A 144,179-nucleotide genomic window follows, 5' to 3' on the forward strand; every position below is an offset into this window, starting at 1 on the left:
GTGGCCTACCTCAGAATTGCAGAGAGAGAAAAATGCAGTTTCAAATAATTTAAGACATTTTTCAGATTAAAATTATATGTAGTAGTAGGTTTCCTTTTGGCTCTTCAGCTTTGTTCAAAGTAAAAAAAGGTCAATTTATGAATTAGGTCAGAATAAACAGGCCTGAACTGCAAAATTCCAACCACATTCCTAGAATTTATATCTTTTGTAAAGGGCCTAGTAGAATTTTAGATTCTATAGAAATTACAGTTATTACAATTTAACTAGATCTCACACTAATCCGTAGTGGTAGCCTATGTCTTAGATTTTGATCTGGGTTCAAATCTCATTTTAATTACTATGAACTCAGTAGTCTTGAAGAAGTGTCTTTGATTCTAGAAACAAGCAAATTTAGGTGAGAAATTGGAACTGGGGCAGGAGGGTGCATGTAGACAGGAGTTCCTCTTCTCCAAATCATTCTTTATCCAGTATATGTTTAAGGAGCCACATCTTATTTTATTTTACTGAAACCAAAGGTTAGCTGGCTGGGAAGGCTTACCCTTTTCCTGCTTCATAAGCCATGGAAAGAGATTTTGTTACAAACATTTGTAGGGCCTCAGTCCCCATTTGAATTGTGGCCTACGTACTGGACAGCATTGTTGACAGCATTATTTTGTGCTAAGTGTGTGTGTGTGTGTGTGTGTCTGCACACGCGCGCGCGCACACACATGCGCAGTAGCCATGTTAGTCTTCTGCAACAAAAATGTCATAGTCTTCTGCCAACTTAAAGAGTAACACATTTATTATGATGTGAACTTTTGTGGACGGATGCCAACAACTCCAACAAGTATGTAATGGGTATTTCATACCTAAATTTCCACTATATTGGGGATTAGTAACTCCTATATCATCCATTTGCCATCCATACTGGGGCCGATGCAGTTTGGAATACCACAGCCTGTGGAAGGCCACAGAGCTCTGTATCATGTCCAGTGTTCGAAACATTACTCACTTTTAGTCATGCTCTCTTAAATTGACCAGAGACGCAATCTAGAGATTACTGCATTATTGAGCGCTCTTGTAGTTTTTAGACTTATGTTGCAATCCACAGAGCCTGAAGATGCTCTCTGAACTTTATGAAGTTGCCCATATCAGTTCGGGAGTAAGTACTTGGTAGCAGAAGAACAAGTATACATACACCTACCTACATAGGAAACATAAGAATTTGACTCCTGCTGGGTCAGACACTGGTCCATCTAGCGCGGCATCATTTAGGCAGCAGCTGACCAGGGTTTCAGACTGGGAACTCTTCCCAGCCCTAAGTGAAGATGCCAGGCATTGAACATGAGACCTTCTACATGCAAAGCAGATGCTCTTCCACTGAGCAACAGGCCTTCTCCAATAGTTGACAGTTCTGTGGCAGCATATAGTAGGTCAAAGTTGGTTGGGAGTGCCCATTACAGTCTACAGCAGTAAAATACATTGGAACAACATTAGCTCATGCCAAGAGATCAAGATGATGGGTGCCTCCCAGGGAGTGATGATAGTATCATGATACTTAAAATTATATATATGCATCAAGGTGTTTTATGTCTATTGATTGATAAGCATGTACAAAAACACAATTTTACTATTACATTTTGTGTACGTTCCATAAGTAAGATACCCACGCATCTCATACACAATTTGAAACAATACAGTTTGAATATGAGACAGACCTACAGTGGGTCAAAACACTATTCGTAATAATGAATTAAAAGCAAAGCAGGTGAGTGATACTCTATTTGCAAGGGTGCACAAATTAAGGTTTTGAGGTTCGGTTTTTGGAACTGCTGAAGACAAGAATGTATTGTCATAGCAACTTGGTCGTTTGTAAGGAAAAGCTATATAGGCACTGTAGCTTTAGAAGTTTCAATCAAGTGATGCAACTTATTTTGCATTGAACTTAAATGAGACTTATAGGAGCCATTTTGTTGCTTCCCGTTTTTTGTATTTAGTGGTGGAGTTTACTGTATTTGTGGTTTGGAACAAAAAACTCCATAAAAAGGGGAAGTTGCTTTTAAATGTTGCAATATGGGATTTTTGCATACCAGTGTCTATTCAACCAAAATGATAGAAGCTTGCATGTCCATTTGGTATATATTAGTGGGGAACTTAACTGCAGCTTAACATATTGTTCATTTTCAACACTGTCACGTTGCACTCATATAGAGCACATTTTAATTTCTTGATCAGTAATCAAATGGAAGTTTCTTTTGGCAAATTAAAACAGGAGGGATTTTCATGTAAAAGGAAGGATACGGGAATAGGACGCCACCTTTTGGTGGAAAAGGGAAACAGGCACATGTTCCAAAGAAAAGACTCTTCTGATATGCAATTACACTTTAAATTGCAGTAATGGCAAAGTACTTATGCCTAATTTATTATATTTTAAATAATTAAGAGGAAAATCATTGCAAATAAATATTTGCCAAGGAAAAGATGGCTTAGATGTACTTGAAGAATAATCTTTAATGACAGCGAGTAAAGCTACACCATTTATATCATGTTATTACTGCGTAGATGCAGTTGTCAAAAAATCAGATGCAAAATGATAACCTTCATGTTGTAGCTCATCTACCTGAAATAAAATGGATTAGTTATAAATGTGTGTGAGGTAGGATTGAGGCAGGTAGCTTTTATCGAGTCTCTTCCATTTCCTCCATGCTTGCTTCCATCATTTGTCTCCAATCCCAAGAAAGGGCAGGAAAGAATATGAAGCAAGACTATATAGAGATGGTGGGATTCTTCGTATCTTTTGGAAGAGGAGCAAACATTCTGTAAAAAGCCAAAGCCCTTGAACAAACATTTGTTTATGGTTCAAAAGACTTACCACCTTATTTTTTGCTATGCTCATTTAAACCAGTCGGCCAGCCCCATAAAATATGATTAATTCCTCTGACAATAACAGCAGTGGGATTTATCCCTTACCTCCTATGCAATTGTTAATTGCTCTTGAATTGTTTACTGCTATAGTCTTTTTACAAGGGCAAGGGCAAACAGAGAGAAGCTCCTTCCCTTTCTTGTCCTTAAATCCCAGGTGTGACTGAATGCTTGGCAGATTTTGGTTAGGGTGTACACAAGTTATGACTACAGCTTGTTAGTAAAAAAAAAATTATGGAGGTGATGACGCCTTCATAATTATAGGTGTTACAGTTTTAAAGTCAGAATGTTTTTCAAGCCACTGCTGTGCCACACCCCCTTATATCCTATGAGCCATGATTCTTTGGAGCCTTTATGATTTAGGAGATGTTTTATTAGATCCTCATAATCCGTCAACAAGACTGCTTTGTACCGCATGAGAAGAAATGGGGGGGGGGGGGAGAAAACAGAATTGGTTTAGGTGTACCTTGCCCATAGGTGAACTATGTCTATACTGTAAAAATAAATAAATCAAAAATCAAAGTGGTACTACAGATACACAGTCACTGGGAGTGGTGTGGGGGGAAATGGTCTGTTTTGTTTTGCAAACTGAACTCAGAGGGGAGGGAAGAGCTTTATTAGACCTGAAAACAATGGATTCTTCTGCATCACCAGTTTCGAAAGACAGAATATTAATTTGTTCAGTGCCAACACTGTTTTTACTCCTTTATTTTATACGAGTCGTTTATGTACTGCCTTTAGGACCAAGCAATCTGAAGGAAGCTTCCATAAAAGCATTAGCAAAATACAATGCACTCGTTTTTAACATTTTTCTGATTTTAGCTGTGTTTTATTGATAAACATGTGTACTTGTTTTTTAAACAGATTTCTGGATTTTAGCTGTGTCTTATCAATAATTTTATTGTGCACACAGCTTAAGAGTTTTATGATTCAGCTGCCTATAGCTTTTAATAAATGATAATAATGATAAGCCAACAAATATTAAAACAGCCACCAAACCACAATAACTACAAAATAAGCAGAACCCACAACAGCAAGAACCCAAGAAATAAAACCCTATCTTTTTCTAAAATAGATATATAACATTTCATTCTAGAATTTGCCTAAAATTATTTTTGAAATAGTAATGGTATTTCAGTTAATTTTATGGAGACAAGCAATTTGTCTGTCACGAAAAGGCCTTAGAATACCACCTGTGGATACATACCATAATAGTTATTTTAAACCACATTTAATTGATTCAACATTTACTGCAAGCCAGTCAATCAGCTAATTGGTTAACAGCCTGGTTGGCCCTGAATATCTTGCACTGGTTTCAACCTAAATTAGATTTTGCAGCTTTAGGCAGATTGTGAATATACATTTACTGTGCTGATAATAATCTGTTGCATGCCAGGTCTGCAGTGTTCCTTCCTAACACATGTAAGTACACATATGAAGTTCTTAGTTCTGATAAAACACTTCCCAGCAGCACCCTTAGTCCAAATGCTGAGGTAGAGAAAGTATTTGTAAAGCAGATGGAAGTGTGATTAACTTAAACCCCTACTATGCCCACCAATTCCCTCCTCTGTCGCTCAGCTGGGTTAACTTTCAGTTTTGAAGCCTAGTTGGGGGAACAGCCAGGAAGGGGGGTTGTAAGTGGGGGGTCACAGTATGCAGTGAAAGGGTTAAACACTTCCTGCAAAATGCCTACTCTGAAGTTATGATAAAGATGTGAATTTGGAACCCGTGTGTTTTCATCCTAGTGTGTGATCCCTCTGTTATTTGCAGGGCTGCCCGATTCTTTTACAATGCTATCCTATACATGTTGACTCAGAAGTAAGCCCCAGTGAAATAGTGCTAGAAAAGTGTATATAGGATTGCACCCTTAATCTCATTTCTCTGACACACACACACACACACACACACACACACACACACCCTGCCGCCTCTTATTCTATTCAATTTCACCCTGTATAGCCTGGGTATAACAGATCTGTGAAATGGTATTCCAATTGATTTTCACCTGTATTTGAGGTTTTTACCTGGCTCCATGGATCATAGTATTGTCTTTGCTTTAGGATAGTTCATAAAACATAAGCAGTAATCAGAAAGTCTAATGAATACATTTTAACTGCATATTCACATTTTTTAAAGGCTTGGCCTAAACAGCTTGATACCAGGGTATCTGACGGGTAATCTTATCCCAAATGCACATGCCTGGTCCTTGAAGTGAAGCAGGTAATGGCAATTACAGGGTCTTTCAAGTGGTGTCCCCGAGTTTATGGAATACCCTCCCTAGAGAGGCTTACCTGGCATTCCCATTATGTTCGTTAAGGTGCCATGTGAAAGCCTTTTTATTATCCCAAGAATTTTAATTTTCAAAAGGCATACAGATTTGGTTTCCTTTTAACTCTCTCACAATTTTCTTTCCCCTTACTGGTTTTAAGCTGATTTTATGCTGCCAGGTTGGCTTTTGCATGGTTTTATGTGCTGGTTTATATCATCTAAACATTGTTCTTTTATTGTTTGTTAAGCCGCTTTGGGATTCATTTGAAAGAAAAGCAGCAAACAAATAAATAGCATTTTTAAAGCACACAGATGACTCAGTTAATGAGCAATATATAAATGTAACAAATAAATACATCTAGCGGCTTCCCTGGAAATGGAAAACTAATATTGAACATCCAGAAGATGGGTTTGAGTTTAATCCTTTCCTTCTTGTTATCATTTTTTTTTCATTTACAAGAAGTCTTTATGCAAGAGATCATTCAAACACCTGAACTCCCACCTGCAGTCTGAAACAGTGCAATGTAATCTTCCACCATATGGCTTAATTTGTCATTCCCCATGTGGTATTCGAGTGGTGTGGTGGGGCAACTGTTAAAATGACCGGGACCCAATACACAATTGTTTGTATGGTTATTTTATGTCCTAAGCCCATTCCTGAAGCCACCATCCTTGCCCTTGTGTATATTTAGCTTGGGAAAGGGTGAAAGATGAGTACTACAAAAATATTTTGTTTTATTTTCCTCTCTCTTTTTTTAAAGGCAGAAGGCACAACCATGTTTCTGTCAGGTAGCTTGTGTATGAGAGAAATAATGAGGCAAGACGTCTATGCTTTGTCCATCTAATTTTGGAAAAGTTCTGCCTTGTTTAACCAGAATATCATGTTGGGAAGAAGCAAAGAAAAGCTGTGTCTTTGGGGTGGTATATTTCATGGCCTTCCTTCTAAAGAAGACTCCTGATCAAAAGCATTGTTTATTTGTCTGGCTAGATTATCTATCTATCTATCTATCTATCTATCTATCTATCTATCTATCTATATCTATATATCAGTGCCTGGCCATAGTCTATTGATTCAGAAGCCCTATTCACATCTCACTCATGTGTAAGGCATATCCATGCTGATAGCAGAGTGGGGGCATTTTTAGCTATTTCCCCCCTCATTGGGCCTTTTTCTTGCCACAACCATGCGCTGTATGCCGTTGTCTGCAGAGAAATTCCAACACGTGAGCACCTGCCTGTGTGAAGCAGCTCTGCCTGGTTGGGACACCCAGTTGCACAGGCATCCCAATTGCACAGAACCAGATGGTCTTGCTAATGCGGCCTACTATGGCCATGATCCAGAGAACCCTTGTGACCTCAGTGGTTGTGCCTTGCCATAAGGGAATGTTGAATCCACACAGCTACACCCAAGACATCATTGCAAGCCGCTTTCGACATTTCCTTAAGACTCAAGAGCAGGTGGCTGTGCACCTTAATGGCGTTGTTGTTGTTGCTGCCATTTTAAATGTCCTATTAATGCACCTATTCAGTTTTCAGAATTATGGGGTGACATCCAATCTCACATGGGACTTCCTATTTAGAGCAAATTTTGGGAGGTGATTGCATGTAGGTTCAGATGCAGAGGAAGAAGTCTTGTTGAACAAACAGGCATCCATTCCGCCTGCAGGAAGACACAATTGGATGTCACCCATCATTTTTATTTATTGTCGTTAGACTTATGCAACATACTTTGCCAGGTCTTTTTTTTTTTTTTTTTTTTGGCCTTGCTGTTGTTGCAAGCATTCTATTTCCACTTATTAAACTGCTTTTGTTTTCTTAGCTTCCAATGACAGCCCCATTTCTCCCATAAAGATTACCTAAAGAGTTATGTTGGTTTAAATTCTTAGTCCCTTTCCTTCTGCAGCACCTTAGAGGTTTTAGCTTAAACTAACATTCATGTGTAGGTGTGTAACTCTTAATAAGATTGAGTGTGTTCCCCCCCCCCCCACCTCCATCTTAGCTGAGCAAATAAACCTTGTCTCAGCTTTCTCAAGCAAATGTGCTTTTTTTATCCACACAAGACACTACTGCTGGCAGCTTGTTTGATGAGAGCCACTGAGACTCACTGGCAAGATCAGCCTTCCCCAACTTGGTGCCCTCCAGGCTGGCTAGAGCTGATGAGAGTTGTAGTGCTAAACATTTGGAGCACACCAGGTCGAGGGAGGCTGAGCCAGAGTATACGATCAATGTAGGTGTGGGAGGCCAAGCCTTGTTTAACAAGATAAAGTTCCCACGTCTTGCTCCAACCCTTTTTTTTTTCAAAATAGCACAGCACAATGCCCCACCTAGATTTCCTGTAAACATATTCCACCCATAAACAGCTATTTTATATGCCCAGATTTGTGGAGTGAGGTGTTGTCACACTGCGGGAATGAAGGGAATAAAAGGAATAAGGAAGGAAACTTCGCTATCATCTGTTGCGTCTTTGAACATGCTCCAGACCAGAGGAATCAAGGGGTTTGCGTCAACGTTCTTTTGGAGTTAACAGGAATCTGAATCTCTTGGAAGGCTCAGCCAAAGACAAATACTTGTGCAATTACAGAGTGCCCTGGTTCCTTGACAAACACAACTCCTTTGTTTGCTAAACAATCCACCAGCCTCTCCTCATCTTCTGGGAAGTGAGTTTGATAAGACAACTAATATACTCCACACACAAAAATGCCCTTGCATCATTTTGGCACAGGGCTGTTGAAGGTCGTTCTTGCTTAAGCCTTCTCAGGAAAACTGTGGTTGCCTGCTTCAAACTGCTGATTAAGTGCAAAAAAATTATTTAAAAATTCACAACTTTTCCACAGTCTTCTGTGATTGTTCTCACTCCATTTTGCTCAGTGGAGAAATGCAACCTGCATTGAAGTGCTTGACATGCACTGAACGGTGTGGGAGAGCAGCTGCCCCATAAAGAGCCATTTCAATCTTCCATGTAGTCAATATTCTCTCTATTCTGATTGGTGCTGCCTCTCTAGCTCACCACCTAATATCCCTTTAATCAGAGAGGGAAGGATTATACCTGGGACTTTCTACATACAAAGCAGATTTAAACAACAACAACAACACCCACCCACATTTATATAGATTTAAAGGCATCTATGGGATGGGACGCGGGTGGCGCTGTGATCTAAACCACAGAGCCTAGGGCTTGCCGATCAGAAGGTCGGCAGTTCAAATCCCCACAACAGGGTGAGCTCCCGTTGCTCTGTCCCAGCTCCTGCCAACCTAGCAGTTTGAAAGCACGTCCAAGTGCAAGTAGATAAATAGGTACCGCTTCTGCGGGAAGGTAAACAGCGTTTCCGTGCGCTGCTCTGGTTCGCCAGAAGCAGCTTAGTCATGCTGGCCACATGACCCGGAAGCTGTATGCAGGCTCCCTCGGCCAATAAAGCGAGATGAGCGCCGCAACCCCAGAGTCGGCCACGACTGGACCTAATGGTCAGGGGTCCCTTTACCTTTAAAGGCATCTATACAGATGCTAGACACAATTTATTCTGATTTTTTGATTAAAATGTGCCGCATAATCTCGATAATCCTTACCATAGCCACCTAAATAAGCTATATTTATCCCCACACTGCAGAGGGGCGTGTGGTGTGTGGGGAGGCTAGGATAAGGGTGGATCACAGATCACTCTTATCTGTTTTGTTGCCAATAACAACCACATTGTTTTTGTCATCCACACCCAGCACCTTGAATTGTGACCACAGACATTAGCATAGATTTTGGAGCCCCAGAGCAGAATTCTCTTGGTGATCTGCTCTCATACTTTCATAAGCCAACTCTTGACAATTTGCAAGTTAACCGTTCCATTAAAATGATCAATGATCAAAATATAATCCAATAACAAATAATAACATGTTGTGATTGAGCAGCTCTTGCCTACACGGCGATTTCAGAACAAAATGCAATCAAAGTAAACAAACAATGTGATATCTTGAGCAATGACTGGCTTGAGGCAATTACTAGTGGAGTGCCATATCAGCGGTTCCCTTCCTATTGGATTCTATTAAATCTAAGCTTTCATTTAATATGCAAATTTAGATAGAAATATATGCTCCGTTTCCACCCCATCAGATTGAGAGGAGAGATAAGCGTAATATTACCCCACTCATGGTTACATATTATTAATTTTCAAGCAGATAGCTGAAAGAAGCAATGAAAAAGACAGGCTTCTGAATCTATAGATGTGGGTGTGTCAAGCTCAATGCACAGATATTACTATCGGATTTGCATTACTTCCATCATGGCCTGACCACTATAGTGCGTACACATCATACATTTGTAAACCATTTTCCCTGCCCAAAGAATCCTGGGAACTGTAGTTCATTAAGAGTGTGGGCCTCTTTAGCTCTGTGCAGGGTTAACTGGTTCCCAGGGTTGGGGCATGTGTGTGCGCTTTAATTCTATGGCGTGTATGCAGCCTTCACAGCTGCTGTGAGAGGTCTTTTCTGTTGTGTCACCCATGCAACGGAATGCACTCACCACCCCCAAGGAAACCTGAGGGACCAGTTCTCTGTTGGCTTTTGAAAAGTAAATGAAGGCCATCTATTCTTCTTCTGGCAGCCTTTTGTGGGGTAATTGCTACTGTTTGCTTTACATGTTGTAAGGATTCTATCCATCTGAATGGGTGGTGTTTGCTTTAATGATTTTATTTGGTTTTTAGTCCTTTTTTAAAAAAAATAAAAAAAGCTTTAGATTTGTTTAGGTTATGGATTGTTGACTGGTTTTATTGATGTGAGCCACCTTTTCTGCCAGAAAAGGCAGAAGGTAGAATACTACTAATCCCACTATCCTACTGAAACTGCTGCTACTAATGTATTAAGAAACTTACTCGGTGTGATTATTGCTGCCGCGCAGTCAGCTGGCTGTGTGAAGCAAACAAGGAAGCAATTTGTGCATTTCTCACCTAACCCCGCCCAGCATAAACATAAACAGTCACCATCACCATCCCTCATTCAGCTTTGTAAACAAGTCCTCAGTAGCTGCTAGCTCACAAAACATTTGACCACAATTCCTTTTCCATTTCACAGAAGCTTCATTGGCTGGTTGCAAGGAGGCAATTATTGTTTGTCATAGTTAACCAGGTAAGTTAGTACTTACAAGTCAGTGATATGCACAAGCAACACTGAATAAGTTGATAATTTAGGTCCATATAACACAGACATGGGGAGCCTCTGGCCACAGGGCAAATTAGGCCAGGGAGGGATCCTAATTTAGCCTGCAAGTCTGGTTTCCTCAAACAACGCCTACCTGTGACATCAGCTGCAAGGAAGGACACAGGTGCAGAGGAACCATTGGAACTTAAAGTGAGCTCCCAGTTCTTCTTCAGCAAGCAGGGCTCACTGGTGGGCATTGACAGCAAGTCCTACTGAGATGGACCAGGAACTCTCTGGTGCAGCTGAGGTGACTCACTGGTCGGCACTGTCCCCGATGCAGGAGGCTAGGATTTTGTTTATTAGCTGGGGAAAGTTCCCCAGTCCTGATTTAACAGATTAACCTAAGAAGCTAAACATGGCCTTCTTCCTACTTTTAGTAATGCTCTGCTGAAAAGTTCTAGATTTTTCCCTGACCATTCATAGGTGCTGTGCAATGCCAGGTCCACAGGCAACAAAACCGCCACCATGCGTGACTTTTTTGTCTTGCAGGGGATTGACCTGGCTTGTGTGACGGAGACCTGGGTACGGGAAGGCGAAGTAGTTTCCCTACATGAGATAACACCCCCAGGTTTCTCTGTCCTCCATCAATCGCAGACTGTGGGTCGGGGGGGAGGAGTAGCGTTGTTATTCCGGGAGGATTGCTCTTTCAGAGCTCTGCCATCACCGGCGATCTCCGGCATTGAATGTGTTGGTCTCGTGTGGGGCACCAAGGAGAGCTTGGCTGTCTGGCTGGTGTACTGACCACCCAGCACACCTGCAGCCACCCTGTCAGACCTGCTGGAGGTGGTGGCGGGCTGGGCCTTGGAGTTCCCAAACCTACTGGTTTTGGGAGACTTCAACGTCCATGCCAATGCCGCTCCCTCCTCACAGGCTCTGGACCTAGTGACTTCCATGGCAACACTAGGGCTCTCCCAGTTTGTTTTGGGCCCCACTCATCAAGCAGGCCACACGCTGGATCTGATCTTTGGGGCTGGCATAGATGTGATCATGCTCCCCGCTGTGGAAGTGCCATGGTCTGATCACTACGCTCTGAAAGCCAAGATTGACTTCCCGCTCCTCCCCGGCTCGGGTGGCGAACCTATTTGGGCTCGTCCGCGAAAACTGATGGATCCTGATAGATTCCGACAAGCCTTGCGGAACCCTGCTCCTCCTGGCGACTCATTAGATGACCTTGTTGAGGACTGGAATAACCGGCTCTTGGCAGCCATTGATGAGATCGCGCCTAAGCGCCCTCTGCGACCCCGTCGAAACCGGGCACCTTGGTTTACTGAGGAGCTCCGGAAAATGAAGTGGGATCTCAGACGGCTAGAGCGAGTATGGCGACGGACTCGTGACGGAGCCTCAAGAACATCTTATAGGACGCTTATGAAAGCCTATGAGATGGCTATGAAAGCTGCTAAGAAATCTTACTTTGCAGCTTCCATTGCATCCGCTAGCTCTCGCCCGGCACAACTTTTTAGAATAATTAGGTCAATAACGTCCTTAGGAGGACAACCAAATTTAAGCACAAATTCGACCCACAGCTGTGAGGCATTTGCGAGCTTTTTTGCAGAGAAAGTCCTGTTGCTCCGCCGTGACCTCCCTGCCAATTTAGATACAGTGACTGAACTGGAGGCCCCTCGACTGACTTCAGGTCCAGTGTTGGACCATTTCGATCGGATACTCCCTACTGATGTGGATACATTCCTCCAAGTTGGTAGACCCACCACCTGCCTCCTTGATCCGTGCCCGTCTTGGCTGATTAAGGAGTGTCCAGATGTTGCGCGGACCGCCCTGGTTGAAATTATCAATTTGTCTCTTGACACGGGGACATTCCCAGGGGAACTGAAGGAAGCAGTGGTGTGTCCACTCTTAAAGAAAACTTCATTAGATCCCTTAGACCTATCCAATTACCGCCCCGTTTCAAATCTTCCATACCTGGGTAAGGTAATTGAGAGAGCGGTTGCTGAACAGCTTGGTAGGTTTCTGGAGGAAACATCGGCATTAGATCCATTTCAGTCCGGTTTCCGTCCTGGTTTTGGGACGGAGACGGCTCTGGTTGCCCTAACGGATGACCTCCGTAGACAACTGGATCGAGGCGGGTCAGGACTGCTGATCCTTTTAGATTTGTCAGCAGCCTTTGACATGGTCGATCATGATCTTCTGGACCACCGCCTCGCAGACGTGGGGATACAGGGCATAGCCCGTAACTGGCTGTGCTCTTTTATCTCTGGTCGGGGACAGAGGGTGGCACTAGGGAGGGAAATGTCGTCGCGCCACTCCTTGGTGTGTGGAGTAACGCAGGGCGCAATTCTCTCCCCGATGCTTTTTAACATCTTTATGCACCCCCTTGCCCAGATTATCCGGAGCTTTGGGCTGGGCTGTCACCAATATGCTGATGACACTCAGCTCTATCTGCTGATGGATGGCCACACCGAATCGGCCCCGAACACACTGACCAGATGCTTGGAAGCTGTGGCTGGATGGTTTCGTGGGAGCCGATTGAAACTAAATCCTTCAAAGACAGAGGTCCTATGGCTAGGTCGGGATGGCATGGGGATGAGGGACCAACTCCCTTCTCTTGCGGGGGCCCAATTAGTGCCATTGCCTTCCGTTAAGAGTTTGGGTGTAATCCTTGATGCCTCCCTTTCCATGGAGGCGCAAGTTACAGCAACAGCCAAGGCGACATTTTTCCACCTTCACCGCATCAAGCAGTTGGTCCCTTACCTTTCCCGCCCCGACCTGGCCACAGTGATCCATGCGACAGTCATCTCCAGGCTTGACTACTGTAATTCGCTCTACGCGGGGCTGCCCTTGAAGCTGTCCCAGAAACTCCAGCGGGTACAGAATGCTGCAGCGAGGCTCCTCACGGGATCTCTGCCATGGAAGCATATTCACCCAGTGCTTTTCAAGCTGCACTGGCTCCCGGTGGAGTACAGGGTCAGATTTAAGGTGCTGCTTTTGACCTTTAAAGCCCTTCACGGCCTAGGACCCTCGTACCTACGGGACCGCCTCTCCTGGTATGCCCCACGGAGAGCCTCAAGGTCCATAAATAACAACACCCTAGTGGTCCCAGGCCCTAAGGAAGTTAGATTGGCCTCAACCAGAGCCAGGGCCTTTTCAACTCTGGCTCCGGCCTGGTGGAACGCTCTGCCTCATGAGACCAGGGCCCTGCAGGATCTGATTTCTTTCCGCAGGGCCTGTAAGACAGAGTTGTTCCGCCTGGCCTTTGGCTTGGAGCCAATTTGATTCCCTCCCTCCCTCTCTTTCTTTTTTCTTTTCCTTCTCCTCCTGCGATGAGGCTACATTTTAATATTTTAATGTTCCATTATTTTAATGTTGTATTTTATTTTTGTTTTTAAGTTGTAATCATTCATCTTGTTTTTATTATTGCTTGTAAGCCGCTCTGAGGCCGGCCTTGGCTGGGGAGGGCGGGGTATAAATAAAAAATTATTATTATTATTATTATTCTCCAACAATTAATATGACTAGAAACTGCATTTGAGAATTATCACAGGGGAGAGAAAATTGTGGTGTGTGTTTGTATGTGTGTTTCTAAGTGATTACCTTACGTTGGAGGTGGTGTTTGTGAGCGTCCATTCTTTCATTGTACACATTGTCTCTCAAGCGGTCTGCAGCCTTCCTGGGTGCCAGTGCTTCAATCAAAAATGCTTGGGGAAGGCATCTTGAGATAACTCCTCCCACAGGGCTTTTTTCCGGAAGTGCGGGGCAGCCAGAGAAGCTGCAGAGTGCTGAAGAAATGAAGAAGCAAAGTGTATATACCGCTGTTGGCCATCTTGCAACAATAAGTATGCTTAAAACATAGAGATGCGGTGTACTACTGCCCCAATAGCGGCATTGCTGCCACTGGGAAAATGCAGGGGTGGATCTGGAATGCGGCTAGGATAGGGCTGTGTGGGAACATCACACTGGCTCAGCTGGTGCAGTCCCACCCTTGCTGCTACCCTGGATCATCCCAGTAAGGGCAGGGGCGTAGGAAGGGGGCGGTGGGGGCAGTCGCCCCAAGTGCCCTCACTGAGGGGGGTGACATTTGGTGTGCCACCCGCCCACGACTCCCAAGCCTACCCCGAACTGTCAGGGAAAGGGGGGAGCTGCGCCGCTTTGCCAGTAGAATCCTCCCCTTCCCCCTTCGTTTTGGCAGCTTGGGGGAGGGTTGGGAGTCACGAGCGACGGCGCGCCAAATGTCCGCCATGGGCAGCTTCCTCTGCCCCCGGCTGCAGGGAGCGTGTGTCACTCCGGGCACCCAAACAGCTATCCCGTGCCTGCAAGGGCACCCTCCGTGCCACACACCCCTTGGGAGCACGCCCGGCCTGGGCAGCGCAGGCATATGCTCTGCTGCTGAGTAAGGACAGTGCTGGGACCTCTGAAAAGGCACTAGTGTATCGACTGAAATTCTAAATTCTAAGGCTGAAAAAATGGAAGCGTCTTTCACTGAGGAAGAAACTGGAGGACCGATTTTGGCACGGTGCTAGCCCTTACCACAATGGAGGCTGGTTATTCTAGCTTTCTGGTGACTACTGACTCACCCATCTCATTTGGACTGTGAGCCTTCCACTCAGAGACCATGTCATTTCCATGCTCTGCGCAGCACCTAGAAGATTTGACGCTGGAGGAACATTAAATGATAATAAAAGCTGTGGCAGTAGTAACTATGCATCACTGCACAAGTAGCACTCTCTCACACACACTCAAAGTTATGTATATGCTTATCACATTATTCAACCATTTAGGCTATGCCTAAGATCATAACAGGAAGAAGGCATACTTGAGAGTAATATGCAAGAACATGGAGGCCCTATGCAGAACTTCCTTTCCTTCCACAGGCAAAGGTCCTTGTGCTTAGCCACAAATCTAGGTAAGAGAATGCTGCTGGATTGTAATTTATACTTCTGCAGCCTCCTACTGGTAAACCCCAACACAATACATCCATTTGCCTGCAAATTGAGAATTGTGTTCAACCCACTGTGGTTCTGATGTAACAATATAATCTTGCTGAGAAGCTTTTCCCGACTGCTGAGATGTTCAGCACTTACGCTGAACAAAAAGCAAGTTCCCAGCAGCAATTTCAATCCTCACCTACCACCCCCTATATTCTTATTGAGTACTACTATAATATAATGTTAAAATACATATCAGGCAGCATATTAGCACCGGCAATGTCTGCATTTGTGCTGAATGCGTTAACACTCTCTACTGATATTATAACATGAAGTGACTCTTACGAATTCCTGAAGTCTTTCGATCTTTCTTCAGAGATGTACGTGGATTTTGCTCAGCGGAACATCTGCTCATTCTCACAATTTTGATGCTTTCTGTGACATCTAGTTTTGCATGGTGCACAGTTTGTCACACACAAAGAACGTACAGTATATGTATGGCTATTAAACTTGCTTCCTTTTTAATCTGATAACACAGACAGCAATAGAAGCGTTAAGTCTGAAGTGAGATTCTGTGGCGAGTTTCTCGATTTGCACAATGTTTACTAAGTTCTGTAGCTAAAATCCATGCATACCCCACGGAGTACATTTGAGTTATTTTGGCCGTGGTTCTTATAACAATTATTCTGGAGCATCCCATTGGTTTCAATGATCTGAGGTTTGCAGGCTTTAACTTGGCAGTGCAGTTTGAACTAAGATGCCAAGCTGGTGCTTTCATGATAGCAACAATAACTTGAGTTTCAAGCTGGAGCCTGTCAATCTGATCCTAAGCATTTGCAGCAGCCTATCAGCCTGTAATGCTGGCATAAAATCACGGCTTGTGATGTTGTGTTGGTGCAGCAGTAGGAAAGTCATTCTGTATTAAGCACTCACTTTCTGGAGGAATGGTATGCCTTTCGACTGGTCTGTTTATAACATCCTGCCCTCACTGCAGTAGAAAGTAAGGGATACATACACATATTTTCTCCCTACCCTCATATTTCAGGTAACCCTCTTATGCAAATATTTTTGCTGCCCTGACACACACCAGGAAGGAGGGCAAGCTTACATATTTAAAAACGGGGTGAGTAGGGGAAACGCAGGCAGATGAGCGGGGTAGAAATAATAAATTATTATTATATTATGAAAACATCTGGGCATAGTAGAGATGGTGTTGGAGCTGAACTGGGGAACCTGATCTCAAATCCTTTCTTGGCCAGGCAGCTCACTGGGTGACCTTGAACAAATTAATGTAACTTACTTTGCAAGGCTGTTATGAATAAGGAAAAAACATCATATGTGATGTGTGTTAATAGATAAGGGAGATACAGTGGTACCTCAGGTTAAGTACTTAATTCGTTCCGGAGGTCCGTACTTAACCTGAAAATGTTCTTAACCTGAAGCACCACTTTAGCTAATGGGGCCTCCTGCTGAGGCGCCGCCGGAGCACGATTTCTGTTCTCATCCTGAAGCAAAGTTCTTAACCCGAGGTAATATTTCTGGGTTAGTGGAGTCTGTAACCTGAAGCGTATGTAACCTGAAGTGTATGTAACCCGAGGTACCACTGTACGGTATACCCAGATATGGAAATCCCCCTTAGTTTATTGTTAGAGTGGATCCAATATAAACTTCATAAAGAGGTGTCGAACTAGCCTCAGAAGATTAGGGAGGAGGAAGAGAACTTCACATCTATTAGAGAAAGAAGACCAGGCACCAAAACTAAAGTATTAGGGAAGACTCTCACTGCTATCTGGATTGATCTACCAGTATAGTATGAGTAAAGTTGTGTTGAGATATTGAACTAAATATTAGCAGAGGTGTTAGATTATTACAATAGGAACATTATGTATATAGCTTTTGAAAAGGCATTCTGTGTAACTGATGCACCAGCCAAAGCCACTCCACTCCAGGAGCAAGTCCAGTTCTAAGAGCACTTCCAGGCTATGGACCTTGTCTTCCAGAGCACTTCTCCAAAGGAGATACAGCCATTACAGTACATACTTCCCAGGCTCTGCAGCTTCCAGCAATAAAAAAACTCATCCTGCCTTGATTCATTCAGTTTATTCAGTCTTATCTAGTCCCTTAGAATGCAGGCTAGCAATTGAGGAACTAACAGTAACTGCTGCACTTAGTTCTGATGAAAAGGAGAAAGAGCAGAATATGGATGACAACACCATGCAGTTTCATGTAGATATTAAACAGCAACAGAGATGAGGTGGAATCCATGGGACTCCACGACACAACTGCAAAAGAATCAAAAAGAGACACCATGGTGTACAAAACCGGACGCTTTTATCTGCCGCAAGGGCCGCAAGGGCAGCAAAACCGGACGCTTTTATCTACCACAAGGGCAATAAAACCCATATCGGTCTCCACAGCCACAGGAGGCACTGTAATTCTCCAATGGTTCTCCAATGGTTTGACTTTAACCCGAAGGCACACTTTCCCATTGTCTCCCAAGGCAGACAGATGCCAGCAAATGTACGACAGTCCACTGCTAGTCGGTACTTTTCTCTTGAGGTAGTCTTTGCACAACTGTAGCTGTCACCAACTGCTACTAAAACATATGTAGGGGAAATTGATGTCTGGATGCCTAATCAAAGCCTGAAGCTCTACAACAGTACAAAAATGGAAACCGTAAAAAATGGAAACTGTGCTAAGTGGCAAGCATTAATTTTGCTACATACCGTGAAATAAAACATAAGCGTTACTGTGGAGAATACTTTTTTTAAAAAAAAAAACCTACACCAGAGGTCATTTCAATTCTAAGCCTGCCAAAGCAAATAATTGAGTATTTGGATTTTCTAAAAAAAAATAAAAGGGGAAAAATAAATATGTTTCTGATTACTCGGCACTAAATGTTGTGTTCTGTCATTATAGCAGATTGCTTAATTGTGCTACTGATTACTTTTCCTGAATTCTTCATACCGATGTCGTTTCTTCAGCAAGCGGTGGAAACACTAATTACCAGGAGGAATGTTGTCTCAGATTTTGTTACAGGCTTGTACACATTTTTAAAGGATGAGATATATAGAGTTTGCCTAATTCTCCATCCTGGCTTGTTTGTGTAACCCATCTCACTTGCTATTCACTCCTCCTTGGGGACTGTCAAAAGCAGAGACCAGAAAGCTGCCAAAACAACTGGAAAGCTCTTGGAACACAAATAAACAATTTTGAAACACCCTCCAAATGATGTCGTCTAGTCCCTTGGACTTCATTCTCACTCAGCAGCTGCATATTTATTTACTTCATTGCTCGGTGCTGCGTGAGGCAAGGCAGTACCTGCTTGCATCTCAATGTATGCAAAGTAAGGTTCGTCTAATATGAACATCTGCACTATGCAGTAATTGTACCACATACCCAGCACCCCTTTCTTAATGGCCCATCAACAAAACATAATTTGATGTTATTTAAGTTGTTTTCTAGTCACCTGCAGACTCCATCCCTCTGAACCTGCTTCTTAAGTTTCAAGCAATGGAATGGTTCGCACACACAAGGAAGAAAAGCCTTCAGGTTTGTTAAAATTAATTTGACAAGCTAAGTAAATAAATAAAATACCTTTCCATTAGGGCCCCCTGCTGATAACCGCCCAGCTTACTTGCTGCAACGCACATTAATGTGTTATCCCTTATTTATTTTTTTGTCATGCTAACTAATGAAGTTAATAGGGAGAAGCACATTGCTCATAGTTTAGAAGCCTGGTAATTGCAACGGCCATTTATATGGATAATAAGGAAAATGCAGGGTAATGATTATGTTAGGGGGGGGAACAAAGAGCAGCTCTGACAAGACAGAAAGCGCTCCCTGCTTTGTGAAATTAATCTCCGTATTAGTAGGAAAGATCTGCAATGTGCTCCGGTGTTGTTGGGGTTTTTTTGGCTTTCGAATTCATTCTGATGTATCTTGTGGGTCCTTCCAGACAACTGCAAGGGGTGCCCCACAGCTATTTAAGTCTGCTGCCACCCACCAGCTCTGTGGCTTTTTGTTGCCATCTAAAAGCACCTGTTGCTTGAGAGCCCATCTAAGAGAAGGAAAACTCTGATGCTAAACCTCTGCTGCCTTGTGCGATATCTTTGGAAGAAGAAAAGGCTAAGGAGCAAACCCTACACAAATCTGGTGTGGAGTCCCTAAGGGGGTTGGAGGGCTCCTTCCTATGCCTCCTTCCGGCAACTCTTGCGTCCCAGCTAGTGTCAAAAGCATTATTCTGCTCTCCTCTGGACCACACCAGTGAGGCTAAGAGGGGGGTCTTGTCGTCTGGGCAGCTTAGGACCTCCATACATACTGCCCAGGCTTGCGCCCTGGGGAAGTCACTTTGATGCTGCTAACACAGCAGTATGACTTCACACACACACACACACACACACACACACAGAGAGAGAGAGAGAGAGAGAGAGAGAGAGAGAGAGAGTTGCACTGCACTCCATTGTATACAAAACTGAGGGTAGGGGAAAAGAATCACTTTTCTAGAGAGGAAAGGTTAACTTACGGGCACTGGATGGAATGCACCAATGACTGAGGGCCCTGACAGCCTGTATCCCACTTTCAAAATTGGTTTCCTTTATAAATGTTTTTGCTTAGTTGAGCTTATGAATGATTTCTTCAAATTGTGCTTCATTGCCACATGTACTGGACAATAGCTGGGGGGGGTGTCCTTAGGAGGTGATGCATCTGATGTTTGTGTTCCCAGTAGATGGGACAGGAAGAAGTTTCATGGCTGTCACATTTAGACTGAATAACATTTGACTATATTAATCTGGAGCATACAGTGGGGAATAAGGTAATATTTCCACCTTCTTTATTACAAATAAGAATTTTATATACTCTTGTGGTGGCTTTGATAGCTATAATTTGGGGTGCTTTTTTCTTTCTGTTCCTTTCCCATGATAGTTGTGAGAGAGGGGTTGAGTGTGAGGGAAATCAGCTGCAAGAAAGTGGGGTGTGTGTGTGTGTGTGTGTGTGTGTATGTGTGTATATATATATATATATGACGCAGGTGGCGCTGTGGGTTAAACCACAGTGCCTAGGACTTGCCGATCAGAAGGTCAATGGTTCGAATCCCCGCGACGGGGTGAGCTCCCGTTGCTCGGTCCCTGCTCCTGCCAACCTAGCAGTTCGAAAGCACGTCAAAGTGCAAGTAGATAAATAGGTACTGCTCCGACGGGAAGGTAAATGGCGTTTCCGTGCGCTGCTCTGGTTTGCCAGAAGTGGCTTAGTCATGCTGGCCACATGACCCGGAAGCTGTACACCAGCTCCCTCGGCCAATAAAGCAAGATGAACGCCGCAACCCCAGAGTTGGCCACGACTGGACCTAATGGTCAGGGGTCCCTTTACCTATATATGCTTTAAAAATTAACATTATAAGTGATCTAGTGAGGCAAGGTTATTTAATTTTGACACATATTGTGTGGGCTGAAAAGTCTCCTTTCTCCATATCAGGGGGAAATTGTTTAATGCACACTGAGGTAAAAGGGACAGGAAGTGTTTTCCGAAGCATTAAAATAGAGGTGCCTTATATCTACTTATGCTCATGCACACGTACAAAGCCATGTCTTTCTATACCAGCTGGAAAATAGATTTGATTTTAAAAGTTGCCTGCTACTGTTTTTGCGTCCTGCACTGAATGTATACGGACATGCACACAAGGAGCTCAAGAGTCGATGACACTTTTAGCATCCTATGAAAAGGAGTGGGGTGAATCCAGTCACAGATTCAACCAATGAGCAAACATCAAAATAAATATTCTGTGCATACAATATATGGCTAGTAGGAAAAGCTGAATGGCTAAATGGGGGTTTGTGCATACAGTGGTACCTCGGGTTACAGACGCTTCAGGTTACAGACTCCACTAACCCAGAAATAGTACCTCGGGTTAAGAACTTTGCTTCAGGGTGAGAACAGAAATCGTGCGGCGGCAGCGGGAGACCCCATTAGCTAAAGTGGTACCTCAGGTTAAGAACAATTTCAGGTTAAGAACGGACCTCCAGAATGAATTAAGCTCTTAACCCGAGGTACCACTGTACTGCGATTTCCACTTTATGAACCACACAATTCAAAGTAGCTCTGGATAAGGAAGGCCACCACAGGATCATGAAAGGGCAGCAAAATGTTGTTTGCTTATTTTTTTATTTTTCCCTGCTAGGGAGAGGTGTTAGTGGGATTTTCTGACTCTGTTGTCAACATAATCTGACTGCCCTTGGGTACTATGCACCTTGATTCGGGTGAGGGCAGGGTTTGGTATGCCTCAAGCAGCAAAATGAACCCTTAGCATGGCATGCCATTTAAAATATTGCTGCACGCCACCCCAATTTCCAAGTGGTGAGAGATTCCAGGGGTTCCAGGCGCTTACCCAAGGTCCAGCTATTTATACATATGTAGAACCTGAGCCTATGATGGAGTGGCTCACAGCATTAACACCCCAGAAGATATTGTTCCTCCCATAGCCACAGCCACAGCAGAAATCAGGCATGGCTCTGTCTCTCTGGCTTCTGCTTGCTTCTAGCCCAGCTCATGCACACTCTGGCTTTTGTCTTTCTCACTACCAGGCGGGTGAGGGAGGGGGACCACCCATTTGTGCAATGGCATAGAGCAACCTCCTCTGTTATACTAACATCCATACATAGGACCATTAACGAACCAAGAAGCTGGTCTGGCTGCTTCAACAATTGATTCCGCCATTGGATTTAAACCCTTGCTGGTTCCAGGACCCCCCTCCCCTGCAACTCACAACACTATTATTGATAGTTGGGAATGGAAATTGTAGTGGCTCAGTGCCTCAGGGGTCTCTCTTTTTTTCTGCGCATCTGACAAAACAGTTCCTTACACCATCTGACTGGGGGCTAATGCTTCCTGTGTACTGTGGTTGCCACTTGCACACAGTCAGGCTGGTCTGTCTGAACCACATTGGATGGGAGTATTATGTGGCTGCTTCCCTAGGTTGTTAGCTCCCGGCACTGCCGTGGGAAATAGCCACATTACCCATCTGCTCACATGGTTCCCTCCTTCACATGATATTATTGTGGTGGAAGACCTGGAAGAAGAAGAAGACGACGAAGAAGAGGAGTTTGGATTTGATATCCCGCTTTATCACTACCCGAAGGAGTCCCAAAGCGGCTAACATTCTCCTTTCCCTTCCTCCCCCACAACAAACACTCTGTGAGGTGAGTGGGGCTGAGAGACTTCAAAGAAGTGTGACTGGCCCAAGATCACCCAGCAGCTGCATGTGGAGGAGCAGAGACGCGAACCCGGTTCCCCAGATTACGAGTCTACTGCTCTTAACCACTACTCCACACTGGCTCTCAACAAACATGCCACACTGGCAACATTAGACCCACCCAATGCTATCTTTCTAGAAAAAGAAGTGCTGGAACTCATCGTGAACATCTTCCTCATTGTCTTAGCATGACAATGGAGAGGTGACGGAACTGAGTTCTGGTGAGTTCCGGCTGAGCAACAGGAGCTCACCCCATTGAGCAGATTTAAACCGTCAACCTTCCAATCAGCAAGCCCAAGAGGCACAGCACCACCCACTCCTTTTTTTACATACATAATGACCACCTGTGGTTGCTCTCCCCATGCAAGCCTCTTACAGGATTTGCTGACCTGAGTGGGTCAGGATCTTCATAATACTGTTAGTGGCTACTGGGAGGGCACAATGCTTAAGTCAGATCAGACTCTGAGGGGCAGATTTTCTGTGTTCATAAACATATGCACACGTGTACAAGTTGAGAGACAGTCACCATGAGGGAGAAAGCCACCTTGAAGTAGTCTTAGGAGGAGTGTGCTTACAAACTGGTGAATTTTTGGACTGTTCTTGCTGAAATCAAGACAGCTGGTAGCCTTAAATCCACAAAGGACTCAATGGATCATGAACATTATTTATCTGAATAGGTTTCATGTCAAAATACTACCTAATCCCTATTGCAGAGCTTTCCAAATTTTTGTTGTTGGTGACACGCTTTTTAGGCATGCATCATTTCGCGACACAGTAATTCAGTTTTACTAGCAAACCAGAGGTTAAACTAACCCCTTTCCAGCCCCGGGAGGAGCGCGGGCAGCATTCACATGACACACCTACACACTGCAGCCAACACACTGAGTGTCGCGACACGCAGTTTGGAAATCTCTGCCCAACTGGAAGGAATGGAGATCTTTACATCTGCAGTGATAAATGATTTGTTCTTCTTCACTCCACCCCTCCAACTAATAGGTGCATGTTGCTCAAATCTATACTAGTTAATGAAAAAATAATAGACCAAAGTAGCTTGAAAATCATTTAGTTACTGTCAATTGTGATGCTGGATCAATGAAGGACATGATTGTCAATTACCCTTTTGCTTTTTATTTTGTCCATTGCAATTATTTGAGATCAATACTTTCAATCTTAGTTGATAATAGATATCAACAGTACTGCCTTGCTGTAGACAGACTGCTATATTATGGTAGGGTAGCTATCATAACTATTTAACTAAGTGACTTCACTTCCACTCAACTAGGATAAATATGGCTTCCCGAACCAAGGGCACGTAAATCATTTTTGGAATGATTGCATGTCAACAAGCAGTTCACCATGAATGGCAAAGGAAGTGATACATCTATGTTTCATTCAATGGTATGGCATTGGATGAAAAATACTAATTATTTAAATATTGTGTTATTTTAAAAAAAAAAAAAACAGGGACCGGAAAAGGATGATAGGTGATTGATACAAAAAAAAGAAGCACTTGGGGTTGTGCTCATGAGTACATGAACATGTATTTCAATATGATCTGTTTTACAGGATTCAACTTGTGCACTTGTGTGTCTGTGCACACATGCACCCTGCCTCTCTCTCTTTCTCTTAGGCACTCCATTCCCTCTCCTGATTCCCACAGCACCTTCTTTGCACTGCCTCCCATATTGTTCCATTCCAAATTGTTCCAAATTGCTCGCCCCCCCCCCCAATTGTAGGTGCTCCACTTTCTGTTCAGCTGCTCAGGTGCTGATCTGAAAAGCACACAAACCGAAAAGAGGAAGCAGGAGAGAGTACTGTTCTTCTACTTTGTTCTTTAGCTCCATTTACTTTTCAACGAGGGAGGGAGGTAATCATCCCCATCAACTCCCGATGAAGGGGCCAGTGAGTGGAGGGGTGGGCTCAAAGGCTTTGTGGGCACCAGGGAAACCACTCACCATAGCCCCCTCCACCTCTTTCCCCTTTTCTTCCTAATGTAACACTAATGTCTCAACAAATGAAACTGATCCGTAGAAAATGTAACTTGAAATAAGAGACATTGCACATACTTTTGTAAACCAAGAAATCTTTTTTAAAAAAGAGAAAGAGCCACTGAACCCAGAGGTGCTACATTGGTGACCCCTATCATACTGAGTAAAAGGGAAGCGGGTGGCGCTGTGGGTTAAACCACAGAGCCTAGGACTTGCCAATCAGAAGGTCAGCAGTTCGAATCCCCGCGACAGGGTGAGCTCCCATTGCTCGGGCCCTGCTCCTGCCAACCTAGCAGTTTGAAAGCACGTCAAAGTACAAGTAGATAAATAGGTACCACTACAGCGGGAAGGTAAATGGTGTTTCCGTGTGCTGCTCTGGTTTCGCCAGAAGCAGCTTAGTCATGCTGGCCACATGACCTGGAAGCTGTACGCCGGCTCCCTCGGCCAATAAAGTGAGATGAGCGCCGCAACCCCAGAGTCGGTCACGACTGGACCTAATGGTCAGGGGTCCCTTTACCTTTACCATACTCAGTGTTCATAGAATTGTGCAGTTGGAAGGGTCATCTAGTCCAACCCTGTCCAATGCAGGAATAACAACTGTTCTAGCAACTGAGCCAGTGAATTTGGGGAATCTGAAGTTCAGCAGGAATAGGTCACATAGCACAGCAGAAAATCTTAACCTCTGTAGCAGCTATGAAATATCCCATCCATGTTGAGATTCACTGATCCATAATTGTGCCACATTTGTGACTTTTCTGCCAGACTGTATACAGGCCTGACTTTCCAGAGGCCTTCAAAATAAATCCTAGCTACCTCACACTTTGCTCATTTTAATGTTCAGATGCTACAGCACTGATGTTAATGGGGATTAACCATTAGCCATCTGACTGCAACATGGGACATTGCCAAGGCTTGTATCTTTCTGTTAATAGGCAGCGCACATGTTAGACTGAATCGCCATTGGGGGCAGGATTCACCCATGCTAGGATCTGAAAGTATAGTAATGCTTTATTTATTGGCATATGCATTGATGAATAAGTTGCAAGCTGTACAAAACTACAGCTCATCCAGGTGCATAGATGGCAGCAAAGCAATTGGGTCATGTGACCTTTTACCCCTTTGCACTCTAGCACCATCCGTCAGGATTCGTTTCAGTTCTAAATGTACATGCCACTAGATTTCTCGTAACAAGTATCATTCAATGCAGTGGTAGCTGTTGGAATAATCCTTGCTCCACTGAAGTTCATGGGTTAATTCCCCATTGACCTGACTTTAAGATGTCCAATATTTTACCATCTAGGCAAAGGGAATGATGCCACAAGCAAACCATGTTTGTCCATCAAGGCCTTGGCAAATCCAAAAGATTTTGTACCCATGAATGAAACCAATCACTGTTCCCACTAACAGTGAAGTGGCTCCATACTGGTTAGTATGGCAGTGTATCAGAGCCACTCAGGAAGAAGGAGGGTTCTTCATGCCTGGGAGACACCCTAAGTATGCAGAAAGATGCTGCTTTTAATGCCCCCGTACTCAGCTAAAATAAAGCTTAGATTCATGTACATTTGGGGGTAGATTCAGGGAGGTAGCCGTGTTGGTCTGACGCACTCAAAATAAGTTTAAAAATTGTCCAGCAGCACCTTAGAGACCAAATAAGTTTGTTCTGGGTATAAGCTTTTGTGTGCATCTGAAGAAATGTGCATGCACACGAAAGCTTATACCCAGAACAAACTTAGTTGGTCTCTAAGGTGCTACTGGAGAATTTTTTTAAAAAAATTTTGGGGGGAGGGGTAAGGTATGCCTATATTTTGGGACTTCTCCATTTTAAGGTTTACTGCATAAACCAGTGGCAAAGGTTCTATCAACCTGACAGAAATGTATCTGACTCAAGAGGAAGAGGATGTGAGGAACAGCTGGGTTGGATTCATGGCTCATTAACATTAAACAGGTCCATTCCTTCTCTGTATTTGGAAAAACTCCAGTTCCTAAAGACTACTCAGGGGTGCCATGGAGGGCCTGCGATCAGTTGTTCAGAACAAACCAGACAACACAGAGGTTCCTTTGCTCTCTCCCCCTCAGCCTTCTTCAGTGTCTAGCTGAGCTTTAATCCACCGTGTCATTGCCAAGTGCCGTTTTCAAAAACAATGTGCTCAGAACCAATCTCCCCTGGCTGCTGGATGGTTGCTGCATTGTGCCAACTGAAGGGATTGTTTGGCAGGCTGCTGTTATATAACAGAATGTGACTAAGATGGCCAGATGTGGCCTGTCACCTCAGTGATCAGCCAGCATGGAAAAGGCAAGGACAAGCTGCTCTCCACAAACACGAGTTACAAGGGTGGAAGTATAAACAGAGCCTACTCGGATGTGGGAGAAAGCGCAAAATAACTGAAGCCTTTTGGGGGGATGTATAAAGAAGGGGACCAATTATAAACAGAAGAATATTTACTAGTGCTTATTTCATTCTCAGTTAATATTCTACCCCACAAGCTCCAAATTCTCTCATACCTTTAGGAAACCCAGACCAAATAGCGGAATTAAATGTTAATACAAGCAAATAATAGTTGCGTGTCCAAATGCAATTTTAGCTAGGCCCACTTTTGTGTAGCTTCTTTGGAATTATTAGGCAGGGGCAAGTAAGGTAGGAAGAGAAGGCGAGTGAAAGGTCTGGTAATAACAAGTAAGTGTTGGCGGGCAGGGTGGGGGGGGGCGGTTCGACTGGAAGGCAATGGAAGAAAAACCCATAGTTCTGTTCTGAACAGAAATGTCTATTCAGATCAGTTAAATTCCTCTTCAGGTCATTTCCAGTTTTTCAGACTTCGTGTGATGCGACTTACATAACTGCAATCCTCTCCCTGCAACGATGAGGTCTAGAAACTTGCTTTAATGCAAAGAAAACTGAAATGCTGCAGACTTCTATGTCAGGACTCTCCAACACTGAGGGAAGGAGAACCATCAACCACCTAGCCCCCTTGTTGTTCCAGCTGATGTGACCTTGAACTCTGCCAGCCACTACCAGAGGGCTGAGCAACATCTTGCCCTGAAGGGAAGATAGAGGACAGAACGGCCTGGGGAGCTTCCAAACATCTTGCTCCCTGTGCTCCAGCTGAGGTGCTCTCTGCCTTTCCCAGCCACTGCAAAGACTGTATAAAGGCCTGACTTTCCAGAGGCCTTCAAAATAAATCCTAGCTACCTCACACTTTGCTCATTTTAATGTTCAGATGCCACAGCACTGATGTTAATAGGCATTAACCACTAGCCATCTGATTGCAACATGGGACACTACAAAAACTATCTTGCCCTAAGGGGAGGAAGGATACAGCTTTCAGCCGCCGACACCCCCCCCCCAAAAAAAAAGTGGTATATAAATGTCTTAAGTTGGTATATAAATTTCCCATGGTGCAATGTTGGCCATACAAAACACCAGATTTCACACACACACACACACACACACACACACACAAACACACCATGCCCAAACACAGCTTGGCTTGTATGTAATCACAGCTTTGAACATGCACTCACCACCACATCCAAAGTGGTGGGTTGTTTTGTTTTCTATGCATTGTGCCAAGTGCTGCATATACAAAAATACTCACGGCTTCAGAAGTGGTGGCAAATGTTTATTCAGAGCCACCTGCATGTGCTAGCCAAAGAGGAAACAGGGTTCCTTTTCATTGACTGTAAAAGCTGCCATCACACTTGGTGCATTTGAAACCTAAGGTTTCTTAACACCCTCTCTGGATTTCTGTAGGTGCTGGACTTATTAGACTCATTACAACTAGAAAAGAATACGAAGTCAGTCTGAAGGTGCTTTTCTTACATTGTACTGACTGCAGAAATCTAGGCCTGTTCATATTATTTAGGTCCAGGATGGTGTTAGTGGTCAACCAGGTTGGGCACTGGCCAGGGGCCCTTTACTGGGCTGGCCTGACTGCCACCACTTATCATTACATCTTCTGAATGGCTGTTTAAGGTGTGGGCAGGTGCTGCTGCTGCTTTTAAATGGGAGCAAAGCTTGGCTCCTATTTGTGGTGGCTTCCTGCTTTCTTAATTTACCCAAAATGCAATGTCCTGGCCTATAGATCTATAAAACTCATGAAACTCAGCCTATGTATCTGGAAAACGAGAGGTATCACAGAAAACCCCATGATGGGCAAACTTAGGCCCATGAGTCAAATGCAGTCTTCCAAGCTTCTCTATCAGGCCCTCAAGGCTATCCCCAGTCCACACTCCTCACTGGCTTTGCACCCCGACTCTGTGTTTTTGCCTGACTAAAATGTGCCCTTGAACTAATGCTCCTTGCTTGGAGGATAGCATAGTCTCCACCTGCCCTGAATATGCCGGTACCGTCAGGAAAACCCTTAAGCCCTCCCAGCTTCTCACTTTCTCATGCCAAGTCCCAAATCGCCATCTTTGTTGAGGTACACTAACTAGAAATGGCTTCACATAGGGCGAAGAAGAAAGAGTTGCCAACTGAGGCTGCCTTTTCCCCCTCCTGCTTTGCCACTGCTCCTGGTTTTCATCTAAGGAATGTTGGAGGGCATGGGACAGAGACAGAGATGTGACCAAATGAACACCTGTTGCTCACACCACTTTTGCTTCTCTCCCTGCCCACCACTTGTATGTGGCCCCCAGAAGATTGCATCTCCCAGCCACTTATCAGAGAGCTGGACATCATATTGCCCTGAAAGAAAGGGAAGAAGAACACAGAGTGGCCTAGAGAGCTTCCAAACATATTTGCTCCCTGTGCTCCAGCAATATTACAATTAAGGGAAGGGAGGAAGAAACAAATTTGGATGTGGGCCTGTACAGTGGTACCTCGCAAGACGAATGCCTCAGAAGACGAAAAACTCGCAAGACGAAAGAGTTTTTCGTTTTTTGAGTTGCTTCACAAGACAATTTTCCCTATGGGCTTGCTTCACAAGACGAAACGTCTTGCGAGTTTGTTTCCTTTTTCTTAAAACCGTTAATACCAGGGTGCATCCGTGCTTCGCAAGACGAAAAATCCGCAAGACGAAGAAACTCACAGAACGAATTAATTTCGTCTTGCAAGGTACCACTGTATGCTGAGATTCCTGCATTGTAGGGGGTTGGATTAGAGGACGCTTGAGGTCCCCTTACACCTCTGCAATTCAATGATTAAATGATTCTTCACAGTACAACGCTCTGCATATCTATGCAGAAGTAAGCTCTACCCAGTTCAATGGAGCTTACTGTGTATAGGATTTATTCATTTTTGTAGGCAGTGAAATAATCTTCATTATACAAGTAAAAGCGCTTTGCGATACCATAAACTTTTAAAGCCCTGCACATTTCCCCTCTAATCAAAGTGATACATGTCACTTTACCTCCCACTGATATATTATTATTCAATATCTGCTTATATCTTGGAAACACTTTGTTTCAGAATATGTTAGAATGATGTACAAATCAGCTGGGACATTAATAAAAAGACTGAAACAAAGGGGGGAAAGGCTTCGGCAGATATCCATGCTTTTAAAATTCTATCTTAATGCACGCCACTTAACGTCCTCGGATTGTCTTCAGTACCAGAAGTGGGGAGAGAGAGTTGAGGGAAGAAGAGAGCGAAAGTTAGACGTGTGCCAATTTTCAAGCTAGGAAGCATATCCCTTTATGCTAGTTTTCTGTTTCAAATATAGATATGACTTCTCCATACATTAGGTTATGGTGCCATCTTATGGCAGCTTCTTACCACTATTTTATGTCTGTTTAATGATTTCGTAGGTATCTTCTTAATGACTTTAAAGGTTTAAAACAAGTTAAAAAACAAAGCCTGATGGCCGTATAATATAGAACTTGAAAGAGAGTTATGGAACAAAACTGGACACACAGTTTTGTTTCCTTAGAGGTATTCTACTTTCTTATGGATAATAAAAGCAAATATACTGTTTATTAACTGTATATAGTGTTGAAGCAATGATTCTTCAACATCACCTTCGTTGGACTGGTCATGTGCCTGATGATAGTCTTCCAAAGCAACTACTGTATTCCGAACTTAAAAATCGAAAGCGTAATACTGGTGGTCAACAAGAGAGGTTTAAAGACGGTTTCAAGGCAAATATTTAAAAAGGAGTATAAACACTGACAACTGGGAAACACTGGCCTGTGAGCACTCCAGTTGGAGAACAGCATTTACCAAAGGTGTCATGGGCTTTGAAGACACTCGAACTCAGGATGCAAGGGAGAAACGTGCTAAGAGGAAGGCACGCTTGGCAAATCCACACCGTGATCAACTCCGCCTGGAAACCTATGTCCCCACTGTGGAAGGACATGTGGATCCAGAATTGGCCTCCACGGTCACTTACAGACCCATTGTTAAAATCATGTTTATGGAAGACAATCTTACTCGGCTACGAGTGATCACCAAAGAAGAAGAAGATTATTAACTGTATATTTATTAACTGTATTCTGCACTAGTTCCCTACCCCATTAAAAAGAAGCGTTAATCTATAGAATTAGGTATTTCTAATTAGAAAACCCTTTTATTATTTCAGTCAGAAGGTTCTTCCTCTAGAAAGGTCTTAGCTGATATTCTGCATATGTTGGATCTGTACATGCAGTACAAATCTGAACTGCGGGTCCTGTATTGATAGTGACACAGAATAAGGAAAAGGCAGAAATCGGAGACTGAGTATGTTCTTTGCTGCCATTTCAGCAAAGGGATTCCCTTTCAGAGCATATACATGACCTAATGTGGCTCAATACTTCTCTGAGGCACACTCTGCTGAAGCTAAACAGCTCTGAGGCTGGTCTGTGCCTCTGGATAGGAGGCCACCTGAGAGCCACATATATGTGTCTGTGATTTCAACACTGGGAGAAAGGTGGGTATAAATGTGAGAAAGTAAAATAAATCTAAAAAATTCCAGACATGAATCCTATGCCATTAAGCTGTAACGTGGAATTCCCCCTCCCAACCACATTCAAAACAAATGAGGAAATAAACAAAGTCGTTTATTGCGTAGCTGCTTCTTCAAAGACCAACTTGTTTGACAGAGAAACAGACTAACCAAGAGGAACCTTACAGAGGGAATGGCACTTCTTCCTCCCCTTTCACCCTGCTGTAAATGGGCAGCAATTAATTACAGAGCAGAAATGAATGCCAAAAACTTCGGTTTCCCTGCAGCAAATTAAAATGAAATCCAGTCTTACCCAGTGAAATATGTGAACTATTAATATAATAACAAACAAATCAGTGATTTGTGTTTTCAGACATTTCAGACCCCAAATGCCATAGAAAGGCCATTGGATTTTCTGGTTCTCGCCTCAGTTCATTTTGCAGTTGACCTGAAGGCAGGGGAATTTCCTAAGCCCAAAGGCCTACTTCTGCCAGTGAAGCCTTCCTGTTTCTTCTAGCTGTTTTGAGTCCCTAAATACTCTGGGATGATGCCCCTCTGACCATAAAAGCAGTCCTATCATAACTGTCTGAAAGTATCAAATAGAAAACGGAAGGGCAATCACACGCTGGCTTGAAAATCGGAAAGCTGCACTTTAATTTAAAATGTTGCTTCAAATGTAACTATATGCCTAAAATGACAATTTCCTCTTTCAATTAACAACACAGTCATTACCCAAGGAAATAAAGCTTTCCCTACCCAAATGTGTTTCTCAGTTCTAAACAGGGAAACATTTCCTCAGCTCTATAGAAAGAGGTTTTGTGAAACAACACTCTTTCTAAATTTTCCATATATTCTGGAGGTTATATTAATCTCACTGAGAAACACCCAAACCCGGACATTGTAGTATTTTATTTTTCTGCTCTTGCTCTCTTGATACATGACAGATCACCAGCAAGTTCATCTCTACACTGAGCTTGACAAAAACTGAGTGTCCAGTCTACACACAGGTACACTACAGATTCCTTCTAACTTTCTATTAATTCTGATTTGTTGAAACATGTCTTTATGTTAAGCTTGATCTTGCTCTGTTGGAAGCTATTCAAACCATGCTATTTCTAAAATGTGTAGGCTAGAATAATTTCAAGAGCCCTCAAATGACTTACTTTAATTGACTGAAAATTGTAGCACTTGCAAGTAGCTTTTTGTCAAGAGTGGCTGCAGAGCAAGCACGCTACATCTCTAGCCAACTCCAACTATATTACAGTCATACCTTGGAAGTCGAACGGGATCCATTCCGGAAGTCTGTTCGACTTCCAAGAGGTTCAAAAACCAAAACACGACTTCTGATGGGCTGCAGGAAGCTCCTGCAGCCTATCTGAAGCCCCGGACGCCCAGTCGGATGTTCGGCTTCCAAAAATATTTTGCAAACCGGAACAGTCACTTCTGGGTTTGTGATGTTCAGGAGCCAAAACGTTCAGGAACTAAGCTGTTTGACTTCCAAGGTACGACTGTACTATCAACCAAGGATGAGGAAATTCTGGTTCTCCAGACGTTGTTGGGTGACACGTCCCATTATCTCTAACCACTCGCCATGCCGGCTGGGGCTAATGGGAGTCCAACAGCCACAGTTTTTCCACCCCTGCTGTAAAGTAATTAAAAATAAAATAAAATAGCTGCAAGCCCCCTTGAAGGAGATTGAAGGAATGCTGGGAGATCATATGTAGAGAGCATATGTGCCTCCACTGAAATGTGTGTACTCCCAGGATTAATGTTCATCAACTTCTTTGGGTTGTATGGACAGAGTGCACTCTTCGTTGGTGCTCCTAGATCTTCTTGTGTATATTTATGGGGCTACAAGATGCACTGCAGGAATGATTAATCCCCACTGTGACAAATGGATACATATAATGATCTCAAAACACATTTTAGGCAGATAACTCCCAAACAAGATAAAGCCCTTAGATTTAAGCTGCTCCAGACACTTTGACTTAGAAGGAAAGAAAATGAATCCATTTCCAGGTTTTTCCTGATTGTGGATAAGATCCTGTTACTAAGTATTGTATTTTTTGCATTTTTGTGAACCACCCTATGATCTTTGGATGGAGGGCAGTATACAAATCTAATTAATGATAATGATAGTAAGTTTTGATCAGCTTATAGTTATATTCATCACAAATTGCTTGTAATTTATTTTTTTTAAAATGTTTTACTACAAAGCAGACAAATTGAGGTCTGGGCCTTTAGCCACCTCTCCTAATGCCGCTAGCTGTTTCAGGCCTGTTACAATGCCGTTCCCTGCAGACTGATCCTTATTCAGCTTTGCAAACAGACCAGCCATCCCTGAAGCCCATCTTTAGAGCTCGGCTTAAAATAAGTTCTCTTATTTGTCTCTTCACCTCCACTCTTTTCACCAAGCAAGCAAATGTATTACTTGGGGATAAATGAGGAGAGCTCTGCCAGATCATATTCCTCAGGGTGGTCAACCATAGGCTTCTGGAAAGCTCACAAGCAAAATATTCTTCTGTGTTTTGAGCCTCAAAGAGCTATAATCAGAGATTATCCTCCTAGTGGCAATTTAGTGCGTGGCAATGTTACCTTGAAAAAGAGCCCGTTTTAAGCTGGTGTGATACCAGAGGTTTTGAATAGTCCCGTCGTCCCCCCCCCCCCACAAAAGCAAACAAACAAACAATCCTTCACGTTGTGCATTCAGTCAATTCTCCCACCCCCTCTTTCTCCAAAAGCCCACACTTACCAGACACAGCTGTCTCCTACGCAGAAGAATGGAAGCAAATAATTAATTCGAACTGCCTACCAGAGGATCCGGGTAGCAAAAGCTCAGGCCAAAGGGACCCTGTAAAGAACTACATTTCCCAGAATTCCCTGGGAAGAGAGATTGATTGGTAAACTCCTCTGAGAATTGCAGCTCTGGGAGGGGAATAGGGGGTCTTCCAACAACTCCCAGCACCCTTAACAAACTACAGCTCCCATAATTCTTTGCTGGAAAGCGTGACTGTTTAAAGTGGCACCATAGTTCTTTAAATGTATACGGTAGTGGGAATGTGGCCCAACTCTGCTCAGCGGTCCATTCTAGCCTCCTTTCAACAGTGAAGGAGGGAAGAAACCCATGGAAATTAGCAGAGGCAAGGGAAGCAAGAAATGGGACATGGGAAAGTGTTGGTTCCGATGACCTTAGGCTTAGCTTCACTGAGGGCCCAGGCTGCAGTTATGACCTAGTCCTTATCATACGCGTTAACTGGGACAGTATTGTGCACAGAATGGGCTTTAGCTGCTTTACACACACACACACACACACACACACACACACACGTCTCCTTGGCTTTGTTAACACAGCCCTATGTCCATTACAGGAAGTTAAAAGATCAGAACTGCAATGAACTATATAGATAAAAATAACCTAATGGGTTTCCTCGCACAAAATCATGATGTTATAAACCCATCACTCCCGTCCTCAATTACAATCAAATTCATGTTTTCCTCTCTAGGCTTTTGCTGAAGCAGGTTCTGTGCTACTTGAGGATGTGATGGATGGTTCATGTATTGGTCTTTGCCTTCAGCCTGCCTTGGCTCGCTGATTTATAGAGTTTTATTGACAGCAGCTGTAGCGGAAAGCATTTCTCCTAGCCCCTCTCCATCACAGATAACGTGTCATAGACACTGATACTAAAAGCAGACAGTTTGGAGGCTTGATAGAGGAAATTAGGCATCAGTAAACCATGAAATACCACTGACTGGCTTGTCTGTCGCAGAACAGCTTCGGAGGGGCTGTGGTGTCAATTCTACAGGAAGAATACAGATCACTGCTCACTTGAGAGACATTAGCGCATTTTCGGTTCTTAACTACCCTTCCTGGAGGATAAACTTTCTTTTCTTTTTTTGCCAGACATGAATCCTCTGCCTCTCTGTCTATGTAGCAGATGCAAGCAATTGGCAGCCAAGCACGATACAAGTGGAATCATGAGGGCATATGCCAAACCCAAACTTTTCTGCATTCTCTTATTTGTAGAGTTAATGTTTCCTGAGTGGCTTCCAGGTTTATGTTAAGGCACCAGAGTACATAAAATACCTTAATATCTACTTTGTACCATGCCACTAATAACAGGAATCTAATTTAACATTGTTTTATCATGGCCTTTTAAGTTGTCTGGCTTGCTATTTTTGATGTGTCACCCTTTTTAACCCTCCGTTATTTATTTTTATTATTATTACAGTATTTATACCCCGCCCATCTGGCTGGGTTACCCCAGACTCTGGGGAAGTCCACACGTAGACTCATCCAAGGATAATATAATACAACTCTAGTTTGCCTTTTTCCCTTTCTTCAGTGCTCAGGTGCTTCTTAATATATTCCCTAAAGCATGACCTTCTGCAGTACTTTGGGCATATCATTCTGAAGCCCCTAAAAAAAAATCTAGGTGATACACTAATATTGATTTATTTTTAATAGTATCAACAATACCTGCAAAAATGCATTCCCTGGAAAGGACCTTTTAATATATTTATTCAATCAGCAATTTTAGAAAATGTTAACACTGCTGTTCTAAGTTTTATTGCTGTTCCACTCATTTTTGTTTCGCTTTCTCTGTTTTGTAGCTGTTGCTGTCCAACCTAACCATAGATAGCATTTTGTCGACTGCCTAGAAAACCCTGGTGTAAAGGTGAGACATAAATGTTTGCAAACTGTTGTTAGGGTTTTTGTTGTTGTTTTTTACAATCAAGGGGTGTATAAATTTTATGAAATAAAAATAAAATAAATGTAATGGATCTGATTTTTATGATAACTACAATATGACTGCCTACTGCAAACTGGCCTGGCTTTCTCCTAACTCTTCTAGGAATGAGCTCCATGTACTAAAATAAGCTGACCTTCAAAAGGACAGCACTTGCTTTCCCACTCAATGGCAGTCTTACAACTTTACAACATTAACCCTGAAGTAGCCAGGCAGATGGTGCGGTTTCCTGTGTGCAGTTCACTATAACATGAAAGGGGAAGTGAGTGGTTTGGCCACATAGGTGCACAGGATACAAGACAGATCTAGCCCAGTGTGTTCTTCTATTCTAACCCAGTGTGTTGTTCTATTCTGACTGGAAGCTGCTATCAAGGGTCTCAGCCAGAGGACTTTCCCTTCATTGGTTCTCAATGGACAGCCAGTTGCCTATGGGAAGCCTGCAAGCAGCACCTGAGCATTAAGAAGCCCTCTCTCCACCTGCAGTTTTCAGCAACTGGTACTTAAAAGGCATACTGCCTGCCTCCAAAAGTGGAGGTAGTACATAGACATCATGGCTGGTAGCTACAGATAGCTTCCTTTTCCGCCTATGTATCTAATCCTCTTTTAAAGCCATCCAACTTGGCAGCCATAGCTATGTGCTGTGTGAAGAAGTGCTTTCTTCAGTCTGTCCCGAACTGTCTTAACATTCAGCTTCATTTATCCATCCACTTTCTCCACCTACTATTTAATTCTGCTTGATGCCTAGAGATGGAACCTCAAGAGAACCTGCTCCAGTAAGTCATTTGTGGGACTTAGAGATGTGGTAAAGGGCAGAGAATTTGGAATTGAGGAGAGAAAGGATGGTAATTTTTTTGTCCTATAGAATGACCACCAGAATGATCATTTCATACTCCTGTAGTGGGGAAGGCTTTAGAGCTCACAAAAGTTTGAAAAGACCTCAAAAGTAATCTAGTCTAACCCCTTATTTCAGTCTTTTGAAATCTGGCAGAGACACTGTTCTTTAGTTTAGGAACCATTGTTCACACATTAAATCCAATTCCTGTCAGCTACCCACAATGGCATACAACATATTTTAAGTCTGTTTCAAGTTGCATGAGATTTTCGACAGAACTTCATTCTTCATTAACTTGTCAAATTAGGAAAATTAGGAGATCTGTCAGAGTTAAGTGTAGTTAAGATTGACGATGATTTTTTTAGATCAAAATTTGGGATATCCCTCCTCTACTTCTTTTATCTAATTTCCCTCATCTCTCCTCCTACTCCCCCAGCATCCTATGAGAAATTATCACAAGGGGAAGATGAACTGTTCTGCACTCAAAACTGCTCATGATACTTTCTTTTTGTTAATTAAAGAAAAAAGATAAATTTTGACATTTAGGTACATGTGAAAATGTTTATACAAGTAATTCACTATGTCAGTTATTGTGTCTCTTTCTTGCATTCAGTTATTTGCATTATAACAAGTCTCTCTGTGTGTGTCTCTTTCCCTCCTCCCCACTCCTGGTTCGTAACTCTTCAAGTTGATCCCATGGCAGGAGGAACACACACAAACCATTCTCCTCTGTACATCTTCCAGTTGGCAGAAAAATGCATTGACACAGTCCTTGGGGAGCTGTCGCTCCTTTGTACCCACTATGTAGGAGGACAACATTTAATTAATTGGCACTGATAGAAGTATGTGATCTCTTTGGAGTTTTCCTTTGAAGAGTATGTAAGACATGGAATTCAGGAGATGAGTGAAGGCAGACTCGGCAGTTGTAACAGATACAGGTCCTTGATGTACCGTCTCTCAAGTAGCAGGTTGCTGTCTTCTGATTCCCCCTCCCCGTTTTACTTCCATCCAGTTAAATCCTTTTATCCAAGGCAGGAGTGTTTTGAGATCCACAGTAACAGCCTCAGCTTTAGCGCAGTGGGACAATTCAATCCTCCTAAGCTGTCAGCGATTCTTGAGCCAGATGTTTTTCAATGCGTAATATGAAGATGTAAAAAAAGAGTCAATTGCTCTAACTGGAAGTGAACTTGAAGAACACGGTTTAGCTTTCAAATCACAGCATTTCTGAAGATGTTGGATAAGTGCTTCTTCTTCTTAAAAAAAGAGAAAACATCTCACAACAAATATGATGGATACATACATGTAAGAACATGTAGATTCAAAAGGCTAACTTTCTCTGCTGTGATGCAGACAGTTCTCAAAAAGAGTAAGTTTCTTCGAAGTAGAAATTGTTAGAGCCATTTCCATGCATTTGTTCTGCACATTCACATGAAGTGCTTGAGACCAGCAAAGTTGGCCCATCTTGCCTTGCCTTGTGAAGCATCTGAGCCTTATTGAATTGCTACAATTACAGCATTTATTACATATTGAATTTATATCCCGACCTTCCTCCTGATGCAGCCCAGGGAGGCAAATTTTAAAAACAAAGCAAAAATGTTATAAAACAGTCAAAACATTAGAAAAAACTACAGTTAAATATCTCTAATAGCAGTTACAATTAAAAACATTCTTCCATCCAGGGATCTACCACTCCAATGCCTGAGTAAATAGGAATGTTTTCATATTCCTCCTGAAAGTTGGTAAGGATGGAGGCAGGCACACCTCAACAGGGAGGGCATTCCCAGGGCCTTTTCAGTAGTGGTCCCACAGCCAAGAGATATGCCAAACTCATCAGTCAGAACAAGAAGATTGGGTCCACACAAGATTTTACACAAATTTCAAGAAAACAAAGAGCCAGAAAAGAGAGCTATTCTTAACAAACCTCGGGCATTTCATGACAGATCAGGAAAACAAAACAAAATCTGCTAATAATGAATGGTATAAGGTGATTAGAGAAAAAACTAGACATGTGGGTCAGAGGGAGGAGAGAGACTGAGGTAATGGGAAATATGAACTTTTCCTACCTCAGGTTTCTGACATCTTCAAATGTTTCTTCAGATGAAGTGAGTGCAGCAGAATTCTATGTAATTACTGCTGTAGACGCCTCTTTAATTAGTTGGCCCAGCGGACAGCCTTTCATCCTTATTAAGAGGAATTTACAATTAAAAGGCATTGTGTTAACTGCAAAGCTGTACTCTGGGGAGCCATCGAGCCCTCTGTTTCACTGAAGAGGCCCATCTCATTTGGAAGAAGCGTTAAACAGGACCAAAGCATATTTTTATGCCAAGGCGAGAGCAGAAGCACTGTGCGCATGAGAGCAAAATCAGAGAATCAGAGAATTGGAAGGGAGCATGAGGGTCGTTTAGTCCAACCCCCTCCAATGCAGGGAACTTCCACTACCCTGAGATTAAAAGTCTCGTGCACTACTAACTGAGCTGTACTGTGGCAGCACTGGAGCAAGAGGCAGAGTTATTGAGCACCTTAATGGCACACTCCTAAGGATATTTACAAATTAAGTCCCACTGGTTTTAAACATGGCATACTTTCATATAGATATCCGGGCATAAATAAAAAGCATTCTCAAAATGTCCAGATATACCAGTTTTGCCCAAGAGCAAGAAAAATAAAGAAAAGGAAAAACGGAGTGAGCGAGCATTGAAGGGAGGACCTATCCAGCCACTCTGTATGTTACTGAACGTGCGTGCACATGCAAGGGACAGATTATTATTTCTCTAGGCACACAGTTCAAAATGTCTAGTTTAATTACCCAACCCAAATCTGGCATGGCTCCTCCTCGTGGATTGTGTTTTGGTTTTTTTAATCTGGCCTTTCAACATTGAAAAAACCACCACCATCACCCTGCAAAAATGGTAGAGAGAGAAAAAGCAGAAATCACGGCACAAGCCTGCCAACAAAGTAAAATCAGCAAACACACAAATGCGCAAACAAAATTATCATCTCATTAAAGGCTTGTGAAAACATAAAAATTTAGGAACCAGGTAAAAAGGAAGTGTAGACGCCAAATTCCAGTGGAGGGCATTCTGTGACCAGAGCACCTCTACAGCAGAGGCTTTATTACAGATTAAAAACCACATTATATCAGAGCCTGGAGGTACAGGGCGTCCAAGAACCTACTTTGAATCAGGTGGTCCTTCAGAACATTTGGCCCTAAGCCAGGCATAGGCAAACTGGGCCCTCCAGGTGTTTTGGAACTACAATTCCCATCATCCCTGACCACCGGTTCTGTTAGCTAGGGATCATGGGAGTTGTAGTCCCAAAACATCTGGAGGGCCCAGTTTGCCTATGCCTGCCCTAAGCTATATAGGGTTTTATAGGTCATACGCAGTAATACTGAGTTGTGCTCAGAAACCTTGCTAGCTAGTTAATCATTTTAAAAAGAAAAACTGTTTGAATAGTCTTCAAGGACAGCTCCAGATCCACGAGGGCATGGCTGTCACCAGGCACTTGCAGCAGATTCACCAGCTTAAACTGGTGAAAGGTGCTCCACCTCAACAAAGCCACTTACACCAACCAAATAAGGGCTAGATCAAGGGGCATCCCAAAGCTGCAAACTTGAATTGTCAATGGGGAATGCAACCCAAAAACCAAGAGGAACGTCACCACCCAGATCCAGTGACACCTCCCCTCCCTAACTGTACTTCCATTTTGTTGGGATGAACTCCAAGTTTATAGTTTGTCCACCTTCATCCATCCATTAACTACACCATGAGATTGGCAGAATACACAGCCCCCGCGATGAGACAAACCTCTCTGGACGTCTTCCTGATGTTGCACAGCTCCGGGACGTCCACAAATTATCAGTCCCTGGGCACTCCAGCGACGCATAACAGATGCCTATGTGTACGCACACCCAGCAGAGATTAGCAGAAACGAAGTGGAGATTGGTGTGCTCATTCTAAGCTTTTATTAAGCAGTATATACAGGACAAAGCGATCATGGCGTCCTCTCACTTCAGCTCCAAGAACAGAAAGTAAAAAGTACAAAAACACAACAGAGCGGGAAAAGATAAGGCTAGCTTCCATTCTCAGGCTTTCCAAGCCTAGAAAGTAAACACAGACATGTGATGTAACAGTCACACATCAGCAACGGAGGAGGGAAATGCTAACAGAGGTACCTGTTCCACACTTCCACTATATCAATGGAAATATGACTGTTACAACAGCTCACTCCAAACGACCTCATTTAGTGCTGTTGTAGTACATTTCATGGCACGGGGGACAAAAACGGCACTGCAGTATTTCACAGCGCAAGTGTCAGAAAACACAGAGTGCGAATTCCCCAGCACCACTTTTAGGTATTTAATCCGGCAGGTAGGAAAAGAATTACAGTCGTACCTCGGAAGTTGAACATAATCTATTCCGGAAGTCCATGACTCCCGAAACATTCGACTTCCAAAGCACGGCTTCTTATTGGCTGCAGGAAGCTCCTGCAGCCAATTGGAAGCCACGGAAGCCCCGCTGGACACTCAGCTTCCAAAAGAACGTTAAAAAACCAGAACAATCACTTCCGGGTTTTGATCGTTTGGGAGCCGGAACGTTCGACTCCCAAGGCATTCGGGAGCCGAGGTATCCTAAGGATACCAGGATGAGTCCAGAAGGCTACTGTGGCTGATGGGTGTCAGATACCAATGAGAAATCCTGGGAAATTGCCAACACAACACTCCCTTGCCTTTTCGCCAGTACGCATTGTTCATCAGGGCAGCCAAGTCTGTTTCGGTGCCAATCACTCTGAGTTGGATTCATATACCATCAGTGCCATCCAAGAGTGGATGGCGTGGAGGAGCTAGTGTTATGAAAGGAGAAAAACTTCTCTTATTTTTTTCACGCTTTGCATAATTTTATAGACTTCTATCACGCCAATCTTTTCTCTAAACTAAGATGTGCCAAACTTTACCCCATTCATCGTTTTGGTTGCTTCTTTCTAAACCCTTTCCCAATTCTACAATATCCTCTTTGAGGCAAGATGACCAGAACTGTACACAGTGTTCCAAATACGGCCACAACATAGATTTGCAGGACAACATAATGAGATTGGCAGTTTTATTTTCAATTCCATGCCTAATGATCCCTAGCATGGAATTTGCCTTTTTCACAGCTGCTCCACCCTGGTGGGTCAACATCATCATTGAGCTACCCACTATGACTCCAAGGTCTTGTTCCTGGTTGTTCATTGTCACCTCCTGAGTCACCTCTGTTGCTGGCAACAGACCAAAAGGAAAGATGTCCCACCAACGCAGGTATGGTTGCTAAATGGTATGGTTTTATTGTACATGGTTCATGCCTATGTCTAAGAGGGACTGCAGCAGCAGACTTTACTATGCTGCTATGGAAGCCAAATAAAATTAAGTTAGAGACAGTGACATATTCTAGAACAGGGGTCAGCAAACTTTTTCAGGAGGGCCGGTCCACTGTCCCTCAGATCTTCTGGAGGATCAGACTATATTGGGGGGGGGGGGGAGTGAATGAATTCCTATGCCCCACAAATAACCCAGAGATGCATTTTCTAAAAAATGACACATTCTACTCATGTAAAAACACCAGGCAGGCCCCACAAATAACCCAGAGATGCATTTTAAATAAAAGGACACATTCTACTCATGTAAAAACACGCTGATTCCCAGACCGTCCGCAGGCCGGATTTAGAAGGCAGTTGGGCCGGGGCAGGCCCCTGGGCCTTAGTTTGCCTACCCATGTTCTAGACTAGAGCATCTTGTGATGTTCAGTGCTGAGCTGCCTCTCCAATGTTTCCTCAATGAGACAAAAGCTATTTATGAGCCCTTTTCGAAATTTTAGTAATGGCTTCTTCAGTCCTGATTCTGTAAATACTGTGGACATGCTGTACTGTTAGGTCTTTGAAAAATACAGACAAATGTTTACTCTTATGTATAAAAATAGCATATCAGGGTGGTGGCCTTGAAGAACACTTATATTTCTTTTTAAAAAGAGAGAGAGAGAACCCAATAATAAATGCAGTTCTGAATAGATGTGTACGAGTTTATAAAACTTTTAATAATGCTAGTTAAAATGCACAAATCTTAATTCATAAATACAAATGAACTAGTACAAAAATTAAAAAGGGGAAATTGATTCATTTAGAAACACATTGAATTCCAATGGCTGTCTCTTGTAGGATTAAATGGGTTGTTATCAGTGCAGTCAGAACGATTTCCAAAATACTAAATGCTAATCCAGTAATGCTGCCTAGAAGAGAATGCACATTCCTCTAGCTCATTGTGAGGAACTAAATAAATCTTTGGTACTGTAATAAAAAGCAGAACAAAAACTCCAATAATTAGTGCGGGGAGGAAAACACACACAAACTAATGTTGAGAATTTTCACATTCATGCTTCAAAGTGTAATCAACTTTTCTTCTCTATCGAAAAATGTATTTAAGGCGCCATCATAGCTTGCAACTAGATACAGTTGAACTAGTTAAGTTTACAATAAAAATTACTATGCATTTGATACTGACCTTCATGGGTGAAGAACACATCTGATATGATTGCAGGGGGGTAAGAAGGGAAGATCTGTTTTATAAAAAGTTTGCTAAAGAAGATTTGTTAAGGTTCCCATTTTAAGTGAGAGCACAGCAGAGGGGTTTAAGTTTTGGTGTTTGTTTTTTTTAAAAAAGAAATATTATACTTATTATTATTTTTAATTCAAACTATATTAGGCACCTCTGGAACAAAGAGTTGCGATTTCATTCATCCCCCCCATAGGTATTTGAAATAGCTAAAAACAAATGCCAATCAACGACTGACTGTTCCACACCTGATGGCAGCTTCCATACCACAATCAGCATAACTGCATCTGTTCCAGTGTGACTATGATCACAGAAATCAACAGTGATACATCATCACAAACAATGCTTCAACCCGAGCAATGTCCAGCTTCAAGCCTACCCATGCTCTCAGGACAGATATGGGCCATCACCAAGTAAGAACCAGCCCCTTATTTTAAGGGGCTTGTATCTAAAGAGTTTAAAATGAGTCACATCAGAAGTGTATTTTCAGTCTATGGGCTCTGTTCAGTGATCATTAAAATATATTTACAGTATGCGCATTATCAGTGCATAAGCAGAGGACATTGGAAGCAATTCAGGTACTGTGCAAGCTCCATTCATTTCAATGGAGCTTGAGCAGGATTCCCCTTGGATTTCTCCCACTGCCTATTAGGACAGTGCAAATTACAACCTCTCTGGGGGACAAATCTGTGTGTATCTCTTAACATGATAGGAATGTCTCAAAGCAAAGTATTACAGAAAAACATGGTTCACAAAGCTATTAATTTCTCTAGGTACAGCAAGTCTAGAAAGAGCAGCATATCATGCCTGTGCATATTTGCATTTGAACTAGGTATAGTAAACTACTTAACTGTAAAGTCTTCTACCTTAAAAAGAAAGGAATACTAAGTAAAAGTGACTTTTTTTTGTTAAGCAGTCATGAAAGGAAACATCACAATCAGCAACTGAGGCAGCAATACTCCTCCTTGAATAGCACCAGCTCAAGAGGAATATAACAATCTAAAATAACCAGGCTTTGTGGTGCTTTTGCAAGTGTTTTTGTCCATCTTTCCATTGTGATGATCTCAAAAAAACCCAAAAAAACCCTAAAAATTACAACGAGTTCAGGACTGTCTCCTGTGTTAATGTCTCCTGCGTCCACCTTCAAAAGCATGGTGCTCTTTGTGAGCTGAAAGACAAGATGACACAATTATTAAATATGCAAGTATTAAATACATTTTGTTGATTAAAGTCATTTGGACAGCACACTCTGCTTCATGCTACACACACAATTTTTACTTACGTTTATAAAAAACTGCTTTAAAAGATGTTTGGGGCAAAAGTTCATAGATCTTTTCTAGAACTGTAGCTTCACTTGCTAACGACGCGTTTACATTCCAAACTTGAACAACATCTTCCCGATCACGGACACTGACGCTAACTCCTATTACTTCATCACCTGCCAAGAGAAAGCATCATCATCATCATCATCTAAAAACTATCTTTGTTACTGGAGCCAGTTTGGACTCCTTACCCCAAATCAAAAACACATCATGAATAAAAAACAACAAATTAGTCCTAAAGGACATGTTGTGAGGTGGGGGAACTTTACTGTAAACATGCTTTTCCTACAACTTTCCCATGTAACTGGTATAAATTCTACCTCAATAATTATGAGCTATAAATAGGTAACTTTAGTATTAAGCTTATCATAGAGATTTTTGAAATGTGTTGCCCTGTTTGTGCTTTTGGCTTGTTTTTGTTCGTTTGACTGAACCACAGGGGTCTGGGAGATGGCAAGTAATTCAACCCTGCATGGCTTTCCAAACCAATCAAATAATAGCATTATTTTATTTTACTACCCATTGACACATATTACTTATTTCATCACTGTAAAACAGGCATCCCCAACCTGCGGCCCTCCAGATGTTTTGGCCTACAACTCCCATGATCCCAAGCTAACAGCACCAGTGGTCAGGGATGATGATAACTGTAGTCCAAAAATCTGGAGGGCAGAAGGTTGGGGATGCCTGCTGTAAAACAACTGTACCTATAAAAGGACATTTCTTTATTTATGGTTGGTACTATATTGGGTATACAAAGCCGGGGAGGGAGACCAATCAGGCAAATTCAGATTTTAACACAGAAAAGTACCTATCCTATTTCTAATGCTATTTGCTAGCATTATCCCAAGAAGTGCTACATAAGAAAATATGACACTACAGATAAAAGTGCAGACCAGTAAAAAGGTCACAAACCACATTACGGGGATAATGTAAACAGCTGAGCCCTGCATCTGATTTTTATATATTACATGCATACACAAAAAGACCAAACATGGTCAGGCAGTACCTGAATGCCTGGCTCAGAAGACATTCCTGTTAATTTCAATGGACTTTCACCCAGGTAAGTGTATACAGGATTGCTGCCCTAACCACCAGTATAATTCAGTCTGCTCTAATTATTCAGGGAGGGGGGACTATTTAGACATCCCAATCACTATATATAGGGGACATAACGTAAAATGGAACAATTTCATTGTTTTGTGTTTTTAGACAATTAGAGAGGTCCCAAAATCACTAAGACTAAATCTAAGCATGATTGGTAACACTGATATTCTATTATATGAAACTTAATAGAATTTGTATTTTGTTGTTGAAGGTAAGTCTGTTTTCCGAATAAGAGCACGGAAATCTAGAGAGATGCAAAGAACATCAGCATGATTCATGAATCTTGTGTGTAAAGCTGGAGCGCCTAACATCTCTAGGACCCTGATTGCAGTGTGTGGTGCAGGCTTTCTGTTGGTGCATAATCAGGCACTAAGGGAGGCAGAATCTTTTGCCAAAGCACCAGTGCCCTCTTATGCTTTATTTGTCTTGACTTGGTCAAGAAGTACTCCTTTCAAATCATTAACCAACACAGAAGGATGCCTTTCCACTGTAATGACCGAAAGTGATGGCAGCCAATGAAGGAGCAACCTCTTTCCTCTAGGTTCTCTCTTCTTTTGTAGCACGTGATAGTATAGACGGTACCCACTTAGAGTGAATAAGGATCAGGCATATGCAGCTTTGGAGAAAAGAAGGCGAGGTTTTATTGCTGAGCAATAAGGACCCAGTGGAATCTCTTCCAAAGAACTGGGACCCCGAATGACAGAAATCCAGAGGTCTTTATACCTGAGCAAATCACAGCAAATCACAGATCATGAGACAATCATGAATCGCCAGCGAAAATTAACCAATTATCGAGCTTCTTGCCAGGCTTGCAGCTCCTGGTCAAGCGCAGAGTTCTTCTTCTGCTTTCCGTTGCCTGCAATGATGCGCTGTCTAACCTCTAACAGGGAGTTTTGGAGTTTTTGTGGTTTAGCTCTTCCTGTTCTGTGGATTAATTTAGCCTGTATTTGAGGGGATTTTGTACCAGTGTCTCTGATTCATGTCTTTCCCTTTGTTCAGGGTACACGGATGTTTCCTAGGGGAAAGGTCGGTTCTAAGTTGCTGTTCCAAGCAGTTTGCAGTTAGCTAAGGCAAGAGCTTTCCTTTGATTCAAAATGGATTATAAAAATACTGTAAGCCCTGATTATGTGTGAGCATATATGAATATATTGATTACTGATAACTGATTATATGAATAGCATAAGGGTAGCCCTTCTTTCCTTGCCTCACTTCCTATGAGTCACTTTGTGCAGGATCTGTGGCAGTCCTGTTCCCACTCTCTGTCCACAAATTCTACAAAAAGCGAGCGATGCTGATATGTCAAAAGTAGGATGGCAAGTGAAGACATTTACAGTGGTACCTCGGGTTACATACGCTTCAGGTTACATATGCTTCAGGTCAGACTCCGCTAACCCAGAAATAGTGCTTCAAGTTAAGAACTTTGCTTCAGGATGAGAACAGAAATCGTGTTCCGGCGGTGCAGCAGCAGCAGGAGGCCCCATTAGCTAAAGTGATGCTTCAGGTTAAGAACAGTTTCAGGTTAAGTGCGGACCTCCAGAACAAATTTAAGTACTTAACCTGAGGTACCACTGTACATTCTTTTCCTGGCAAGGATCAAACAGCTGGATAATTCTCTTGGATTATGAAGGTTGCCTGAACAAAGTTGGAGAAAATCAATCCCTCTCCCTAGGCTTAATCAGGCAAAGGGACAATGCACTTTGATAGGATGAAAAGTGTCAGCAGGGGATTTTTATTTGTAAATTGTGCTAGCAATGAGTAACCTTTTCTGTGCTGCACCTATTTTATGCTTAAAACCTAAGCAAGGGGTGCTCAAAAAATCGAGACAAAAGCAAATAACAGGAAGTACTTTCTCACCTCCTGCACAGCGGTCTGTAAACTGTTCCCCAATTGTAGCAAGCAACAGCTCTTTCCAAACTGCAGACTAGCAAAAAACCAAGAAAATGAAGAAGCTGGTTACGTTGCAGTAAGTATTCCATTTGCAGTTTGAATAGCTATACTGTCTGCAACAGCCACATTATTCTGGTGCATTTTATTACAATTTCACATAAATTATATCTATATGTTTAACTTGAACATATTCAACAGGTGATATCCGGCTAATTCATGCTCAAAGCAGAACCATAAAACCAGTGGACTTGCCCATTAATTTCATAGGATCTACTCAGAGTATGATTTAGTTGGATATCACACCAACTTCAATCAAGACTTCAATGATCATGCATCCAAATCTGTTCTGGAGCAAACCAGATACTATAGGCAGGAAAGAGGGCAAAAGTAAAAGTGAAGATACTGGCTGTCTGATAAATATACAACGGTCATTTGAAGAAAATAGTAACAGTGCCAGCAGCTTTTAAGCAGCCAGCACCCACATGAGTGGAAGACTGATGCTCAGAAAACAACACACACTTCAGAATGCTATTAGAGGCAGAACAAGAAGAGGAGGAGGAGGAAGAGGAGGAGTTTGAACTTGATATGCCGCCTTTCACTCCCCTTAAGGAGTCTCAAAGCGGCTAACAATCTCCTTTCCCTTCCTCCCCCACAACAAACACTGTGAGGTGCGTGAGGCTGAGAGACTTCAGAGAAGTGTGACTAGCCCAAGGTCACCCAGCAGCTGCATGTGGAGGAGCGGGGAAGTGAACCCTGTTCACCAGATTACCAGTCCACCACTCTTAACCACTACACCACACTAGCAGACATAAAATGTCTTGAGCTATCCATGATAAAAAATAAATAAAAGGCCATCTCATTATACAACTGAAGTTTAGTGTGAGTGATCCTTTACTGTTAAATAAGTAGACCACATGCACCTGCATCACCATAACCAACTGGGTATGACTATATATAATGTTAAGCACGTACCGTATTGTCTTTGGGGACCTTCATTTTCCACACACCTCCCTTGGCATTGCTTTCTTCTTCCCTGAGTTGTGAGGAAAAAACAATGCTTGGCTGCACAGACTGGCAATTTTTTTACACCTAGGTACAGTGCAAAGGCACAGATTCCAACAGCCCAGAATCTTACCTCATTTAAACATAAAAATAAATGCAAGTTTTTTAGCTCTGAAGCAGGTGGAAATGCCTAGGGAATTCTCAGAATGTAGGAAAGGACCAAATAGGATCCCTAGTGGTCAACAGGTCAGACTTTAGTTCAGGCATAGACAAACTCGGCCCTCCAGATGTTTTGGGACTACAATTCCCATCATCCCTGACCACTAGTCCTATTACCTAGGGATGATGGGAGTTGTAGTCCCAAAACAACTGGAGGGCCAAGTTTGCCTATGCCTGCTTTAGTTCTTCACCCCTTCCCAAGCCAATCAGTCAAAATAATAATAATGGAAAGCTTGTTCATACTTTATAGAAGTTGCAGGACTTGAAGTACTTTGAGAAAAAAATGAAACCTATTGTGCTACTGTCCTCCAGCACCTGCTGCCTGAAACAACTGCTTCACAATGCCTAATGGTAGGCAGACTCTGAGTTATCTGCTGGTGCATGAAAAGAAGATTTTTCTGAACATAGCCTGATCATACCTAAACATGTATTTATCATGGATCATATCCAACAAGTTGGTCGCAATAGTGCAAAGACCACCTTCCTGCGTGATGAGACTTTTCTCCCCTCTCTGCCCAATCTGCTTCAAAGGGCTGGAAAAACCTCTAGAACAGATTGAAGGATGCATAGGGTGAAAGACAGGTGAAAGTCTTTGCACTAATAGAATAACTTTGTTGAATACAATACTGCAATTTAGGTAACCCTACTTCAGAACCTAACAATTATGATACAAGTATACATTCTAGTGCCGTTTAAAGCAAAATCTGGGTTGTGGATAGGCAGTTCCACTGGTGAAAGTTTCAGAATAAGTGAGAACGGCATGGAAGGCACGCAAGTCTATGGTTTATTATATATAATAAATACACTCCTCAAACATTATTAATTATAAACTCGATTATTAAACCACATTTCATGAATTAGAAGACAAAAACAAGGCCACTATCAAAATAATTAAAAGGAAATGACTTAGCTGTGACATTAGTGCTACCAATTTTCCCCTACAAAAAAGTGACTGTGAAACTTTTGATCAAGGGGACTTCAGAAGAAACAAGCATATTTTTTCAATTATGACCTTCAAACTATGGCCCCTCTTAGATGCAGCTTTCAAATATAAGTACAGGTATGAAAGGAAACAGAACAGCTTTCATTTCCCTTTGGCATCCTTCTAGCATAGAAAAAAAGGGAACAAATCCCCTATAAGCAAGTCTAAAATAATTTCGGAAGAGACAAAAACACTTGCCCAAACATACAGCTCACCTTGATCTTGGGTATGACGACTTTTTGCATCAGGTGCGGGCAGGACTTGTCAGCAGACTAGGTGAGGCTCACCAAAGCAGCAATTTTATCAAGTGTTGCTCACTTTTGCAATCTGCCCATGTTTACACCTATACTGTAGACTGGTGCAGCCCCTCATAACATTAACTTCCTGAGTCTACAAGATTGGCATAATGGTTTGTTGCCTTTCACCATTGATGGCCAGTACTTTTTTCAGAACTGCAGCTTAAGCAGCAAGTGCCTTTTAAAAAACACATCTGTGTTTTTTAAAAAACGTATTCATTCGTACAGACTGTTTTTTACAGTATTTGTCTTGCTTTCCTCAGTAGACTCTTCTCATGGTTTTAAGGGAAATACATTGTGCGTGTAACAAGAACGTGTACCACATTTTGGTCTTAGGTTTTAAAAAGAGCAGGTTGTCAGCATCAACATCCAAGTAAGCAGAAGTTTGATTCAAGTCAGTAAGATCCATATGGGTGTTTTGTTTTTGTTATTTCTATAAATACATTCATTGAACCGTGAGTGGCGCTGTGGGTTAAATCACAGAGCCTAGGGCTTGCCGATCAGAAGGTTGGCGGTTCAAATCCCCACGACGGGGTGAGCTCCTGTTGCTCAGTCCCTGCTCCTGTCAACCTAGCAGTTTGAAAGCACGTCAAAGTGCAAGTAGATAAATAGGTACCGCTCCGTGCGCTGCTCTGGTTCGTCAGAAGCGGCTTAGTCATGCTGGCCACATGACCCGGAAGCTGTACGCCAGCTCCCTCAGCCAATAAAGCGAGATGAGCGCCACAACCCCAGAGTCGGCCGCGACTAGACCTAATAGTCAGGGGTCCCTTTACCCTTATAAATACATTGGACATGGCTACTTCAGGCATGTCCAAGACCTTGAGCACACCCAGCAGGATACTGCAGTTTGTGAGCATAAGATGTGCCCCACCACCACCACCCGCAAAACTCCACTTGTATCTCTGCATTTGTATCCATTTCAAAGGTGGTCTGCCACATGAAAAAGTGATCTACTGTTCAAGAAACAAATCCAAAGCTTCACGCTGAGAGAGGGCAACTGACTGCACAGTTCCCTGAAGCCCAGCCTTGTCTATGCAGCACTTGCCACAAATAACCAAAATTTCAACATATTTTAACTTGATTTTGCAAAGCCTGCTTTTAGGCAATTATATGAGAAAATCATATTGCATAATATTAACGTTTAAAAAACACCATGGGCAAACAAAAACCAATTCAGTGTAATTTATCATGTTTACTAAACATGGGTGTTGTTTTTTCAAAAAATAACCTTCTGATCTTCCCCCTGCCCCCGCCTCTCTACTTTTGTTTCTATTTCCCCCCCATTTCTTCTAACTTAAATAAACAAGTAATGAATGCAGTTTGTGGCTGGAGCGCCATAATAATGTGAATGTAAACATACCACAGCGGCCGTCTTTCTCCACGCATTAAATGATAACTACATCTCAGAGGCAGGTTTGTCACAGGAGGAATATTGTTATAAACACTCCAGAAGATCTAAAGAGAATTATTACACTTCGTAAATTCACACACAACAGCATGGCATTTCCTTGCTTTGTTTAGCTCTGTGGTACAGCACATGCTCTGCCTGAAAGAGGTGCCAGTTTCAATCGCTGGCATCTCCAGATAAGGAAGACCACCCCCCGCAAGAGAGTCACTGCCAGTCCAAGGAACTGACTTGGTATAAGAGAGCTCTCCGTGTTCAGAAATAGGGAACAGGGTGTTGCTCTTGGTTTTTTTCCACATGCTCCCCTAACCTGAAGGTTAGCTGCACCAAGACTTTTTGATTTCCTATATGCCCTTCACCAGAATATGCCAGGGTGGGTTACTATAAAATACAGTCCCAAACTATTACAGTGGTACCTTGGGTTACATACGCTTCAGGTTACATACGCTTCAGGTTACAGACTCTGCTAACCCAGAAATAGTGCTTCAGGTTAAGAACTTTGCTTCGGGATGAGAAAAGAAATCGTGTTCCGGCGGTGCAGCAGCAGCAGGAGGCCCCATTAGCTAAAGTGGTGCTTCAGGTTAAGAGCAGTTTCAGGTTAAGAACGGACCTCCAGAACAAATTAAGTACTTAACCCAAGGTACCACTGTACAGTGATTTAAAAAGCAATAACCAAGTGAAACAGTTTCAAGCAAAATGCAAGGTATTGGAACTAGACCCAGTTGTGTTTCCTAAGGAAGCTGGTTTTCTTCCACCGTGGTAGAAACTGAGCCACTAGCCTACAACTGATCTTCAATAATGAAACAGTTCTGAATTCAATGCCCTCTCAGGCGAGCTTGTAAGTCATCACTTAAACTTGCAGCCCATAACTTTTGGCAAAACAACTAACACATTTTAAAGTAAATTGTAGCTATAACGTTATCTTCATAAAGAAAACAAGGAACCCCCAACATCCTAAACAACAAGGGAATTGAGTCAACAATAAGCATCTTCAACAATGATTTTAAACATGACATTTTAAGCATGCTTTTTTAATTATTATTTTTGAAAGGACAACTATCCAGTATACCTATAGCTTACTAGTTCTGCATTGAACATTCAAAGGGTTGCATCCAATGAAGCCATTGAACAAGCAGAATGAATTCTGTTTCGGCAATGAATCTTCACCTTCCCTTTCATGTGCCTCCACATGTGGTATTTTTTGTTTTTCTGAGTGTACAGATTTTTGAGTGTGCATGGGGGGAGTGCATGGAGAAGAGAAATTCTGTTATGCCACTAGCTGCTACTAAGAAATTAGGTAAGGGGAATCCTGGGGTGCAAAATCTTCAAGACAACCATGTGCATATATTCCTACCTGGCCTTTACTCCCCCAAACTAAAGACTATGGGTGGTATTCAACTAAGTTCTGCTCACGGTGGACTCACTGAAATTAAAGAACGTGACTAAGTTATGTCCAGTGATTTCAATAGATCTGTTCTGAGTAAAACTTAAGAGACTACTCAGGGAAGAATTTCATGCAAGACAATGTACAGCTGGTTGCCTCTAACCAAATCACTGTGTGGGGGAGCATCTTACACTTGTGCAACAGAACTTCTCCCCCCACAAATATCTGCTCTAAGGGACCCCCCCAATTCTCCAGAGCATGTTGGGGGTGCACACTGGGGGGGGGGAGCTACGATCCAAGGCATGAACAGACGTTGTTCCACTCATGCAATGACGTTGTTGGACTCAACCTTGAATCAGATCATTACAATCCCTGTACACTGAGAACAAGAAGTACAGCACAACTTTCAAATGCAAGAGCAAGTTGCATTTCTGCTTCCAAGGCAGCACTGGCATTTCCCTCAAAAGGGAGAATTATTCAGTGCCTTTTTTGCTCGTGGGCTTTCTCATGTTGATGTTTGGTCTATACAGATTGGTGGGTCCATTTCTGTCTTCCTGAGTAGGCCTCTATAGATGGGGAGTGGACACTGGCAGCAGGAATGCAGCCTGGGATTCTGCGCATCTGTACTGCAACATGGTGACAAGGCCTTTACATCACACGGCCTTCAATTCCTTTTGTTTCATGCACCAAAATTAGTATTCACAGAACCCCCGCTTCCTGAAAATGAGCACTTTCTGTGTCTGCTTGACACTGTGATGAGACCAAGTTAGACTACACAGTAATTTTCTTTGTTTTACTATAGCACTGAGGAATTCTTCTGTTCTCAGCTTCAAATTTTTGCCTGTTTATCATAAACTAGCAGAAACTGATGCTGGATTCCCATCAGTTCAGCAGCTTATAGATCCATTCATGACAAAAAATATTTTTTTAAAGTAAATTAGTAAATGTGTGGTGTGTTTTTTTTTTAAATAAACTATACTTTTAAATTTAACATACAAAGAATGATCATTTTATTAGGGGCAAACTCAGTGATACATAATAAGTTTTCTGTTCCTGCAATAACAATGACTTTAGACCTGTAAAGGGTGTTTACAAAAGCATTCCCCGCCCCCCAATTTCTACTGATCGTAATACAATGCCTTATTATAAACCAAACTGACTGATTTTTCAAATGTTTTGTTAGATTAGAAGTTACATCTGAGCTCTGAAAAAAACCCTGTTTGGTCTATCGATAATATATGGGATTTTATATTGCAACATGAAATTCTCATATGCAGCATCTTTGTTACCTGTACAGTTTGTACTGTGTAGATTTTCTTTAAATTTGATGCACATTCAGCAGCTGTTGTCCCAGGAAGTGACCTTGAAAAAAGGAGAGAGAGGAAGAAACCATATATTTAAAGATTCGGTATAGTAAGTGTACTCATCACATTTATGAAAAGAAAAACATTGATATACAGTGGTACCTCTGGTTAAGAACTTAATTCGTTCCGGAGGTCCGTTCTTAACCTGAAACCGTTCTTAACCTGAGGTACCACTTTACCTAATGGGGCCTCCCGCTGCCGCCGCTGCGTGATTTCTGTTCTCATCCTGAGGTAAAGTTCTTAACCCGAGGTACTACTTCCGGGTTAGTGGAGTCTGTAACCCGAAGTGTTTGTAACCCGAGGTGTTTGTAACCCGAGGTACCACTGTAATAATAATTATAATAACACAAAAGTATGCTTTTAAAATACATTTATATACTATGAGAGCAGGTACCATAACTTACATTATGGAAGTTGACATGGTAAAATGGTGAATCTGATCAATATATTTTGGTGGGTTGTTTCTTTTAATCAATATATTTGTGTGATCATCCAACTCTGCTTCATAACAAAGCTGTGTGTTTGAGAATTACCAATACCACAGGGTTTGTGGGTGGAAGGAAAAATGGAAGTAAGTCATAACAAAACAAACTACTCTGTTTTGAAGTCAGGTTTGGGGAGGGTGGTTACATCTACTGTCAGAAGGTGATGATATAGTGTCTTGTTTCTCTCTCTCCCTCCCCCTTTCCTTCTAATCCTCTTTTTCAATTTGGATAATTCATTTTGAAATAGAATAGAGTTTTTATTTAATTTTACAGACATTTTGTTGTTGTAATTCTGCATAAGTTCTATTTGAATCCAGAAATTTCCCTCTTTTTTTCTAAACTATAATCACAAGCGTTGTTGTTGTTGTTAAAAGAAAATAATAATAATAATACTGGGAGAAAGGCAACATGCACACATTTTGTTTTGTTAAATAAAAATATTAAAGTTCCAATCTTGCACAGTTAAGCCGTTCAACTCCTATTCAGAGGGTGTTAAAGAAGCATAATACTGCAACACACTTGCCTCCATTGAATACAGTAGGAAATTACTTCTTTGTAAATATGATGAACACTGACAAATTGGAAGAAATACTGACTGAGGGTGGGCTGCCCATATCCACCCAAACCTCCATGGACGTTCTTTAGCTTCAATCCTTATTTTAGCCACAGGCAGTGCTTTTTTTCTGGGGGTACGCATACCCCTAAACATTTTGTGAATTTCTGTACTTTTGTCCATTTACTGTATTTATTTTCCCTGATTTGAACTGTAAAATGGTGGTTGTCTTGAGTCAAAATGAGAGTACCCCTAAACTTTTTTTTAATGAAAAAAAAAAGCACTGGCCACAAGAATATACAGTGGTACCTCGAGTTACAAATGCCTCAGGTTACAAACGCTGCTAACCTGGAAGAGTTACCTCAAGATGAGAACTTTGCCCCAGGATGAGAATGGAAATCGTGTGCTGGCGGTGCAGCGGCAGCAAGAGGCCCCATTAGCAAAAGCACGCCTCTAGTTAAGAACAATTTCAGGATAAGAACATACCTCCAGAACTAATTAAGTTCATAACTAGAGGTACCACTGTATTTTAAACATATTCTGCATCTCACAAGGCTTAAAGAAGCATTATTCTCACAACAAAGGGGTTTTAATAAATTCTTCTATTTATTTTACATCTGTGCCACTAGATGGCCACATTCTATAAATCTAGCAAGACACTCTCTATAGTGAGTAAAATCCAAGAATAAAAGCTCACACAAGTTAATTAATGTCATGTTATTTCTTTTATCATGGGACCCTGTTCTCATACGGAAACGGGCCATGCGGAGGTCTTAAATATACCTGCATACATTTCCTACAAATACAGTACAATATACTTGTGGCTAAGTTATCCATATAGACAGTGCCTTTCTTCTAAAAAATGTTTGGGGGTACTCTCATTTTCCTACTCATATTGAAATACTGCCCCTCAATGAGGCCAAACTTAGATTCACAAAATGTTTAGGGGTATGTGTACCCCTGCGTACCCCCCCCCCCCGACGAAAAAAGCACTGCATATAGATACCCTGGAATACTTTTTAAAAGAGACTAACTCTGGAGGAATCATGTTGCTTCTCCTTTGCGAAACTAACTTGAACAGCGTCCTATGGACTATTGCAGGCATAGGCAAACTTGGCCCTCCAGAAGTTTTGGGGACTACAGCTCCCATCATCCCTAGCTAACAGGACCAGTGGTCAGGGATGATGGGAGTTGTAGTCCCAAAACATCTGAAGGACCAAGTTTGCCTATGCCTGGATTACTGAGTTACCCAGATCTATCTAATCTCATGCAAGCGATATGCACCCAATATGGTTCAGTAACCAATTACAACCATAAGCTGACAACCATAGCAGCAAGATGGACAAGTCTTGCCAAGCAAGAAGATCCCATTAGCAGCATCTGTAGCAAAGGTGTAGTGTTTTCTTTGGGCTTAGATTCAGTCTTTGCTCACCTACAGAATTACTGAAACCCACAGGCGCACCTTTATAGCTACATATCGGGAACACTTGGCTTGCTGTAAGAACTGACCCTTTTTTTTGTACCATGAAAAGCTCCAAATTGGGATAATTTACCAAGCAAGCTATCTTTTGGGCCTTCAAAAGAGACTACCAAACTCAGGATAGCAAAGAGATTATGTTATCTTTGTTATAGAAGATGAGCCAAATGAATGTGTGATTGGAGCTACGTGTCTTCTGCTAACAGTTTCATAAACAGATGGAAAGTGAGATAATGCTTAATGTACTGAAAAAGTATCCCTTCTTGTGATGTTTGCTCTAGCCAGAGGTAATCATTACATTACAACATTTTAAAAAAGCAACCCAAATCCATGACAATGTAGGGAATGAGTGGATTTAGTCTCTGTCTGAAAAGCAGGTAACGGACAACATCAAAACCAATGGCTGACTATTGGAATGGCTAGACATGCAAAATTCACTTCTAATTGTACATCTCTCTGGATCATGCCTCTAGTTTTTAGTTCCAAATACTATTTCTGTTGATAGGAGAAGCACTCAGTACATTTGCAGATGGCAGAAATCTTAGCTATCTTAACTATTTTTAAAGTACGGGTAGAACAGAGATTTATCCAGTAATTTGCCTCACATAGCGATGAACCACATGTCATTTTACAACAGCTTGAGAAAACTGATTTCTCCTTTGGTATGCTGAAGAGAGATGCTGAATCATCTTATTACAAACTTAACTAGAAAATGCACATGCACTCAAGTCAGATTTCCCCCAAACTGATAGCTTCTAGTCAGCTGCCTTAGACTATTAACTTCCATCTGCTGCACCTAACACAAAACAGATTCCTAAGAACCTACTAGTGATCTACAAATTATTACTATCACAGGCTTCTTTGGTAAGCTTTCATAAGTTGTATTTTAAAGGGGGAAATACCCAAATGGGCAATAATTGTAAAACATATATGATTCACTGCAGATTGCCTCAGACAATACTACGAAACAGCATAGTTTCAGGATGCTTTTCAGGGGCAGTCCCACCAAACGCACATTACGGGGATCCAGTTTAGAGGTTACTAAAGCATGTGTGACTGTGGCCGGGTCAGTCATCTCCAGGAAAGAACACAGGTGGTGTAATAGTCAAACCTGTTGAATGGTTTCTTTAAATTTTAGGTTTCATTATTGTTTCACAAGATTTGTATGTCTTTAAGGGCCAGAGCAAATAACATGACCTAGTTTTACAGCTGTGAAGCAGTATAGCAGGTGCTGTTACGTTAATTAAGCTGTTGGGTATAGTATTTAAAGAGCAGCATGTAGCTCTCTCAGTACCTTGGTGGATGGGTCACACTTATTGATATAATGTAATTTAGTGTAAAAGGAATTTTTGTTTTTGTTACAGTGGTACCTTGGCTTACGTACGCTTCAGGTTACAGACTCTGATAACCCAGAAATATTACCTTGGGTTAGGAACTATGCTTCAGGATGAGAACAGAAATCGTGCAGAGGCAGCGGGAGGCCCCGTTAGCTAAAGTGGTGCTTTAGGTTAAGAACCGTTTCAAGTTAAGAACAGACCTCCAGAACGAATTAAGTACTTAACTCGAGGTACCACTTTATTTGTTATTAAACCAAGCAAAAGTTACTTTTGCGTTTCTTGAATGTGTGGTCTCCCCAGCACGCTTTCTGCAGCCCAACTAATCTGTGCAATAGCCAACAAAACCTAGACAAAGGACTCCTGGATGATCAGGTAGCAGCAGTGATTAGAAGCAGAGACAGATGGACTACAACTCTGCATCCTAAAAGTGGCTGGGCAATGCCCCAGTAGTAAAGGATACTCTTTGCATGCAGAAGGATCCCATATTTAATCCCTGGCACCTCCAGGAAAGGCTGAAGAGACCCTTGTCTGAAATCATGGAGAGCTGCCAGTCAGTGTAAACAATAGAGTGCTAGATAGGTATAAAAGGTAAAGAACCCCTGGGCAGTTATAAGTTCAGGGTGCGGCGCTCATCTCACTTTCAGGCCGAAGGAGCCAGTGTTTGTCCATAGACAGCTTTCCAGGTCATGTGGCCAGCATGACTAAACTGCTTCTGGTGCAACGGAAGCCAGAGCACACAGGAACGCCATTTACCTTTCCGCCACAGTGGTACCTATTTATCAGCTTGCACTGGTGTGCTTTCGAACTGCTAGGTTGGCAGGAGCTGGGACAGAGCAACAGGAGCTCACTCCATCACGGGGATTTGAACCGCCAACCTTCTGATCGGCAAGCTCAGTGGTTTAGACCACAACGCCACCTGCGTCCCTAGCAGTGCTAGATAAACTAATGACATGGCTTGGTGTAAGGCAACTTCCTATGAGGAGTGCAGCCCCGTCCAACACAGGCTGCATACTAAATCCTGGATTACCCAACCCTCACTAAACACAAATAAGCAGATGGGTGCAAAAGAGGGTCTGCCTGGCAGCCTTGGTGTATGAATTTACTTCTGTAAGTGAAGCTCTTCTTCCATTTATAGAAATACTACCCTAATACATACATGTATCTTGGTGTGAAACAAACCTAAGTGCTGAATCCATGAAGCAAAATGACCCTCATTTTGAATCTGCCCCATAGTGTAGACAAAATGTAGCTCTCCTGCTATATCAGATGGTGAAATATGTTTCCAAAGGCTGCCATTGTCTACATCTGGTTATGTCAATGAAAGATTTATCATTAACTTTATAGAGGATTGGAATACAGGCCAGCACTGGGCCCAGGTTGACATTCCCACCTAAACGTTAAACTATTTTCTCCAGCAAACTAAAATACGTTTTGGAAGAAGAGAGGGAGAGACTTGGCACAACAAAGTAAGTTTGGCAATATCAAAATGTCCATGAAAGAGTTCCAAGGGGACAATTTAATACTGATGTTAAAACATTCTGTAAGCACTCCAAGGGTAACCTTGGCCTGCCAGGCTGAGAATGGTATTTCAGTGCAAATTAAGTGATTGTAATCAGACAACAGTGCATGCCTGAAACAAATTTTGTTGCGCGGTTCCTACAACAGTCTCTTTCAGAAGACACTCAGCGTAGTTATGGTGATGACAACAAGTTGTTTTTGGCCAGTAATTTACTCCACAAGGCTTTCATTACTTTCACTTCCCTGAAATTAAGAGGGCAAATGTCAGATGGCCACTGACAGTCACCCTATTCCATGGTGGAATAAGAACTAACCTATTCCAGTGAAACTGGAACTAACAACAGCAGAGGATAATATACAACTGATGCCTAAACAACATGTCTGTTAAGGGTGTGTCCCTTAACAGCTGCAATTTATACACTTCTGCAATAGTTAGTTGATCTCTGGTTTAAAAATATTCTTATTTTTATTGTATAGTTTTATGTATGACTGTTATAAACCACTCCGATATAATTTATGAATAAGCAGTATATACATATTTGTACAAATTAAATTAAATTTCCTGTCACTGAATGAACATGAGAAACATTTACTTAACATGTTAAACTAAACCTTTTTTGGTTAAATAACATCTGGCTACAGTGCTTTTAACTCACTCACAGTGGGCTGTAGTCAACTTTTATGCAGAGTACACACACTGAAATTAGTGACCACAACTAACTTAGGTCAATTAATTTCAATAGATCTACTCCAAGTAAAAGATAGTTAACTACAACCCTGTCTTTTTAACCATGCATAACACATACAGCACCATAAATCCCCCCACACACCCCAGAGAAATGTAAGAGAAGTATGCTAGGTGAAACAAATATTTTCTAAGTTTTTAGTCTACATCATGAATATTTGTCAGGCTCTTTAAAAACGTACATGTACTTTACATTTCATGCAAAATTATAATCATAAAATGTGCAAAAAGTGTACAGTAGTATTAAACAAATACAAAGTAAAATCTAATGTTTCACAATTAGCAGAATGTGGTGCAATAGCACAGAGAGATAAAAATCAGATTGCGAAATTCTGGTTCAAGTTACTACTAACATTTCTAGCAGTAACAAAGGTGCCGGGACTCCTGGAAACCACAACCTCTAAATCTGGTGATCCAGTATGTGCTAATCCCAGATGTGCATCAGGTTTTGCAAGCCTTATGACCTCCCTCCTCTCCCCTTCTGCAGAGGGGAGTGACAGAACGAACTTCAAATGACTGTGCTGCAAATGTCAGGTGTGCCTGTAGGTGGTGATATGTACAAACGAAGCTCTCAGAGTTACCTCTTCCCTTTTTTCTCTCTTTCTGGAACAGAGGCTCTTTGATCACTATAACAATACCATACAGAACAATACTATACAGAGCGATGCAGATTCTCATTAGGTTTATTTCTATGATTACGGATGAAATTCAGTGTAGCACTAAGTGGGGAATGTGTGCATGGAAGGAAGTCCACTCACACAATAAAACTTATCCCCTCTTCCCTCCACCCCACAGCCCCTAAACTGTTCTGGGTCGTACTAGCTAGCAGCTGGTGGTCAGGGTGTGGTTTAAAAGGCTAGTTAGTATAAGCCCTCCATCTTGAGTTTTCCACTTGCTGGGAATAACACAGGTCTCTAGCTCCTAGTTTTTCTGCCTTACCTGAACTATCTGCCCTTGGACTGTTGCCTGACTTTCTCCCTAGGTCACATTTGAACCTAGACTGATTCTTGATGCTTGATCCTGGTTTGTTTGGACCAGGGGTGGTGGTGGTAGTAGTAGTAGTAATAGAAGAAGAAGAAGAAGAAGAAGAAGAAGAAGAAGAAGAAGAAGAAGAAGAAGAAGAAGAAGAAGAAGAAGAAGAAGAAGAGTAGTAGTAGTAGTAGTAGTTTGGATTTGATATCCCGCTTTATCACTACGCGAAGGAGTCTCAAAGCGGCTAACTTTCTCCTTTCCCCTCCTCCCCCACAACAAACACTCTGTGAGGTGAGTGGGGCTGAGAGACTTCAAAGAAGTGTGACTAGCCCAAGGTCACCCAGCAGCTGCATGTGGAGGAGTGGAGACGTGAACCCGGTTCCCCAGATTACAAATCTACCGCTCTTAACCACTACACCACACTGGTTGGCAAACTAAGTACCGGGGCCCAGATCAGGCCCAATTGCCTTCAGGATCCAGCACGCAGACTGTCCATGGATCGGCATGGGGATTCTGTTCGTTCGGGCTGCACCATTTCCCCCTCCCTGCGCCATTCCATTCCCACACACACACACCGTGGCGGCACCTCCTCCTGGCTTCTGCTCGCCCTGCCTAGAGGAGGAAGGGGGCTGAGCTGAGCTGGCTGGGCGCCATTTTAAACAGCCCCTCTCCGGAGCCAGCCCTTTCGCACCGCTCATCTTCACTCCACTGCCACCACCCTGGTGCTCCTGTGGGCCAGAGAGCGGAGCGGATGAACTCACTCTGGCTACCCACAAGAAGCAGCAGCAGCAGCAGCCCCTGGGAAGGTAAGTGGGGCTGGGGAGGGAGGACCACTTGCCCTCCCTCGCCTCTTCTTCCAGCTCCCCCCCTGACAATTTTGTCAGTTACTCTTGGTGTATACAATAATTTCTTATACTTAGTAATTTTATTGTTGTAAGTTGCTCGGGATGGGTTTTGTCTGGAAAAGTGGCATACAAATATTTGTTAAAAGTCCACAGGCTTTAGCTGAGATTCCTGCATTGCAGGGGGTTGGACTAGATGACCCTTGGTGTCCCTTCCGACTCTTAAGATTCTATGATTCAAGCAGCCAAACACAGCAGCTTGCAAGATTCACCACTTGGCAATCAGGTGGGGTAACTTAGATGGAAGAACAGGTTCTTCTCTTCCACACAATCTAAATGCCATGAATAGCTAAAATATGACTGGGTAAATAAACTGGTAACTTTTGTAGAATAGCCTGTAAGGTTGAAGGTTGTCACTTTGGCTACCAAGCTAACCACCTTCAATCCACAGAGCTGTTGTGTCAACTGCAGGCTGTGCAGTCGTAATCTGCCAAGTAGGAAGACGCCAAAGGTGCTTTGACCCAATGGGGATTCATCCTACCTCCTGGACCATAGGTCACAGTAATCTAGCCAAGCTACCTACCATGTGAAGCTGGAACATGTGCAGAGGAGGGAGACCAAGATACGAACCAATGACTTCTGCTCTTCCGTACAACCAAAGAAGGCGTTGTGCTTACTATTGGCATATGTTTATTTGCATGTGTTTGGTATTTATTATGAGAACCAACTTTACCTGAATCTGGTTGGCCACTGTTTAAGCAGAATAGATGGGCCTTTAAGCTGGCCTAGCTTTTATGCATGCCTCAGATGGACTGCTACCACTGCAAAATGTGACCTCGCTTTAGTCCAGTCATTAAAACATGGTAAGGGAAACACTGGCCATCCATATATTGTTGGTCTACTACTCACATAATCATCTCTGGCCAGTGGTGAGGCTGACTAGGACTGATGGAAGCTGGAATCCAACAGCATCCATAGGGCCCCAGCCTACCCACCTCTGCAAAAAGTATTTCAGAAGATTCTATTCTGCATGTGAGAAGGCCAGATTAACTTGGGGTGGAACCGAAGGCAGAAGAAGAGTCCTGTTCCAGACTTAGCCTGCCAATTACTCTAATTTCCAATCATCTAAATAATAATAAACCTCAGCAAGTGCCCAGCTGCCCTGTTCTGTCCTCAAGACTATGGCTTCTAATAATAGGTTAGGGTCAGGTAGGGTCACTGATGTAACAGCAGAAGAAAAGTATTTTACAAATGTTTCCTTACTGAAAGAAAGGCTGTGATGGAAAACGTGCAGTGGGCTGACTTCCTGCTAAAGTAGCCCTCAAATTAGGAGGCACATCTTGAGTGGGGGATTCTCTGCTTGTGCGGCACATTACATAACTTGCAGTATAACCAGCACATACAGAAATTTCAGAGTATTCCATTTATGTGAGTCTCTCACTCACTTTGGTGGCATTTCTGCAAGCTGATCTTGGTTTTGTTACCTTTCAGTAATGTCTTACTGTTGGCTTCCAAGTAATTAAACAACCTTGGAAGGATTTTTATCATTAAAGGCCTGATATTTTTCTTCTTCAAAAAAACATGAGATACAGACAACTGAAATGAAAGGTTGTAGATATCTAGATGGCTCCTTGAGTGTAATTATGCATGAAACCAGCACATAATATGATAGCAATCACAGAAACTCAAGAGTATGAAGGATTGTTTTTTTAAGTAACAAAACAGCTTTTGCTAATGGCTTTGGGCAGTAGTTGCCAGCATAGCACCGTTCAGAATGATCAACTGTCAGGGGAGGGAGCTGTAGTCCAACAAACATCTGGTGGTCACCATGTTGGCCAAGCATAGGCAAACTCCAATCAAACTCCAATCCTTAGCTAACAGGACCAGTGGTCAGAGATGATGGGAATTGTAGTCCCAAACATCTGGAGGGCCGGAGTTTGCCTATGCCTGATGTTGGCTATACCCCTGACTTAGGAAGTAAATTACAATCTGGACAGAGATTTGATTGTCTATCCCTGTCCTCTACTTCTGCATGCTTAAATATTATCTCTCCTTCACAATTCCTGCCCTTAAGAAACTAGAACAAAACTCATTGATACCCCCACCACGGTATATAACCAAATATATATCACCTAAATAATATGTATCTAATCACAGATTTTAATTTTTTGGGTACTTCATGTAACTGGTGAAAACTGGGTGCTATGGATTAGTCCCGGGGGGGGGGACTTTTTTTTTTTTAAAAAAGCAACAACAGGAAAGAACCTAACATCATCTTCAGTGCCACATCTGGTGAATCCCAACTTGGGAGAAAGGTGGAATATAAATGCATTAAATAATATAAATGTTGGCTTATAGTGACCCTAAAGATTTATCGTCACCTTTTGTTGCTTTGTTTGCTTACCCAAGGCCTTTTGAATGGTTTTGCTGAACTATTCCTGGCCTGCAGACACATTGTGTTTTGGGCACCTTGCTTGCTTCTACAATCAATATGTGGATTATACCTAAGGAGTTTGTAAGGTGAGGTAGCTTAGATCATTCTTTATCCTACAACAAGATGTCCTGCCATGTGTTAAAATACCTAATGCAAGATGGCTATAATTTAAAGGCAGCAGGCGCAATGTTGGCATACAAGCTATGAGAAAATTTAAAAAGGATAATTTCCTGATGAGTTTAAGTGGACAATGAGATGGCAGAGATGTGATTTTAGTAGCAAACATGGAGACTCAGATGAGAAGTGCAGAATGCTACTTCCTTACCTCCTTGCATCTTCTTTCCCAAGTATTTTTGCTTTTGCTGAGCTCCAATACATCAAGTGACTTTGGCTGTGAGAGGTAAAGGGGCGGCACATCTCACCCATGTGTTCCTTTTGCTGTTAAAATCAGATGCACTTCCCACTATCTTCACGATATCAGAATTCCATTTTTAAGTACACAAAACTACCATGGTCACATTGTAGCTTGTCCCTTAGTATTTCATTTCAGCAAACCCTTCAGTGGTTGTAAAAGGTGCTAACCAAATGCAATTGGTCATAAGAACATTTCAGGATTTATGTAGCTTGCCAGAGAAAGCTGTTTATACCTCAAGGACATGTTTCTTTCTCAAGTTACAAAAGCAGATTGGTACAGGAAAACAAGCCAACCACCTATGACAAGCTCCGAATGGACAGCGTGCGTGTGTGTCATTTGACAAGTACTGGGATATCATGGAATTATAAAAAGCAAGGCTAAAGAAGCAACCAATTGTAGTCTGATGCAGTATAAGAAAGCAAACATGTCAGTCTGATTTTGTAATGACTGGAGGAATGGATCTGGAGTGAGACACTGGGAACAAGTCTTATATGGCTTTGAATCTTGTGGAAAATAAACACCGGATAGAGATTTTAAGAAAGGATTATGATTTCTTAGCAAAACAGAGAGGGGAACCAAGGTTTGTTTGTTTTTTATAATGAGTGGAGGGAAGGATGGATTCTCAGACAGCTCTATTTTAAAGCAGTGAATGAAAAACAAGGTAGGAAGAGAACATGTTGCAAATTATGGACTGTTAAGAGCAGATCAAAGTTTAAACCACAGAAGGATATTTCAAGAATATGGGTTGATATAAAATAAAATAGCAACACAAAACTTAATGAGAAGGGAAAAGACAGTAGTTAATCCTTTGTAAAAATTGCCAATGCTCACCCTGAAGTTTCACCTGTTGAATGTCTGCCCATCATAGGACTTTAAAGGAAGGGGGCAACCAAGCATCGATTGTAAGTTTTGTGCTGAAATAATGTTTGCCATTGATACATGTTCAGTAAGTGTCTTTGTGTGTGTGAAACCTAAGAGTAAATAATCTGCCTTTAATCCAGAATAACTACCACCCACTAGTTCCCTAACTTTCATTATAATCCACTTCACCAACACCGTAGTGTCTTACAGGCATGCACAGAAAGATAATGCCAAATAGGATGGTTAATGGTTATTAAGGAGTCATTAGTTTGTACTGTGGCCTGGAATACACACCTTTAAAGGGCGAAAAAAGAGTCATTTCTAAATTGTGAATATTACCTATATTACCACTATGCTGTTTCCCCAAGATGACTTCTAAAGTGATTCCGTGATGTGGCACAGAAGAACCTTGCAGCACAATCCTACATGTTTGTTCAGTGGGACTTACTCTCAGGTAAAAGCGTATAGGATAGCAGCCCCACTGTTCTTTAATGGGTGTGGATGTGCCCCCGTCAAATTTACGTGTGGGGTTGGGTCTGAGGGGAAGATTAGGAAGAATGAGTGGGAAAAACAACAGTAAGCAGTCTCGAAAGTAAGCAGGGAGACAGAAACTGTTTAGCTGGTAAGAGGGTATCTCTGATATTGGGTAAAGGATTATGGCTAACTTTTTAATGGCTAAGTCTTTGCCTCAATTTATGCCTTATGAGGTTTGTTTTTTTAATAAAGCATGTGGACTGCAGTGTCCACTGATGCAAAAGAAGTAGCAGTACCCCTTTTAACTTCTTGTCACTGGTGGGGAAAACCGGGTGCACATGACAATACGTTTCTCATCAAGGCCCGTTTTATGGTACGTGCAATTAAAAAACCTTATTGTTAAATTTATATCTCATCCTTCCTCCCAAAGGAGGCCAGGGCAAAACAAATACTTTGTTTTGCTTTGCTTTAGCTTAGGGAATCCATGCCCTTGGGGATGTATTTCCAGACAGCAGCTGGTCTGAAAACTATCCAGAGAAGGTTGCTTAAATCAATAAACAAACCACCTTAAGCGCTGGGTGCATTAAAAAGAAGTTCCGAAACTGGCAACAAAGGGAAGCGGAGCAGAAATGCCACCCAATGGGATAAAAACACAAGAGCTAGGATGCCCCAATTTGTTCTAGGGTACCTAAGAGGCGAGCCTTTCCCAAGGCAACCCACCGAGTAATGTTGCCCCTTTCCCACCCGACCTTGTGCGTCTCAAACCTTGAGGAGGGGTAAAGCTGCACTTGTTGCCTTTTCTGCCTGCAAGCTAGATGCGCGCGTGCACTGTGTGTGGATACCACCGAGTCAGGAAAAGTGAGCCTCTATCACTTCCCTCTAAGAGCCCCTATCACTTCAACACGCTTAACAGGGATGATCCCCCGCTATGGAAAAAAGAGGTCTCAAGAGTTCAAAACCTCGCGTGGAGAGCCATGGAAATAGCGAGGAGGAGAAAGCGAGCCTGAGGGCGCCCAGGGCTGGTTGCCAGGGGGGCAGCCAAGGAAGGGCAGAAACAGCAGCTTTGGGTGGGTTAAGCGAAGTAAAGCAATCGGTGGGGCTGGAGAACAGAAGACACCCCCCCTTTCGTTGCCCTCGGCGGAGAAGGGAATTAATTCGCCATGGGGAGGGAGCGAGCTGAGCAGGAGAGGAGGCGGCGGCGAACAAAGGCCGGTCCTACGCCGCCCACCCCCGCCGCTGCCCCCTCGAGCGCGCCTTTTCCCACCCTACCGGCGCGGGAGAGGCGAGCTCCAGGCCGCGCGCTCCTTCTCCTCCTCCTGCTGCCGCTCGCCTTCCCCATCCGGTGTGCCGGCGGCCCCGCACTCACTTGTCGAGCCAGAAGGTCCACGGCGAGTGCAGCGGGATCCCCTCGCCGGCGTCGGGCTCCAGGCCGCTCAGCTGCTGCTGCGGGTCGGGGTCGAGGTCGGCCTCGTCGTCCGCCTGCTGCTGCTGCTGTGGCGCCGCCGCTGCGGCCGCTGCCGGGCTCGGGGGCTCGGGCGGGCCCGGCTGCCTTTCGGGGGGGCTGAGCGCCATTGCCCTGCGCTTCCTTCGGCCCAGGCTGAGTCAGCGCCGCCTCGCTCGGCGAAAGCCCGCCTTGTTGCGTACACAGCCGGCGGGCAGCAGGGGGCCCTGCCCGCCCGCTGCAAATCTGGCACGCCGAGCGGGCAGGCCTCGCTCGCTCTGTCGCTGGCTGGGGGGATCTCGCCTATTTATAGCGCCTTGGGCTGAGCAGCGGCCCCCTGCCCCGAGCGGCTTGCAGTCTCCTCTCCCACCCATGTCTCCTCCATTCAATCTCGTCACAGTGGAGGGAGGCGCAGCTGGTCCTTTGAGCCCATCCCGGGGTGGATTTTTGTCACACTCTATCTCTCTTCGCTGCCCGCTATTTAACTGGCCATAAGTGAGTTTAAAACCAAGCCGTTACAATAAATTGAATCTGGATGGGTGTTGGTTTTGTTCCAGAAGCTGGGCTTCAGATTCCACCTCGACCTAACCTCAGCTGCCTTCATTGGGTTTGCCCCATTTACACCAGCTTTGTTAGATGGGCAGAGGCGCAGAAAAATATAGTGTGTACTTTGAGCATCCAGAGTCGGCTGAGGTGGAATTTGAAGCCTCTTTGGACACTTTCCACTGGCTCTTTTACCAGTCTATGGATGATATGCCTGTTCAAACATGTAAGCTCTTTCACAGGCAGAATCATTGGATGTGATTCTGCTTCCCCACATGCACATTCAAGTTCTACACATAATGTAATAAAGAATTCGTGGTTTGTTTTAATTGGTGTCATGTTCTGCTTCTTTTGTGAATTGCACTTGCAGATTGTGAAGTGGCCTCATTAGTTAGCTACAAGCACGAATGCTTGGACAGCACACTATGAGCTGTGTGGAGGAATCCGCAAGAGGTTTGTTTTGCATACGTGCACGCACACACACACACACACACACTCATTTTGTATTAACTGCCTACTTTTCATCACTTCAGTTGGAGCATGATCCCTTTCTGCAAAAAATAAAATAAAAAATGGCCACATGGATTGAAAAAACAAGCCTCTTTCCACTGCCCCCCCCCCCAAGTTATATGATTCCATTTTGAAGATAGAAACTACATATGGATGCTTCCTGTGATCCTTTCTGTGTGATGCATGGACGTCTGAACACGAGATGTTTGAAGTTCTACTACAGTAGTCCTCTGGTTGTTCTGTAAACGTCCCTGACCATCAGGTATATACTGACATAATCACACAGAGCCAGTGTGGAGCAATGACCAGAGTTCACTTTGAAGTATGGGCGAGTTACTTTAGCTCAGCCTAACCTCTCACAGGACTATCATGGCTGAAATGCTAGTGTGTTCCACAGAGGAAGAGTAGATTCATAAATGTGATTATTACTTTTGGCATAGGGCCATTGTAATATCACAGTTTGTGCATACTGTATGTTCTTCAGATTTTGCAGCAATTACTCCAGAGGAGATACAGCAAGACTTTCTAAAGATCTGGCAATCTCTAGTACCTACTTAATGTATGAATAGTCACTAATAACTGCATATAGTATTTATCTAGAGCTTTTAACTTCACTAGCAGTACAGTACGTAGCAATGATGTGTCTCAGTTTTCCAGACAAAATGTTCAGTCTTATCTTTTTTGTGTTTGTTCTGTTAGAGACTGCTGTGTTACCAGCTTTGCTGCTGTTTGAGTGCCTTCAGAGAGTGTCTTGAAGATAGCTACTCACGTCTATTCATTAAGGTGGACACTCTGCTGACTGGAATGGGGTGGAGGCAGGTTCGGGACAGCTATGAAGGCAAATCCAGACTGAGCTCATTCCTTCTTTCAGTGGCAGGGCCCTCTCTGTTGGCTGCCTGGCTGTGATGTTGGGCCAGTCAAAAGCTGAATTTTCTGCTCTAGCATGTAGGAAGAGGCATGCCTCTCTTTCCTCCAGGTGTAAGAGTTCACTTTTTCTACACCTGATTGAATAATCCCTTTAGCTTTATCCATGAAAATACTTCGCACATAGTTTGTGGATTTTGGCCTTACATATGTACTGCCAACAGGATCCCACGTGTTCTAACTCTTGTGCACCTGAGAATGCACATTTCAGTGAGGCCACAATGTGCCTGAAACTCTCTTGGGTAATGGAACAAAGAATAATGTAAGATGCTGAAAGGATATTGAGTGGTCTGAACGATTTTCTGCACACTGCTTCTCCAAATAGTCATCAACAAAACTATGTTTCCTTATGCAATATCTGGGAATCGATGCAAAAGGTCACAAACTGCGTATAAAAGAGACAAAGCATTTTACGAAAGAGGAAACAAACAAAATAATAATCTCATCATTTAAATGGAGAATTTTAATTGCTTCCCAATTGAATAAAATATTGAGCAGCAGTGGCATTACGCGTGCCTGTTTTTTTAAAAAATTAGTCATTTTCAAATAGAAGGCAGAAGATTGTGGTCACAAAGGAACGATCTTGATTTCTGCATTTTGCTGTGCTGCCTGTGAGACTCTTGTTCTTTGACAATGATAGCTGTCTGGCATGCAAAGGTATAATTTTTATATTGTGCTCTGTCAAAATAACTAGATTGGTTTTGTATTCCCAGAAAGGGCAAAAGGAAAGAATTGACTTGAATGGCAAAAAAGAAAGGAAGGGCTGTCCCAAAGTGGTCTGCTTTTTGTTGTTGTTTTAGCCTTCCCCTCCGATATGTGACTCTTTTGGGGTACTATTCTGTGATCTATTCTCTCCTATTAACCTACACTAGACCGTAGTATATAAGGGAGATTATAAGCTTGTCTTGGATAGTGGTCCTATTTATGGCATTTTCTTTTGCTATGAGGTTGGACTGGCCGGAATTAGTTGTGACCTCTAATAAGAAATACTGTACTCTCGTTTGTGATTTCTGATGTACGGTACTTTCAATGTACAGAACACTTGATATCATCATTGTATATGTACCCTCTGAGAAAGGTCAAAATGAATAGCTGTCTGGGACATACAGTGCTGGTTGTTTGGCTAACATTAGCAATGGCTGAAGTGGATCACAGGGTATTCACCAACAGAGCTTCTTTCTGCATGGAGAGCTTCATGGCTACCTTGTGGGAGATATTAGCTGTTGAGGGAGGAGGACTTGTTTAACCAATACAGTCAGTGGGTGAAGTTACACCCTTTTTTTTACTCTGGACTGAATGGCCTTACAACCCTGCACAATTCTTAGACCAGAGCTTTCCAATCTTTTCATGCCAGTGACACACTTTTTAAACACGCATCATTTCATGACACAGTAATTCAGTTTTACTAGCAAACCAGAAGTTAAACTAACCCCTTTCACACAAGGCACCTACACACTGCAGCTGACACACTCATGTGTCACAACACACAGTTTGGAAAGCTCTGCCTTAGATGATAGAACGTATTATTTCACTTACTTCAGAATATGGTAACTCAGCCCTTCTGTTTAGGGGGCCTTTCTGTTCATTCTGTTGAGACTGGGGACCTCTGCTACAAAGCCCTGCCCATATGGCATCAATGGATACAGCTGACCCAATAAAACGTTTTCCATGTTTTGGGAGGGCAGGAACCTGAAACACTAATTACAGTACTGCTAGAGACGGTGCATGGCTCATTGACTGCACCGGCAGTGTAGTGGAAAGACATTCGTACATATGGACTTATGGAAACAAGCGATCAGTCAAAAGCAAAGCCAGAACAAAAGAAGAGCATAGGAGTGATATTGTAAACCAATATGCCTTATGCTGAAGATGACAGCCATTATTATGCTGAAGACGAAAAAGTACGAGTGTGTACGTACGTACGTACGTATTGTATGTGTGCGTGCATGACCATGTGTGTGTGCATGCCAGAGTGTTTGTTTTGGTGAGGGCCTTCCCATCTAGGAAAAATTACATACCTGAGTTTTTCCAGTACTAGTTGTCATGGAAACAGAATGAGTTTTACTGATAATGGGTATATGTAGGGTGCTTGCTGTGCTGTGAAATAGGTTCTTTGTGCATTCTAATTGTAGGAGTTCATTAATAATAACGTCTCTTACATAACCTTAGCCCTGCTAATATCCCCAACCTATTATTACAAAAGGTGAACAGAGTTATGTAATGTGCAGGGTGCATTGGACTCTCAAGAGTAAGCCAATCTGAAGCCCTTTCTAGCTCCAATAACTATGTAATGGAATTTTATGTACCTCAAAGCAATTATTTAGCAGTACTGTACAGTGAGGCTTCCAAATCCATAGTGACTTTTTCAATGGCAACCAAATGCCTACAGCAGTGAATTGACTTAGATCCCCTTCCCACGAAGCTTAATATTCCAGAACCCTGGCTTAGAACTTTGGAGACTTTGATTTAGATATTAATGAGTAACCCACATGGCCACTTGCAAAATCCATTTAGTTCCAAAAAAGCCTATTCCAGGCTGTGTACTGGACCTAGACATCAGGTATTCAGAGGTAAATAGATAACTACGCTGTATCCGAAGTGAACTGCAAGATACATTTTTCCCCTGTTAAATTTGACCTATTAAGCATCTAACCTCTGGGTTTCTTCCTTTATTTTTATTACCATATTCAACTCAAATTCTAAAATGTGTGCCCATTTTAGTAGACTAAAGGTGTTTAGTCTGAGAAAGAGGTTAGATTAGAAACCGAACTGGTATAAAACTGAGGCACATCTATTATGGCATTGTGGAGAAAGATAAAGTTTAGGAGCTCAGATAACTCTTCGGTTTTTTTAACCAAGTCAAGCTATTTCTCCATTTTCTGCTTCAGCTAGTCAGGGATAAGGCTCTTTCAGTAGATCCTAGATCTTAATACCTTATTTCTGGTTCCTAGTTCTTTACTGAATAGTTTCTGCTTTCTTATTTAAGATCCATCCTACACACATTAGGAATGCTTATGCTCAATGAAATCAATTACTTGGGCTGCAATCATACTCGGGAGTTTGAACACTGAGACTTATTTCTGTTTCAACATGAATAGGATTTACTCTACATGGCATCCAGAATAAGACAGAAATGGATTTAGATGCAGCCTGTATATATATAAAAAAATAACCTTGAGGATTTCAGCAGCTCTGGGCCCCAAATAATGTTCAGGCCACTCCAATCCATGGCACCACAACACTGTCCAACATGAACTGCTCTGGTATGCCTAACCCAAAGCTTAATCTAGGAACAAACCTAGGCACAAGATCTCCCTTGGTGAGCCACTAAGCAAAGCAAATTCAGAACATTATACTGTATAAATTTATTATATAATCTGGCCATTAGAGGGAGCTTCAATGGTTTTTTATGAATGGAACCAAACAACTTTCCTGGCTTGCTTGTCCTTCCACCGAGGCTGCATACTTATTGAAGCAACCGTATGCAGCACCATTGTAGATAAATCAGATTTCAGAATACTAAACTACCTCTGACACTGGCATTTACTTTACGAAACCTCATTCCCAAAAAAATCAGCAGGCTCAAAAGAACCAGTACTTTATTTCGATGGATGCCTGTCTCAAATGTGCAAACTGTATTCTCCCAGTAAGTTCTATAGTATATGAGTAATGTTAAACCTTTTGCAAAAATTCAAAGGGGATAAATATTTATTATAATCCGTGTTTGTGAACTAGCCTTTCTGTCCACATTCTGCTCCTTTAATCATGTTTGGCCTGCCTTTTTATTTATTTAGAAAATCTGATCATAATTCTTCAAGTGTTTCATTACTCCTGCTTATGACCATATTCCCAACAGAAATTTAGAAAATACCTGGGGAGGCAGACTTACCTTTGTGACACTGGTAACAATCAATCTACTCCCTCCTCTTCTCACCCATTTGCATAATTACAAACCCTATTGCCAGCCATGCAATACAGTTAGATCAAATGGTTGCCTAGCAACCAATTGGCCCTCAGTGCTATTAACCTCACGTAGTTGAGGCCCTTGACTATTTGTGCTGCACTGAGGTGCCCACCCTTCACCCCTGACATTCAAAGGGGACAATTAACAGCACTGGGAACTTAAAAAGCTCCCTTATTCCAGGCTACACAACACCTCCATCTAACCCCAGGGTACATGGGGAACCTTCTTCCACTTGAGGTCTGCATTCCCTTCTGTAGAGACATGCAAAATAAAGTTTATACACATCTAAATCCAATATTGTGGGCTGTCATTTCAGTACCTGAAAACTCCACACAATACAGTATCTTTTATTTTAGCTGTACAGTGGTACCTCGGGTTACATACGCTTCAGGTTACATACGCTTCAGGTTACAGACTCTGCTAACCCAGAAATAGTACCTCAGGTTAAGAACTTTGCTTCAGGATGAGAACAGAAATCACACAGCAGCGGTGCAGCAGCAGCAGGAGGCCCCATTAGCTAAAGTGGTGCTTCAGGTTAAGAACAGTTTCAGGTTAAGAACGGACCTTCGGAACGAATTAAGTACTTAACCCGAGGTACCACTGTATGTCTAGGGGAGCTAACCCATGTCCCTTTGGATGTTGATAGAATCCAACTTCCACAACCCCTGTAACTATATTAAAAATGGTAAAGGTAAAGGACCCCTGACAGTTAAGTCCAGTTGCAGACGACTCTGGGGTTGCAACGCTCATCTCGCTTTACAGACCCGAGGGAGCTGACGTTCGTCTGCAGTTTTTCTGAGTCATGTGGCCAGCGGTTTCTGCGTGTGCTGTAGAGGGAGCTGAGTGGCAGATGGGGCTTGGCAACCTAGGTAGGTAGCCCATCTAGAAGGAAAGCTGATCCTAAACCTCTGCTGCCTTGTGGGGTATCTTCAGGAAAATAAAAAGCCGAGGACTAAACCCAACACAAATCCAGAGTGGAGTTCCTAAGACGGCTGGATGGCGCCTTGTACGTCTCCTTCCAGCAAATCCTGCAGGTGCCAAACATATTGCTCTGCTTTCCTTTGGAGCACATCAGCAAGGTCGAGAGGGAGGTCCTGTCTTCTGGACAGCCCAGGACCTCTATACACACTGACTGCCAAGGCTTTCACCCTTGCAAGGTCACTGCTGACAACACAGCAGTTTGACTTCACCCCCCAGAGGCACACTCCATTATCTTGAGACAGACAGATGCCAACAGCAATTAACTGCAAGCCACAAAATGCTTGCCTCTCACGGAAGGGGATTTTTTTTAACTTGAGAGGAATAATAGATTTAGAGCAAAGAAGTAACAGAGCTTCTAAATGCTGCAAGCTACTTATAAATGGACTAAGGAGCTTATTCAGTCATTGTATCTCCACAAGCTCATTAGCTTGTTGCTGTAGTAGTCCGTGCTGTGGTTTAAGGCAGTTAAGGCAGGTTCCCAGTCACTCCCTGCTCAAATATATAAGGAAAGAGTTGTAGGAATCAGGTAGCTGGGATGAAAAAAGCAAAACGGGATTCTAGAGAGATTTGGGCAATCCTTTAAGAAATCGGATGAAGAGTAAAGTCTTATGAAATCCAAACCAAAGCTGGCATAACCATAGAGACGCAATTCATGGGCAACTTGTACGCTGCTGCTTAAAAGTCAAACCAGGTGGGTTCCTGATTCACATGAAAACTCACTTGTATGAAGCAGTACCCATGTGATTCAGTGATATTAAAATACACCAGGGAAATGTCCTTGGAAGTGTTTTCTTATTACTCAAATCACACAGGGTCCACAAGTTGTTTGTCATACGGCCTTATCTTCCATCAATTTATCTGATTCCCTTTCAGAGCCATCCAGGTTGATGGCAAATTGCAATCGCCACATTCTCTGGTAACGAATTCCATAGTTAAACTACACACTGTGTGAATAAATACTTCCTTCTGTCCATCCTGAATCTCCCAGCATTCAGTTTCATTGGATAACCCCAGGTTCTAGGATTATGAGGGGGAGAAACAGAACTTCCTGCCTACTTTCTCCGCCCGCATAACTTTTTAAATCATTAAACACATTTTTCTAAACTAAAATGTCCCAAGTGTTGTAACCTTTCCTCCTAGGGGAGTTGTTCCAGCACTGTAATTCTGGTTGCTCTTTTATGCACCTTTTCCATCTCTACAACTTTTTCAAGTGGTAGTGATCAGAACTTCATAAACTTTCAAGTATGGCTCTACAACAGGTTTTATATAAAAGTATTATAATACTTGCAGATTTATTTTCCATCTCTTTTCTTATAAATGCATGTGCAGGTAGAATAAAGGGCCATATAGAAACGTTTAGATACAAATAAATAAGTAGAGCTCTCAAACAACTGAACCACCATTTTAATACAGCAGTACTTTGGGTTACAAACACCTCGGGTTACAAACACTTTGGGTTACAGACTCTGCTAACCCGGAAGTAGTACCTCGGGTTAAGAACTTTACCTCAGGATCAGAATAGAAATTGCGCGCCGGTGGTGCGACAGCAGCAGGAGGCCTCATTAGCTAAAGTGGTACCTCAGGTTAAGAACGGTTTCAGGTTAAGAACAGACCTCCGGAACAAATTAAGTTCATAACCAGAGATACCACTGTATAAAGCACTTTTCTACCCACCAAAATAGCAGGTCACTCCCTTTTTCTTCCGTATTTGCCTTTTGTTGCAACTGTGGAGGAGTGGCAACTCAAGATGGGACAGAGTGGGACCCTCTTTGTGTGAGAGACAGAGAAGAGAGTGGGCTGCCCCAGAAGAGAGACGGTCTGCAAATTGCTACTAAGCCTATTTGATTGTTCAGATTTACCGTATTTTTCGCTCTATTGGACGCACCGGACAATAGGAGGGGGAGAACAGGGGAGAATTTTTTTTTATTGTTCTCCCCCTCTAAGTCAAGGTGCGTTCTGTGCGTTCACCTGAAACCTCTGGAGCCCAGCGGGAACTCCCGCTGGGCTCTGGAGGCTTTAGGTTCCTTTCGACCTGCTCTTTGGGGCTGGCGGGGGGGGGAGCGCTGCTTCCCCCCCCCCACCAGCCCCAAAGACAGGCCAGGGAACAGCGGGAAGACGGCACTCCGCCTCGTTGTCCTCACAGCTTGTGGGGCTGGCGGTGGGGAAAGCAGCGCTTCTCCCCACCGCCAGCCTCCAAACCAGGTCGGGGAACAGTGGGCAGGCGGCGCTCCACCTCCCCGCTGTCCCCCGAGCTTGTGGGGCTGGCGGTGGGAAGAAGCGCTGCTTTCCCCACCGCCAGCCTCCAAACCAGGTCAACTCCCCCGGGCTCCCCAGGCTTGAGGATATCTGCCCGAAGCCTGGAGAGCGAGAGAGGTCGGTGTGCACTGACCCCTCTCGCTCTCCAGGCTTCAGCGAAAGCCTGCATTCGCTCCATAGGACGCACACACATTTCCCCTTCATTTTTGGAGGGGAAAAAGTGCGTCCTATAGAGCGAAAAATACGGTAGTTATTTATAAAAGTATTTGCATACTGCTTTGCATGTGTCCTTGGTTTGTATAAACGGTTTACAACAATAAAACCATACAGTAGAAACATAAGCAAGTTAAAAGCAAATAGGCTAAAAACAGACATCAGCAAACCATTGAGGAAGGATAGGCCAGGACAGAAAGGTTTTCAGCAGGTGTTTAAAACTGGCACAGAAGGCACCTGCAGATTGTTTTTTACCCAGGCATTTGGTTATATTGGACATGCCAAGGAACAGCAGAGGGTTGAAAAGATTGGTGCGGGGCATGCTTTGCAACACTTCCCACACTCTCCCTTTCAGTTTCTGATGTTGGGATTTGGACAGGGCAACCTGTATGCCAGTCATGTGACATCACAATTAGGTGTCTTTCCCCTCCCCCCTCCCGGTCTAATTGGTTAGGGAAGGTTGGCAATGTGTAGGGGGCTCCGGGCTGGGTTTTTTTCCCCTAGGAGGTGGAGCTGTAGGCAGCGTTGGTGAGCAACACAAGCAGGGGTGGAGTTCCTAGTTATTCTATACAACTCTATACCATGTCTATACAATTCTATACCATGTCTCCAGACATGGTAAGGAAGAGCCATCAGCCTACCATTTATTTAATCTTTCTGTAAGAAATTGTCTTATGAACATCCTGTTCTCATTGAACAACCAGATGCCTCTGGAAAGCTCACAAGCAGGATGTGATCACAATACCACCCTCTCAACGCTGTTCCCCAATGCAAAGGCGTAATACCTTTGATCCTGTGAGTAGTAGCCACTGATAGCTATATACACCATGAATTTGTTTAATCCCCTTTTAAAGCTTCAAGGTGACATCAGCAGAGTAACATGCAACAGCAAACACCCAGTCCATCAGTCACTCTTCACAGCTTCAGGGGAGAACCTCCGCTGGCATACATCTGCAAAAATCAGCCAACTTCAGCCATGCAACATCTACCTGCTTCTTTTTTTATTTATTTTTTATTGCATTTCACAAAACTAACATTTTCTTTTTCTTTACAGAAGAACAAAGAACAATTAAGTCCAACCCAGAAAGTTGTTGAAGAGATGCATATATAAAATGGGTAAGTACAACCATAATTCAATTTATACATATATGCTAATCGGGAAATACATATTTCTTTTTTAGGTGCAGGTAAGAAGTCTTGTAAGTTGTCAGTTGGAACATAAGACATAAAGTCCGACCAAATCACATGTACCTGTTCCACAGGTTCTTTGCCTCTGATTACAGCAAATGTTGAAAGCTAACTTTTTCAGCAAGAGACCAAATAATGTTGCACCATAATGCAGGAGGTAATTCGTGTTAAGTCTTCCATTTTTGTACTATAAGGTAGTATTGCAACTGCCAGCCACGAAGTTAATAACTGTATTGAAGAAAACTGTTTCAGATTGTTATCCCACACATTTTTTAATGCAAGTTGTGGGGTTGCCTGATTTTCAGACTTTAAAATTTGTGCAATTTCTGTAAATACCTCTTTCTTGTAACCAGAATAGGCCTGGATCTCCTGTATTTATTTTAAGTTGTTCTTTGGATAACAGTTTGTCATTAACATGGAAATCACGGAATGTAAATGGGGTTTCCCCGCCCCCCCCATGAAAGGATTGTACTATGAAAGGCTGAATCCTGGACTTGAGGGTGAAAACTGTGGCATTAGAGGCAAGCATAAAGGAGACTGACAGCGTTGCCACCTTTTCCATAACTGTAGCATATTCAAAGTGTATAGGCTATGCATTGTATCTAAAGTTGTTTTGGAGAGCCTAATAAAAGGAAGCACCCATATTTTTGTGTCTGGTATCATTTCACCTTCCACGTCAACCCATTTCTTATTGGATCCGACGATAATAAAACTTAGCTCGAGTCATTTGTTTAAGCTTGATTTCTTCCATCAGACCTATGTTATAACAAGTTATCAGCAACTTCTTAAGATTAGTTCTAAGACCCAGTATTTTATTTTTAATTTTCCTAATTCTAATCTGAATATTGGTAGGGCTTCCTGAGGGTTAGGTAACATATGCATCATGTCATCAGCATAAAAGTTTAATAAATGCTATTCAACCTTTCCCCGATAACCCTTGATACATGAGTAATGAAACTGCTAATGGTTCCAGAGAAACAGCAAAGAGCAATGTGGACAGGGGACAACCTTGTTTTGCTCACTTGCCAATATGAACAGAGTTCAAATTCACAGCATTTGTGCTAACAGCGTCCTGGTGAGAGGCACAGAGGACTCTGATAGTAGTCATGAATGTTTTGCCCATCTGATAGTGTTCTAAGACTTTAAAAAGTACCCCCATTCTAAAAAGTCAAAGGCCTTGTAAATGCCCAGTGACACTAATGCCAAAGGGCTGGGATTCTTCTTAATTACTGTCATATATTATATTAACTAACCTGCGTGTCTGATCTGTGTTGTGTCTGCCTGGGATAAATCTGGTTTGGTCCGAATTGACAATTGTATGGATCAGCCTGCTGGAAGCCATGACTGATGTAAAAAAAGTTGGTTGAACAGGGTGACCCATCTGTAAGATTCCACTTCCTTAGGATCTCTACCTGGTTTAGGTAAAACAATTATTTTCAATGGGGACCAAATGTTTGGGAGGGCTCCACCCCTCCAAACGACATAAAACAGCAAAGTTAAATATGGTGCTACTGCAAAGCTATACAAAAAGTGCTACCAAACCCATCTGGTCCATCAACTTCCGAATGTGAATTCCACCAGCATCCATCCACCTACATCTGCCAGCTTCTGCTTGGTCCACTACCAAACCTCAGCCACCTTCCAGCTACTTGTCCATATCTGCTTGGTCCGTCATTGGACATCAGCCAGCTTCTGCCATGGATATCAGTCACCTTCAGACCACAAATGCGCCACCCACTCTGCAAATCCACTGGCTTTTGCAAGCAAACTTGCCTTCTCATCTGCTCCACAGCATCCTCATTCCAGATGATCACCTCCTTCCACCTGCCAATTTGCTTCCTTCACATGGTAGCATCCATGTGGTCTGCATGGTAGAAAAAGGTGAAGCATTTATTTCAGTGTGGCTCATCAAAGAACTCGGGGGTGGGTCTAACTCACTCCACTGAATGTCAGACAGCATACCCAAGGAAAAGAGGTTTCTACTGTGTACAAAATCATGGAAATTTTCAGTTTGATACCGTCACAACCATTGCCCCTTGTGTTCTGTTGGGTGAGAGCAAAAGGAAAATAGGAACGGGACCAGTGAGGGAAAGGAGGAACAACTACGCTTGCTCACAAATGCCCCTTTGGGGGGTCAGTTGCTTGCTAGAGTGGTGGCAGACCTACTTGGAGGAAACTGAATACTGTACGTCGACCCATTTCGTTTTAGTAAAAAAACATGGATCAAAAATCTAAAGGTACATTACAGGATCTGTCTGACAGAGTTGAAAGTTGAAAAGAAGGTTAAACATCTGGGGGTTTGGTTGATGAATAAAAATGCAATGTTATTTCAAAATGACTGTGAAAATATGAAATGTGGTTATATTAGACTTACAGAGATGGAGAAGAATGAACTTATACCTGATGAGTAGAATCTCAGAAGTGAAAATGAATGTACTACCAAAAATGCTGTTTGTTTCAGACTGTGCTGCTGATCAATTTGGTTACCTGTTTTAAACAACAGCAGAGACGTAATGGTGCAATGGCAACTTGCATTAGGACAGATTTTATTCACTCCTGCAGGTGCAAGGTATCATCTGATTATTAATTAATGAATTCTTAAGATTAATAAGATAATTTTTATCAGTTTTTATAATTCTGCTTTCCTGGTTTTTATAACTCTGTTTTTATGATGCAGTTTTATTCTATTTTTATGTTGCTTGTCTGCATACTTCTTACAGGTTTCTAAATATTAAGTAGGTTGGAAAGGTTTTCAAGTGAACAAAATAAATAAATTGTCCTCACCTTGCTGAAATTCTACAGTTCTCTTCATTGCTTTCTTTTTTACACCCCAACCAAGGAAGAAAAACTTAACTTTATTTTCATGCAGAATTATTCCTGCAACTTGAGAGAGGCCTAAAACATGACTCAGCTTTCCCAGAAGTCTGCACTTCCTTCCTCTCCCCCAGGGTTCTACTGGGCTTTTACTTAAAGGGACAGTAACATATCAACTAACAATAAAAACAAAGCTTTGAGCAGACAATAAATTTACAAAAGATTAAAGCAGGCTTAGATTACCTTCTACAGATGGTCTCGGGAAAACGTAGTAGTTCTCAGACATTCTTGGAAGGCAAACACAGGGTGAGTGGGATATCTCAACCATGGACCTGGTTTTTTTTACTGGAAAAAAGCACCTCCCTTCATATCCACTGAACTTCCATTCCTTTATGACATCATAGGTTATTAGCAGCCAATGGTAACAGCTGGTGGGGGCCATCACCATTTAGACCTATTTTATATCTATATATCAATCTATATCTATATCTATATCTATATCTGTGTCATTTTTTTGGGGGGGGGGAGGTTTTCTAAAAAAACAACTTTGCAGGTGACAGGAACTTTACTTTTTTGAAATATGGCAACTCTAGTTTTATTAATACATTTACGCCCCATTTTTTATCCAAGAAGCTTCAGGGGCCACACACGTCGTTTCCCCTTTCCTCATTTAATCCCCACAACAACCCTGTGAGGTAGGTTAGGCTGAGAGGCAGTGACTGGCCCAAGGTCACCCACAACCGTTTCTTAGATTTCTAAATGTGTCCCAAGGCCCAAAAGGTTTGGGACTCCTGGGCTAGAGGGTTCAAATCCCCACTCAGCCTCACTAGGTGACCTTGGGGTTGTCTGTCTTTCAGACCAACTTACCTCACAGGGTTGTTGTGAGGATTAAAGGAGGCCAGAGGAGAAATGTAATAATATAAAGTCATCTCCATTGGTCATCTAGGACACAAATGCTGTCCTAGGAACACTGCAAGCCCTCCTGGATCTGATTTGCTCAGGACACCACTGCTAAAGGGGCACCTTTCCCCCTACAAACCTGCAACGTTGTTGCTGTTGTTTCAGATGATGGGTTTGTGTTGTGATATTTATGGATCCACAATGATGAGGGGCATGCTAGATAATTCATTTCTAACTCTTAGGATAATGGTGGAATGAAAATCTGCCCTTACTCCCTTATGAGGGACACAAGAGCCCTTATAAAGTCCTTTGTTGGTTCTCCATCGGTCGGAGGAAAAAACAGAGGCCAACCAGAGAATACTGAGAAGCAAAGCAGCTAGTAAGCCTGATCTTTAGTGAACTGTTGCAACAGGGTGTCCCCTTCACACGCAGGAGAAGGAGGAGGACCCAGAGCCAAGGTGTGTCCGCCCTTATATAGACATTTTAAATTGCCCACCTTGGAGTCCAAGACCACCCCCAGAAACATCATACCTACATCACAGAAGGGGTGTAGCTCAAGACCACCACCCCAGATACATCATACCTACATCAGAGAAAGAGCGGCTGAAGAAGAAATCTGAGTGGGTTGTTTACCTCCTGTCTGGCAAGTTACCTGTTAATGTTTACTGGATTGATACCCTGGGGAGCCTGGCCAGTCTTTTGTAATGATAAGTACTTAGTTCCTGAGCCAAGTCACAGGGTCACCCTATTCATACACAGACATACCCTTAAGACAGGATTTGTGAAGGAGTAGACAATCCCCTTCATGGATCACTGCCCCCTTCATGGATCACTGCCTTGCCGTGGCGAAGGGGCTTGAAGAACTCAGAGAAGCTATGAACTACGCCGAGCAGGGCACACAAGATGAACAGGTCATAGTGGAGAGTTTTGACCAAACGTGATCCACCTGGAGGAGGAACCGGCAAGCCACTCCAGTATCCTTGCCAAGAAAACTCCATGGACAAAGACAACAGGCATATAAAAGTTATGACGCTGGAAGATGAGCCCCTCAGGTCGGAAGGCGTCCAACATGCTACTGGGGAAGAGCGGAGGGCAAGTACAAGTAGATCCAGAGCTGATGAAGCGGCTGGGCCAAAGCCGAAAGGACGCTCAGTTGCGGATATGCCTGGAAGCGAAAGGAAAGTCCAATGCTGTAAAGAAAAATATTGCATAGGAACCTGGAATGTAAGAACCATGAACCTAGGTAAGTTGGAGGTGGTCAAAAATGAGATGGCAAGAATAAATATTGACATCCTGGGCATCAGTGAACTAAAATGGACGGGAATGGGCGAATTCAGTTCGGATGACCATCACATCTACTACTGTGGGCAAGAAACCCGTAAAAGAAATGGAGTGGCCCTCATAGTCAACAAAAGAGTGGCGAAAGCTGTACTGGGATGCAATCTCAAAAATGATAGAATGATCTCGATACGAATCCAAGGCAGACCTTTTAACATCACAGTAATCCAAGTTTATGCACCAACCACTGGTGCTGAAGAAACTGAAATAGACCAATTTTATGAAGACTTACAAGACCTTATAGAAGTGACACCAAAGAAGGATGTTCTTCTCATTATAGGGGATTGGAATGCTAAAGTAGGGAATCAAGAGATAAAAGGAACAACTGGCAAGTTTGGCCTTGGAGATCAAAACGAAGCAGGGCAAAGGCTAATAGAGTTCTGTCAAGAGAACAAGCTGGTCATCACAAACACGCTTTTCCAACAACACAAGAGACGTCTCTACACATGGACATCACCAGATGGGCAGTATCGAAATCAGATTGATTATATTCTCTGCAGCCAAAGATGGAGAAGTTCTATACAGTCAGCAAAAACAAGACCTGGAGCTGACTGTGGCTCAGATCATCAGCTTCTTATAGCAAAATTCAAGCTTAAACTGAAGAAAGTAGGAAAAACCACTGGGCCGGTAAGATACAATCTAAGTCAAATCCCTTATGAATACACAGTGGAAGTGAGGAACAGGTTTAAGGATTTAGATTTGCTGGACAGAGTGCCTGAAGAACTATGGATGGAGGCTCGTAACATTGTACAGGAGGCAGCAACGAAAACCATCCCAATGAAAAGGAAATGCAAGAAAGCAAAGTGGCTGTCCAACGAGGCCTTACAAATAGCGGAGGAGAGAAGGCAAGCAAAATGCGAGGGAGATAGTGAAAGATACAGGAAATTGAATGCAGATTTCCAAAGAATAGCAAGGAGAGACAAGAAGGCCTTCTTAAACGAGCAGTGCAAACAAATAGAGGAAAACAACAGAATGGGAAGAACCAGAGATCTGTTCAAGAAAATTGGAGATATGAAAGGAACATTTCGTACAAAGATTACCATAATAAAGGACAAAAGTGGTAAGGACCTAACAGAAGCAGAAGACATCAAGAAGAGGTGGCAAGAATACACAGAGGAATTATACCAGAAAGATATGGATGTCTCGTACACCCCAGGTAGTGTGGTTGCTGACCTTGAGCCAGACATCTTGGAAAGTGAAGTCAAATGGGCCTTAGAAAGCACTGCAAATAACAAGGCCAGTGGAAGTGATGGTATTCCAGCTGAACTATTTAAAATTTTAAAAGATGATGCTGTTAAGGTGCTACACTCAATATGCCAGCAAATTTGGAAAACTCAGCAGTGGCCAGAAGATTGGAGAAGATCAGTCTACATCCCAATCCCAAAGAAGGGCAGTGCCAAAGAATGCTCCAACTACCGCACAATTGCACTCATTTCACACGCTAGCAAGGTTATGCTTAAAATTCTACAAGGAAGGCTCAAACAGTATGTGGATCGAGAACTCCCAGAAGTGCAAGCTGGATTTAGAAGAGGCAGAGGAACCAGAGACCAAATTGCAAACATGCGCTGGATTATGGAGAAAGCTAGAGAGTTCCAGAAAGACATCTACTTCTGCTTCATTGACTATGCAAAAGCCTTTGACTGTGTCGACCACAGCAAACTATGGCAAGTTCTTAAAGAAATGGGAGTGCCTGATCACCTCATCTGTCTCCTGAGAAATCTGTATGTGGGACAAGAAGCTACAGTTAGAACTGGATATGGAACAACTGATTGGTTCAAAATTGGGAAAGGCGTACGACAAGGCTGTATTTTGTCTCCCTGCTTATTTAATTTATACGCAGAATACATCATGCGAAAGGCTGGGCTGGATGAATCCCAAGCTGGAATTAAGATTGCCGGAAGAAATATCAACAACCTCAGATATGCAGATGACACAACCTTGATGGCAGAAAGTGAGGAGGAATTAAAGAACCTTTTAATGAGGGTGAAAGAGGAGAGTGCAAAATATGGTCTGAAGCTCAACATCAAAAAAACGAAGATCATGGCCACTGGTCCCATCACCTCCTGGCAAATAGAAGGGGAAGAAATGGAGGCAGTGAGAGATTTTACTTTCTTGGGCTCCATGATCACTGCAGATGGTGACAGCAGCCACGAAATTAAAAGACGCCTGCTTCTTGGGAGAAGGGCAATGACAGGCCTAGACAGCATCTTGAGAAGTAGAGACGTCACCTTGCCAACAAAGGTCCGTATAGTTAAAGCCATGGTTTTCCCAGTAGTGATGTATGGAAGTGAGAGCTGGACCATAAAGAAGGCTGATCGCCGAAGAATTGATGCTTTTGAATTATGGTGCTGGAGAAGACTCTTGAGAGTCCCATGGACTGCAAGAAGATCAAATGCATCCATTCTTAATGAAATCAGCCCTGAGTGCTCACTGGAAGGACAGATCGTGAAGCTGAGGCTCCAGTACTTTGGCCACCTCATGAGAAGAGAAGACTCCCTGGAGAAGACACTGATGCTGGGAAAGATGGAGGGCACAAGGAGAAGGGGGCGACAGAGGATGAGATGGTTGGATAGTGTTTTCGAGGTTACCAGCATGAGTTTGACTAAACTGCGGGAGGTAGTGGAGGACAGAGGTGCCTGGCGTGCTCTGGTCCATGGGGTCACGAAGAGTCGGACACGACTAAACGACTAAACAACAACAAAGACAATGGGGAGGCTCCTCCATTTGACCTTGCAGAGAAAACACCTGGTCAGCCTGGGAGTCAAAATGGCTCCATGGCTGCTCTCCTGTGCAGCTTCAGACATGTGGCCTATATATTTATGTATGTGTTTCCTTGGTACATTTATGAACCTTTATTATATACATAAGACCTTAATTTATTTATTTCACTTGAAAAACCTTCTTTTCTTATTTAAAGGACAGCATATACTTTAGTAAATCTCCAGAGATCTGTCTCCTGTGTCCCAATGGAGTTCCTGTAAATTGTGGCAGTAAGAATTGCAGCAAGGTTGAAACAGGAAAACGGTAATGTAGAAGAATCTCCCCATTTTAATTCATCCCTGAATCCATTTTGTGCAGTTAGAGCTTTGCAGTTTGAAATCTGTGCACGAGCTTTCCTACCAAAACAAACAAGCTGTTTTGAAGTGGGTGTGCAAGCCTGTGTTCTCTTGCAGTTCCTAGTACAACTGAAAGGAATGGGATGTATGGAGAACAAAACACTAGGAGATCAGCCAAGCATAGTAATAACACTAGGGACTCAGCTCCATTAGTAAAGAAAAAGCAATTTGAATGCGCTATAAACATGCAACACCAGATGGCACCAGAGAGCAGGAAAGTTTTAAAAGCAGTTTTCAATGGAGATTTTTTCTTTCTTTCATTGTAACGATCTAATTTCTGACTTAGTCATAGTGTATGTTTTCCCTGTGTCTAGATCCACCCTAAGTCCTAGAGCACGGAAGAAAACAAAAATATCAGCACAGATAACCGAAAGCAGACATTGACAGACCACTAATACACAGAGCAATTACTCAGAAGACAAAGACAAAAGACACAGAAAGATGTATTCAGTAAGAAGGTTGGGGTGGGCTAGTCTGAAAAGCCAAAGAGCAACAACAGTGTGTTGTGTGTACTTGTGATGGGAAGGATTGCTCTAATTGTCTGGTTAAGTGGTCATCACCTAGTAATTGGGCATGTATAAAAGCCTCCCTCTGACTTTTTAGGGGCTGATCCTATGTACATTTGTACTAATAAAAGCCTAATTTTTCACTTAAAGCCAGCTGGCATTCTGTTTGGGAGCCCCGGCTGGGCCAAACACTTTACAAATTTCTCCAACCATAACCTTATGCATCGGTTCCCAACGCAGAACGTAGCTGAGGGACACTCTTGAGTGTGGTTTAATTTTCTTTTTTCTTTTTATATCATGCCGCTCCTCTCTTTCTCTCTTCCCCACTGCCACACCTAGGGTCTTGCTGACTTCCCTGTGCCCACCTGACATACCTTCTGCAACTTAAGCATATGAATGAAGTGTAGCTTCAAAAACGATTGCCTTAATTCACACTGACAAAACACCCACTGTGTGATGACAGGAACGCAGGCTGGTTTCAAAGCTGAACTGCCTACACTTTCTCACAAAAAATGACACTGAACTTCTACCTCATGTCAAGATAGCCACTTGCCAAGCTAAAGTGCTTCAGGGGGATATAGAGGTGAGGCATAACATTCGCTTGCGAGCCATGATACGATTAACAATTGCCATTTCAGTACTAGTGGACTCTAAAAGAAATAGAGCGATGGAGATGAGGTGACACTTCTCAGGCTCCTGGCCAGTCTGCGTTATCATGCAGTGGTGGTTCAGCTGTAGACCTTCTTGGGAGAAACTGACTATCTTGACCTATTCCAGTTGAGGTTCAGGACTCCTCTAGGGACACAATTGGTGTCAGGAGTGCGTGCAGGAGCCAGGCCCTGTGACCAGTAGGACTTTGCAGGACTGCGGCCTTCCTAAGTTTGTTCTGAAGAGGCAAAGCACGGCTGCACAGGTGAGGCCAATTGGTAACTCACAGCACCTGGTGGCAAGAGCCGGGAAGGGATATAAGATCAACATTTCCCTTCAGCTCTTTGCCACAGCAACACGCTTCCAGCGTTTGGCTTCCAGCTTCTTGATCCCCGGATCCTTGACTTCGTGACTCTTGGCTTCCTGACCCTCGGACCTCTGACTTCTTGACTCCTGGCTTTCTGACCCTCAGACCCTTGACTTCCTGACTCCTGGCTTCTGGACTCTTGTTCCTGCTCCCACCCCGCCATCTTGCTCCCGGTCTAGACGTCCTCAGCCAGGACTTTGATCACCCATAGACTGGACCATGACAATTAGCCTTGGTTGCCCTGGTGGATGACCTTCTTAGGGAGATATAAAAGAAAGCACTTATTCACGCAGCACATAGTTAAACTATGGTGCACTCACTCTCACGGGGCAGTGGAGGACACCAACTCAGATGGCTCTGAAAGAGGATTAGACAAATTCATGGAGGAGAAACCTATCAATGGCTATGCTCTTTCTCCACAGGTGGAGGCGGTAATACTTCTGAATACCAGTTGCTGAAAACCCACAGGAGATGGGAGGGCTGTTGCACTCATGTCCACTTTGCAGGCTTCCCGCAGTCACCTGGTTGGCTACAGTGAGAACAGGACTCTGGACGAGATGGGCCATCAGCCTGATCAAGCAAGTTGTTCTTATGAGAGGGATGAGGAGTGTGACCCTGCCGATTCTCTCGAATCTCCCAGAAGCTTTTGATTCTGCAGCATCAGTATCTGCAGGTGCCCGAGCCACCACGTCACTCCCTAGAGAGACTCATGGCTTGGGTGTGCTGCAAGCCCTGCAGTAAGTGCCGCCCCCTGTGGTGTGGCACCCAGTGCCCCCCACCAGCTATGCCTCTGAGCGCAGGCCATGATTTTGTCCCCAGTGGTATTTAATACCCCTCACCTTGTCAAATTTGGTCCATAAGCAAATGACTTGATCCTCTAAGTACTTTGCCAAATGACCACAGAGGTTCTTTGGGAGTAACAGAGGGTCACCTGCTATTATTGGGCAACCTCTGAACCATGCAGAAGAGCTTCCCTAGCTGGCAGAGAGAGGATGCAAGGGAGGCAGTAGGGTATGTTTTCTTTACTGTCCTCACTACCACATGGTAGGTATAATCATGTGATCTAACCCATGCTCAGTTGGCATCGGCATGAGATCTCTTCCACCTGTGCTACAGCCATGGTCTGGTACACCAGTTTTGAAAGATCAACACTAGCTGACTATTAGTGTCCAAGTTTTATTGTTATTTGAAGCCCCAAACAACTTGGAACCAGCATACCTAGCAGATCGCCTCCCCGGTACAGACCAAGCTGACCTTCAAGATTTTCTGAAGATATCTTGCTGGCCATTTCATGTCCAATGGATTTTCACTTTATGTCAGAGTGGAAGAGGGCATTCATTGTGACAGCTCCTACCCTCTGGAATACCCTCCCTTGAGTAATTAGTGAGGTGGAGACAATAATGACCATTAAGTGCCCCCTTAAAAAAAAAAAGATGTTACGTCTACCCAAGCTTTCCTGGACTCTGATTCTTAATTCTTGTTTTGTACATCACTCGGTTTAATTTGTGATGTAGTGTTTTGAATGTGCCTCATTTTTCTCTTTGTTCTTAGGAATCTTTACTGAATGTTGTTCATTGTTTTATTTTTATTGGTTTTATGTAAAACACAGAGAATTTTTATAGGGTTTTGTTTTGTTTTGTTTTGTTTTAAAGTGCAGTGTAGTTATGAACATTAGATTGGTTACTTTGCGGTAATCTGGGAAGCATGAATGCTCCCCTTCATGGGAAACATCAATGTTTGTCCTGGTTTTATGCCAGAATTGTTTTATCCTACTCTGTTTTATGGCATGTAATGGATTTTATAAGTTTTAATGTATTTTTACAATTCATGTGTTTTAGTAGGATTTTTTTGCTGTAAGAAATTCTGAGTTTATTTTTTTATAAAGAAGGCATGTCATATTTAAAAAATAAATAAATAAATTTATTAGCTAAAAGCATTGGATTGTATTCCCTCATGCTGATGGAAGTCTTTTTAACTCCACAGAGATTTTGGTCAGCAAAGCGAGGGAAGAGGGCAGGATATTCTTTTCTGATTCCCTCATTTCTCCTGCAGCCTCTGCCCCACACCACTTCCCCTGCTATTCCAAAATTATCCTCCAGCTCTCTCTAGCACATTTTGGGTGTGCATGCATGGGGATCTGTAGAGGGGCACGAGGAATCTTTGAAAAACTGCTTTCCCTCCTGATTCTGCTGATGGAGGAAACCACTGCGGGATCAAAGAGCCTACTGGCTGGGTTGCACCCAACCCTCTACACCAAATGTCTGGAAAGCAAACCTCCATCCAACACATTTCAGCCTGCACAGCATTTGGCAGCGGCAGCAATCAAAGGCTCACACTGAACAACGTGAATGCATGCTTACTGAATGATACATCCTCCCCATGGCTCCGGCTTCGGCTGTGTCCCGTTGTCACAGGGGAGCTGTTCCACAAAAGCTGGGTCTCCAAAGAGCAGTATGTTTCCTGTGGCACACAGGCATCCGACTTACAAAAGGCAGGGATGAAACTGAATATCGGCTTATTCTCTCTCGGGCCCCCCCCAACTCCTTTGAGTCAGCCTTTTTAGGATCCTACATGGGTAAATAAAAAAAAACCTCTAAGCAAATGAAATCGATGGAGAGGTATTCATAGGCGTGCTACTCACGTCTGGTTGTTTCCAGTCAAAATAATCTCCCACTCAATTATGGAGAAGAATAGAGATGCCAACCCTGCCTGACTCACAGTCAGATGGAGAAAACGAAGAGGAGATGTTCTTGTAGCAGAGGAGGTTTGCGGGCAGAGTGGAACTTACTTAGCAACTATTTTAAGAGCGTAACTGGGAACAAAGCCACCCATTAGGAAAACAGGATCCCGGACGAAATGGAATCCTTTGACAGGGGTGCTCACTAGATTGAGCAGCTATAGGTCATATATCAGTCACCAGTTCATAAAACAGCTACCCACTGGCATAGAGAGAAATACAGTAGTAACTGGTGCCCATTGAGAATGGAAGGGCAGAAGGCAAGGAGGCCAACAGTAGGTGGAGCCAGAGCCAATGGCAAGCAGAATCGACACATTCTAGCTTTGCCCCCATCCTTGCTCCTGCTGTGTTCTTCAAGGGCAACACAGAGACTTGAGCAGGAACCAGGCAGCCGGGGCCATCCCCTAGGCTAGTTGGGCTTGGGGATTGGAGGGTCAGCAGTTTGAATCCACATGATGGGGTGAACTCCCGTTGCTCAATCCCAGCTCCTGCCAACCTAGCAGTTCGAAAGCACACCAGCCTCCACTGGGTAAAGAGCTCACAAAAAGTTATTGCAGAATTACATCTTCACACAGAGCAACTGGCTTGGTTTTCCTGGTATTGAAGTGATGCCGAGCAGTGGAATTCGGGTGACAAACAAGGACCATCCTTTTAGAGCACAAGTCCTGAAAGTGGCTCTCATTTGCAACTAGCTCCTCAGCATAACAGACTGAAGAACCACCTGGTTTCATTATCCTGACATGGCTTGCTTTTTGGATTTCAGAACACTTGTGGCCCTGGTCGTATTACCTACCCATGCTTGACTTTCTCAGACCTGAACCCTGAATTATGTCTTTTCAAACCTAGAATGGTCCTCCAAAACAGTTGCCTATTTGTTCATGGATCTTTGCCTTGGCTAACTGTGAATTGACCTCTTGGTATCTACTAATCTTGTGGCATGTTTTGCCACTGGCAGGAATCGGACATTGTGCTAAGGTGATCATTCCATCAGGGCAATGATGGTCCTCCCCCCCCCCAAATGCTATTCTGGGAGATCTCCTGGGCCCCCTGAAGAAGAAGAAGAAGAGTTTGGATTTGATATCCCGCCTTTCACTCCTTTTAAGGAGTCTCAAAGCGGCTAACATTCTCCTTTCTCTTCCTCCCCCACAACAAACACTCTGTGAGGTGAGTGGGGCTGAGAGACTTCAAAGAAGTATGACTGGCCCAAGGTCACCCAGCAGCTGCATGTGGAGGAGCGGAGACGCAAACCCGGTTCCTCAGATTGCGAGACTACCGCTCTTAACCACTACACCACACTGGCTCTCTGAGCCATTTGGGGGGTGGGAAGCACTGTTGCACAAATGAAAGCCCTCGTGCAGGGTTCCAGCTGACAGGACTCATTATTTGAATTGTGCCCCCTACGTCCACTCCTATTGAGTGCAGTGCCTTAACAATTCCCAACTGACATCTGAGCAGCCTTCTTGCAAAGTCACCACAGCTGACAAAAGTGTGGCTCATGATAGGGCATTTGTAGTTTCCTCGTGATTTGGCTCCATCATATGCTGAACCAGAACCACCGCCTTAGCTGCTTTTCCCTCAGACAACCTTTGTGGGAGCTGTTGCCTGGCAACCACCAGCAAGGAAAGACTTGCCTTCATTGTGGGCTGAGTGAATTCTAGCTTCTCAGCCCCCTTTCCTTGGGTTCTGCTGCTTAGAAGGTGGAGGCAAGTCAACATAAAGGAAGGCCAACAATATAGACAGCAAATGCCACTTGGATAATCCTGTCACATGTTTGTTTCTGATACCAGATGTGTGTGTGTGTGTGTGTGTGTGTGTGTGTGTGTGTTTTAAGTTGATTTGAGACCCTCTTGGGACTATAAAGTGAGGTGCAAGTATTCTAAATAAATAAATAGCATCCTAGCCCATAGCATATCTACTTCTCTCAGCCTTCCTAGCACCATCCATTACATCTCAGTAACACAACCCAGCACTTAAAGGCTCCTCTGTGGAACTGTAGTTCAGTCAGTGTGAGTGCCAGGCTATTATGCATTTTGATACATATATTTCATTCTGGGCCCAATATCTGAGTCTTCTTGGCAAACAGCATGGTCTCACTTTGTGACACATTTGGATTTCTTAACAGGCAATAGGAACAACACTGCTTGCACAGACCTTGTTCAAAGGATCTGCAGCATTGCTTTGCCATCAAAATTCCTTACCTGGGAGGCTATTGTCTCTGTTTTCCAGATAGGGAACTTAAGGCTAAGCGATGGTGCTTTACTGCCAGCAAACTGGGGCTTTCTTGACTGCATGCACTTTGAACTCAGGCCTCCCAGTTACAGCCTTAACAACACACCATCCAATGGGACCACAATAGTTTCTCCTACACTGTTTATATCACTGCTGTTAGCTACCTTCTCAAATATATTGCTGCTGACTTCACAGGGAGCCTTTGGGTGAATAATTCTTCAGCCTAGAGAGATGGTGTCCATGTACTCTCTATAAAAATGTGTGAAATGTCTCAAAAGCTGCACAAACACTAACCAACCCATTGGCAATGTACTGCATGCAGATGAGAAACCTAGCAAGTCAAACCAGCTTGTACGTGCTAGTGGTAAGCAAAACCCCCAAATTCAATTATCTCTTATTTTGCTACCAGGGCAATGTCAAAAGCTGCAAAGGGAACAAAGCCATGGGTCAATGAAACCTATTTAGGATACATGACAAATTAGCCTAAATTGCCCTGGATGAGTCTTCAGGCTGCAGTCTGAGTCAGTTATGTAAAATATAACCGTTTCATGGCGTCATATCACATTTGCCGTGGTGTAAAGTGAAGGAGACTTTGGCCTTCTGGCATACAAAAAACAGTGTTGGAACTGAGGAACAGGCAGAATGATCTACTGAATTGAGCACAGCTTTTAGTACCTTTTTATTTTCATAACAATAATTTTTATCTACCGGTATTTAAAATTGTTTTATCTCATGTTCAGGACTGAGTAAATATGAACTGTTCATTTACTATTCAGTAAGTCCTCTCCCAAATACCCTTTTCAGAAGCTGGTTTGGAGAAATAATAGACTCTGATTTGGAGAAAACGCACACACACACAGAAAATATTATATATCTCATAACCCTTCACTACAAAAGTCTCTAAGCGGCTTACAAAGATACAATATAAAAATAAATCAGTTAGAAATACAAAATCAAATTTCAATCAAAATGCCTGCTGCAATAAAAATCTTCAATAGGTACTGGACGTTCAGCAGGGAGCTGTCTGACCTCAGCTGGAAGGAAGTCCCACAAAACTTGTTTGTTATTTGTTTGCCATTTTTGTGCCTAACGGTATCTAGTGCTGTCAGGGCTGAATTATTGGGCAGAGGTCCAAAGAGAGCCAGCAGAATTAGCAGCAGGGCTGGCTTACCACATTTTAAAAGTAATGTACATTGCCATTTAAAGCAGGCTTCACTAACCTGGTGACTTCCAGCTGTTTTGGACTACAACTCCCATCAGCCCTGGCCAGCATGGGAGCTGCAGTCCAAAATATCTTGAGGGAACCAGGTTGGGCAAGACTGATGATCTAAAGACTCTGCCCCCTGTAAGCAGACAGTCTCAGATGACCAAAGTACATCACTGATGGCAACCAAGGAGCCTTAACAAGATCCCATTAAAACAGTGGTTCTCAACCTGTGGGTCCCCAGATGTTGTTGGACTACAACTCCCATCACCCCTGAGCTCTGGCCTTGCTAGGTAGGGGTGATGGGAGTTGTAGTTCAACGACATCTGGGGACCCACAGGTTGAGAAAGGCTGCATTAAAACATCAGCCACTGTATAATGGTTTGAATCTGTCAAGCAGCTGAAATGGTCATCGGAGGGTCTCCAAAATCAGTCTTAACACCACTCAGCACAGCAGCAGGTGGCTCTTTGGCTACCTTAATCCCAGCCCATTCTGGAACATAGGAAGCAAGCGACTACTGCTCAGAGTGCATCCGTATTGTGTACACTGGCTGGCAACTGCTATCTGAGGAATCTTTCTGAGCCTTGGACCTTTCGTGTCCCAGAGCATTGTGTGCTCTCTCATGGAGGTAAAAACCAGCGCTTTCCATTGTACCTGAAAACCAACACTGTAGCTCACTGAATATATGTGCAATATGGTCATACTGGTAAATGCCTGTCAACGATCAAAACCAGCCAGCTCTTCTTAGTGAAATAAATGTGCAGTCCTACAGAAATAACCTGCAACTGTTAAAATCTGGCCCTGTAAATTACTTTGCATATAGCCCCATTCCATATTATGCTGAGAGGCCTATAATCTGCCATCAGCTGTGTGCCACTGCCTTCAATTGCGCTGACTGCAGACTGGTCAAAATGCCAAGGCATTAATCTGGGGATTAGTGAGCATTAGGTGAGGGGTCATTTCCCCCTCTTTTAGCTGCAAAAGGAAACATTTTTACCTCTGTCCCTGAGAACATGGGTCATGAATCCTGCCTTTTAAACAGGGGCCAAGAGGAGCAAGCCAAGGCATGAGAATATGGGGCTCCGGCAATTCCGTTTTCACACGCTAAAGCAGGGATTTACGGTGACCATCAGGAATTTGAGATCCTGGCTGAATGTCAGGCTCATCATGTCAAAAGCTGCTGCGTACATGGATATCGGGCTCTGGCTGCTGAGATTTCTGAAGCCTCTGCCCTTCTCTAAAGAGGCAGAGAAGGCTGGAGGGGATCCCAAACAACCCGTTTATCTCAGCTTATCATCTCTTCTAGAGGGGCTAATTATGCCTAGGGGTTGAGAGGGAGAGAAACAGGGATGATTAAACCTTGAAAAGAGAGAGACAAGATAAACAAGGAGTGACAAACAGAGACAGGCAGCCAGCTGTTCTTGCTTCCCTGGGTGTTTGCCTTCTCTACCGACCTCCAGGGGAGTTTCCGACTTCTGATGTTGGAGCCTGCCTTCACAGGGCTGTTTTTGACATCATGATGGATGGAACACATACCCAGGTGCTAAATTTGCCAACCAGGTAGAGCGTGCATGCTTAGGCCATTCTCTTTCGTAGATTTTTTAAAAATAAATTTTATTTTCAATGCAGAATTACAACAAAAATTACATTGAATCCAAAATGAAACTATACAAAGAAGAAATCTCTTTCGTAGATTTTGATTGCTGGCAATAGGGAGGAATGTTGAGATGAAGGTAAGAGATATTTCGGCAGAGAATGTGGGGAATGGGGCCCATGAAGTATTTGTTCACGCCAAAGCCACTGCATACACACCATCCTTTTAGGACACATTTAAAGCGCCTCCTCGCCTCTCCTTAGGAAAAGAATCATGGGAACTGTAGTTTAAGAGTGCTGGGAATTGTAGTCTCCAGGATTCTTGTGGGCAGGGAAACACGCTTGAAACACACAGTGGGTACACAGCCAACCCCTCCCAAGGGTTCTAGGTAACGCCAAGATTGCAGGTTCGATCCCCGTACAGGATAGTTGGATATTCCTGCATTGTAAGGGGTTGGACTATAGGATCTCAAGGGTCGCTTCCAACTCTTAAAATTCTATGATTTTACGAATTCTGATGGGCGAGAACTTCCTATCATCGTGGGGCCCAGCCCTGGTGTTCAATGGTCACACAGCCAGTCTAGAACTCAGGTGTCTTTTAATTTTAATTTTGCTTCTCTACCGCAGGTCTTGTGGCTCGCCTAGCAGTGTTACCAGTCATCTGGGCCAATTAGCTCCGGATCTGTCAGGATGCTCACGGACGGCGGATGATTGTGGCAGCAGCAGCAACAACAGGACTGCTGAATGGCCATTGTTCCCCCATCTGCTGCTGAGAAACCCTCCCCGCCCCGCAGGCGCCGATGCCTCTGAGCGCTTTGGCTGGTCCTTAGAGGGAGAGGCAGAGGAGAGGCAGCTGCCGCCGCCTGCGGCTTGCCTCTGCCTCCGCGCTCCCCTCCACCTCTCCTTCCCCGCCCCTCCATCTCTCTGCCTTCCTCTTTGCGCAGGCTCAGCCTGCGCCCCCTACTACCCCACCCCACCCCTGAACCTGATCTCCGGCAGCAGCAGCGGCAGCAGCAGCCTCCCCGCCGGAAGCGCGGGCCTAGCCAATACCTGCCCTCGATCGCGAGCCGCGGCCCCCTGCGCGCGTCGTGGCGGCGCGCTCGCCCTTCCCCTCGGCGCTGCCGCTGGCTGGGAAGACGGCGGTGGTGGTGATGGCGCGGAGGAGAAAGTGGCCGAGGGAAGCCCGGCCTCCGCTGCGAAAGCCGTGCGGTAGGAGTCGGTAGAGAGCGAGCGAGCGAGAGACGAGGAAGCAGACAATAGGAGGAGGGCGGCGGGCAACAAAAGGCGCGATGCTGGCAGGGCGGCAGCGGCAGCGCGCCCCAGGCCGGGGAAAGGGGACCCTCGTCGGTGCCAGCCTTTCCTCCTCCTCCTCCTCCTGCTGCTGCTGCTACTGCTTCCTGCCGGGGTCGCCCGCTGCATCCCTCCCGGGAGCCTTTTAAAGTTGGATGGCGACGGCGATGGCCGTCCCCTAACGAGCCAGGAGCCGATCGCGATGCTGGCGGAGACGGAGGCGGCGTCGGCTCGGCGGAGCTGAGCGCAGCGGCGCGCGGGAATGGGCTGCGCCCGGCGGCGCCCGCACAGCTCGAGGTGGCCGCTGCTGGGGGGCGAGGCGCGGGGGAGCGAGCGGGGAGGAGGAGGACGATGCCGCCCTCGCGGAGAGGAGCAGATCGGGCGGCGGTAGGCGAAGAAGGCAGCTGGTCTCGGAGGCGGGAGAGCCCGGCGGGGCGAGGCGGCGCCGCCGCTAGCTGCCCTTGAGGAGAAGTCCCGTCTGCTCGCTCCTTCCGCAGCGTTTGTGCCTCAGGGTCGGCGGGGAGGTGGGCGATCCTCAGCCTCGCTCCATGGCGAACGCCAGCGAGTTTGCAAGCAGCAGCAGCAGCCCGCACTTGCCCGGCCCCGGCGGCCTACTCAGCGCCTCGGGCCTCAAGCTGACCACGCTGGGCTTGATCCTGTGCCTCAGCCTGGCGGGCAACGGGCTCTTCGCGTGGCTCATCCTCAAGGAGCGGCCCCTGCACCGCGCGCCCTACTACCTGCTGCTGGACCTGTGCCTGGCCGACGGGCTGCGCTCGCTGGCCTGCTTCCCCTTCGTCATGCTGTCGGTGCACAGCGGCGCGGGCGCCTGGCCGCACGGCGCGCTCAGCTGCAAGGTGCTGGCCTTCCTGGCCGTGCTCTTCTGCTTCCACGCAGCCTTCCTGCTCTTCTGCGTGGGCGTGACGCGCTACATGGCCATCGCGCACCACCGCTTCTACGCCAAGCGCATGACGGGCTGGACCTGCCTGGCGGTGGTGTGCATGGTGTGGACCCTTTCCATGGCCATGGCCTTCCCGCCCGTCTTCGACGTGGGCACCTATAAGTTCATCCGCGAAGAAGAGCAGTGCATCTTCGAGCACCGCTACGTCAAGGCCAACGACACGCTGGGCTTCATGCTCATGCTCGCCACCGTCGTCGCCGCCACCCACCTGGTGTACGTCAAGCTCCTCTTCTTCATCCACAGCCACCGCAAGATGAAGCCCGCTCAGTTGGTGCCGGCCATTAGCCAGAACTGGACTTTCCACGGGCCCGGGGCCACCGGCCAGGCGGCAGCGAACTGGACCGCTGGCTTTGGCCGGGGTCCCACTCCTCCCACTTTGGTGGGCATCCGGCAGAACACCACCCATAGCCAGATCAAGAGGCTGCTGGTCTTGGAGGAGTTCAAAACGGAGAAGAGGATCTGCAAGATGTTCTACATGATCACCCTTCTCTTCCTGCTTCTCTGGTCCCCCTACATTGTGGCCTGTTACCTGCGCGTCTTCATCAAGGCTAGCGCCATCCCCCAAGTCTACTTGACCACTTCTGTCTGGATGACCTTTGCCCAGGCAGGGGTCAACCCCATCCTGTGCTTCATTTTCAACAAGGAGCTCAGAGTCTGTTTCAGAGCTCATTTCCTCTGCTGCCAAAGCATACAAAATACTCAAGGCACCATTCTGTGTGATCTGAAGAATTTTGGGATGTAGTTTTATCTTTCCAATTGAAAATAGTACTCTCTATGCGCTTTTTTTTTTTTTTTGGTATATGCACTTGAGAAATTGTTATCTAAGGAGACACCTTGACTTTTCCCCACACCCTTAGGTTTTAAGATATTTATTTATTTATGTGTTAGGGGGATTTGGGGGGGGGGAGGAAATCGGGGAAGTAACACAGGGCTCCAACTTTCTTGGCTGCTTCTAACATTTCTACAAATGATTCTGACATGGATAAAAAGGCCATAATTTTGTGTTGTTTTTTTTAAGACCCTACTGGTTTTGATAAAGGCTAAGCGATTTTATTCATGTAAGATTTGATAAAAGGCCAAGATGAAATTTTATACTAAAGTGTTATTTTTGATGACCTCAAAATATTGTATTACAGTGTTTGTTTTTAAAGGGTGACCAAGAAGGAGAAACTGTACTGTGTTTAGAAGTCGTTCCTTGCTGGGGAGCTTTTGGATTAATTTTTATTTCAGTACTTAAAGCAGTGAATTTATAACTTTGCCTGAAATAGAGAAACGTGAGATGCTACCCTAACCTACATCTTAACCTTACTCAATTTATTAGGTCGTTTCCTATTGACCTGAAGAGAATTAGGTTCACTTGCTTTGACGTAGACTAACTTACATTTTCTTGTTGCACTGTTCCTTTCATAGTATTTCAGAACCCCTTTGGTGGGGCGGGGGGAGAGGAAATGATAATTTTAAAAAGCAAATTGATTACATATCAACTTTAAAAAAACTGTCAATATCAGGTTTTTAAAATCACACTGACTTTCATACTTTATTGGCTTTTTAAAATGTTATCTACAAATACTGGATAATACTTGTACATCTTGACTGTTTTAATAAAAACACTGTTCAATTCTCGTACATCAAATGTTTATGCTTTGGTTTCTACTCTTGTTTTGGCATGGCTTGCCTACAGCCTATGCTACAGGAAGAAAATAATAATTATATATGGGTGCATTTCTGTGGTTCCTGGCCGGATTGTCCCAGGACTATAGGACAGGTTGGATCAATTCCTCTGATTTGGGAGACAACATGGAAGAGGGAGATCTGGTGTGGTGCCTCCCTCTCAGATGTGCCAGCTCAACTGAATCTCTGACTTAACTGAGGTTGGCGTTGTGGCACTAGTATGTCCAGTGAGGGAAAATTTCAGGGCCATTCTGCACAGCAGTTTGGCTCCAAAGCCCTTCTGGATCCTCAGCATCCCCAAGTGTGTGTGTGTGGGGGGGGGGATTTGAGCATTTCCCTGTATGTGTAAATTTCTCTGTCTGTTGCTTCCAATGGGAAGAAAAACCTGGGAAATGGGCAGGTTTTTTTAATAAGGCGGCAGAAGCAGATCCCCTACCCTCGACTTTGCACTGTGATTTGTTCTTAGACCCTGGTTTCGCGGGTAGCGGTGTGGTCTAAACCACTGAGCCGATCGGAAGGTTGGCGGTTCGAATCCCTGCGATGGGGTGAGCTCCCATTGCTCGGTCCCGGCTCCTGCCAACTTAGCAGTTCGAAAGCACCTCAAAGTGCAAGTAGATAAATAGGTACCACTCTGGTAGGAAGGTAAACAACGTTTCCATGTGCTGCTTTGGTTTCACCAGAAGCGGCTTAGTCATTCTGGCCACGTGACCCGGAAAAACGGCTCCCTTGGCCAATAAAGCGAGATGAGTGCCGCGACCCCAGAGTCGTTTGTGACTGGACAATTGTCAGGGGTCCTTATCCCAGTTCTATGCATCCTAAAAAGGACTGCACGTTTCTAAATAATAGTAATAGTAATAATAATAATAATAATAATTCTAAGTTCATGCTAATTTATAGGCCTAAATAGAACTACTCTTCCCCTCCCCCACATCTGTTAAAACAAATGTCTATTTCTAAATGGCTCCTCATCTGTTAATGTCAGAAGAGTCTCTAGATAATTTGTGTATCACTAATTTTAGTAGACAAAGCAGTTCCTGCACATAATTGCTTATCTGCCTTGCACGGTAATACCAGATATCATTTTTAAATTATTAATGTTCTAGGTTTTTTTTAAAAAAACTGCAGATTATGTGGTAAACAGTTTCTAAAAATATCACTAAGCTAACTGTTAACTACTGTAACTACTTTTGCTGAGCTTACTTTTTGGAAATACAGGAACAGTGTGCACCATGAGATTCGTTTTTTAAAAAACGAATGAGCTTAGTGGTATAGCAGAAGTTAACATTTTAATGTAGTTCAATAAGAAGGCGAGCAAAGAAGAACTGAATGCTATCTCAGCAGCCATCATATTAATTGCAGAGAGAGAACTTGACATGAAGGTGTGGAAAGTTCACTCTCTTCAGGGCAACCCATCCGAGAGGGAAAGATGCTTTGGTCAGATTTTGACAGTTGTGGGAAAGAGGAACTTTGGGAGGTGTGGATTTCTAGGCAGCTTGTGGGGCCCTAGTCATCTGACCCTGTGGGGAGAGAGGGGAAGTAAAGTACACTAGTGGCCAAAATTGTGGAAAGCTGCATATCAACCTAAGCAAGTTGTGTTTTCTTTTTCTGGTTATTTGGCTATAACTCTTGCTAGAATACAGATAATTGAACAAACTTCATTGCAATACATTCTCCACTGAATTATCTTTCCATTGATATATAATCTTATGGTATTACTCCAAAAAAAGGTGGTGTTATGAGCCATCAAACCTCGGAAATACACTTTCCCCAAAAGGTTTCCACAATTTTGGCCACTAGTGTATACACCCAGAAGATAAAGAGGAACATAGACATCCAGAAGGAGCTGACAGGAGAGAGAGAGAGAAAGAGAAGGAGTGAAACCGAGATTTATTGTTCTAGCAATCCGTTTTGATGTATTGGGTTGTCTATATGTTCGTATCTACAGTACTGTTATACAGGTGTGTTATTGAACTGTTTTACAGCCTTGTGGGAAATCTACTGCCTCATGAAATGGTTAAAAGACGGGATATTATTATTTATTAAATTCCTACACTGCCTTTCATCTGAAAAATACAGGGACGTGGGTGGCGCTGTGGGTTAAACCACAGAGCCTAGGGCTTGCCAATCGGAAGGTTGACGTCTCGAATCCCCATAACAGGGTGAACTCCCATTGTTCAATCCCAGCTTCCGCCAACCTAGCAGTTTGAAAGCACGTCAAAGTGCAAGTAGATAAATAGGTACCACTCCGGCGGGAAGGTAAACGGCGTTTCCGTGTGCTGCTCTGGTTCGCCAGAAGCGGCTTAGTCATGCTGGCCACATGACCCGGAAGCTGTATGCCGGCTCCCTCGGCCAATAAAGCGAGATGAGCGCCGCAACCCCAGAGTCGTTTGTGACTGGACTTAATGGTCAGGGGTCCCTTTACCTTTTTAAAGGTATGTAAGGAAGGTGCCAGGTGAGTGCCCCTGGGGAGAGGATTCCACAAATGGGTAGCTGCTGCAGAAAAGGCCTGTTCCTGTGTTGCCTCCAGACTTCTCGTGGAAGGGGCACATGAAGAAGGGCCTCAGATGACAATTGCAGGGTCTGGGACGGTTCATATGGGGAGAGGCAGCCCTTGAGGTATAGCGGTCCTTAGCCGATACAAAGAAAACTCTCTTTTGTTTAGTTATGGCCTTCAATATTTGGGATTTGGTTGTGCCATCTACCTGTGGGAGTTGCAATTTTGTTTCCTCCCCCCCCCTTGCAACTGTGTGCACTACATTTGATGCTGAACTTCTAATTTTTGGGAAAGGGTACCTCTTCCTTGGACAATATTAGCAGCGGCCACAGAGAAGAGGGTTTGTCACTTCAGCAAAAGCTTATCATTTGTGAGAGAAAGGGTGGAAATCACGATCCTTCCTAGCTAGAAAAAGAAAGATTTGAGGCTTGGAGGCATGATTCTTTGTGACAGTCAGAGAAAGTGGAGTGATTTAGTAGAGTATTACTTCGCTCCATCAAAATGTTGAGTTTGTTCCTGCCTGTCACCCAAGCTCTAGAAGAAGGATGATGGGAAGGAAGTTGCTGAGCAGTACCACTGGCGCAAGTAAATGAAAGGCACAGTTTGCTGGTATTAGGTTTTGCAGTCTACTACAATAGTTTCCAAGCTGGGTGTGGTGGTTGCCGTTCTTATAGCCCCCTTGTAAGCAATTAGTTGTTATTGGGTTTTTTTGGGGGGGGTCATTTTTAAACAGGCACAAGGAAAGATGTGCCAGCACTTCTTCCTTGTAAACATGGTCTTCTTGGCAGATGATGTCGCCTCTACTTTCTGGTGCCCCCTTATCTGCACCTCTGTTATAGATTGCAACCTATGGCCAACAAATCCAGTATTGTCTATAGGCAGCAGCTATTGAGGGTCTTTGGCTCAGGTTTTCCATCACCTGCTATCTGACAGCACTTTTAATTAGGGCAGGTTGGCCAAGGGGCCTCCAGGTAAATCAGGTTTGTTTCCCTTATTTCCTCTCAGACTGTGAGTAGGTGGGCATTGTTAAAATAGAGAAAAAAGGAATGCAGAATAATGAAGTACTTGCTTCCATTAAAACAATGTTTCTGCCAATACATCCATGAAATGTAAATTGCTCCATAAAGAACGCCCTGTCATACCTCCTAAATAGATCATCTGCATACATCCATACAAAATATAGTCCCTGTGTGTGCTTTCATAGGTTGAAGTTGAACCTTTGCTTCTTGTCAACCCAGCCAGATAGGTGGGTATTATTATTATTATTATTATTATTATTATTATTATTATTATTTATTACAAGCAAAATAACTTCTCAAAAACAGACACCACTAACTGCTGGCCTCTGTAGTTCATAAGAATCAGAATACAGAATATAAAATCTTCTCATGTCCTTTTCATTGTCCTGCCAATTTTTGTGATACTAACAACTCCTCCTGGGAAACATGTTCCTTTTTGTCAAGGCCGCTTACTTTATACTAGAGACGTCTTGTTTAAAAGATGGTTTAAGTGAAGGTATTCTTAGCTGTTACTTCTGGGGTTTCCCCCCAAAGCACTCACCTGTGCAGCATGCACATATTTAAAAATGTGCACATGTGTGTGTGCATAAAAGCAAGCTACAAGCATTTGAATGTGGTCCTATTTGGAACAATATACACATCACTATGTCTTACTATGCTGAGACGGCTAATTAGTCAGACGTCCCTTGATGAGGCACACTGGGGACATATCCTACAATGAAGAATTCTGTCTTTCTAGCCAAGCTGAGAGGATGATTGAATAGCCAAACCTGATTGTTATATACCTGCTGCTTCTGTAAGGACACACTCCGGTGAAAACATTGGTAAGCTAGAAAGGTATGTCAATTGAGCATTTGTCACGGCAGGTGCAAGATTTAAAAGGAATTAATGGGGCCGCTTCCTATGTGCAGCTTCATTCTGTCGAAGCCCCATTTTAAAGCTCATGTATGTGATAGGAAATAAACAAGGAAAGGGTAACAAATGCAGTACATTATTCAGTCATCAAAGTTGCAAAAGATGGAGATTTAAAATAAACACTAACCCAATTCACATTTGATAACTCTGGGGTTCTCAACATGGTGCCCATGGGCTCTACAGTGTCCTCAGTTACCCCCTTGGCTCCTTGCCAAGGGCCCTACCTAATCCACCTCTCCCATATGAGGGTTTGGGGCTCTTAGGGGGGTGGTTCAGTTACAGAGGTTGCTTGGGTTTTGGGGCGGGAAAAATTCCCTACTTTTTTGTCTGCTTTGGTTTTGGGGGAGATGTTCTGCCTGTTTTTGGAAGTGGGGTTTGACTGTGAAATTGGTTTTTGTGGGGCCCACAGCAGTTTCTTGGATTTCCAAATGGGTCACCAGGCAACAAAATGCTTGAGGACCGCTACGTCAACTATTTAGCTGCAAGGAGAAAAGGAAAACGTTTCAAAATGGTATTATAGTATGAATCGAAACATCATGGCTTTAAAATGGGAAAATGCAGTTCATGTTCTTTCCAAGCATCCTATACAGTGGTACCTCGGGTTACAGATGCTTCAGGTTACAGACTCCGCTAACCCAGAAATAGTACCTCGGGTTAAGAACTTTGCTTCAGGATGAGAACAGAAATCGCGCGGTGGTGGCACGGTGGCAGCGGGAGGCCCCATTAGCTGTTCTCAGGTTAAGAACAGTTTTAGGTTAAGAACGGACCTCCAGAACGAATTAAGTTCTTAACCCGAGGTACCACTGTATAATGAATATATGCCCACATTATGGACTGTGGTTGATTCATTAGCAAATCTCACTGCCACCCATTGTTTGAACGATTTACCTTGAGCTAGGGGCAGAGTGAAAAGCTTAGCCATTGTGTATCTTCTGCTAATACTGGGCATTGCTCAAAAGGGACAAAGGCTAAAACTCCCTTGTGAAGGTAATGGAGGTGTAAAGATGTTATGGAAGAATTCTAATTAGTGGTGATTCCCTGTGGCAGTTGCCACACTGATGGATCTTTGAGCAGATTTCTAGACAGAGCAGATCTAGGTTTCCTCAAGCTATAAGAGAGCAAAGATTAGGATTGCAGCTTTGATGTTTTGTTGGCCCCAACTATAGAATTTAATGAAGATTGGGAGTTCTCCTTTCTTCTAGATCTGGCTTGCCATAAGTATATACTGCTGTAAAGGTTGTTTCATGTTTTTTTAAAATGTTGTCTGGGTTTATGTTTTACATGAACTTACATACGTGTGTGCAGCAAATGTAAGTTTTTAATTGTGAATCTGCAAATATGTTTTCCACAGCTGAGGAGCCACACATGAAGTGGCCTCATTTTGTGGTGCTGTTTTCTCATTTGTTCCTAATTAGCAGGCAGTTCTGGCAGCAAGGTCAATACATTCTTTTTGATACTTTCAGTTGATGAGTTCTATGGGTCAATGAAGACCTGATAGTCAAGTGCCAATGGCTGTGTGAAAAATAGCTTGCTGGTTAATGAAAGGCAGCTTTAGTTCTGGCAAAATTTGACCTACGTGAAATAATGCACATAGCTAAATTCTTCTCATAGCTCCATGAATCGAAAACAAATTTATTGCTGTTCCACTTTAGAAGGTTTATTGTAGACTGGTGCTTCTGGGTTTCTTCACATAATACTGAAAACAACATACATCTCAGAAGCCGAAGAAAGACCTCACTGGGTTGCATTACATTATTACATAAATCTACACATTTTGGCAAGGGGAGGGGGAAGTTAAGCAGAGAACTAAATAAGGATCTACTAAATGGGTATATTTGGGGAACACATTTCCAGAGTGACTCATATAGACAATACATGGGAACATGAACAATTAATCTTGATGTGCTATAGCAAAATTACTTTGGGAGTGTTTCCTAATGGAAGAAAAAGCCATGGAGTGCAAGGTTATAAGTCGCCACCCAACACAACTATGGTTGGTTATCCTGCACAGCTTCTGGAATCATCAGTTTTTCTACTATACTTGGTCTAAAGCTGACTTCTGATACCCAAGGATTTTCAAACATTCTTTTATCAGAAATACACCTAAGATGCATGACATGGTGTGCTTCGTCTGCCTTCAAAAATACTGGGACGAGAAGTCAGAGCCAAGTTGTGATGAATTTCCTACTCATCTCAGTCAGTTTATGCAGTCAGCAGAATCTAATGTTAAAACTTTTCTGGACTTTCCTCACAACGAATGCAGTCCTACACAAAGAAAGGTATCTTGGAAAAGCTCAGTCTAGACTTTTCTCATGTGTTTCTCACTCTACATACCAGTTTTGTTTTTTAAAGGAAGCATTTAAATATGCAGCCATCCACCAGCAGCCTAACATGGTGTATAGCTCAGGGAATGCTGCTTCCCTTCATGGTTATGCTGATGGTATAAACTGGTCCTTATTGACATCAGCTAAAGAGAATGTGCTTGATGTGATTGGCCTTAGCTACTTAACACTGCGGACTCGGGCAAATAAATGCATGTCAATTGTCTAGATACACTTTGCACCAGCTTTCCACACATAGAATCGCTACGAATGTAGGAAATGTATAATACTATACTGCAGTCCTATGCACATGAAGATAAGCCTCAATTCACTAAATGGGGCTTACTTCATAATAAACATGCACAGGATTACTTTGTTACTTTTTTGTGTGTGTTATATTTAACAAGGATAAGTAAAAAAAAAAGTAAGACTGAAGACAGCTTCTATGGCATTTTATAATTTTTCATGGAGCATTGAATTGTATAGGAGGTTCTTATGTCAAATTTAATGGTAACGTTCACAGAAATCTTGAGTGATGCATACTTTCGTACATAAGTTCTCAATTTAGTGTTGATAGATAACAGTAACTCACTGGAAAAAATCAAAGACCACAGTGCAAAAATAAATATATAATTTTAAATAAATAAATATACTGCCATTATTCTGATACAGAATTATTACATAGTGATATTGTTATAATTACATAACAAGTCATGTACTTTAATTAAATAGACTTTTCCGATTTTTAAAAAATATATAAAGTACACTTCAAATATCTGACAAGCTGCTAGTTTATGCCAAATAAAACGAAAAGCATTCTTTCTCTTCTCATACTCAGAGTGTATTAATTTTAAACAGTATTTTTATTACTTAAATGCTTTGGTGCTGGTTGTCATTTTTAAATAACGTAAAGAACACAGTTGAAGTGTTTAAAATAATGTTATTTCTAATGTAAAATAGTATAATTATTACAACAAATATGTACCTGGATTATCATAGTCTAACAAATTGTCTTGTTCTTAGCCCTATATTGCAGTGCAAAATACTTTAATTCAATCTTGGTAGATTCAGAAAAACCTTGAGCAAATTTATGTAAACTGACTTGGTAATTATGGACATCCGTTTTCTAGATGGCTAACCTGATCATCCTTAAGCAGGCCAGATTTTAGGAGAGAGGAGCTATCTGTACTATTCCTTCAGTATAAGTCTGCACAGTTTGTGATCTAAGCCAAATGCAACACAGCAATGATGCATTGGGGCCTGCCAGTTTCTTCTTGTTACCTGTTTTTGTGGGCTACACAAATAGAAGGTTTATTGAGCCTCAGGTAGTCTGCCACACATGACTGATGTGCTATGTTTGAACTGGCAAGTCTCAAGTTGTACAGGTCTACTTCAGCACATATTAGCTTGTGCTGTTAAGAATATGAAGAACTCCCTGAAATTGTCCAGCTGAAAACATCTTGGCTGCCGTGAACTATGGTATCATAAAAATGATAATGGTTACAATGCAAGAAAATATATTGGAAAATTTCCAGTGACAAATGACTTCATCACAATAACAAGTAAGGATCTTAATACATGGAATACAGTAACGGCACAGAATCCTTCCCCATGCTTTCGCTAGAAAAAGATATCTTCGTTTTTGAACTCCGGTAAACATTTGTATTTGCTAGGAGAAATCCAGACACAAGCCAAATTAGGTAGGCATGGACAGCTGTGATGAATTCTCTTCCCCCAAAATGGAATCTGAAATCAAATAGTTAATGTTAAAGAAATGAAGGCAAAGACAACTCAACAGTAGGTGCCTGCCATTAACACTAAAGTTTCCACACTAGTATATTAAACTAGTTCAAAGGGATCCCCAAAAACATATCCCATCTTCCTTACAGGTGTACTGACCTATTTTCCTCTCTTGGTGTTTATTCTTAACTATATAATGTGAAACTGATCCTCTGTGTGCACAACCATCATTTCAAAAGAGCAGTAAGTCTGGTATAGATTATTATGGTGTACCAATGGGAGTATCACTTTTGGCAAAGACCTAATCCAAAGTTTTACAGCGTTGGTATTTGCTATCCCACATATGCTACCTTGCTTCAGATTGGGCCTTCCAATAGGATCATCCAACAACATATACCTATGTCGTACCTGTGGGAGAATAAATATTTCTAGTGCTTTCCTGGAAACAGCACTCAATATTTGTCTGTAAAAAAAGGAAATGGGTTCAACAGGAGCAGCATAGGACTTGTAATAGGGCATGAGACTTGTAAGATTGCACAGGGCCTCAAAAATATTCTTACCTACCAGCTGTACAGGCAGGTTTCACCTTATTTTTGCCCAATGTTTTGGTTAAAAACCTCAGAATTTTTTCTCAATGGGGCAGATAAATCTGTTCATCTTTAGAATACCTTGCTTTTACAAAATGGAACCAAATGGATTCCTTTCAGTCAGAGGTTTAGGAGCTGATTATGTGCAGCTCAGTGCAATGCCACACTTTCAGCCAATGAGAAACACAAGTCAAAATCAAATTTTATTATGATGTAAGCAGGACAAATACATATGAAGACACTTGAGCCAACGCTTCAAAAATTATTTCAGAATGACTCAGAATCTGCTCCATATTGATGATGCTGGGAAGGGAATGGAAGCAGGCAGTTGAACTGTATATACAGTATATACAATTTGTCTGTATATACAGTAGCCAAAATATTTTGCATGTAACAAGTCAAAAGAATAGGATGATGCTATTTACTGCAGCATACCCCTTCCCAATGCCTTATTATTGTTTCTCCTCTTGTACAACTGAGCTGGGAAGCAGTACAGTTTTGGAGGAGCATATAACCGTAAATGCCAAAATCTATGCCTAGTCAGGTGTGTGAACTCCCTTACTCTCCTGTTCCTGTTTGCTTTGCTATAAACCTCTACAGTTTGTTTGATATCTGTGGCAGGGATAGGAGTAGCCAATGTGGTGCCCACAAAATGTTCTGGACTACAACTCTCATTATCTCTGGCCACTGAGGCTGATGGGAGTTGCAGTTCAACAATGTTTGAAGGGTACCATGTTAGCAACATGGTTTACAAGTATGGTTGACCTACTTTTTGCTAAAAACCATGGGCTTGGAGGTATTATGCATTTCTCCAAATCATACACCCACAGCAAAATTTTCCTCTAAAAACAAAACTGTTGCCAATAATGCTGTTTCATAGTGTTACTGCAAATAATTGGTTGGGATTATGTATCTAGTCCCATCAGAATAACACAATTCACTGGGGTCAACAAAACCTTTTGTGTGTGTCAGATTTTCTTCTCAAAGACCAATGCATTTTGTTCTTGCATTACAGTATTATTGTCAAAGCATCATGTTGTGTATTTTTTTCTTTATAAAATGTTGCACAAATAATATTTTATTCACCTTAATGGAAAGAAAAAAAATCTATAGAAGTGGTAGCAGGGCTAAATGAATTGCAGCTCAATCTTATCTGAAAGACTAACATTTAATCTGTGTTCTGATTTAAGCAGTATGCCTTTACTGATCTCTGATCAGCTTATATCAGTTGGTGGTCTACTTTACAAGCTCTCCATGTGTGATTTAACAAAGGGCACTCAAGGCTAATCTAGTATGAAGACAAAATTGCCTTTCAATTTAGGCTTGTCCTTGCAGATCAAGTTTAAACTCAGTGGTGTGGTAGTGAGGGAAAATAGAAATTGAATATGTCTGCTTTGTACCTGACCAGCAGACAAATGGGGAATGTCAGTGTTTTGACACTTTGAATGGTCTTCTGTAACCCCTATGGATAATATGAGCTTTTTTGCAAATAAATTGGATGATTTTGAGCTATTTCTGAGGAACATCGGCTGCAGTATTCTGGATATGACGTATGGCAGCCCTAGCTTCAAGGCTAAATTGCAAGGACTAATTTTACTGAACAGTAAATACTTTGAGAACCAGTGCTAGAAACAATACAAAACAAGACCAAGATTTTCAAGAATATGCAGTCAGTGACATTCTTCCCTGCTTCTTCTTTAACAGCAGACCAAGAAAGAAATGGGAATAAAGGTAATGGCTCCACCCCTCATTGCATGGAATGAGCATGAATGTATTTAGGGGAGAAAAAGGATGGCAGTGCCTTCTTGCAGCTTTATGGACTATCCTGTCCATTGTCTGCCCAGATACAACAATATGAAGAAAAACCAATGATTTGTACATAGGGTACTAGCAAGCAACTGAGTGTCAAACTGTCAGTTGGGTCTTGCCAATGCTACTTAAAGGTTGAAGAGAGCTCCATTGTTAGGTTAAAAGCTGAGACTGAGCTATATCCTTAACAAGAAAAAGAGGCGGAGCAGTACAGTAAGTCTAAGTGCATGGTGCAATAGTGAAATGTGGATATGGTTAGGAACAGAGTATTGTCATAAAGTCTAGCAATGGTAAGAGAGTACAACCATAAGCTATGAACCTTAATATTTTCAAAACATTTTGGACTATATTCTCAGACTATATTCTCAAAAGGGGGCGGTGGGGGGCGGGGCGGTGGGGGGCAGACCATGCATAATTTCCAAAAGAAGAGGTGGTTCAAAATGCAGCAGTCAGATTACTGGCTGGAGTTCCATTTAGATCTCACATAACCCCTCTTTTAAAACAGCTGCACTGGTTGCCTGTTTGTGTCTGGGCCCAATTTAAGATGCTCATGTTAGTGTTTAAAAGGCTAAACAACACAGGCCCCAAATACCTGAACAGCAGTGCCAGCTCCTGGGGCTGATCTCTTTCAGCCTCCCTGAATATTTTGGAGGTGTTCAAAAAGCACGAAGGCGAAGCATGGAGCCCAGCGTAGTGTGGCTCCAGTGGCCGGCTCCTTCTTCTTCTGCCATTTGCCATGTTCGGCTCTGCCCCAGGCTCCTTCTGACTCCTGATATAAGGTTACCATACGTCCCTGTTTCCCAGGGATAGTCCCCAGATTTACAGCTTTCTCAGCATTCACATGTATGTAGCGAACAATAAGTGTCCCCAGATTCATTGAAACACATCTGGTAACCTTAGCCTGACATCACATGTGCGATGCCCCACCCCAAATCGCCCTTGTGTACCCTTAAATTCTGCCCTAGAGGGTTGAGGAGAGATGCAGAGGAGATGAGAGAAAAGCATGTGATCAGAAGACTACTCAAAACAATGTTGGATTCCAACCTCTGGAAGGAAGCAATGAGGTACTTTTATTACCTGAACAATTTGCCTACTCAAATGATTAATAGCTCTGGAAATCAGCAGGGTTTGAATGATCACTTATACGAAACAAGAGTATAAGGATAGTTTTAAGATGCTTATATTCTGTAATGTGAAAGAAAAGCATTGGACTTTATTTTTTTTACCTTAAGACCTCTTACAGAATAACACTGACAGTAATATATTTATTTGCGTATGTTCTTATGATGCTGTTTCCATAAAAAGAAAACTTCCTCTGTAAAGTATATGTTCTTGCACTTTTGCAATGGATAATATTTTATGCAGTTTGACTCACAACAAAATATATTCATATTTCCTTCTACCCTGTCAGTTACGGTATCACACAAGGTACCAGAAAAAAATACTAACTTTATGACTCAAAGGATGACAGTCTTCTCCCAAGGTTCCCATTGGTGTGCACATCCGCAGGCTCCGAATCCAGAGGCTAACAGCACAACACATGCCTCCACCACACTGTAGATCTCTGTCACAAGCCTAAACATAATAAAGACACACAGTATTAGATAAGTAAAATTACTAAAAATAAACTGGACTACTACCCCATTATCTTATTGTACATCTAAAAGCGTATATTTTCAAGAGGCTTTGCTAACACAAGCAAATTGTGGGGTTTGGGATTCACATGGTCATATAGCCCATTAGAAGCTGAAGCAAGTTTGCTTGTTTCTTTAAATTAAAAATCCTTAGATTTAGTAATTGGAAATCTTTTAATCTTAACAGGTGGAACCTACATATCAAATGTCACATGCTGTCTTTCCTCCAACCACCATCGTCAGTTCAAGTAAAGATAACCTGTGGTCTGGATCCATCAGCTAAAGTCAGCCACAAAGGCCCCACTGAAACCAGTGGGGATTATTTAGTTGGATCCAGGCCACTAAATTATTTTATACCATGAATGGTGCCAGACAGAATGAGATGATGGGTTAAATGATTATTTGTTGCCAAAAGAAACATGCATAGCAAGAGGTTCTATATTAGCTTTTATGCCACAGAATAGCAGAGCAAATATTTGTGATATTTAACAATACAATGTCTCAATGTTCAGGCAGAGGTAAGATCCACCAGATGCCTACAATCACTTCTGAAACACAAAAACAATATTAATCTGGTCCAACAAAAGCAGAAGCCCTCTTTTCTTTCTATTAGAATACTTTTAATGTTTTGATTTATTTATAGCAGCCATAACTCTGTAGCTAAAAATGGAACAAGTCACTGGAGCTTGTTTCTCTGGATATGAACTGAAGCTCTTCTAAATCAAGCTTGCTCACGCAAGTATATAGTGGTTTACTCATGCAAGTACATAGTGGTTTACAAAAATCTAAGAATGCTAAGAACAAAATTACACAAAACCACAAGAAATTTAAGAAAATAAATTACAACTTCCATAAAAACAACATGTGCAACACTATCCCAGTCATTCCTGTTCAGAAGTACCATTGAATTTAATGGATTTCACTCTCATGTAAGTGACAATAGGATTGCAGCCTAAAGCTTTTCTGTTATTCATTGTCTATCTTATAATTTCTGGTAAAAGTCGATTTGAAAAGAAGATTCTTAGAGTATTTATTCATTTGTGACACACATAGGCCACAATTTATCAGGGAATAATCTGAGGCATTCATGCTGACCATAGTTATAGTAAATACCATGACATGTCAGCTATAAAAGACTGGCAGGCATCAAATGTTAAATATATTGAACATCCTATCCCAAAATATTTGGTTAACACTTTATATAAAAATTTACTCAGGAGAACCTTCAGACAAAATGAGGATTCATTCAAGCTCTAAAGTCTCCTGCGTGTTCGTTTCCCACCCTTGCCTCTTCCATACTGTTGTGACCAGAACAGGCCAAAACTCCTTGTCCATCAAGTCAGTTTCCTTTTAATTTGTAAATAAAAAGTCTTTGTACTGTTTTATTATGTTAAAATCAGCAGGAATCCTAGACTGGTAGAATGAATGGTTGCTTAAGGACTGGTGATTTAATGCCTGTTAGACAAATCCATGCTAATGTGTGGCAGGTGAGTTGTAGTATACTACTCCTGTGCTGTTTGATTACAGACACCTTGTTCTCCTCAAAGGTCACTTTCCCTGGACAAATCCTCATACATAGTTGTGCATGAGCAGCCAGTTTCTGTATACAAAGATCCGTGAAGTTGGAGAGCATGACAACGATACCAAAAAGGAGAAAGTGATATTGCTAGCCACCTACAGATACCACGTGCCACCTAAAACCACCATAAGAATGAACTTCAGAGTCTTAAAAGGGCCAGCGCTGCTTCTGCATCCCACAGCTTCCCTCCAAGTGTGCTCCCTGTACTGCAGGATCAGTTAAGTGCAGTGATAGGTATCAGGTTCTTCAGGGAAGGCACTTGTGAGGCTCCTGACTTGAGTCCTACAGCTATGGGAGTTCCTTCTGTGGGTTTCTGACAGGTGCCATGGCCTTCTGAAAATGAGTAGGAAGCTTGGAACCCTCAGCTTGGCTCCTTAGCTGATGCATCTGCGGCCTCCAGCTCTGTATCTGGAGTGCTGATGAACTCTGTGGTCATGACAATAGCATGAAAGTACTACAGCTGAGACAAGGCACCTGCCTCTGTATCTGTAAGATGCTGACAGGCTGAGTATAGACTGTCTATATTTTTTATCTTATATCATTTTAAAATAAAAAACAACTTCATAGTAGAAACTTCACTTGAAAACAAAGGTGATGAGTCAGCTAAGACTGGGCTAAGATCAGTTTAATGCCAAAGTGGATTTTGAATGGTTTGTGAAAATGCCCTAAGTGCAGATGTGGAGAACCTTTGGCTCTTTAAATGCTGAAGAATTACAACTCCGATCAGCCACAGCAAACATGTCCAATGGTTAGCAATGGTGGAAGTTGGAGGTCAGCTACATCTGAAGGACCAAAAGTTCCCCACACCCGCCTTAGTGAAATCAAGGAATACATTCAGGCTATAATTCTAACCCCATATACCTGGCAGCAAATCCCACTGAATTTAGTTGGTCATGTTTCTGAGAAGACATGGTTAGGACTGCACTGCAAAAATAACTTTGCTTTTGTTTCATTTCAAATACTTGGACTGTGAAGCTCTATAAGATTCTGCTGAGCAATGGCATCATAAATAAGCAGATTCACAGGAAAGTGTTTATGAACAGATAATGGCTCTGAGGGAAACATTACTGTCCACTGAAACAAATGCTCACTTTAGAACAGTTCATTATGAATATAATTATACTCTACTGCATAAATATTATGTAATTTTAATAAGAAAATTGATATCAGAGCACATATTTACATAATAGATGGTAGCTTTAAAAAAACTGGTTGTATGGTAATATTCAAAGTCATTACTACAATTTTATTTTGAATTCTGAGATGAGGCACAAGGTTATGTTAGTTTACATGTCAACAGGGAAAGAAATGCAAAACCAATTCCTAAGATTTGTATAAAATATTAATTGCTAAATACTGAAATATTAACTGGATTTTAGCTGGTTTCATTCTATTTTAATGTTTCATATATATTCTTAACATTGTAGAAATTTCAGTTCTATTCACTAGTTCATTTTGTAGGGCAGAGTTAAATCCTAGATACGTCCCTATGTGTGCAAGAATTGCTGCACATTTACTTTATTTTTTGTTTTTGTTTTTTAAAAACCACACAATATAAACTACCAGACAGAGCTCTTCACTGCAGATTGCTGCCACAGAAATTCTCTGCTTTCAGATAGAGACCAGGCGGGTAATTTGAAAAGGCTAAAAGCAGTAGATGAAAAGTCCTTTTCTTGACCTTGTCACTTTTTCATCTTGCCCTTTCTACTTAGTCAAGGCAGGGCTTTTTTCAGCCAGAGCTTGGCAGAACTCATTTCTGGCACCTCTCAGTTGGGTACCAGCACCTCTCAGGTGGATGCCATTGCCATTTTAAGAGGAGCTTGGCATTCATGGTGAGTTCTGGCATCTCTTTTTCTAGAAGAATAGCCCTGACTCCAGGTGTCTCTTCCTTTCCTAGGATGCTTTGGGTAGGTTGCTCTGTTTACTTTCTCCCCTCCCTCAGTCTCAAGGCCACTGAGGAGCCTCCTCACACATCTTAAGATGTTCTCAGAGGTCTGGTCCCTACACACCTCCCGTCAGGATAACTCCCAATGTGTGAAGGGCTTATGCTACCTAGGTGCTTTGAGATGAAGGACAAGAAGGTAAGCTTCAAACCATTTCATTATGAAAAATAACAGATTTAAAAGAGGGACTTTCTTTGGAATTTATTTATTTAAGATATTCATATACCCCTGAATTACCGAAGTATCTAAGCAGCATGTAGGCTGCAGGTTGATTGAGTAAGCATTAAGAACATGATATGTTCAGAAATCAGCATATGTGCATTGACTGCCCTCAAGCATTAAGCAGATAGTGTATATTTAACAGGGAGAAAGAAAAGAGATTTATCCCAAACACAAATATTACTCTATCTTACAGTTGTTCCTTTTATTATTTCATTAATACAATTGGAGAAGTCAGGGGAACCCTGCTCAAGGATACAATTCAGTTTCTTGTCAAATTATTCCTGCACATGCTGCTGTCATACGCAAGATTCGCTCTCTGCTTCTACCACTGGATTACTTCTTTCACAAGCCAGCATAGGCTGGATCATACCCCACCCGAATATAGAGGTGGTCATTTAACTAATTTCTTTGAAATTGTATTTACACCTGTAAAAATAAAGTATCATGCAATGGTAAAATAAAATAGAAAGTATTAGAGGAACCAGACACGAGGTTGTTCCTGTACTCCTTTACTGAGTCTGGCCATAAGTTCCAGCCAAGTGCCAAACTACAGAGGAGAATAAAAATGCCACATTAAGCGCCTTTGAAGAGACCCGCTATTAAGTGCAGTATTCTGTACTGAATGAAGGAATCTGTGCAGCATTTACTTATAGAGCCCAATTTCCTTCATGGTGCTAGAAATCTATCAGCACTGCCAGTATGTCATATAAGTCTTGCAACTTGTTAGCTTCCATCCTGCCCCTCCTGCTCCTCTCTTTCCTTCTGTCACCTGGACCTTAACAGTGAATCAAACTGCAGGAGGAAACAGATTCTACGAAACAGGTTCAAGATCAAAGGCACAATGGATCCAATCTAAAGCAGGGGAAAAATAGAGCAGTTAAAGTAGAGAGCCAAGACAACTGTTAAATAAAGCAGTTTTTAAAAATGCGTTTAGAGAACTTCTGTCAATAACAACACTTTGTAAGGAATAGCCAAGCCCTTAGCAGAGGAAGAAGTAGGGAAAATCTTAACACGCTAAAAGTATTGCAGCCTATCCACCCTCCAGCCACAGAAAAATGTGGCTATTATAAAGTCACTTTGATTTCAAAGTCTTTCTGTAAGCTGAAATACCTGGCTGGAGCTTTTAAGAGAAAATGAACCTTTCAAAGTGTTGCTCAGGCTCTTGTTGTCGTCCTTCCCCACAATCGATTATATAAAAAGTTTCTTGGCACGACAACAGGGAGTTGCGAATCGTTTAAAACGTCTCTTTGAAACGGGGAGAGGGGGTGGACGTAGGTGAGAATCTCTCCCGGACTCCGGAGCTGAGTGAACATCTCCCCTGCCTTGAGAAATTAAATGTGACAGAGGAAGGAAGATTCTGAGGAACTCAGCACAGGAGTATCGAATCCAGAAAAAAAACAAAACAAAAAACGCTTCTCCACAGTTGCCTCAACTTCCAAACTGAGCGCAGCTGGGGGAAGCTTTTGGAGTTACAGGTTGCGACGGCGCAAGAGCAGCTGGCTCCCAACTCCCGCCCAGGGACAACCCCAGCCTTAAATTACAAAACAAGCCAGTTAAAGCAGATAGTCAGTGCGGGAGGCGACTGCCATGAGCGCGCCTTTGTCTCCCGTCCCAACCCTCTTTCCCCAGAATATTCATAATCCTCCAGGGGACAAGCTCCAGCCACCCCACAACAGCCGGATACCACCAGGCACGCACGCAAAGCCTCAGGATCAGGCACGCCTCACTCCATAAACTTCAGCAACTCGTTTCAGGCGAACGCCTCCCCAAAAGCGCGCCTCGTCGGTCCTTTCCTCCACAGAACCCCCCCCCCAACACACTTAAAAGCCATTCTTGCCTCTCGCACTCTCGAAAGCACTCGCCTACCCGCCACCCCGTCTCGGCTGGTGGTGCTGCTTTCAGCCAATCCCGGATTTCCCGCCAAAATAGCCACCAGGCTCAGACGGCAGAAAGGGCGCACAGGCGCGCACTTGTCTCGCCCGCTCCAGCCGTCGGGGTTAACTCGTGTCTCCCCAGTCCTTCCTTTCTCGTGCAAGGTGTCACACCCCCACCCAGCCCTCCACTCCCTTTGCCAAGTCTATTTGGTGGCGATAATCCCTCGCCCCAGAGGCTGCCCCTCTCACCCCAGTGATAACTGCAGAATCCCCCGTGGAGAGCAGCAGGAAGAGGAGCGGGACGCAGCTCAGGCTCCTCATGGCTTCCTCTGTTCTCTCTCCCCGGGGCTGCGTGTGCAGCTCTCCGCGCGCTTAAGCCTTGCTCAGGGCTCCCCTCAGGGCAGCAGCAACCGTGAGGAGCAGGAGTGGAGCCGGGGCCGCTCCAGCCCGTTATAAAGCTTAGGGCTGCCATTCAAAGGCAGGATGAGTCACTCACCCACCTACCCAGCAACGCTGCCGTCGGGGGAGAGAGACGGGGAGGGGGAGGGCACGCGCAGGAGCAGCCACATAAACACACAACACAAAACAAGCGCGCACCTCCTCCCCTCACGCTCTCAAGAAGTAGTAGCGCGGCGATTCCCTCGCGCAGAAAAGTGCACAGATACGAGGAAGGCGGGCGCTGCAGGCTGGGTTGCTTTCCGTTGCCACAAATGGGTGGGGTGGGCTACTGTCAGCTTTATATATTTGCCGTGAGAAGGGTAAATGGGCGAAGGTGGGGAAGCAGGCAAGGCCATCTTGGGGATGCTGAGGAAATAAAACTTGCAAGAGCACCGATTCCACAGTAAACACGCGTCTGGAAGCAGGAGCCCATGCAGTCCTACCAAAGAAACCCAAGTAAATGTACCTTCTAACATGGAAATATATGCACACAGGCAGTGCCAGATTTACGTCTAAGCTAAACAAGCTATAGCTTAGGGCCCCACACCCTTAGGGCCCCCAAAAAAATTTAAAGGAAAAAAACCCACTGGGTGTACATTTCCAAAATATAAGATGAAAAACAAATAAAATAAAACCTAAATACAGCAACAGTGTTTTGTGTTGTGTAGGCTCCTATGATGTACCGTACATATTTTGTTATGCGCAAATGGATTTAGATACCTAATAGGTCCATAAATTACCATATAGCATATATTCAACACAAAAACAGCGACAATTTGTTGTTGACAAAGGACAGCTGGACAAATAAAGGGCCCCATTACCTTTTTTTTTAAGAATAATTTTTTATTAACCGACCAATCACATCAAATCAAACCAAATTACATAAATTCCAAATTACACAGCCAAATTTTAAATTTTTGTTGGGGGTACCCATATTTCAAGTTCTGAAGGGGATCCAATCAACTTCTTGCTTCTTACTGCTGTTTTAATGTCCACAAATCTAACCTTATGATGTTCACAGTACTATCCAGTCCTTTCTTCTTGTTTTTCCACATCTCTTGTTGTTATTTTCATATATTTTTCCTTTCTGTTTGTGACCTCTGATAGTCTCCACAAGCTGGTTAGACAGTTTGTAATCCTGCGTGGATATTATTTTTTTTATCCAGTAGCCATATCCAGACGTTTTCCATGTACTGTAATATCACTTCCATACATCAAAACAGTCTTAGCGTCATTAATCTTCACCAATCTGCCTCCTTTCTCAAAACCTCTGAGGAGATTCACCAGGAATGCAGTCTGAAAACAAGTCCGTTCCTTCTCTCGGCTATAAATCCTTTGGCAAGATGGCGACTCCGAATTAATTGCTGCGCCATTCCAAAAGCTCTTATTGCTTCTCGATCTCCATAAAGCATACTTTTGGTTAAAGTTTATCTCCACACAGACCTTAATCACTCTGCTTGGGTCAGTTCAACCGACGATTCTAATGAGGAGGGGTTCTTGTAAATCACATAGAAGGAAAGTAAAAAAGGTTCCCCCCCCCCATTCAGTCCCGTTGTCAACATACCCAGCCTTTGGTGTATCTTCATCGTAAAATATTCCTGTTTCTCCAACCCGTCGTCTTCTTTCGCAGAGGTCACTTAAATTAGCAGACTTCACTCCCCTTCTGCACTTGAAATATGTGCATTTGCTTCTTTTGTAATTAATTATCCCAAATTGCTGCAGCTAGTGCGCGATCAGAGACAGCGTCCAGGAGAGCCGAGGTCCACACAGGGGCATTCTGCCTAGGGCCCTCACCCCCTTCTTTCGAATTAGGGGGTGATTTATGGGCACAGCAGGCAAGGGCAGTGTTCCCCATTTCCTTGGGGCAACAAGGGAGGCTGCCTACTCCCATAACAGCCTCTTAATTACCTCGTGTGGGCTGGAGAGATGGTATTGGTATTGTCGGCCATCTTCCAATGGGCCCCCTAGTGGCCCCCCTAAAGGGCCCCATTACCAGTGGCGGAGCTTCATGCTCCAGCACCGGGGCAGAGAGCAGGCGGGAGCATGGCTGGCGCACATCCCGGGGGCGTGGTGCGTGTCCCAGGGGCATGGCGCATGTCCTGGGGACGTGGCACCCAGCGCGTGGGTGGGCAGCCGTGATGGCACCCCACCAGGATTGTGGTGCTGGGGAAAGTGCGATCCCCCTGACCCCCTCTTCCCCCGCCAGTGCCCATTACCTTCAGTAGCTTAGGGCCTCATCAAACCTAAATCCGGCTCTGCACACAGGCGCAAACACATTCATGCAGATTGTGTCCCCAAAGAGACACAGTAACAAAGTATCCACCAAAGCACACGCTGCCATAGGCAGGTTGCAAGAGAAACACAAAGGACAAATGAATGGAAGTCAGGTATCCGCACACACTTGTGCAGCGTACCCAGAAAGATACACACACTGGAACACAACAGGGTGATGCTATTGGGTTTGGGTGTAGGAGAGGCAGTTCAAATCCCCTCCCAAGCTGTGAGACTTTCTGTTTTTTTTTTTTTTATAATATTTTTATTTTTTCATATAAACACAACACAACAAACATAAACATACAAAGACAAAAACAGAACAAAAAACATGTATCATTTCATATCCTAATTTCTTTTTTTTTTTTTTTTTTAAATAATATTTATTAAAATTTTTCAAAAATACAAAAAATATCACTTTACGGGACTCCCCCCTTCCCCCACCCCTACCATATTCCCCTTTCATATTGTTGGCCAAACAAGTTCCCCATTCAAATTGAAACTTAATTTGTTTTACAGTAAAAAAAAGAAAAAAAAAAACAAAAAACCCAGTGTTCTTTCCCCAAGACCCACCCCATGTCATTCCACAATTTCCATTTTTTAATAAAAGAAGCACCCCAGATAATAGAAACAGAAAAGGTAGAGAATAAAAAAAATATAATGAATAATAGACCAATTCAGCAAAAAATAACCAAGTTGGCAAGCCTTTGGAGTTTTAGTTCTCCCCCCCCTGTCCCCGGTTTAATTTCCCCCTGACCATCAACCCCTGGTGTCTGCCTGGAATTCTTAAGACCATAAATCACAACTTTTCCCCAACTCCTTGCTGGCTTTTTCTTTTTTAAAATTAAAAATAAATTTTTTTGAAAATCAAAATTATTATTATTATCATTATTTTTCAAAACTTTAACTTCAGTCTTTAATAAAACTGTAATAGAACTCCCTCCATTGTTCTTTCCAGGTTGTAGTCTGATTTCCCTTTGTTCCGCTGCTAAAACGTTGTAGTTCGAAAGTTTGGTAAGTCTGCAGGGATGGTTGTTATTCAGGGGCAAAACCTTACGTTCAGTCCCTTCCTTTCTTCAATAGAAAAATCTATTGTCTCCTTTAAAAAAACAAAAAAGAAAACACCCTGAAGACGAGATGTTATTTCCGTTTTGCAGCTTTCCCAGAAGATAACCAGTCCTGTAAAGTTCCATTGGTGTTTTTCCACTTTCCCAATCCTTGTAATGTCCCGAAACTCCTCAAGGGGGATTGTTGTATCTTTGTTTCCTCTAATCCAAAAGTCAATTTGTTATCCATATTCGCCATTTTGTATCCAAATTTTAACAAGTTGTAGCAAATTGTATCAAATTTAACCAGCCAAGTTCTCATAATAAAATCCACTCCGCTTTTCGACTTTGACAGCTATTTTGACAGCTGTCAAGATCTCCGACTCCTTTCACCAGGCTCTCTCTTCAGTCACCCCGGTTCCCAGGGGGGGGGGTTGCGTTTCCCTTCTCCAGTTCCTCCTCCAGCACAGTTCTTGTAGTTCCCCATCGTGAAATTTTGGATTTTTATCAGCAATGCAAGCCTTTTTGGGTCTTGGTTTCCCCGTCCTTGTTTTGGAAAGTTTACAATAGGGAGGGGACTGACTTCCTTTTTGGATCCCCCCCGCTCGTATCCAATTCGAAAAAAAAATTTTTTTTTCCTCCTTTTGAACCCGATTTCCAAATTTACTCACGGGTTGTTGTTGAAAAGTCCGAATTTTCAATGGAAGAAGTCAGCGCTCTCCGCCGAATGGCATGCGGCTTCGCTCAGCAGGGGAAGCAGAGAACTCAAGGCACCACGCTTCTCCCCGGCACCCGATCCGTAGCCTTTAAAAAGGCTCCTTCACGAGTCGGGAGGGCGCTAACGGTGCAAGCCGAGTCTCCATGTCCACGGCCTCCGTGGCCGTGGTTTCTAAGGGTCCCCGCATCGCCGGTGCGGTAGAACCCAGCCCCTGCCGAGCAGACTCCCTCCGGAGCTCGGAGGGAGTCCGCCATTCGGCGATGGCGCCAACCCGGAAGTCCCCATTTCATATCCTAATTTCTTATACCTTTCTTCCCCGACTTCCTCATGCCTCCCCTTTCTGTATTCCAAATTCTTATCGATTGTTCAGCAAATCTTCCCTTATTTTAATTTAAATTTAGACTATTCTTCCTTATTCTCCTTGTCTTAACCATTGCTAATAGTAACCATTTACTTTCCAGTCCAACATCATTCTAACTTTCATTAACTTTGTAATATTTCTTTAAATAGTCCTTGAATTTTTTCCATTCTTCTTGCGCTGCTTCTCTTCCCTGGTTTCGGATTCTGCTCGTCATTTCTGCCAAACCCATGTAGTCTATCACCTTCATCTGCCATTCTTCCAGTGTGGGTAGTTCTTGCGTCTTCCAGTACTTCGCAATGAGTATTCTAGCTGCTGTTGTAGCATACATAAAGAAAGTTATATCCGTCTTTAACACCCCTTGGCCGACAATACCCAAGAGAAAGGCCTCTGGTTTCTTGGGGAAAGTATATTTAAATACCTTTTTAAGTTCATTATAGATCATTTCCCAGAATGCCTTAATCTTCGGGCAAGTCCACCAAAGATGAAAAAATGTACCTTCAGTTTCTTTACATTTCCAACATTTATTGTCAGGCAAGTGGTAAATCTTTGCAAGCTTGACTGGGGTCCAAGCTGTGAGACTTTCTGGAGTATAACAGAAGGAGCATCTCCACTCCCATTGTTAAGCCCAGACACTAAGGTCCAACTCCAAGGGCCCTCTGGTGGTTTCCTCACTGTGAGAAGTGAGGTTACAGGGAACCAGGCAGAGGGCCTTCTCGGTAGTGGCGCCCGCCCTGTGGAACACCCATCAGATGTCAAACTGATAAATAACTATCTGAAGGCAGCCTTGCATAAGGAAGTTCTGTAATGTTTGATGTTGTATGGTGTTTTTATATTTTTCTGGAAGCCTCTCAGAACTGCCCCGTCAGATGGGTGGCATATAAATAATAAACTTATTATTTCCAAACTTGTCTTTCAATGTACTGGTTGTGTGGTTGAATGAGCTTGACTGTGGACACAGTTTGAGTTTACTGTGCAAAACCTGTCTATAAATAAACTATTTTGTGGTGAAAAGTATCAAAATGACATATCCAAGGATTTTCACACACAGGATATGCTTCTGAGATGATACCACACAACTAAGTTTTGTAACACATACCTCATCCCTGTTCACTACTCATTTGTCAATCCCTGACATTTCTGGACCTGAGTAATGTGCATTTTAAACTTTCTAGGCCAGGGGTCGGGAAGGTTTACCTTGCCTGGGCCGGTTCCCTCCCATAGAGATCACTCCGTGGGCCGGATCGTGTCTGCGCAGACGCGATTTCCAGCATCTGCGTCTGTGCAGATATGATTTCCGGTGCCACAGAAGCAAGTCCCCACTCTGCTGCGCTGGTTTAGTGCAGTGGGCGGGGACTCGCTGAGTGGGCGGCTTGGTTCAGGGGCGGCTTGTGGGCCATTTAAACAGCCCCTGTGGGCCGCTTGTGGCCCATGGGCTGCAGGTTGCCGACCCGTGTTCTAGGCAGACAGCGCAATCTACTTAACCTTTTTGACTCCATCTCTGTTATACACTTCCCTTTTTTTCTTTAAGATTATTTCAAATTTTGACTTTGCAAAGTTGAAGATAGAATCCTGTGTCGCCACATGTAAACTTGATTTTTAAAGTAACCTAATTGTTCATACAAATTAACTTTAAAGGTGTCTGAGTGAAACATTTAACTATCTTGAGTATGAAATCCTTTTTTGTTCATTTCTAGCCAGGAATTGTCAAACTTGTTGGCTGGGCTATCCCATTTAAGGGGAGCATTTTGACATCATTTTCATTAGAAAAATGGCTATATATAGTATTTATAATTTGGCCATAAACAAATAATCCATTCATGGAGGTCATTTCAAAGCAAGGAAATAAGGGTCTCTGTATAAACAATTCGTGCAAATCTACATAAACTCACTGAAACCATCAGCTTTTAATACTTGCTGAAAATCTTAATCTTTAACTTTATTCAGAACATTGATAACAGCCACAATCTAGGCAAAGCTCAGCAATTTTAAGCACAATTGATAATATAAGAATATCCTTATATGTATATCCTTATGTCTCTCCCACAGAAATTAAATCTGAAGGGGAAAATATCTCTCTTTAGGATTAAAAATGTTTTGAAACCAAAATATATTGTCCATTGTTGGCTTTTAACAGAACAACAGAAATGAAACTAAACTCAAAGATACAATTGTCCCATATGATATCACTCAAACTTTCTATTTTTTAAAAATTTATTTTTACAGTTAAATTTCAGTTTATAAACATAAGCTATTCAAGACTGTCAAGCCTAAAGCAGAATATTATATAGTGAAATTGGCTTGCCAATTGGAAGGTCGATTGCTCGAATCCCCATGACAGGGTGAACTCCCATTGTTCAATCCCAGCTTCTGCCAACCTAGCAGTTTGAAAGCACGTCAAAGTGCAAGTAGATAAATAGATACCACTCCGGCGGGAAGGTAAACGGCATTTCCATGTGGTGCTCTGGTTCGCCAGAAGCGGCTTAGTCATGCTGGCCACATGACCCGGAAGCAGTATGCCGGCTCCCTCGGCCAGTAAAGCGAGATGAGCGCCGCAACCCTAGAGTCGTTTGTGACTGGACTTAATGGTCAGGGGTCCCTTTACCTTTTTAAAGATATGAAAGGAAGGTGCCAGGTGAGTGCCCCTGGGGAGAGGATTCCACAAATGGGTAGCTGCTGCAGAAAAGCCCTGTTCCTGTGTTGCCTCCAGACTTCTCGTGGAAGGCGCACATGAAGAAGGGCCTCAGATGACAATTGCAGGGTCCGGGACGGTTCATATGGGGAGAGGCAGCCCTTGAGGTATAGCGGTCCTTTCTTGTTGTTGTTTAGTCGTTTAGTCGTGTCCGACTCTTCGTGACCCCATGGACCAGAGCACGCCAGGCACTCCTGTCTTCCACTGCCTCCCGCAGTTTGGTCAGACTCATGTTTGTAGCTTCGAGAATACTGTCCAACCATCTTGTCCTCTGTCGTCCCCTTCTCCTTGTGCCCTCCATCTTTCCCAACACCAGGGGCTTTTCCAGGGAGTCTTCTCTTCTCATGAGGTGGCCAAAGTATTGGAGCCTCAGCTTCACGATGTTTTCCTTCCAGTGAGCACTCAGGGCTGATTTCCTTCAGAATGGAGAGGTTTGATGTTCTTGCAGTCCATGGGACTCTCAAGAGTCTCCTCCAGCACCATAATTCAAAAGCATCAATTCTTCGGCGATCAGCCTTCTTTATGGTCCAGCTCTCACTTCCATACATCACTACTGGGAAAACCATAGCTTTAACTATACAGACCTTTGTTGGCAAGGTGATGTCTCTGATTTTTAAGATGCTGTCTAGGTTTGTCATTGCTTTTCTCCCAAGAAGCAGGCGTCTTTTAATTTCGTGACAGCTGCATGATCTGCAGTGATCATGGAGCCCAAGAAAGTAAAATCTCTCACTGCCTCCATTTCTTCCCCTTCTATTTGCCAGGAGGTGATGGGCCCAGTGGCCATGATCTTGGGTTTTTTTATGTTGAGCTTCAGACCATATTTTGCGCTCTCCTCTTTCACCCTCAAGCTACCAGCATGAGTTTGACCAAACTGCGGGAGGCAGTGGAAGACAGGAGTGCCTGGCGTGCTCTGGTCTATGGGGTCACGAAGAGTCGGACACGACTAAACGACTAAACAACAACAACTTTCACCCTCATTAAAAGGTTCTTTAATTCCTCCTCACTTTCTGCTACCAAGGTTGTGTCATCTGCATATCTGAGGTTGTTGATATTTCTTCCGGCAATCTTAATTCTGGCTTGGGATTCATCCAGCCCAGTCTTTCGCGGTATTTGATGTACTTGAGGTTTTAAAATATGCCTCATAAATATATTTGGCTAGGATCCTTCTGTATCCTTCTAAGGTTTTCCCACCTTGTTGATAAAAGCCAGAATTCATGTGGGGCAGATTTTTTCTCCCTGGGAAAAATAAATATTAGAAACTGAAGTACTATTCTAAACAATAGTGCTTTTACATGTAAAACAAAAAAGATATGGATAGCTTTTAAACCCTCAGCTTCTTTGATATGAGTGTGACTATTTTTAGCTTTTCTGTACAGCTGGTTGCACTATATACATTAAAAAGCCACCCTAACTTTCAGTTTTATTGAAAGTTAATTGTGTGTGAGTAGGCAGTTAAAAAATAATTGGCCTATTCAAGTGGTAATGCACAACAATGGTTATAGATTATTGAAGAACAGTGATATGAGTACATCAGCTCGCTAAAAGGATAGTTTTCTTACAAAAGAAATGACTAAGTGCATTTGCTCACTATATTTATGAAGCTTTTTTCTTCTTCAAAAATCTTGCTTATTAAGTGAAGATTTAATTTGTTTTCTAGGTCATTAAAAAGGAAAGGCTTACCGGTAAATTTGGTTGATCTATACCAGGCTGCAATCAGTGGGAATAATACTTTCCTAAACCAGCTCCCTAAAATAGAACATTAGTGGCTGAGCAACATGAGTCCCTTGGTTTGGACATAGACTTGGGCTCTGCCCTGCACCACAGAGAACTAGCAGGCTTCTTACTGACCACTGCATGATTAGCGATAGCTCAACAATGGAAGAACCCGACTAAAATACCTCTGAACCAATGAGAAAATAATATATGGGCTACAACGATTGAGCACCTCACCAGATATAGGAAGGCAATTAAAGGCACAACGAATAGAGAAACCTTCCAAGAAACATGGACCCCTTTCTTGAACTATGCTAATGACCAAAATCAAGACCTTGTTATACCAACCACTCAATATTCTCAGTCGAAAGGTTACATTAAGTAATATGTTTCAACATTGAATGTGCAAGTTTATGTCTGAAGTCAATGAAAAGAACAAACACCATTAGATGTACTGCTGGATAAGTGTTTAATGGTTCTTGTCTTTGCTTTTGTATTTGTATAAAAAATTGTTTAAAAAGAGATATACCACAAGGCAGCTGAGGTTTAGGATCAGAGTTTTCACTTCTGTTAGCATGTTGATTACAGGAAATATAAGAAACATGACACTAGCATTACCAGTGTATAGCATCTTCAATGGTGTGCTCTGGTCCATGGGGTCACGAAGAGTCGGACACGACTAAACGACTAAACAACAACAACAAGCATCTTCAGTATTCACTGAGATCTGCCTCAGACTTTTACGTTGATGACATCGTTGCCATTCACATGGGCACACTGGTGTCCTTTTTGTGTAGGAAGTCATTTATGTGTAACAACTCCCATATGGGTTGATTGATTTTGATGACACCATTAAAACTTTTCCTTGGCATTGTTAGAATTAGTTTGAACCAAAGGAAAACCATTTCACACGCAGATGGCTTCCCATTTAGTTATCCTTCTCAATAGCAACTATGGTAGCCAACAGTATAACATGTGAAGGGGTGGAGATAGCTGACTGAATCATTACTTGTCTCTTTCGTCAAACCTTTTGCAGTTTTGCAAGTAACAGAACTCTCTGTATATATATCATAATCTTCTTCTCATAGAAATAATAACAGTTACTATGAAGAAGCAAGGGACGCTGGTGGCGCTGTGGGTTAAACCACAGAGACTAGGACTTGCTGATCAGAAGGTCAGCGGTTTGAATCCCTGCGATGGGGTGAGCTCCCATTGCTCGGTCCCTGCTCCTGCCAACCTAGCAGTTCGAAAGCACGTCAAAGTGCAAGTAGATAAATAGGTACCGCTCTGGCGGGAAGGTAAACGGCGTTTCCGTGCGCTGCTCTGGTTCTCCAGAAGCGGCTTAGTCATGCTGGCCACATGACCCGGAAGCTGTACGCCGGCTCCCTCGGCCAGTAAAGCGAGATGAGCACCGCAACCCCAGAGTCGGCCACGACTGGACCTAATGGTCAGGGGTCCCTTTACCTTTACCTTTACTATGAAGAAAAGTAATCTCTGTTCGTAATCTCTGCTGTAGTTTAAGAAAGACCTTTTCGTGTCTTGATGCCTGCAATGATAATTAATGATGAACAAAATATTGCAAACCATTCTCTAATTCAGATAAAGGTATTAAAGAAGAAAAACTTCAAAGCCTCATGAAAATGAGAATAGGAAAAAGTTTTGCAGAAGGACTGTGATTAGAGTTTCTTGATTTTTTTCTTTACTTTTGAAGTAGCTATGGGGACAGAGCTTGATATTAACTGGGATGACGGTTCTGGTGTGTGTGTGTGTGTTCACCCCCTTCCCCCCAATTTTCACATATTAATTGTCCCTCTACAGCTGCTAATGGCTTGCACTGGTGCCATCTATGGAACTCTTAAAAAAAGAAAGAAAAATGATGGGGAATCCAATCATTGCACTCTAGTGTTGTGTATAGTTAGGTTTTAAGTGGTTCCATTTTATTGTAATTTTCCTTTGCAGCCGTAAATGACCATGAGCTTTCCCATCAACTTGTGTTCATTTTAAAACAAAGCCACAATCAAAGAACTACAATAATGCCTTTTTTCTCTCCTCAACGAAAACCAGTTGGAACATATCCTCACCTTTTCTTTGTATGCACCAGTTGATCAAGGCTAGAGTAGAAAAAATACTAACATTCCAGCAAGAAATATAGCAGAGATTAATAGGTTAAATTGTGAAGCAATGCCCTAAAGGGTAACAGCTATACACATCATGAATATCATTTACATTTACTCACAGTGCACAAAACTGTGTCCTTGAGTCCATCTGAATTACATTTATCAATAACACAAAATGTATCTTATGTTCATAAAACAGGTGGGGATCAAAAGTATACATTTGTTACAGTGGTGAACAAAACCAATATTTTTAATTTAGCTTGTTGTAACTGTTTGCTGGCTTTTGTGCTTAGGCGTGTAATAGAAGCAGAATGCATGTTGATTTTTTCAGATTCAAAGATATTGTTATGAGTTTCTGGGTGCCAGACTCCCTCAGATTCCTGGGTCCAGTAGGTGATAATCTCTGTTCATGTGCAGAATTCATCAAACCAGACTAATCATAATACTCCCTGCCCCCTGGAAAAGGAGGGCCACTTTTCAGAATTTTCCTTGAATATTCTCCTTTTTTTTCTTGCCATGGGACCTATTCCTTGCTGTTCCACTATTGATGCGAATTTAGGGCAGTGTGACCAGTTTGACCACACTGGGTGCTGAGTCTAGGGGGCACCACAGGGCGTCACAACTATGATGCAGTGTAGGGCTGCCATACATCCAGGTTTTTGTCCGTCGGAAATAGTGTCTGGGTGGAATTTCAGAAAATCGTGAAAATGTCCTGGAAAGCGCAGATGTATGGCAAGCCAGGTGGGAAATTTTGTATTTTTGGCAATATGGTGAATTGAGCAGAATAGCAGAAGGCAAGAGACGGGGAGGGGGCAGCTGAATTTTGGAGAAATAGGAGAGCCAGTGTGGTGTAGTGGCTAAGAGCGGTAGTCTCATAATCTGGGGAACCGGGTTCGCTTCCCCGCTCCTCCACATGCAGCTGCTGGGTGACCTTGGGCTAGTCACGCTTCTCTGAAGTCTCTCAGCCCCACTCCCCTCACAGAGTGTTTGTTGTGGGGGAGGAAGGGAAGGGAGAATGTTAGCCGCTTTGAGACTCCTTCGGGTAGTGATAAAGCGGGATATCAAATCCAAACTCTTCTCTTCTTCTTCTTCACACAGGGTGCTGCTGAAATATGAAAGACCAAAATCTGCCTCTGCCCACAATCTCCTACAATGATGCCTATCTGGAGATTTGTGTAGGATGTTAAATTATGATCAAGCTATCAACACACACACACACCCTGCTCCCAGCGTAAAAGTCTTAGGGAAAAAAAGAAAAGATATGCACTACTGTCACTGTTAATGGTAAGCCCCGCTCAAAGTAGCAGTTGGAGAATTTCTCTGCCACCTGGAAAAAATACGTAAGTGAAATGGTCCTATCTCCACTCCAGCTGCCATTTTTCTGGTCACAAATAGGATGGAGAATTTCAAGAAGTCATTTGCAAACAACCATTCCTTAAACCAGGCATCCCCAAACTCAGCCCTCCAGCTGTTTTGGGACTACAGTTCCCATCATCCCTGACCACTGGTCCTGTTAGCTAGGGATGATGGGAGCTGTAGTTCCAAAACAGCTGGAGGGCCAAGTTTGGGGATGCCTGCCTTAAACTAATGTTCCTACTTTGCGGGAACTTGAAATTAAATAAAACTACATGGCACTTTCTGGTCTATTTACCATTCCTGTACCTTACCTTGTAGTTCTTTATTTATCCCTACGTTTTATTTTGGAAATGTTATTTCAATGAATTTTTCTCTAGAAGTCAAAGCATTCTCTTTGTGCTCTTCTGTAATCCCTGCATGTGCAGGATAAAGAGAATTGGACTTTTCCATTGTTGTGAGCACATCATTCGAAAACCTTGAGTGTAATTTAACAGCTACTACTGATGTGAAACCTCTATGAAAAACAATCTCCACTGAAATGATTGAAAGTTGGTTTGGAAATTGGGAAGTCATACCTGATGGATTGAACTCCAATAAACATGTTGATCGAATTCTTTTCTGCTTATGTTCAGATACTGTTTCAATTAGTTTGGCATCAAAAGTACACAAATTATTCCTACTTTGCCAGCTCAGCAGTAGTTAAATTTCCAGTCCAAAAATTTCACCCACTTGCTGGCAACAATATGTGCTTGGCGTTTTGCTAACCTAATGTCAAGTGACTATTACCTCTGAAAGCTAATGGAGCTTAGCATGTCCATCTAATCAGTGTTCTGATAAAGAGCTTGTCTATATAATTAAGATAATTACCCAGACATGGATATAGGGATGAGATTCACCATCTAAACTGTACGCCTGGGGTTGTCCTCCTCCCAGCGCTTCACAGACATGAATTGATGTTGATTAGCTGAAACTGCCCCTTTATTCTTCTCTGGCTGATTAATGTTCAGAATGACATGTACAGGAGACCCAACAAATAATTTTGTGCATCTGGAAAATGATAGGCAGATGCATGCATTCAGATTTTGCAATTTTCCTGTGGAATAGTTTGTCTATTCGCTGCCAAAAAAGCTTATGTAATATGTACAGAAGATGATGAACTGTGATTTAGATTCATGGCTAATTATTAAAAAATATGCAGTGACATTGTATCAGTGTGATTCAAAAGGATAAAAGAATAAGGCATATGGAAAAACAGAGTTAAAGACAGCACATTGACCATTTTTGACAAAATGTTTAAAACCGCTGTTGCTTATACAGCAGATACAGAATTTGTAGGGAATCAAGTTGGGCGTAATGCTCGTTCATGACTTTTCATGGATATTTCAGCTTGGGAATCCCCACTGAAGAGATCCTCTGGGTGGGTAGAAGTTGTAATATATGATTCAGTCTTCTCTGTGAATGGGAACTGTTCATAGCTCCTCGGAGTTCCATGTGTTATAATTAACAATTTCTATAAAACCAAAAACAAGCTAAAGCTTTTCCTGCTATTTCAGTGGCAAGGCATGTAAATGAAGGGCAGAATAGTGATTACTCAATTTGGTCAATTTGGTCAATTGGGCTTTCGGATTTCAGTGGTGCCCTGTGCGATGCTAAAGTCTGGCGCCCTCCTGCCTCTCTCACTCTGTTCTACTGCATTGTTGTGGCGCCCCCACTAGTGTGGCACCCAGTGCTGCCAAACCAGTCATGCTACCCTAAAACCCCCTCTGCTTTGGTTAACAACAGCTGAATCTATCTCCATCTCTTTATTCCCCTCTCTTCAAATGGCAGCTGCAGAGTCATCTCAGTGCCTCCTCTGCATGTGAACTGGCCATAGTGCAGGGTGAGAGAGGTTCTGATTTTTTTCTAATAATTATTTCTTCAGGCAACCCCCGCCTGAAGCTTCTATTTGTGCCATTTAAAAAATATTCACACAAAAGCAAGGTGGCAGCCCTAGCAAGGAGTAATGTTAAGAATTTGAAGGGGACGGTTAAGCGATATGCCAGCAAAGCCTTTAGCTATTATTCTTTCTTTGGTCTAGGGCTCTCATTGTTTCTAAGCCATGAACTTGGCCTGGATAATCAATGGAGTCTGCAGCCTTCTGCTAATAATAACTGGATCTACAGTGTCCCCTCTGTTGCTGGTGGTTTGCCGTAGGGTTTAATCCCTCTGGAGGAAAGGAATCTATCCAGCGAGTGTGCCATGTTCTTTCTGAGTGACAGCTGTGATCAAACATATAGGAAGGCACCGAATGTCCTTGAATTCTAAGAAATCTCATGTACTAACACTGAAGCAGGCAACTTCAGTTTCACGGATTGTACAATGTGAACGCTTTGAAGATGTAACCCAAATTGGCTTGGAGTTGTTTTGAAGTGAGTGCAATGCTCATTCATAAAAGCATGTTATTTTCAGTCTGATTTTGCAAAATGAAATGGTAGTAAAAGCGTGCATTTAAAGCTAGCTTGGGCTTGCTCCTATCTCATCTGCTTTTAGAAGAGGTAGCAACAACAACAAACATCACTGAAGCAGTAACCAAGGCCCAGGGGTTTTGTTTTGTTTTTTAAAAAAATTAAAAACTCAACTCAAGCTAGCACACCTTCTAAAGGGTCTCACATCAGAATTCCAGTTTGAACCGAAGTCAAGCTAATTTTAAGTAGGACATATAGAAGGATTTACAGTCCTATAGCAATTAATGCTTTCAGAGCCTTAAACTATTCCCTTCTAAGTTGCTTCCCAAGCTCCCCACTTCCCTTAGTGAACAAAGAACGCATACATTTGGTAGGTTAAATATGACTTACTTACAAACCCTTCAAAGGTCAGATTCATGTGCTTTTCCATACAGCAGCAAGAAAAGACAGGAAGTGTAACTTAGTTTCAAAATGGTAAAATGTTTCTAAATTATTTGTATAATGGCTTGCTAAAGATGGCTTGCTAAAGCCATGGGGTCTAAACTTGGAGCATCTGACTTAGGCCTCCTTACTGGTCAGGTTCACATGGTGGAAAATAGGGGGAACAAAGAGTTCGGTAACCTTTCCTCCCAATGTGAGGGAGTATAGCTTAGCTAAGCCTAGCAGGATAGCTTACTCTGTGGTCTTAACCCCTTCATGCATTCATTAGAGTTAAGCATATCGGTTATATGAAGCTGATTTTTCCACATTTGAAAAGAATTCAGAACTCAAGGGCCTGATGAGCTGCACCCAAGGGTATTCAAGGAGCTTGTAGATCTAATCTTAGAGCCTCTGTCTATAATTTTTGGAGAACAGGTGAGGTGGACAAATCTTCCCATCTTCTAATTAGGGAAAAAGAAGATCCAGTCAGCTTGACATTAATACTAGGAAAGGCCCTTAAACAGATAATTAAACAGTCGGTCTATAAGAAAAAGCTTCTGTGATTACTAAGACCCTGCATGGGTTTCTCAAAAACAAATCATACCAGATGATTTTCAGCAAGACTTTTGACAAGGCTGCCCATGATATCATTGTGGAGAAGTTGGCAAAATGTGGGCTGGACGAAGTAACTGTCAGGCGAATTTGTAGCTGGTTGACTGACTAACAAGCCTTTCTTGTGCTCCTATATCAAAAATTTAGGAACGTTCAAGTTTTACTGCCTGTGTTTTCTGAATGCTAAAAGAAAAAGCGTATGAACCTGAGAAGAGTTTGTAAGCAAACCATTTTTAGCGTATGGTCTTTCTCATCGCTAGGAGAAGTGGGAAACTTTGGAAGGAACATAGAAAGGCCTATTTTTAAGATCTAATAGCCTATATTTTGACGCTTTGCTCATATTTTGTGATTTTGAATCTCTGCTGGGGTTTTCTCACCAAAGAGTACTTGTCCCAAACCTGGATCTTGCTATCCAGGGAATTCTCCTTGTATTCTTTCTTGCTACCAACATCAGCTTGTGTTTTTTAAATATTTTAGTTGCAACAAATTCTACAACTATTGAATTAAATCTAAAAGTTCCCTTCTCTGAATATAAGGCAGCTAAGGCTGAATAAAATGGTCCATTGGAGGAAGACTCATTTATAGTAGGGAACTTGTATTTATTTTTATTTTTAAGGATTTAGATAATCCTTTTTTAAAAATCTCATGTTGACTTTTGATCAGAATCAGTGAGTTAAAGCTGAAATGCATGTTTTCAAAGCAGTTGTTCTGCTCATCACAATGAGTTCTAGTTAACCGAGCTCGTTGCGATCTAGGTGAGTGCGTACGCTATTCCAAGGGCAGGAAGAGTCCTAGTCCTATAGCTGACTTGCTGTGGTTTGTCCTTGACTACTTCACTTAACATCTCGCTGCGTCATTCCTTGCAGGGTTCCAGCAATGTTTCAGGCAGCTTTCCAGATCGCTTGTTTAAACAAGCAGCGACCTTAGGAGTATATACAACAGATAAACTTCACCTAGGCAAATCAGTCTCCTTTTATTTTATCTTCCCTTCTCTTTGTACGTAGAAGAATTAAAGATTATGTGCAAGGATTTAAAGCAGGATCCATTAAATGGGTTATGAATATGTGATATGCTAAATGTACCCAGGATTAAGATACATAGGGTGCCACATTCCGATGAAAACATTAATAAATACCTTTGCATTTATTTATTTATATTAATATCCATATTTATATTCTGCTTAAATTTCAAAATAAACTCAAGGTTGGCTAACAAATGAAGGCATCAAAGCGATATTAAAACATGTAACAATCCTTATTCCATCCCTCCAATCAAGTTCAGAAACACCTTGCACACAGTTCATCTTCCAGGAAGCACAATCCCACCAGTGTTATGTGCACTTTAAGGGGTGAGAAATTTCAGGAGTGCCATTGCATACCTCAGGTTTGATTTCCTTAAAGAAGGAGACTGTGGTGGAGAGGCAGATAGATTTGCAGCCAACAACCTCTTACTGAAATTGGCTGGCAGTGGGAGTGCAGTTCTTGTCTCTGGAAATTTGAAATCTATTTTTGTGAGTCTGACTGCTTCCTACAAGTTCTGCTTGTATATTTGTAAACAAAGCGATTATTCCAAAAACAGTGTAAGTCTTCAGTGCTCTCTTATCCAAAGGAAAGTAAATCCATATAGCATGAGCTACGAAACGTCTCACCTCTTGGAAGTGGGGAGCATGTAACAGTACCTTATATGCAGCTTAAGGAATTTCTTTTCATGCTTTACACATTTGATGATTACATATAATTGGGGAAGGGTGATATGGCAGACTGGGAATGCATAAAGTCTTATGTACCCTATTCTGACTTCCTTGTCAGGTCTGCTCAGTCTGTTAACAGAAAACATACACTTTGTGCACTCTTTATTTCACAATGAATCTGTTTCATGAGACTCACACACACTGCATTCCTTGCATTTGGTAGATTATCATTTGGTACCAATCGTTCTGCAGTATAAGCTTCTTTTCCAGTATCTAGTCAGTGATGATAAGTCTACACTGATAAAACAGGGAAAGAGAAGAAGAGCATGTTAGTGTCATCTCATGCTTATCCTACCGTATTTGAGAACCAAGACTGGTGTAAGCTAAACAAAGCTCTCTTGGGTGAAAATCAAATAATCTTTCTCAGGGGTTCAGCAGAACTTTCACAAAACCTAATGAGTCTCTAGATCGGGGTAGTTCACATGGTGCCCGCCGAATGTTGTTGGATTGGATTATCATTTTCATCAGCCCCAGCCATCATGGAGTTAGAGTCCAACAAAATCAGGAGGGCACCGCATGGTAGATGGAGGATGAAATCCAGGGTGTGTGCATACCCATCTGAATTTTTTTTAGTGGTTCCTCCTCTAAAGCCAACCCCATTGAACTCTCCAATTGCTCTCCAAACTCTAAAAGTGGGTTTAGATAATCAGTTTCATTCAGGTCCACCTGAAGCTGACTGGTCACCACACTCTCAGTCATCTTGCCCAGAAAAGGGACATTTGTGACTGAGAGTTGTCTACTATATCAGGGTCCAAAAAGGGCCTCTTAAGGGGCCTTATCATCAACCTATTCAACGAAGCAGGCATCACCCACTCTCTCAGTAAGGCATTAATCAGCACTCCTTCAACTAGTTTTTATTAGCTGTGACACACAAGGGTCAAAGGAGCACAAAGGACTGATGGACCTTGGGGTCTTATGTTTCAGCAGTGCCCTGTGTGATACCTAAGTTCAGGGGCCCCTGCCTCTCACAGTCCATTCTAAATACAGTGGTACCTCGGGTTAAGTACTTAATTCGTTCTGGAGGTCCGTTCTTAACCTGAAACTGTTCTTTACCTGAGGTACCACTTTAGCTAATGGGGTCTCCTGCTGCTGCCGTGCTGCCGGAGCACAATTTCTGTTCTCATCCTGAAGCAAAGTTCTTAACCCGAGGATATTTCTGGGTTAGCGGAGTCTTTAACCTGAAGTGTATGTAACCCGAGGTACCACTGTAATAGTTGTGGCACTCCCAAGGCTCCTTACCCTATGCGATTGAATCATTCATGCTTCTCTAAATCCGCCTTAGAGTTAGCATGTTGAAAGTTGGTCTCCCTGCATGCAACCTGTCTGCATCCCCAGGCTTCAAAACAGAAACGGATCCCAAAGACTAAGATTAGAGTGCTCTGGACACTTCTATTTGACCTGAATTGTGACATCAAGGTCAGAGCAAATGTGAGTGACTTTGCCCTTATAGTGGTTTGCACATTTGTCACAGGCTCTTATAGGAACAGTCCTGGTCCTTCAACCAGATCATTCACTACCCTACAAAGTGCTTCTGAAAGACACAATGGTGGTGACAAAGTTAGAATTCTTTGCTGCCATTGCCACCACATGGGAGAGACACACTTACGCACTCTGACCTGTGCTCAGTCGTATTTGCTGTGAAATTTGCATGCCAGTCATCATCTGACTTGTTTCCTTGCCCGGAGCTCTTTAAAGAGCCAATGAGCACTTCAGGTTCTATAGTGCCATAGACCGCACTTAGGAGTGATTCTGTCAATAGTCCTCTCCATCTTGCCATTCCATAGCAAGTCTAGGGCCTTTAAAAAAGCGCCAGCAGGAATATCCTGTCAGAACATTCAAGAATTCCTCAGATAAATCTCCAGGGGCTGACTTCCACCATTAGCCTCTTGTCCCTGCAGGGAGGGAATCTGCTGCCAACAATCAAAATCTCATCAAGGAGTGATCTATCCATGACAACATCCATGTTACCCCTCCCACCTACTCACTAGAAGCCAAGCATTCATTCATACATTCATACATTTTCTGTCATTCTGTAAAATGTTGAAGGTGGTTTACAACAACAGATGCCCAGAACCAATGGTCTGAGCACACAGCAGGGGCACTATCTGGGAGGACCAAGGGGCTGAGGGCTCCCCCAATTTTCAAGGAGGGGGCCAGGCCCCCTCAGTATTGCACGGTGATGTGTGCACGCCATGCACACATGCTGCACGACGTGCTCATGTCAATTGCACACCCCACACAACATGCTTATGTCATGCGAACAAGCCACGTGTCGTGCACGCACCACACCAGCATGTCATGCAGCATGTGCATGACACATCAGCACATTGCTCAGCATGCACACATTGCACAGCATGCGCATGAGATGTGAGCACATCCCGTGCGCATGCGCCTGTCTCCTCAATTGCAGAGACAAGCTGGCGTGCCTGGCACACAGTAAGATGTGGCGAACCAACACTCCACCAAACAGGAATGAGCTCCTTAAGAGTGTAAGTAGGAGCATAAAATTGGGTTTTTCACATATTGGTTTCTGTTTTGCAGTTTTTCAACAGTGTCGTTTTGACTGAAAAAGATTAAAATAACCATAAGCTCTGCATTTACTCAGAATTATTATGTGGCAGGAACTATTGGAAGAAAACAGATTCAGAAGGAATTTATCATGTCATGCTTCTCATACGCAGTTAGAGAGATACAAAACGGAGGCTATGGGCAGGATGTGTATAATGGCTTAATGTGTCTTCCCTTTAGAAGGCTGCCTGATCAAGAACAGAGACGGGAGCAAGACACTGTTTCATTAGCATCAAGGAGGCATAAATCTAATAACAAATAATGGGCTTTTATCTGACCGAAATACAAAAACCCATTCCCAAAATCATTAGCTCCAATCGCAAATGAATTTTGCAGGGTTGCAAGATAGTTTGCACCTTTGTAACGAACTCTAATAAATTCATTGGACAACATGTTAAATAAAGAGATAGAAGGGTCTAATTTACTGGTTCATTACACCAGCTGATTTCCAGGGCGCCTGGCATAATACTTTGAATTTCATATCTCAGAAACGTGAAGAAAGTCGAAGCATCTGGCTCTAATGTAGTGTGGCGCGCAATTAAGAGCTCAAAAGCCTTGAATCTGTTTTCGTCGCAGATATACAACGCTATTATTATTTCATTACCAAAAGCTGTCAAATATTACATATCTCCAATACTTACTGTGACACCTGATTTGAATGTTTAAGCATATGTTGCCTGTTGCAAACTCAGTAATTTGAAAATGCCCAAGCTATTCCCTCAGAGAGTTTTCCCATGCATTTCGATGTCTTTTGCTCCATGGTATTAAATTCCCCTGGGGAAGTTGGCACAGTCCTCATAGCACTAAGGGCAAGCTGTTATTACCTCCTGGAAAATCCTCATGTAATTCTAATCAGCTAGCCGCTGCTTAGGCATAGTCAATCATTTATCAAGAGGAAAACACAGCAGATATCTGAGCTATGATTTTGTACAGCGGCTAAGGGCCTTCGCAGGGAATCTTGTAAAATAAATGCTTTGCCATTGTGGGGGTCCAGACAACTTTTTCCAAGATAGTGAGCTTGTTCTAGGAAAAATCACATTTGCTGCACACTGCAGTCTTTGGGCCCTCTAGTAACTGGTCAATTACAGAAGTTGGTGGAGGGTAGTTATAGATGTTTGTCTTAAGGCAAATTTTAAAAAATGTAGTATAAACACCAACAATGGGGAAACACTTGCCTGCGAGCGCTCCAGTTGGAGAACAGCCTTTACCAAAGGTGTCATGGGCTTTGAAGACACTCAAACTCAGGACGCAAGGGAGAAACGTGCTAAGAGGAAGGCACACTTGGCAAATCCACGCTGTGATCAACTCCCACCCGGAAACCAATGTCCCCACTGTGGAAGGACCTGTGAATCCAGAATTGGCCTCCACATTCACTTACGGACTCATTGTTAAAACCGTGTTTATGGAAGACAATCTTACTCAGCTATGAGTGATCAACAAAGAAGATGTTTGTGACTACCTAAGGAATAATGCTGAGCAGAATGATCACAGAGTTGCAAACCTCAACAACAAAAACCCACTGGAAAAGATAGCGTACCAAGCCTTTAAAAAGTAAATTTATCCGCATTGCAATGTTAAAAACCCCCAATAATGAACATACATTGGTCTCTTTCGGGTTTTCAATGACTTACCCTTGATAATATGATTGTTTGTGCTTTTTAATTATTCTTAGGCTCTTTTGGGCATCCTCCATTCTTGACTGCCTTTGCAACAGCTGAATACATGAGCCACTGGGGAATGCTGCATGTCTTCTCTCTGTCTTGGATGGAAATTAGTATCCTTCACACAGTAAATCTGAACATGAATTAATGCCTCATTATTCATTTGTATTTAATAAAAATGTATGTGTTAATGTCAAGGATGTGCATAGCATTAGGCTCTCTGTTCTTATAAGCTGAAATATGTGAGCAATAGCAACACAAGTTTTAAATTACATAGCGCATGAAATGAATTGTTACTTAAGAAGCCGGGAACAAGTGTTGACCCTACACATTCCTTCCTTGCCTCTTCACATGATAGTTTCATCTCAGAGATCCTTGTTTGTTTAAACCAGTGCTCCTTGTTATGCCTGAAACAGGGACTTTTGGTTTAGTATCAGCTTACTAACCAGGAAATTAAGCCAGGGATATAAAGGTAAAGGTAAAGGGACCCTGACCATTAGGTCCAGTCGTGGCCGACTCTGGGGTTGCGGCGCTCATCTCGCTTTATTGGCTGAGGGAGCCGGCGTACAGCTTCCGGGTCATATGGCCAGCATGACTAAGCCACTTCTGGCGAACCAGAGCAGTGCACAGAAATGCCGTTTACCTTCCCGCCAGAGTGGTACCTATTTATCTACTTGCACTTTGATGTGCTTTCCAACTGCTAGGTTGGCAGGAGCAGGGACTGAGCAACGGGAGCTCACCCCATTGTGGGGATTCGAACCACTGACCTTCTGGTCAGCAAGTCCTAGCCAGGGATATACTGGTTAGTAAATTGACATAATTAGATACTGTGGAGAACTCTGCTTTAAACAAACCAGATTATCTGAATTCTGTACTACAGTTTTCAGCTTAGAAAATGTAATAAAATGCTGCATATCTTAGGGTAAGTATGTTTATAAATAAGTGTGTTAGGATAAAATATGTATATAGACAGTATTTAGTGATAAAATACATAACGGTAAATATATAAATACTAATTTTCATACAGACCTGCAGAAGAAGAAGAAGAGTTTGGATTTGATATCCCGCTTTATCACTACCCGAAGGAGTCTCAAAGTGGCTAACATTCTCCTTTCCCTTCCTCCCCCACAACAAACACTCTGTGAGGTGAGTGGGGCTGAGAGACTTCAAAGAAGCGTGACTAGCCCAAGGTCACCCAGCAGCTGCATGTGGAGGAGCGGAGACGCGAACCCAGTTCCCCAGATTACGAATCTACTGCTCTTAACCACTACACCACACTGGCTGCAGAGGCACGAGGAAAGAGGATGGTACAGATTTATTAATAAACACATGTGATATTGACACAGACCAGAAATAGAGTGACCTCTCCATCCTCATTCAGCCACAGCATAGAAACTCTGGTCCCTTTTTGAACGGAGCATACAGCATGCCTGACTTGCAAAACCAAGGTTCCCAATCAGTCCAATGACAGGTCTTGCACCCGGGGCAGAGGAAGGAGCGTGTAGTAGGGGCGGGTCGCCCCAGATGTCACCACTGAGGGGGGGGGGTGACAAAATGTCGGGCGACACTCACCCCAGGGCCTGCAGCGCACCTGAGCCACGCGTCTCTCCTGGGAGTGACACGGTGGCTTGGGCACCCGCAAGCTCCCCACTGCCCCAAACAGTCCACGCGTTGCCTCCCCCCCAGCTGTGGGGCGGCTGAGTGGGATGAGGCAGGCAGACTCATTGGAGGCCCCACGAGCAGCTGGCCCCGCCCCTGTGCGCAGGGCACATGCGCTGCCCCAGATGTCCGATTGGCTTGCTCCACCGCTGCTCACACCAGATCCTGGGCACCATTCAGGATCAAGTCTAAGGCTTCTTTAGCCAGTAATGGAAATGTATACAGCTGACAGAATCATACAAACCAAAGACGTATTTTCAAATAAGTGATAATGCTATTTCAAGGGCAGTTTAAAGCCTCTTCACATCCCATATTCTCATTATCATTCTAAGCAATAAACTGAAGCCCCTCGATTCTGGCATAGTTCTGTTAATCTCTGTTCACAATATTCAATTTCCCTACAATGATTTGGCTGATTTATTGGCTCTCTTTTATATTTTAATGGCAGGAGCTGCCGAATAACCCCATAAATTTGTTTCACTCCCTCAGCTTTGATATTCAAGGTCGTTAAAACCCCTAAAAGATTCTCTGCTTGTATCACAACTAGAAATGTTCTCCAGGTTACCCAGTGGCTTGTTTTATAATTACTGGAGGCAATACCAGTGTGTGTGTGTGTGTGTGTGTGTGTGTGTGTGTGTGTGTGTGTAAGTAAGTAAGTAAGTAAGTAAGTAAGAGATGGAGAGAGATTTATGATTAACAGGGAAGAGAGGAAATGAAAATTGAATAAAATGTTTAATATAGATAAAATATTGTAACCATCACGGCTGCAATCTCACATAGAGTGCTAACGGAAGTTATAGATGAGCAGCTATGCATGGGGAAAGCTCAGAATTGTGCATTGCATTGCAATTGTGCATTCATAACACCCAAAACACTTTCTATATCCCCCAACCCCAACATTCCTTCACTTGCATGCTGTCATCATTTACTCTGCCATAGTCTGTCCTGCACAGAGTTCTGAAGTCAGTTATGGTCATCACATCCCCCTGTCCCTTATTTCACTTAAGAACATTTAATAGAACATCGATTTGCAGTGCAATCCTATCCATGCCTACTGAGAAATACGCACCCCACCAATTGTGTGTCTCTCTGTGGGTTGATCTTCCTGGAGAGTGCAGCTAGGGATCAAGCATTAATCTTTTCCCCTGCCCCTGTCACCAGCTGCATCTCCAGTATTAGTATGATCACCTATAACAATTAGGTTTGAAAGGAATATTCTATTGGAGGCAACAGAAAGCTTTTCCAAGTCTAACTGTAGCAAGGAGGGACATTTTCAGAGGGTTACAGCTGGGTGTGTTCCAAGCCTAATTTCAGAGCGGGGCAGGAGTGGGGAGACCCTGTGGGTTTCTGCCAGAGGTCCACTTAGACAACCCGTGGCTTTAAAGGGCTGAAGTCAAGGTATCTTAAACTCCTGAACTGCATGGCCCTTTTATCGCTTCCCGACAAGTCATTCAGAAAACGATTAAGGCAAGCACTTGGCCACCATCTGCCTGATGACGAATCGAAAGATAATGTAAGTGACTCTTTAGGCACGGAGCTAATTAATAAGGAGTTTGTCCAAGAGCACAGCAGGAATAGGTTGCCGCAGCAGTTTGGAGTAAGCAGACACCGATGTTGCTGCAGGGAAAGAACAAAGCACGCTGCAAGCACAGTGTACATTGCAAAGCTGGGACTCGGGAGGTATGAAGAGCTAATCAGCACAATTAAACAGATATCTCAGGGCCACTAATGGTTTTGCGATTAATTCATAATCTGTTTCTACAACTCTGCTGGAACAATTTAATGACATAGTTTCATGTGCCTATAAATGCACCGGTCAGATTACAGGCCTTCTATGGGTAGTGAAAGCGAGTGTCGAATCCCAGGCAGAGACGCAGGTTGTCTAGGTGATCTTGGAGAGAGGAGAAAGGGAGTGTCGACACTCAGAAAGCTCTCAACAGGCTGCAGATGGGCAGGCAAAGCTTGCTGCTTGCATATAGCAAGTTATTGTTATTTGAAGACTGTCCGTCCTGTTTCCAAAACTTATCTTTTCTAGGCAAGGACTGTCATGGACTGGCTGGATGCAGAAGAGTGGCAGGAGGCACCAGCTGGGGAACCCCCAAGGGAAGAAGGCTCAGAGCCAGGGGACTGGTGGTGGGACAATGAGTGACAACGAGTCAGAGGGAGAAGAGAGAGCAGACTAGGGGGAGGAGGTGTTGGAAGCCGAAGAGGCAACAGGGTTTAGTGAGCAGGAAGAGGCTGTGGCAGAGAGAAGTCCGGGATCAG

At 43.0% G+C, this 144,179-nt stretch overlaps 4 protein-coding genes and 3 long non-coding RNA genes across 15 annotated transcripts in view; 3 read left to right on the forward strand and 4 right to left on the reverse strand.

The window, feature by feature from the left end:
• The window catches only part of FOXP1 (forkhead box P1), a 534,652-nt gene extending 529,195 nt beyond the window's left edge, over window positions 1-5,457 (reverse strand). Inside the window, exon 1 of the mRNA XM_083601038.1 lies at window positions 1-5,457. This exon is cut by the window's left edge and continues 2,694 nt beyond it. The gene's annotated coding sequence lies outside the window, so the exon portion shown is untranslated.
• Window positions 5,458-33,563: 28,106 nt separating this feature from the next.
• LOC310757469 lies at window positions 33,564-43,788 on the forward strand. The gene is made up of 3 exons (XR_014545239.1): window positions 33,564-34,458; window positions 35,930-35,994; window positions 42,053-43,788. It is a non-coding gene; the product is annotated as an uncharacterized lncRNA (long non-coding RNA).
• EIF4E3 (eukaryotic translation initiation factor 4E family member 3) lies at window positions 42,946-68,299 on the reverse strand. Its single transcript, XM_083602479.1, has 7 exons — window positions 67,929-68,299; window positions 54,375-54,447; window positions 51,657-51,751; window positions 48,770-48,830; window positions 47,765-47,831; window positions 44,764-44,919; window positions 42,946-44,649 (listed from the first exon to the last, which is right to left on the reverse strand). Exons 1-7 carry the CDS (start codon window positions 68,132-68,134, stop codon window positions 44,603-44,605), a joined length of 705 nt encoding a protein of 234 aa, XP_083458605.1. The 5' UTR covers window positions 68,135-68,299; the 3' UTR covers window positions 42,946-44,602.
• A 732-nt stretch (window positions 68,300-69,031) lies between these two features.
• LOC310757378 lies at window positions 69,032-87,405 on the forward strand. 7 transcript variants are annotated; one of them, XR_014545127.1, is made up of 5 exons: window positions 77,502-77,922; window positions 78,449-78,510; window positions 81,044-81,151; window positions 86,552-86,658; window positions 86,808-87,405. It is a non-coding gene; the product is annotated as an uncharacterized lncRNA (long non-coding RNA). The 7 variants fall into 7 exon arrangements; XR_014545128.1 differs by having other exon boundaries at window positions 77,504-77,922; window positions 87,065-87,405; XR_014545124.1 differs by lacking the exon at window positions 77,502-77,922 and adding an exon at window positions 69,032-69,318 and having other exon boundaries at window positions 86,552-87,405.
• LOC310757381 lies at window positions 78,388-81,624 on the reverse strand. Of its 2 annotated transcripts, XR_014545133.1 has the most exons (3): window positions 81,367-81,624; window positions 80,983-81,069; window positions 78,388-80,446 (listed from the first exon to the last, which is right to left on the reverse strand). It is a non-coding gene; the product is annotated as an uncharacterized lncRNA (long non-coding RNA). The 2 variants fall into 2 exon arrangements; XR_014545132.1 differs by lacking the exon at window positions 80,983-81,069.
• Window positions 87,406-97,076: 9,671 nt separating the features above from the next.
• GPR27 (G protein-coupled receptor 27) lies at window positions 97,077-99,909 on the forward strand. Its single transcript, XM_083599935.1, has one exon. The coding sequence runs from the start codon at window positions 97,874-97,876 to the stop codon at window positions 99,023-99,025; it is 1,152 nt and encodes a 383-aa protein (XP_083456061.1). The 5' UTR covers window positions 97,077-97,873; the 3' UTR covers window positions 99,026-99,909.
• Window positions 99,910-107,343: 7,434 nt separating this feature from the next.
• On the reverse strand, window positions 107,344-118,548 carry PROK2 (prokineticin 2). Of its 2 annotated transcripts, XM_083596207.1 has the most exons (4): window positions 118,341-118,548; window positions 112,289-112,414; window positions 108,852-108,906; window positions 107,344-108,449 (listed from the first exon to the last, which is right to left on the reverse strand). In XM_083596207.1, the coding sequence occupies exons 1-4, from the start codon at window positions 118,410-118,412 to the stop codon at window positions 108,400-108,402; spliced, it is 303 nt and encodes a 100-aa protein (XP_083452333.1). In that variant the 5' UTR covers window positions 118,413-118,548; the 3' UTR covers window positions 107,344-108,399. The 2 variants fall into 2 exon arrangements, with proteins under 2 accessions (XP_083452333.1, XP_083452332.1); XM_083596206.1 differs by lacking the exon at window positions 108,852-108,906 and having other exon boundaries at window positions 107,349-108,449; window positions 118,341-118,541.
• Window positions 118,549-144,179: the final 25,631 nt, after the last annotated feature.

This window comes from Podarcis filfolensis, assembly GCF_964270895.1.
Source record: "Podarcis filfolensis genome assembly, chromosome: 2".
Classification (NCBI taxonomy): Eukaryota; Metazoa; Chordata; class Lepidosauria; order Squamata; family Lacertidae; genus Podarcis; species Podarcis filfolensis.

What these genes read in the sequence shown, in the direction of transcription:
- EIF4E3 (XM_083602479.1), bottom strand. Translation starts at nt 68,134, where the DNA reads ATGGCGCTCAGCCCCCCCGAAAGGCAGCCGGGCCCGCCCGAGCCCCCG. An exon ending in GGAGAAAGACGGCCGCTGTG is followed by an intron (nt 48,831 to 51,656) that starts GTATGTTTACAT and finishes CTCACAACTCAG; the next exon opens with GGAAGAAGAAAGCAATGCCA. An exon ending in TACAGACCGCTGTGCAGGAG is followed by an intron (nt 44,920 to 47,764) that starts GTGAGAAAGTAC and finishes TTCTCTTGGCAG; the next exon opens with GTGATGAAGTAATAGGAGTT.
- GPR27 (XM_083599935.1), top strand. Translation starts at nt 97,874, where the DNA reads ATGGCGAACGCCAGCGAGTTTGCAAGCAGCAGCAGCAGCCCGCACTTG.
- PROK2 (XM_083596206.1), bottom strand. Translation starts at nt 118,412, where the DNA reads ATGAGGAGCCTGAGCTGCGTCCCGCTCCTCTTCCTGCTGCTCTCCACG. An exon ending in ATTCTGCAGTTATCACTGGG is followed by an intron (nt 112,415 to 118,340) that starts GTGAGAGGGGCA and finishes TATTATGTTTAG; the next exon opens with GCTTGTGACAGAGATCTACA. An exon ending in GTCATCCTTTGAGTCATAAA is followed by an intron (nt 108,450 to 112,288) that starts GTTAGTATTTTT and finishes ATTTGATTTCAG; the next exon opens with ATTCCATTTTGGGGGAAGAG.